The sequence below is a fragment of the Linepithema humile genome, chromosome 1 (assembly GCF_040581485.1).
Source record: "Linepithema humile isolate Giens D197 chromosome 1, Lhum_UNIL_v1.0, whole genome shotgun sequence".
NCBI classification, from domain to species: domain Eukaryota; kingdom Metazoa; phylum Arthropoda; class Insecta; order Hymenoptera; family Formicidae; genus Linepithema; species Linepithema humile.
In genome coordinates, this window is record NC_090128.1 from 3,472,681 (window position 1) to 3,587,891 (window position 115,211).

General features: G+C 38.8%; 1 protein-coding gene and 1 pseudogene across 10 annotated transcripts; both read right to left on the reverse strand.

Moving 5' to 3' along the window:
* Positions 1–3,118: 3,118 nt before the first annotated feature.
* Positions 3,119–110,269, reverse strand: Sh (Potassium voltage-gated channel protein Shaker). 10 transcript variants are annotated; one of them, XM_012370847.2, is made up of 9 exons: positions 69,394–71,770; positions 67,238–67,327; positions 28,618–28,741; positions 26,480–26,745; positions 25,321–25,964; positions 22,759–22,888; positions 16,939–17,129; positions 16,620–16,787; positions 3,119–16,540 (listed from the first exon to the last, which is right to left on the reverse strand). In XM_012370847.2, the coding sequence occupies exons 2-8, from the start codon at positions 67,261–67,263 to the stop codon at positions 16,627–16,629; spliced, it is 1,542 nt and encodes a 513-aa protein (XP_012226270.1). In that variant the 5' UTR covers positions 67,264–67,327; positions 69,394–71,770; the 3' UTR covers positions 3,119–16,540; positions 16,620–16,626. The 10 variants fall into 10 exon arrangements, with proteins under 10 accessions (XP_012226270.1, XP_067203079.1, XP_067203077.1 ...); XM_067346978.1 differs by having other exon boundaries at positions 69,339–71,770; XM_067346976.1 differs by lacking the exons at positions 67,238–67,327; positions 69,394–71,770 and adding exons at positions 54,859–55,202; positions 59,345–60,079.
* LOC105674498 (uncharacterized) lies at positions 77,642–82,167 on the reverse strand (annotated as a pseudogene).
* Positions 110,270–115,211: the final 4,942 nt, after the last annotated feature.

Consider the following 115,211-nt stretch of genomic DNA (forward strand, 5'->3'; position numbering starts at 1 on the left):
CGTGTGTGTGCTGCATGTATCGTGTAGGTGTTTATGCGAGTGAGTGGTGGGTGTGTACGTGCGTGTGTATACACAACACACAGCATATACCCACACATACGCACACACCCAGCATACACATTAGCCGGCATTATATCACGACTATGTCATCACAGCATAGCAAAAGTTAAAAGTTAAAGACTTTTAAAATATCTCTAGACGAAAAACTATTAATTTTAAGCTTCGTTCCCATTGAGACTTTCGATCAGCATCAATAAATGATACTGCAATTTCGGCGAATTTAACCAATGGCCACTTTTCATAATGTTTGTGCGGGGTCCTTTTATAGAAATCTTTTAATTATGATTAAAAATTATTTGAATCAATTTTGAAAAGATAGATTTCCTCACAATGTTTTTAGTTCGTGCTTTACGAAACAAATAATTATCGCTAGCCAATCAAAATCTTTGTCGTTGCAACAAATGTAGACATCTCTTGGCAATGCTGCTCTATGTTTTTTTCACAATGTTTTGTTCATCTCCACTCTTTTAAGGTTTACAGTAGTCATATATGTAGTCATCTATGGCTTAGTTTACACCGATTGTTTAGTACGCGTACCAAATACTAAATCTGCTTCTCCGATAGGTATAAATCGTTTAGTGTAAAATCTACACCAATCAAAGAAGCTGATTTAGTACTTGGTACACGTACTAAACAATCGGTAAATATTCGCACATGATCCCCTTTTAATAAAATTAAGAATAAATTACATTGTCTTGTTGGCATTTGATTCTATTGATGTAAAATATTGTAATTTATCCATAACCGCTGTGGATAATATTTGTATTATAGAATCGAATGGACAAGTATTTTTGGCAAAATAGGGTTGTTTATCAATTAAAGTCGGTTGATTGACGTTATTACCATTTTTTAAAAGCATTAATTTTTTAATATCTTTAATACGATTGTTACGATGACGAATATCTGGTTCACAGATTTGTAATAATAACTACATCTTTTCTTTACATTTTCTTTCTCCTCACTTAATTTTTGATCACTGATTTGATTATTAATATTATTATCGACAATTTCTTCAATGTTAGGAGATTTTAAGAAATTTCGACAGTTTTTCTGATTTTCTATACTTGATAATATTGATGCTGATCGAAAGTCTCAATGGGAACAAAGCTTAAAAATTAATAATTTTTCGTCTAGAGATATTTTAAGTCTTTAAGGCTCCTGGGTAGTCACCGCAGCCATATTAGATTCGTGACGTCAGAAGCGAGAAATGACACGCCGAGAATTCTTGCATGCCATTTCTAAATAAAATGATAATTTAACAAAGTAACACTCTAGATCGCTTTAAGACACCTGTAAAATTGTCCGAAAACTATGCTTTTTCCTTGACAGGTTATAAACAATCGTTAAATCAACCGTGAAGCGAAGCCTAATTATGCGAGAAAACACACGGTTGACAGCTGTCTGTATGAGTAGAAAATACTCCTTCTACGTTGGGCTTTCCCTGCTAATCTCAGTTTTCGGATAATTTTACAGGTTTCATGAACACGTCACATATCACAGCACTAACATTTAACGAATATTAACGAAATGGCACGCAAGAATAAATTGGGTAGTCAACATGTCATTTTTTCACGTCTAATAGTTCATCGATTCTCCACCTAAGACGCTGCATGAGAATTTCTGTCATATGGACATGTCGGTAACGGTACTAAGCTATATATATTCTGTATTTATCGCGTTTATTTTTTTGTAAACAAATTTTTGAATTATAAATTAGCATTTTGTATGTTATTCAGTAATTTACTTTTATCGTATCAATTGATTAGGTCAAACTGTTACACTATTTACTTATACAATAAATCGACTAGGTAAATTCGACTAGGTTTTTATTCCTACCACAATTATGTCGCCACTGTCAACGCGGAGTTCACGGCTACGGGACCAGGAGCCTTAACTTTTAACTTTTGCTATGCTGTGATGACATAGCCGTGATATAATGCCGTCTAATGTGTATGCTGTGTGTGTGAGTGGGTGTGTGCGTATGTGTGGGTATATGATGTGTTGTTGTGTATACATACGCACGTACACACCCACCACTCACTCGCATACACACCTACATGATACATGCGCACACACACGCACGCACACACAAGCGCGCATACGCACGCACACGCATGCGCACCCGCTCCGTACTCCGTACCCGCCATATTCAAATAAAAATTATTTATCTTGCGTTTTAAACAAAAACAAATGTTGGAATTATAAATTTAACCGATTATTAATAATGTACAAACGACATACAAACGATTAAGCACGATAAATTCATAAGTTATAGTTTACGTGACGTAATTGCGACATAGAGGGGGCTAACTATCATTGGCACAGTTACGAAAACTTTGTAATTTTTTTTTAAATTAACGAAAAATGTACAAACGATAAAAATCATAGTACATTCATGTACAAACAATGTACAATCCGAATATATAAATGTTTTCACGATTTGCGTTAGGGGGAGGGGAGGCCAACCATATAGACCTAAATAAATAAGTTATCATTGTCAGTGAATTATCGACAAAACGTTTTATCTTCATATAATTAAATAAGGCTATATAATTTTGAAATTATATTTATAGCACTTTGTCTCATTGATATATTATATTCAATAAACTTATTTAAGAATTCAACTGATAAATTCAGTGATACCATCAATTTATAATAAACTACTTAGCTGTAGATAAATTTTTCTAAAAAAATTAAATTGAAAATATCTCTAACTCTAAGGCGACTATAATAAGAATTTAGGAATGTTTAATTCAAAATAATTAAATCTCGGGCACTACTATAAATCACTCGTAAATAGATCACGCAACATATTAAATAATATTACTGCTGACCTACTAAAATAATTTCTTTATAATTGTAAAAATTCCAACAGTAAGAATTCTATGGCATAGCATAAAAATCTACAAAATATTACATGTTCTAATTTTTTCAAGATTAGGACGGGAATAAAAATTAGAATTATGAAGGAGCTAAAAATGCAAAGATACCAATACTTTTAGAGGATTGTTGTTAAAATTGTAGGATGTTACAAGTGACGCCGATGAAAACACATTGCTACGTGAAAGTGCTTTATTCCTTTCGAAGATCGTTCATCGCAGACAATGGCGTCGGGAATGCCGCTCTCATTTATCGCGCAATATGTGTGCACGCGTGCACGAACTCGCGCGCGCGCGCTCGCGCACGTGCACGCGTATGCGTACATATATTTATATACACATATATATCTGTCTTTATATTTATATATAAATATACATACCCTCTAATAAGCGATCCTAATTATCGAGTAAAGTACCGTCTGATATTAAAAAATACGCATGTATATGTACATATACAATTACAACACACGCCAGGACGGCAGGAATCCTGGTCCAGCGAGACCTTAATAATGCTTTTTTTAGAACGAAGATCAAAATGTACAGTATATATATTTTACATACTTATCGTTTCAGAGCAATAACAATTTTATTGTATATACGTAGACTTGCAAAAATTAAATAAATCATGACAGTAGTACATCGCGTATTGGACGGAAGGGCCCAAAACACTGCGCAGAGGTGTGAGAGGAAATTATAGATTTAAATTCGGTCGAGGTGCGATTGCTTCTTCGTATCATCTGTTTCTCGCTTTCTCTCTTTCTTTCATACTTTATTTCTCTCTCTCTCTCTCTCTCTCTCTCTCTCGCATTCTTTTTTCTTTGTTTTTTCTCTTTTTCTTTCTCACCTAATCTCGCTTGCTCTCGTATGCTCATGTACTTTCTCCTTCGTTCGTCATTTTTCTTTCTCGCGCATTCCTTTCTCAGATTCTCTCATATTCTCTCTCTCTCTCTCTCTCTCTCTCTCTCTCTCTCTCTCATTCATCCATTCATGCTTACTCTGCCTCTCTTTTATCTTCTGCAAAAAGCGGTTTAACTCGCGCAACGCAAACAAAGAGAATTTTACATCTCGATTATGAAAATATTGATCGAAGGAGAAGAGAGCTTGTGATGGTTGCGGGGATCGGAAAAAGAGTTTCAGCTTATAAAAAAAACTGTTCTTTTCGAAAGATGCCCAGTAATACCAGACAAATGATATCACGTCCCTTCCTTTCCATTTGATCATCCTGCGTTGATCCTCCCGTGGTAGTAAATGGCTTGGTATGTTATTTCTCTTTTGCGTCATTTATCTCCTGCTCCTTTATATTACAATAATTAACATCGTCACATACAGACTTATACACTAACGATATGACTACAGCTCCAAACCAGCAGAGCGTTCATCGATGAAGAAGTGAGAATAATAATTTTTACGATTTTTTCTCTTTCTCTCTGTCTCATTCACACACACATTCTCTGCCACACACATTTTTTCTTGGTCACTCACATACGTTTTACATTTTTGTTTTCTGTTTCGGAGGGAAGGTATCGCTCTTTTTCTCTCTCTTTCTTTCTCTCGCTCTCTCTTTCTCTCTCTCTCTTTCTCTCGCTCTTTCTCACAATTGATATGCCAATTTATTTATAAAACGTTATAAATTATTCGTGAGCGCTTTCTCATGGCGTGTATATACGGGCTTGGAGTGGCAAAAATTGAGGTCCTGCCAGTTATCGCGATATATTTCCTGATTATCGATATTACATTACCATTTATTATAACAAAACTGTGATTTAGTTGCAACTTTCGCTCGATTTTTAAAATGAACATCCTCTGTTTTAGGGAAATGCAGTGGATATCCAGTTCGGTTGAAAGTTGCAAATAAATTCCAGTTTTGGTTTATAGAGATGGCAAAAATCGATATTTTTAGTTAATTTTTCAAAACATCATTGTTAGCATTAAAAGTGGCAAAAATGTATATGTTTAGAATACCGATATTACTCTGCCACTTTAAAAGATGGAAATAAATCGATTTCCGAAAAATTATCGATATCGCGTTGCCATCTCTATAAAGGGCTCGGGATCATTCGCGATCCTTTCAATATTTTGCGAATATTAGCAGAAGTGAGATGCCGCGTGAATTTTTTTGCCCTTTTAGACTGATTTCACACGGATCACAATTGAATTAAAAACTGAATCACAATCAGATTACAACTGGATTACAATCAATCTCGTGTGATCCAATTACAATTGTATCACATTGTAATCTCAACAAGATCACATTCGAATTACATTGAAATGCTAGCGGTGAACTGATTTGTACATTCATAGCTTTAAAACACCTGTATTAAGAATTTAGAAATCTAAACTTAACACTTAACTTACGCTTTTCCAACAATATCGCTCGCATAAAAAATAAACTGTATCAATTTGTGACTCGTATGAAATCGATTCTTTTTACTTTCTTCCTTGCTCGCGATCAGGGAATTCTCAGCATGGCTAAGCGCCCGTTTGATTTCGTATCAGCGATCGCTTGACGTCGGACTATCTCTAATTAGCGACAATTAATTGGCAGCGAAGAACTCTTTAGTTATGCGAATCGGAGAGTTTCCGATTAACCGTTTGAGCGCGAGAGAATCTTTGTTAAAATATTTTACTGCGCACTTTTAACGTTAAAGGCGACTGTTCAATTCTTATGAATTAGGAATAACTTAGTGTGAAACAAAGATGGAATTTATATTTGATCCTAGTTATGAGAATATTTAAGAGTCAATAAGCAAATTTAATGAATTGTGTGTAAAAATATTGTGCACATAATTTGAATTTTTATGTTTAAGGAATGTAATTTAAATTTATACAATATCTTATAACAAAAAGACAAGATCACACATATGATATATCTTAGGCAAATATATTGAGAGGCACAGAATCAACGATACTTTAGCAATCAAACGGTTAAATCGCGCAAGTTGCACTATCCTCGAAATTAGTAAAATCTTCCATCTTGTGATGTTAATTGTAAAAAACAATTAGCAACTAACTTCAAATTAATGAATTGTCAAAAAGAAGTTGCGAATTAACTTTTTCACATTACATAAAAAACAGTTAAACAAATGGTAAAAAAACGAGAAATTTGCACGATATTAAAACTATATCTCGGTTTGATATCCATTCTTCCAGAATTCGCCTCACACATTTATCGTGTTTTCTTCCCTCCCTCCCTCTCATCTTCTCGCGCGAATCACCAATACGATTTATGAGAAAATTTTATTGAAGTATACTATAATTATTTGCATCGGGTCTTCCGAGAATACTCTTAAGAACCTCGCGCGCTTCTTGAGTTGCTCAAAGCAAGACATTAATTAATTAGTCAATTAGAATATAGAGTTATTTTCACCAATTAATTAATTAATGGTTTTCATGTTTAGTCTACCAAAATCTTTGAACCATTCAATAGGTTTCCAAAGTTCTCGCGAGTACATCCGAATTACCCTGTACATGTATGTACACTCTAATGATTGCTAATGAACGGTTGACCAACCAATCGACTGACACGGGTGAAGAGTGTTCGCTTTTTAACCCTTTATAGGGCAATACTTTCTTCAAAATTATAACCTATGAAATTAGTATTCATAATAATCTAAAGCCTATATTCATGGTCCAATCTTACAAATGAATCAATGCTTAAGTTTTCCTTTTGGTATATTTAAGCATTAACTTGAACATTGACTTATTTATATAAGATTGAACTATAAATACGGGTCTAAGTCTTCAATTTGCATAACATACGTATTTGGATTAAATCTTAGAAATTATAATTTACCTTTTCCAACATAATTAAGTTAAATAAAAATTTCCAAAATTAATCTGTATGTCTTGTATAACGAGCGCGTTGCACACTCGTCGCTAAACAATGCATCTTTAAATCACATTAAGTCTGAAGTGTTTAGAATCTATAAAGGGTTAAAGACTTGAAATTGGTTCCGGCGCAAACAAGGAATGTCTCGCAGTACACTTTATATTCAACATTTAATAAAGTATCTGAAACATTAACAAACGAACTATATGAGCACTACACAGCTGCCCTTAATGTACAGCTAGTGGATAAGGATCGTTTCGTCCCAACGGATCTCGATTCTTAAATCGCGATTCTCGTCATGCTTATCCTCGAAAACTGTATATAGCCCTCATCAACTTTCTTCGTGATTTCCGACGAAAGGAACATAATTCTGATGAGTCGTACATGTAACAATGCACCCGTGTGTTTCAACTTGTAACAAATTCCATCTCTTTTCATATACAATATAAAAGGATTTCTATTTATTTCTCGCTCACGATCTTGCTTTAACAAACAATCAGAAACTTCTAGTCTTCCTTTTTTTCACGAATATTCCTTGGTGTTGGTATTATTGGATATGCTTGTCATGATATTCCAGCACGCGTAACTTCCTCCGAATCTAATACTTTCTGTAAATCCTCCTTCTCGGTTCCTTCATTATATATTTCCCCCCCTCCGATCCTCTCACTTCCAATTTCAAATGATTCGCTATTATCAATAACTCACTAATGGCGATCCTAATTTGCGCGAGTCGACGTAACTTCGTATCATTAGCTCATGCGCTCATGCTTTATGTGAAACTTGAATTCAATTACGCGCTTAAAATTGGACGTAAAGGAATTTTAAAAAGGAGAAAAACGCAGATAATACTTTGTATAAATTATCTATTGCTACATTTCGAAAGTTCCGAATATGGCGTAATAACGAGACGTAAGCTTCATTCACCTATGAACTGCGCGATTATTTCCAAAGAGTTAATTATTAATAATCGGGGGAGCAGCCTTTTTTTATTTGTTTACTTCCTTTAAAGCATTCCTTTAAAGCTTTCTTTAAAGCTACAAATGCATTCGAGTGTATTGCACGTGAATTTTCGTAGTGTCTCTTTCAAGTGTAATGAACGAAACTGACTTATCGTACAAATAAGATCGATATTAATCGTTGCTCTGAGTGCCTTGATACCTGGCTAACGGAACTTGACTCCGTCAGTTCTCAATTTATCACAAAAAATGCACGAGTCACGATAATGAATCCCGCATATATAAGAAGAAATAACAATTCAGAATTGATGGTTAAATTGATGGCCGATTGACGGCCAAAAATTTAGATCACTTGAAGCATTGAGAAATCTGCGACTGGATTTATATAAAAATAAAAATTTGCGAATCTTTGAAAATCTGAGAAAAGATCGATTTATTTGTTGTTTGTTTAGCAAAGCTTCAAATAAATTCTAAAAATTCATTTATCTAACAATTTAAAGAAATATAAAATTGTTATATCACAGTCGTATCTCTTCTTAGTTAGACAAAATCATTGCCGAGTCTCGTGCATTGCAACTTGTTTTTTTTTCTTCTCTGATCGCGCGTTCTCGCTGAAATCGGCAAATGATTACGCTGAATTTTCTCTTTCCCGGTTCTCGACGGGACGCAATATAGAAATAGTGGCTTTACAAAAAATCGCCGTCGGAGGACGTAGGACATCGGTTGTCTCCTGGCGGCTTTCGCGGGATCGTTAGAAAAATTAGCGGTTCTCCATTTTCCTTTTTTTAATCATAATAATTATTTCGTAGGATCATATTTGGCGCAGGCAAAAAATAGATTATATGTGTTACATGCTGCCTTTTCTTGCTCCATTATCAACTTCCTATAGCTTATTTTTCTCCTATCTTTCTTTTCTTTATCCTTTTTTCTCTCTTTCTTCATTTCCTTCTTTTCTCTTTCCTACTTTTCTTCCTATTCTCTTTTCTTTATCCTTGTTTTTTATTTTTCTTTCCTTCTCTCTTTACTTATAATTCTTGTTTAATTCTGAATAAGGCGATGGGCTTAGCTCCTCTTAGCGCTTATAAACTTAATAAATCTTTTGTTTGTTTGTTAAAACGGGCCAGGTGGCTCTTAGCGTAACCCGGGGCAACTCGGCAGGATATTTGTGTGAGCTAGTACCGTTAAGAGTATAGTATCCGTTCCTCTGGTCTTTATACATCATTAAATGTATCCTGTCGTAATTCGCTTATTATTTTTCATTGTTCCTCCTCTAGTATTCTTTTTCTCGCTCAGTTTGTTAAAATGCGTACAAACGGAGATGCGGAATCATATAATATACATTTAACGTATCGAGGGAAACGTGGCGTTCGTGACTTATCGGTTATCATTAATATATTTCCATTAGTTTTTATTACTCATTACTCGTTATTACTATTTTTTTTATTATTATTTATCTTTACTTAGTAATAATTTTATTAATAAACCTTCACAATTGAAATGTTTCACTTTCTCTCCATGCCTTTCGCTTCCATTTCATCGCAATCTCGATGTGCAACAAAATTCTGTATTTCATCTTCTTTATCTCTTGTTCATTCCTTCTCACGCATTTTTTTTTTTTTTTTTTTTGGTTTATACCTTCCTCGTCTTTTGGAAAAGTTTCGAGAGCGATTGCGCAAAGTCGATACGATAATTAGATGACTTTTCCCCCATTAAATTACGTTAGTACAAGCTTCACACAGCCAAAAAATGAAAAGCACTTAAAACAGTGCTCAACACTATATAAACGAGTCCTCGATCAATCAATTAATTAATTTAATTAATTCACAAAACGGATTCTGACCGACTAGAATGGCAGGGGTGGCCGCCACCGTGTGCAGCCCTCGCATTACAAATTCTTTATATACTTTTTAGTTTCTTTAGATTTAGCCTACTAAATAGCTTATTCGAAAGTCATTCTTGTATTATGTATCATGTCGTTATGTATTATGTGTGTGAGTGTATCGCATGTGTGACATATTCTGCGAATGTATTTCTGTGTGTGTATGCATCTCTGCATATGTATGTAAACATAGTAACATTAGTACTTTCTACTCTTTGCAAACGAATTACTTTTCTCCCATTTGCAAGTTTGCGAGCGACGTGTTTCCTCATCTCTTTTTCCTGCGATTCACCTGCCCCGTGTTTTCTCCCGGCATTCGTTACAATTACATATACATATCTCTCTCAGGTGTATATATATTTATATATCATGTACATGATATATAGGGTACTTCGTCAAATATTGAAGTCGGTAGCAGGCACTTATTCCTCGATGAATTTGAAGGCGCGATTTTTCTTCCAAGAGGATCGATACAAAGTTTCGGCCGGGAAAACGAGTGGAAATATAATGCAGCATTTGATCAGCGAGTCGTTACGTGATTGGGAGTCCAGAAATTTGATATAAATAGCAGCTTCGAACAAAATAAAATAAACTCGAACTCACCGAGAAACATAATTTTGCCACCGACCTCCGCGTTTCACGATTCACCCTGTATATGATATATCTACATGCATTTACACGTAATACTCTCGTCGCGGCACAAATCAATCATCAAAAACATCGTCCGAGTGATAACAAATGTTCGCTTTAATTCTTACATTACGTTATTCTTCAGCAACTTTAAAACGTCTGACCATATAATACCTAAATATATCACTTGAAAGCGGTCGTCTCGATCTACGAGCGCTCGCACTTGCTTCATATTTTTCTTGTCTCTATCAACTTCTTTTACTATTTTTCTCCTTTCTTTATTTTTTGCGAGCGGCGTTCGAGCATTCCCCGCGCCGTAATACCCTTATCCTTTTTTTAAATGCGAGAGGATACTCTGCGATCGATTTTGCCTTTCGCGTATCGACTTTTCCTCCGCGAAATAATTCGCGGTCAAATTATTTTTGCTTGACGTCTGATGATTAATTTCCGCAGCTTATTGCTATTTTAAGTCGATAATTTCTGCGTCGACCGGGTAAGGAAAGATCGATCGTGGCGATCCAGAGAAGAGCTGCTGGCGAGACGGGGAATGCTCGAGAGTGATGCCGGCACTCTAAACTGTTTTTAATTACTCGCTTTTTAATTTTCTTTGAATAATGATATTCGTAATATCCTACCCAGCCTGATTACCATACGCGTTATTTTATTATTACTATTATTATTATTAGTTATTTCTTTTGGTTAATCAAGAAAGGGAACTCGATGGTGCGACGATTTGCTTTTCTTCGCGTTTCCTTCTTTCGCGTTAATTAATTAGTAGCGACGAATCATCTCGTTCTATGGCGACAGCGGAATATAACTCTAGCTTTGTAGCGAGACTAGTTCTCTCTCTCTCTTTTTTTTTTAATTGTTACCTAGTTATTTCGGAATGCATCTTCGACTCGCATAATTCACCACCGTATAATTCTTTTTCTCCCTCTCATTCATTCTCATGCATACACTTTCATTCTTTCTTTCTCTTTCTCTCTTTTACTTTTTCCTTCGTTTACACGCTCATACACGCTCTTCGTCCTCCCCTTCTTTTTCTATCTCTTTCCCGGATTCTCGGCGAAGGGAACGCTTCGACACTTCGAAGCTTCGTAATCGCTTCGTCATCAACTCTTATAGATCTGGAAAGGAGCGTAAGAGAGAAACGTTCCCTTCCCTTTATCACCGGGAATGCGGGTTGACTTAATTTTACATTAAGGAACATCGGCGACTACTCCCGCTCGCTCTCATCCTGCGCCCCCCGCAAGACGTCAAAAGCCTTTTCATGCCTCGGTGCACAAACAGAACATCGAAAGTTACGCTTCCGCGACACCTCGTTTGGTTTTCTCTCATCTTTCTTTGTTCGCGTAATTAAAAGTAGACACGGCATAACGTAATGGAAGTCCAACGGATTTACGGGGATTCACTTTAGCACGACGACTTCGGATTCGGAAACCGAGAAGAGAATTTTAGAGATAACTAATTAAATCCAATTCCTGAATTTCGATTTAAATCCACGACAAACAAAAGAACCGGAAAAGTAATTTTGTGTTGTGATATTAATTCTTGAGACAGTGAGACCTTGATCTTCGAATTTCGGCTTAATTGGTTTAATGACTCGAATGAGATAAAAATGTTGAAGATAATTTAATTAGTATACAACCCGCGCTCTTTGAGTAAGTATAATATAATCTTCGGAACAAAAGAAATGAGATATAAAAGATCTGTCCGTGTCTTTGGACAGATTTTTGAAAAGCTCGTCATGTAAGCTCCACCCGTCACGTTTGTTTTCGGGCGACGAAAGTCTGCCGATGGAAACCGAACGGAACAACAACGCGTCTGGTATTCTCATAGTTTTCTCTATCTGATGGCGGTCTAGTTTCCGAGTTTTTTTTTTATTTAACCGACTATGTACAACCGCCTCGGCTCGATCGATTCTACAGAGACTTGGAATTTTGATACGATTATTATCGATAATTCCGACGCGGCAACAACAAAGACGTCGTTCGCCACCTAATGGCTATCTTCGTGTATTCTAACGGCTACTGGCTGCCTAGCGGAGTAGTTTCTCGTTTACCTAAATACGTTCACCATAGCGTGTTTTTTTTTTGTTCGGTAGTAGTAGCAGCAGTAGTAGTAATAGTAGTAGCAATAGTAGTTAATAGTAATAGTAAGTAGTAGTGATAAGTAATAGTAATAGTAGTAATAGTAGTAGTGGTTGCAGTAGTGATAGTAGTAATAGCAGTAGTAGTAATAATAAATTTATCGTTTTATAGAACATCTCTTCGCGCTCTTGTCTCTCGCTCTCTCACGCTCTCTCATTCTCTCTCTCCCTTTCTCTCTTTTTTCCTCTTTCTCGGTTTTAGCTAGGCTGGTAGTTTGATGCGTAGTTTTTTATACTTTGCTCTTTTTTTTTATTACTTCTATACTTCTTTTCTCGGACTAAATCAGCGAGGCGAGAGGTTCGAGTATTGTATTAAAAGCGTGTAACGTAAACCTCCGTGTAATTATTGTATCAATAATATCTCGTTATACCTTTATCTCATTATCTCCCGCTGTCTTTCATACACATACGCACACACACACGCACACACATTCTTTTGTTCCACTCTTTCTCTCTCTTTCTCGCAATCAGTCTCTCTCATAGCATGGACTAAAGTTTCACCATCGTCGACATTTGTGTTTATTAAAAGACGAGATTAGCCGTCTGTTAAAATCGTTTCTAAGATTATCTACTGAAATCGAATTAATTATTTTCTCTTTCTTTTTTTTTTCTTTTGGGTCGGTTGCTTGCTTCATCGTATGCCGTGTAATCGATTACACGCTTAAAACGGCCGACACAAAATGAAATATAAGAACAAGAAGCGTAAACTGGCGTCGCCAGTCGCCGATTACGAGCAAACAATGAACGATACATCGAACAGCGAATACAGAGTAGATATATCGCGAATATAATGCGGTCAGCACACCTTTTCTCCAGCCAATTACGGTGCGAAACTATTTCCATCCTAAAAGGCGGAGGATACTCTATACATCTGACCTCTCGATCGTGGTCTATTTTCTAATAAAACGCCTTCTCTAAATATCCGTTATTTGCTCACGTTTACATTTGACAATAATGAGATTGGGACTATTCCGTTGGATTTTGTCGTTCAATAACATCTATTTTCTCACGTGTTATCGGCAACTACTTCTGTATTCTTTACATTAATATTGGCAGACTAATTATTTGCTTCTTGCTCTTACATCTCGTTTCGTCTCTTCATTATGCATCGGCTTTTTAAATCACACGTCCTTGCGTCCTTTTTTTTTTATTCTAAACGGCATCAGTTAACTCTTTCAGTACCAAACTAAGTATAGTGATCTAAGTAAAACCATCACTTTATAAATTTTTTAATTAGCTCTTACTAATAACAAAGCTTAAATCTTTAACATATGCCAACCGATGAAAACTAACGCACAATATACGGTGAATGGATACTGAAAAGGTTTACCCCTGCTTCGTTTTTTTTTCTCTCTCTCTCTCTCCATCGAACGACGATCGAAAATCGGCAACTTTTGGGAGGTAGAACGAGGACCTTGCGTTTTCTTTTACACATATATTCCTTTCCTCTTGTAATCATGAGTCCTAGCGAAAGTGAACGCAAGCGAAAGTACGCTCCGCGACTCGACTTTGGTTCTCGTCGGATTTAGATCGAATCAGCACATCGAGGATAGATCGGATTGGATCGATTTGGCTCCGCAGGATATACCTGGGGTGAACTCCTTGGCGCAATATAAATCGAGAGCGATGTAATGGCAGTCTTGGCGATTCTGCGACGTGCTTTCGTCGTACGGAAAAGAGGTGAAACTTTGAGACGAAGAGATTTAGTAAAGTCTCTCTGGGAAGATTAGGTGCGAGGATCGATTGGCGTGCCAATTCGTTCTTCGAACAATAAAGCTTGTCTCGATACCATGTGCCTTCCTCTTCCTCTTTGATACGGATTATCCTCGCTGTTTAACTTAAAGCCCAAGATCTTCCTTTTATCGTCAACATCTAAACGCGTCGTGCAACATAAAACATCGTTTTCTAAAGTTATAAACCACTTTTATATAGAACACTGAGAAACCGTAAAAATTTTATTCACAGAAGAGGAAGAGGAACGCCGTAACAGCTATCGTAACGCTTTTTTTTTCCCCCGACATTTTACTTTTGTTTCGAGTTTTTATTCTCCGTTATCAAAGGGATGCCTCTGGCAGCTTCGAGACGAGAATCAAAATTTAGTTCCGTAAGGAATCGCACAGTGATTTCCTTTGATCCTTGAGCTTCGATAAAGACGAAGAACGCGATATATGAGCTATTTCTAACACACGCGTACTTTCATACTTATGCATGCTAATCGTCACCATCCATTATTCTGCTCCTGGTGCAAGCAATCACCCACGATGCTCGAGAAGTCGTTATTGCATACATCGAAGACAGAAATGTCAAACCGTACGCATCGAAAGGCTGAGAATGTGATTTGGGCGTAAACGCGCGCCATCGGCAGACATCTTCGGATTTTGATTTTTCGGACGCATCTTATCGTTACAATCGCTCGCACCGGCGCCGATCTTTATATTCGATCTATCGAGAATCCTCTCTAAATTCGCTATCCGGACGGACATACACCCTCGTCACTTAATGCTGGACACTAATTTCTATTTCCCGTTTCCGTTTCGGATGTTTCGTATAAGTGTAAACAGACAATTCGTACATACGATACGAGATTTTAATCATAACAGTAACGTTGTGCTGTAATTTGGACGTCGATAAACAATTTCTCTTAAAAAATGGCGATTAGTTTAAGTAATGCTTTGATTTTTCGTTATAACTAGATTATTTTCCACGCTACATTAAATAATTTTAGCGATTTCAAGCAGCGAGGGCGCAGTCCGACATTAGTAGAATAATTTTCGCAGCCATATCGACATCATCGAAGTCGCTTGCGTCGTCATTTTCGCAGATATCTAACCATCATGAACGGACGTTATCAATAAATTAGTTTCCCTATCATCTTGAAGTAATCAAGACGCCATTCGCGACTTCGACCTTTAACACTTTATCGGCACTTGTGTAAATATATTTACATGTGCAGGTGCGCGAATGTAACAAGTCGGAAAAATGAATCGCGTTACCCAATCGTCTCGCATTAATAATGTACCGTATAATGGTAATTAGATACGAAAATTGGCTTACTTGGTATCCTTGATTTAAAAAAAAAAAAAAAAGACGAAAAGGAAACAGAACAGTCTTTCCGCCGCACGAGACGTTCTTTGTCTCTCTCTTTGTCTCGCTCGCTCTTTCTCTCTTTCTCTCTCTCTCTCTCTCTCTTCCTCTGCCTCTGTGAATGTCCTTCGGTCCTTCGTCCTTGATGCTTTCTTCGCGAGCTTGTCCGTCGTTCTCCGTTCGCCACAATCAGCGTCTTCCAAGTGTCCTCGTCCGCACTCGCGATTAATCGTAAAACGCACGTTTGTTAACTTACCCTCGCCCTACGTGTACGGTACTCGATTAATTGTATCGAATAATAATTAATATAGTATTATCTGGTACGATCCCCCGTTGCTTCCATCGCCTACCGGCTCCCCCCTTTCCCGTCTCACTCGTCCGCTAACAGAAGCCGGAGGAGCCCGCAGTGACAAGGGGAGGGGACACACGACGGCGCCTGTTCGAAGACGCCATGATGTTTCTTCGGTGTCATTTGTTTATTTTTATATTTTTTTTTTTTTGTTTTGAACACTGGAGTCGGTGGTGTGGGGGTTTCGGGCCGCACGCGCGCACACACGCCCGCGCGCGCGAGCGAGGAATTATCCCGTCCCCTTCGTTCGCACGTGGGTCCTTACATGGGGCGCAAGCTTTCTGCATTAGGAGATGGTGGGGAAGGTGACAACACGTTTCGAGAGCAGGGGTAGATTCGTTTTCCCCGTTCTCTCACTCTCTATCTCTCTCTCTCTCTCTTTCTCTCTCTCTTTCTTTCTCTCGCACACACACACACTCTCTCTCTCGCACACTCTGGGCCCACCCCACCTCTCTTCCGTATCTCGCAACCCGTCCCGGATGGAAGAAGCACCTGATCGGAGGATCGCGGTTCCCCTGTTAATCCCTGATCGCGATCCTGACCCCCGAGACGCCCCTCGTACTGATGGACCTGGCTGGACAGGCTGGCGGGCGACACGCTGGGCGCCAGCCGCTAACGACTACGACGACGTGTGAAGGAGGCCTACGTCAGGCACCGCAAGGAGCAGCAGTTGCTTTTCAACAACTGGCCCAGCAACGGCCACCACGCTGCCACCGTCTCCTTCACTGGAAACGGTTTCAAAGGCGAAATAAGGATACCGATATGTACCGCGATACCGATATCTCGGCCGAGTACAATGCATACCTAGTAGTCAGACGTCAGTCTCGATGCTCATGCAGGCTGGATTGATATTATTATTGTGGCGAGGGTTGCAATTTGACTTCTTAGTAATCTCCGGATGAGTGAACAGAGTACCCTCCTCCAGCTCCATTATATCCGACGAGGACTCGGACATCGAGATCTTCTTCAGACCTGCGAAATTGCACGAGCACGCGTTTTCCTCAACATCTCTTTTTGTTTAAATATTTAATATTTCCATCTACTTTCAATAATAATAATAAATAATGTACTTTCAATAATTTTTATTCGAAAACACTCTCCAAAGGGAACCGCTGCGACGTACCTAAAGTGCCAGGAAGATATGGACAGCTGGTCACGTGATTGAAGTTCTGCGACTGCATCTCCTCCTGGTCAGTCTCACGATGATAGAAGTAGTTGAAATTGGAGACGATTACGGGGACAGGCAGGGCGATCGTTAGGACACCGGCGATCGCGCACAACGAGCCCACGATCTTCCCCCAGACTCCCACGGGCCTGCAACAATCAAGCGGGCGATGCCGCATCAGACACTGGGGTCACGCTGGAGGCTTGGGAGGCGGTGATACGCAAACTTCAAACTCGGTGCGAGGTGTGGTGTTTCTATAATTGTGTGGCGTGTCGAGAGTGTGGCGCTACTTATGCGGTACTGGAGGCTCCTATAGATATACATAACGATCGTCCGCGTGCGTTGGCGGAATGCTAAACGATAGTGGACGCCACGGAACGCTGCACACCAACCCTGTCCGCTGCATGTTCAACCACAGACTTCTATATAACACACTAGATCGTTAACAGCAGTATCTGAAGTGACGCCCGCGATTCAGATACCGTTATATTTCGAGCGGGCAGATTGATCATAGTGCAGAGTGTCATACTTCTTTTCTTCTTAAGCTCAGGATTAATATGAAGCTACAGATTTCAAGATTAGAAACTTTATACAGCTTTAGATTAATTCTGAGCTTAAGAAAAGAATATTATTCTTACGCATTAACCGCTTAGTGTAATTAACAAAACCCTGTACTTTCGTTTGAATTCTTTCATTTTGTTATATCTTTTAACTGCATATATAAAATAATATAATAATATATAAAAATCTACAGTACCCAATAAATAATTCTTTTGCGTGTTCAAAATGTGATCACCGTTTTTTCTTTCGATCATATTTTGTCTCGCGAGTTTTATTTCTCTTAGAAATATAAATCTGAATATGTTATATAGAAGTCTTCAACTGATTCACCCGAATATACTTTATCTCGTCAATAAATTTGCAGTGAAAGAGAAACCAGTTTTTTTAATATATGTTAATAAATTTTTTATAACTGATTTTTTCAATTTCTTATTCCTGCCAACGCTACGCGATAATTTCATACGTTCTCGACCATACGTAGGTACAGCACGACGCGTGTCTAGTATAAGCGGGCACTCTAAACTAGACTAGAGAACTTAAGTGGAGACTCGCTAAAAAGTAGTTTATCCGTAATGTCTTGCATGTGTTAGACAAAACACGTTGCGCTGTCAGCTCACTGAAAAAACGCGTCACAAACCGTGTCATTATAGCGGATACTTGACCGAATGGGTGCTTTGAGTTTGCGTCAAGGACAAGGCAATCGAGTATCATTCTTCTCTTCCATAGATGAAATATGTTAAAATAGTTACTCTCGTTGTGTGCTAAAGAGGCGTGACAAATTATGAACATCGTTATTAGCGGGCTGCATAAAAGTAGCTCGATACATTTCACAAATATCCAGTTTAATATTACAAAAATTGTATTAAAAATTGTATTGTCGCTTATATTGTTATCAAAAAAATATATATATATAATTTTATGGAATCAGCAATTAAATACAATCAGAAAGTTTTAAATATTAAAATAAACAAATAAGTATTAAATCAAATTTTCCAAATTAGATTTAAGTCAACAAATTGAAATATTGTGAAGTTAATAACTTTTTAGAGTAAATTGTAAAAACAAGCATATCTTTATTTTTTAATTTTAACGTTCCACTTAATTATCATACAAATTAATTCGGCCAAGCTTTTTCCGCCTCTGAACCGGCATTTGCGACACGGCACCAATTAGATTATGTGCGAGTCGTAAGTTCAATTGCAGCTCTCGCCCACCGTACGAATCGATCGAGTCAAATATACTCCGACATCAGTAATACGCTGCTCAAATACTAACGAAAAGCTCATTGTTCACCCTTTTGTGCCCATATTTTTTCCGCGTACAGTTTTCTACATTTTTAAGACTGTTTAAAAGTCGGATAGCAAAAAAAAATTAATTTTCGTCAAACAGAATGGCGAAAAATTCTCCGTTGTTGATAAGAAAGCAGTCGCACGTATTTTGCACAAAAGTATCGAAAGAACGATGCACTTTAATTTCCGCCGAGATTGGAGATCGTCGATCAAATTAAAAGGGCAAATTCGTCGGTTAATCATAGAGCGATTGGACGTGAACTTTTCACTGGTATTTAAGTATCGATACAGCAGGTTCGTACTCTTCGTAGATGGACGGGCAACTCGGTCTACGTCTATTCGGTTAAAGTAAAAACAGCCATTAAAAGTGATCGAGGCATTACATTGTAGTTGCAAAAAAAAAAAAAAAGATCATTCCCGCAAAGGTATCACTGTACTAATGGGCCTCCGTGAACCATGACATGATGGTGATCATAATAAATGACGATAGCATAATCATGAGAAGAAATGGGAGCCAAAAAAAAAAAATAACGTTCCATAATAATAATCGTGACTGTTGTTAATGATAATAGTCTGGACAATCGCATGCTGAGCAATCGTCAGGCAAGGACGCATGCATTTTTTTTATCCTTCTCATAAAAAAGAAATCGCAAAATCAAAATTCAGGGGACCCTTTTTTGGAAAAGCACACACGCAGGGAACTGTAAAGCCAAGTCACGGAACCGAAGAAAACGGATTGGAGCTCTCGATAAGATGCGGATAGATTTGAATAGAATCAACGGACCGGGTAATTAAGGATCTCTAGTGTTAAAGGATGCGTGAATCGGTCAATTCGATAGGTCGGAGTTCACAGGGTCGAAGGTGGAATTTTTTTCAGGAAATCTTTTTCTAGGAGTTTTTTTTTCACTGATCCTTGATGCCAAAGAACAGCGGTGAAAAATGCTGCTTTCTCATTATTTTGATATGTCAGAGGAAATGTCATTTTCCCGACGATGTTAGAATGTACTTTAAGCGAAGGAGGGAAAAGCACGGATGGATTTTACGGCCGTTTATGAGGCTTAAGGAGGCTTACGGTCGGTCCGCCTCTGCTCGGAGCTTTCCTCTTAAATGTCGTACTCGTCGTTCCGAAAATTCTCACGCCGATAAATCGTATCATGCGTGAGCTTACACATTATGATGTTCGTTCAACGGTCATTCGGTGGAACGGACAAGCGTCCGCTTCTGCGCGAAGTCGATCTCATCGTTCGCGTCATCGAATTACTTCTGATAAAGTAAACAAAGACACAGCCGATCGGACACAGCGCGCCTTGACATTTTTCCGTGTTAATGGCAAAATTAAGTGAGTTGCAAGAGCAAATAAATAAATTTCCTGAAGATATTAAATTTTAACATTGTTCGTTAACTTTCCTTCCTTATCATAGGAAAATTTATTTTCTACAATTTCTATTAATTCACACACGACAAATTTGTTGATAGCAGAAAAAAAGTCCGTTACATCAATTAATCATTCATATTACGCAGTAATGCAATTAACCATTGATTTCTTTTTTGCTGGACGGCAATCAGCAAATGTGCAAAGGGCAAGTGTCACAGTCTTGTAAATAATATTAACTACCTATAGTACGAGTTCAACAAACCACGTCGTCGGAGGTCATCGGAAGTGGAATAGCCGGACACCTCGCGGCCGCGCGCATTTCGCGGATGTGCATCGATCGATACCGCGAGTGTAGCGTGGTGTGGCGACTTCGAATCTCTCTCTCTTTCTCTCTCACTCCGCCCCCCCCCCCCCCCCCCCCGTTCACCCTCTCTGTGATTTTTCCCTTCGCTGCGGGGCGGTTCCGTGTCTGAGGACATTTATTGATTTACGGAAGGCAATTGCTCGAGAAGCCTTCTAGGCCGCAACACATCGGAGATTTCTCTCCAGCGAGAAAAGTCGAGAGTATCGATACCCGAGGCCCTTACTTGATCGATGGATGAAGTAGCTACCGTTACAGCTCGACACTTTAACAAAAATTTATCCGATACTTTAACCAAATTATCGGTCCAATTATTCACATCTGAGAAATTTGATACTTATTATGAAAACTTTAGATTTCTTCAAAAAATGGAAATATTATTAAGCTGTATTTTTTGCAATTCTTCTACTTAACAAAGACAGATACTTTCAAATTTGAAATGCATGACTTGGAAGAATTTCCTTGTGAATAACGTAAGTGGATGCCACGAATGCTTTAGAAAAATCACGTCCCGATTTTTAAGAGCCACGCTCGAGCACGCGTAAGTGGCATTTCAAGATCATGCACAAGAGAAACAATAGCCGCCGTCAAAGTCTTTACGAGCGTCGAAATTGTCGCTGTCAATGATCGGAGCGACGCTAATTTTATACATTCGTATACGTTCGCGTGAAGTGCCGCGTAAGCTGCCATGTAATAGCTCCAGGAAATTCAAGAATCATGTATAGGGTGTCGCGCCAGAATCGCTTCAAGATACATATTATGAATTTGGAGTCAATAGTTTTCCAGCAAACAAATTTCTTCGCTTTTGCAATAAACTGTCGCCAAGGTAGGCACAGATTATTTAATTCGTTCAAATAACTTGTCATCAATTAAATAGATAGTAATAACGAGACACTCTGTACATAACACCGCATAAATAATGTTTGGAGGAATAATGTATCGTGAAGCAGAGCATGAAATACATCTGTGTTTATTGGAGTATTATAGAGATGTATAATTGTAGGTCGCGTTGTAATTGGAGAGTGACGTGGTAAATGGTTGTAGATTCCGCTCGCGATATTATTCAATTGTGATTAGGCGAAAATTAGAAGTAATATAATAATGCAAAAAAAGCTTTATATATAAACTGTCTCTCTACCAAACTCTATTAAATATTCGTGAAATTTAAATTTCACAAGAAGATTAATCAAGAATTAATGAAGTCTGGAAGATCTCAAAAAAGAGACATTCTGTCGTCATTGTGTCGTCATTGTGTCGACGATTAATGAAAGATTAAAAAAGTGCTAACTAGATTAAAAGTTGAATAGAAAGAGAATCGAAAAAAATGTTATTATCAAAAATATTAATTCAGTAGAGTTAATATATTCATGCGTGTGGAAACTTGAATCATGTTATTCTCGAATCTCACACACAAATAGTTTAAGCTGCACATTAAAATATCAAATAATAATTGAATGGAATCTTCATCTAAATTTAAACTCAAATTATATGTAAATTTAAAAAAATGAGATTCATTAAGATTTTTATGCATAATTATTTTTCCGTGTGTGAAATAAAAGAAAACATTATGTAATTTTTATTCATAAAAAAAAAAAACTTGTTAGTCGCACTCAAACGTGTTCATCAGCTATTTAAGACAAACGAGAAAATACGTGACTAATGTGAAATATTCAAAGCGTGCTCCGAGCAACGCATGCGGACCGAAGGGAAAAGCGAAGACAGGAGAGAAAAAAATATGATTGCGCCAACATTCTCAATTAATTTTAATTACTATATACCATTAAATAATTACTCAGTTTTAATGACAATAAGAATATATTATTATCATGATTAGATAACTAATTCATATATGATTTAATCATCATAATAATACATTATTATCGTATGCGTTGCTAAAGAAATTGTGCATTCTTTCAAACTCATAAATTTTTCTGAAATTTTTTTAGCCAAATTATCTTCGGAATATATTTCAATCTGTCATTTTATCTTATCAGGGAAGCGTTTAAACATTTAATGGATATGTTGGTGCGATCTTAAAGAGGTTTCGTAGCGAACAAAAAAGAGATTGAGGAGTTGCGTGTGTTTGTTAGATCTTTCTTTCTCTCTTTCGACCATCCGAAGCGGTCGTCGCCGGTTCTTTTTTTTTTTGCGGGCATTAACTAGAGTCTTAAGTGAAAGTGAGTACATCATACGTCATGTCACCATAGCCCACGGTCGTCATCGTGACAACGGCCCACCAGAACGCGTCCGGAATGGACTTGAAGAACGAATTCTCGGAGCCGGCCTCCGCGAAGTAAACCGCCGACGAGAATAGCACCACACCTGCAATGCAAGGAAGAAAACACCGGTTCAGTGGGTTTAACGCCCCCGGTGGCTCTGTACCTCATGTCGCCGTAGCCCACGGTCGTCATCGTGACCACCGCCCACCAGAACGCGTCCGGTATCGATTTGAAGAAGCTGTCCTGCGTGCCGGCCTCCGCGAAGTAAACCGCCGACGAGAACAGCACCACACCTGCAACGCACACAAGAGGAAGGCACGGATCAAGACGGTGCACGTCATCGTCCGCCGCGTCATGTACACATCGGCCCCGTTCGTCGGACGCAAGAGACTCGATTGCTGGGATCGTCCGATCCGGGCGACCTCCTGATCACACCTGGAACCGGGATCTCTGCACCAGGATCAATTAGAATCGCTATGATCCTGGTGACCGCTTGACCGCCTGATTTGGACCGTCCACGTCCTACAATTAGAATCGACTAGAATCTGCCTCGATGAGAATCTGCGATTCGTCTTCCAATAACGAGAGAAAGATTTCTGGAGCTCTTGTATAACCCTATTGTTGTCTTATCGTCAGGTATGCGGCATATTCGATAACAGGAATTCTTCCACGCAAAGCTTTTAAAAGAACTTATCCAGCCGCCGTAAGCGTCTTATCTTGGAGTGAAGTGAAAAAAGTTGAATGTGAGCAGACTTATACAGAGTGGAATCTCATTTGGAAGATAAATCTGAAGTATTGTAGTCTTTTCAGTAATAAAATTTATAAAATTAATAAATTTCGAAAAATGTGATTCCACTGCAACTTTGTGCATTGCAAATCAATTTACAGATCTTGAATGATGTTGTCTTCGTACGTGAATATACTAGCGTCAATTACAAAGAAATTGATAAAAAAAATTGTAAATCAATTATAATGTAATTACATTACTGCAATTATAGTATTACAAACAAATTTAAATGTATTACGATAATTTTAGATAAAAAGTTTTTTTATACACTTGTTTTAAAATTTTTAGTTTTATATAACAATTTAACAAATTAATTCCAATAAAAATTTTGAACCAACATCAGTCAAGAGTTAAAAGAGTAATAGAGCAACAATGCACGATTACAACAGATATTACTAAAATATCACATTTATGTTTATAAAAAAAAAACACAATATTGCTGCTGTCTTTTTCTTAAAACTAAACTTTAAACTTTTAAACTAGTTTTAAGCGGCCATCTTTCATAACAAAAATACAAATAAAAAGCAGATAAAAAACTACTACATTCTAAGCTCCTGTTTTCCATCTGCACTATTTCTGCTTGTCTCCTTTCGAAAGCCATTGTGCCGCGAACTATCGGCGAACATTTCGGCATTCGAAAGTTTTCCACCGCACTCGATAGACGAACGACCATAAATCTCGTTTGCTCGTTCCTTTTAATGACGACGAATGTTCGGCACAGAAACGATTACTGAGGATCAGGACCTAAACAACATCTCGCGTCTCCGAAATCAGCGAAGGAAAACATCCTGAAAATTATTGATCTAAAAGTGACTTTTCGCGAAAACAACTGCGTCGATGGTTTGTTTTTGATGTCAAGAAATCGCATAGCTAGCTAGTCGAGTAAACATCCAGTCATCGATTTTTGACCCGTTAAGCTTTGTTGCGCATAATTTACATTAAATTTGTTTGTTGTCTGGTAAAAACATACATACATATACAACCCGTCCAAAAATTATGCATGTATGATTCTTATGTATAAAAACATCTATATGTACTTAAAAATTCGAATATTTTACAGATCGTAAATATTGCATATCTGACGCATATCTGATATGAAAAATAAAACTAGATAAAGCAACCTCGTATATCCAAGAATCCAAAGACTTAAATCTTTAGACAGTAAAATAAATTGCCAACTGTTCGCGACTTCGTCGCACATGATAATTCCAAGGCCCTCGACGGAACGATTTGGAACTCCGAGACATTTGCATATGGTATGTGTTACATAATGCAAAACGGAATAGCGAAAACTCGATCTCCTCGACCTTCCGATTTTTGCAAGCGCGACTTTACTCTCTCCTCGACACGCGTCGTTCGTCTATCTATTTTCACATCTTTTTATTTAACTTAACCCTCTTAACTTAACCCTCTCATCGCTGAACTAACTATAAATATCAAGAAAGCATTTGAACGTTGTTTGAGTATTACATTTTATGTATACATTCGGTGAAGAGAAGAACTTTTCTTTAATTAACATAATTTTATTTTTTACTTTTAACTGCACCGATAAGAGGGTTTCTCGTGCATATCATTTAAATACAATTATAAACGTCAATGCAACTTAGACAAATAAATACAATACAATCTGAATACAATATAATTAACCTGCAGCTCCTAACAAATATAAATTTATATAACATTTATAAAATAAAAATCCCTGTTCTCGCCTAGTTACTAATTTGTCCGACAAGCGTCATCAAACTCACCGATGAAGAGGAAAAAGATGAGCAGCCCGAGTTCCCTCATGGAGGCCTTGAGAGTCCGCCCGAGGATCTGGAGGCCTTTACTGTGCCTGGACAACTTGAATATCCGGAACACCCTGACCAGCCTGATTACCCTGAGTATCGCCAGGGACATCGCCTGGTTCGTGCTCTTGTCCTGCGGGCTTACCGGCGCCTTCGGTAGGTTCAGCGTGTCCTCCTCCTCGGCCACCACCGTGGCGAGGGTGATGAAGTACGGAATGATCGCGATGATATCAATGATGTTCATTACGTCACGGAAGAAGTTGAATTTGTTTGGGCAGGCGAGGAAGCGCACTGATAACTCGAACGTGAACCAGATGATACAAATAGTCTCTATTAGGAAGAACGGGTCCGTGATGTCCGGCACTTCGTCCTCCTCGATCTTCGTGCCGTTCGTCGTTGTGTTGAAGACCTTGTAGTGCTTGAACTCGGGCAGCGTCTCCAGGCAGAAGATCACGATCGACAGGAGGATCACGAACACGGAGATTATGGCGACCACCCGGGCGCCTTGCGAGCTCTCCGGGTACTCGAACAACAGCCAGATTTTCCTCTGAAACTCGTGCGACGGCAGCGGCTTCTCCTCCTCCTTGATGAAGCCCTCGTCCTCCCTGTTTTGAATCAGTCGGTTGCTTCGTTAATTTCCGGCAACTTTCTTCTCAGATTTTTTTTTTTTTACAGACTATGCTTGTATTTTTCGTATTTGCGATACAACAGAGTGCTCATAGGTATCAAGGGTCTCTTTGACGGCTGTTGTTCTGCGGGAACAAGGATTAAAGCGCAAAGTCATGTTAGGATACGAAGAAGCAAGGACACGTGCAAATTGCACATTTGCATATATTGTGGTGAGGAATGTTTGAGAACAAGTCCATTTCTAAATTGGTCAAAGAATTCGCACATGAAAGCGACCAAAGGCCGTTGCATGTTAGTGTCAAGCACACATTAAGTCCAAGGACTGCGGATGCAGGGCTTCGTCGAGGAGAGTCGTGGATTTCAAGATCTTTGTGGACTCAAGAACTTGCAAGAGCCGAGAATTTGACGTTTACACTAACTTGGATCGCAAGTTGCTGATTGGGACAGTGCAGTGGATTGCCGGAGAGACAGAGACAACGGACGAGCAGCGTACCTGAACTTGTTGGTGGCCATCTCGCCCAGCTCGTAGAACTTGATCTCCTCGGAGAAGACATCGAGCGGGACGTTGACCGGGCGGCGTAGGCGGCCACCGCTCTGATAGTAATAGAGTATGGCATCGAAGGAGGGTCGGTTGCGATCGAAGAAGTATTCGTTGCGCAGCGGATCGAAGTATCGGAGCCGCCGTGTCGGATCGCCGAGCAGCGTGTCCGGAAATTGGTTCAGCGTACGCAGCTGTGTCTCAAACCGTAGCCCGCTCACCTGTCGATCGCAGCAATCGATTATTGGCTACGGTGGCAACGCGCGCGCGCTGGGCGGGGCGCGTCGCTCAAGCGGCTAATTGGGGCGCGGGGATGGTTGTAGGGATTGCTCGGCACAAAGGGACTAACGTATTATCAGAGGATTATCCCGTCGATCAAGTAGACCACCCACTTAACCTTGTTAATTTATGTTGAATAGCCCAGTGATTTTTTAGGATTTTCAGCATTTTTGTCCGAGAGAAATCAATAATTCAGTAAAATCTTCAAAGTACTTCGCAAAAATCAATACGTCCATTAAATCGGGGATTAATCGTATAGTGAGAGCATTTGTGAAAGATTCGTACAACGACAGATTCGTAATATTGGAAATTTATAAAATTAAATATCTGCGATATGGATGAAGGATTGTGGAATTACAGATTCGTAATAGGAAAATTATGTTTAATCAATGACCTGATTAATAAGAAACTTAATAAGAATCTACAATTTGCAAGAATAAAGTCTAATAAATTGCGAATCGAGAAATTTAAATAGAATAAACTATTATCAAGAGAAACAACAAAGCTAATTTTTCTTTACATTGACAAAATGTCTTAATTTTTAATTATTTTCCTAATAAAAAATATATAAAATTTGTAAGCTCAACAATAAATACTTGATTAATAACATCATTTATTCTCGCAGGAAACTAAATGCTTCAGAAAACCGCAATTTATATTCTCAGTCAAAACGGCCAAAAAAGAAATAAGTGAAAGATAACATAAAGAAGAAAGGAACGGATGTGGCAAATTTAATTCAGGCAATGAAATATTTCCGCCCTGTCTTCGAAGTCGTATTTCGTGGATGGAACTACGCTCAAGAGTCAGCGAATAAAGAAGATAAGTTTGCACGGCACATTTTGTTCTAAAGAAATGGCGTGCCACCTAAAAAGTCGGAAACATCTTTACTAGCGGCAATAAAAAGATTTCTAGATAAATGTAAATTATATCAACACTTTTCTTTTAATTAAAAACGGAATAAAAAATATGTATTTCCAATGCATGCGCGTTACATATCGGTTTCACGACAATCACACGCTCCATCCACGCGTCAGAACGGCGTGCTTTGACCTCTACCGAGTTTTCGAACCGACTGCCGCGGGGCGCGAAAAGAAAGAGGGAAAAAAAAAGAGAAGAATGAAATGCATCGATCGAACCGATTGCTGTAATTGGCGCAATGCAGTCGTGTCATCCGCGAGGACAGATAATTCCGTTCACACAATACGACCTTGACGCTATATCGCCCCCGATTCCAAGACGAACTTGGATGGCCGCCAAAACGCGGTCTGTAGGTCACTTCATGTCTTGAGATAATCTCGCCACGTCAAAAAGAAGAGCGCGTACGAATACTGAATCAGACTGGAGTTACTTTTACGCGTGAAAATACGCGGAAATTCCGATTGCAGCGTATAAAAGAAATCACTATGGCACGATGCGGGAATATAAATTAAAAAGAATGAGATTTAAATGGGATTATATTTACATTTCAGATTGATAGTATTTTATCGCCCCTTGCCTTAGGAAGCGTCGAATCTAGAATTTATGGCACCGGGAACTCGGGAGATTAAGGATCCGCGGCGCCGAGAATCCGCGCAGACGAAACTTTTTTGGCGTTTACAGTCGAGAATTTTTCGTTCCAAGAATCGATGGCGCCGAAGATTATACGAAGAGCCAAAAATTCTTATAATTTATCTCTCTTAAGAATTCTCTAATCTAAACGACGAGAAATAAAGATGTATTTTTAAAATATTCGCAAAATTGCAGCAAAATGATTTCTCGATTCAAGTGTTAAAAGACGGGAGCCGTGGTTAAAAGCAATAAAAATTTTCACTCACGTTGATGACGACCCTCTCGCAAAAGTCATGATCGTGCGGTATGGGCTCGAAGTGTGTGACGCCTGTGTATTGGGTGTGGGGGTTCGTCCCATCCTCGTCCTGGCTGCTGAGCTTCGGCAGCGATCTGCAATAATTAAAGTTGTAACGTCGTTAATAACTCGCTGACAGCGCGTTCGGAAAGTTATGGCGCCGCTATTTCAGTTAATCTGACTTATATGATACAGAGCTTTATAGATCAGAGAGAGAGGCTCACAGATTACTAAATTAAGGAAGAAATTCATACGTTAGTCTAGTAAAATAGTCTAGTGAAAATTTGTACAGCATACAAAATCACCCCAGGACCATCGCTCTAATGTGGTACAGTAGAATTCATTATTTTTTGCGCTATTGCATTTTGATAAAAAATATTTAACAATATATAATATACGTAATACTGCTTTTGTAAGAATATTTAATTGTAATATGTGTTTATCTTGTATAAATATTCAATATTCTGCACTACATTAGACAAATAGACTTTCAGTTTACCAGAAAGTGGTCCGCAGGCTGTCTTATTAATAGACTATCAGATGAACGCGTGGCGTACGAGTCTACTAGGCTACTAGAGACTTGACGTTCTACTGGCCAAATAGAAATAGACACACACGATGCACATATCTATAATCTACATATACTCTACGTATTGATACGCCTACTCATTATTAGCAGTCTCTAGAAAACTGGTGTGTCGAAAGTGTGTCGAGCAATCGATGGAAGCGCGTCGGCACCGAGGACCGTCAAACAAATCGGAAATACGCGATTCGGCTGAATGTCGGAGTGACAATGTCAGGAATTACGTCGGCGACTTGCCAAGCGCGTTAATTAACTCTTCAACAATCGAAACGGCGAGATCTTCAAAGACACCAAATGACTTTAGAAATAAAAATGTATCCCAAAGGCAAAAAATAACACGCGAATTAACTTTTCCGTTCCTTTCAGCCTTGCAAATAAAAATTTTCCCTTTTTGCTCACTTCAAATCACTTTTCTTAATCAAGCGAATAATCAGTGTCACGCGATTACATTTAAGTGGATTAATCAAACGCTTGAACGGCATTTTTTGTAAATTATTCAAGGATGGCTAACCTATCAAAGATCATCTCGCTTTCATCTCCTAAAAATTCACTAAATAAACGTCCAAATAAACCCTTTTTTGCGGTAATTTCGCCGCGGAAAATTCACTGATACGCTAATACTAATAAATCTATTTAATCTACCCTAAATAATCTTCATCAAAATATAAGAGACATGCTTGCAATATGTTGCACAATATGTTAAAAATACGTATTTTTCTTTTTAAACACAAAAAATAATATCAAATAAATAATTAGAGAAAAATATATAAGAATCAAAGAAAGATACAAAGAATCGAGTTACCTAATGGCTTAAACAAGATACTTCTTATCGCAGTACTTCCGTTCATTCGTTTGATTTTTTGAAGAAAAAAAACAGCCATATAACGAAATTTTGAAAAACTAAAAAAATTAAATTAATATTATCGAAATATTTTCACTTGACATGTTTTCAAGATTGATGTTTCTAAACAATCCAGCTGTAGAAGACATAAAGATCGCCCACGGCTGGTCTAGGCGTTACTTTATGAGTCGCCTGATTTAGAAGCGAGGATGCATCCGAGTCGATATATCCGGCGGGAGTTACGTCGATCAACGATTTATTTTGGGACGTCAATGGGAAGCGAGGACAAACATCAATTTCGAAGTCCGTGTACCTCCCGGTAAGCGCGACGATGGAAATAGCGCGACGTCTTGCGGAAATAGCCCACTACGCGCGGTCCTACGCGACGATTGTGCCGATAGCACGTGCCGCCGTGGAGAAGAATTTCACGTGCGACAAAAAGACTTGCGAGACGCGAGTTTACGATACTTTGATAAAATGTCTGGATAAAATGTTAAAAAAATTCATAAAAAAGAGTTAACTTTCAGTAATCATTTTCAACTCTATTAAACGTTTATTGGATTGCGCATAGCATAATCATTTGTAACATGATTATTTGCTAAATAAGAAAAAAATATATAAGCGACAAATAACAATAAAATAATAAATAATACTGATAAGTGAAATGCTTTTTGTTAATGGAATGTAATATTGCTGCAGCACTAGATGGGAGAATTAATAATGACAATCACTAATGACGTTGTTATGCGCTTTATGTGCGTGACGTGCACGTAATCGTCTACAATCCCGAGGAATTGAAACGGAATCCAGATTATGGCTCAAAGAAATTAAAATTCTCCGATAGGTCTCGACTAATAGGATACATAACATGCGCTGCACTATTCTGACATTTCGACCAGCAAACGTAAATTAATGCGCGTAGGCTATTACACGCATAAATTATTCCACCCACAATAATTACATAAAGTCACTGCAGAATGCCCGCACGTAGAAAGTGTTCGGCGAAAGAGACCTTTTTCTATTTTAGAATCATTTTCTATTTTCCAATATCTATTTTCAAAATAACTAGATAATAAATGTAAGTGTAAAATTATCAATGTCTAAAACTATTTTACGGATCTATACATCTATCCTGCATATTCTATTTTCTATCTGTGGAATTAATATTAATTGTTTCTCAAAACAGTTCCCGAATTTAATCGGTTGAACTTTTAGCCAATTTTAGAATTTTTTCAGACAAATTTTTGCCTGAAAGCGAGTAACAAGTTCAAACCATCGATACCTATTAATGCCGAGTGATGTACGGTCTGATACCTATTAAGGATGGTTGCTTCCCGTCAGAGGAGAAGCGTGAAAGGTGTCGGCCTCTAATTGGTAACGTGAATCTGGTCTAGTGATTACCTTCGACTGAGAACCAATTCCGTTTATATAGCGCTGTTTGAGTGCTCCCGGAGAAAGAGAAGGCTAGAGGGGGGGTTCAAAGTGACGGGGAAAAAGCGGGAAACGAATCGAACATGGCGAAAGAAAAGATATCGAGTATCGACTCCTATAATCTGCAATTATCGTGCATACTACACTGATTATACATACTCCAACATGACTGAGAAAAATCTATGATGTAAACTCTAGAAATTTTTCGTGAAACTTATCGGTATCTACATCATCTGACAGCATTGGTGAAAAAATATATTTTGAAGAAAAAGTATATTTTTTCTCAACCTGTAACTACTGAACTTTTAAGAAAAGGAAAATTCGAATGTATCATCTAACGAAATACTATTTCGTCAAAAACTGCCTTTCAAACTTTAACAAAACTACCTAATCCATATCAAGTGTGACTATTACCCTTAAATTGCCGCAATTTCTTTGCCGTCAAAAAGACAGCGAAATCGGGTGCCTTAAATATTTGCTGAGCTCTCACATTCCTCGCTCCTCCTTATCTGCAACACCTCGCCTATAGAAGCATCGCTCTTCCTATTTTTATGCGACCATTCGTGTCTCAGCATAATCAGGCTGACCCATATTAAGAGAAGAGATCGACGGCGAAGAAGACGAAGAGAGCTGACTGCACACGAATCTTCAAGGAGAAAGTTGCGCGCCCTTAGAAAAGTAGACTCCGATTCGAAGTCTTAACATCATTCTTATAACTTCCTCGGGTTCAGTCAAACAATTTTCCTTCTGGAAATATAATTTTTTGTTTCGTCAAAATGCAGAATCCATCAAGACCAAGATTAGAAAAATAAATTCAACAAAGATATAAATTTTTATATAAAATTATTACTCTCCGATGAAGTATATATATAGATAGAAAATATTGAGAGGATCAAATAAAATATTTACTATTCTCTTACCAAAATGGAAAATTTTACTAAAAATTTAACAAAAGTCTTATTAAAAAAATATTGAAAAATAATTTTACAAAAAAATAAAGAAACAAAATTTAAAAAGAACAAATTGTTTAATCTTATTAATATACTCGGACTATTTTATACAAAAAATTATATAAGAGTAAAAATACATATTTGGATTTGTCGGCTCTATAACACTTGCTCTAAGTTACGGCCCTGACTTCGTCATTAATTCAGAGCTTTTTCAAGAAGCTCGGACCACCTCATCGTGCTACTTTCCGCTCCTTAATGCGTCGTCTACATTTTTTCGCTGCATCGAGTGCTCCAGCGAATAATAGAGAGGCTACTGCGGAACGATGCAGTACGGCCCTCAACGATCTTTACGAAGTTACATAAAATACGAAGAGGTGCAAGAAAAGCGAATATCAATAGGGAAGGAAAAATTGAAAGACTTATTCTTTTGACGAAAGTTGCAATTTATAAATTGTGTTCGTTGCACATTTAGGTCGAATAACTCTGTATAATCACGATTGATTGCCTCTTGCGATAATTCAATATTCCAAACTTTTACAGCTTCGTCGAACTTGAATATTTAATTTTTAATTATACGTAATAGCGAGATCGATCTGATGAAAGGTTTTCATATTACAAAATCCCATCATATAAATATGTGCATAAATTGTAATAAAATAGATTTTTTTGAATAAAACTTTTCAGAGCAATTGCAGTCCACGTAAACGGCGGTCATCCAGACGAAAGTATGAGTTTCATCGCTAATACGCCGCGATACAAGCGCGAAAGTGCGAATGCCCTGGCGTGTGTGTACGCACGTGACGTCGACGCCCACGCGAGAGAGGTGCATATTTCTTGCGTGCGCATGCACGAGTCTAAGTATGTACATCGCGAGAGCTTTGCACGCGAGAGATAAACAAATCGAGAATATGAGAAATACTTTACTGATGACGATTCATGAAATTAAATCAATCTGTAAACGACGAGAATTTTAAATATCAATCAGATATCAAAACATCTTATAAAATATTTATAAACAATTCACAAAAAGAAAACATCGCTTTCGTAATAATTAAATCAGTGTATAAACTATTATACACAGATATCTAGGATATATTTTTCTATTTCTCTCTTTCGAATCTAATAGCTCGCTAATTTTATATTTCCGTCGTCTCACGCGCATTGGATTCTTCCAGGCAAATTTCTCGGATATACATTTTTACTCGTTTATTATATCAATCCGGAAAGACAATTTTCTGTGGCAGTTATAATTTTCTCAATTTTCTGTAGCAGTTACATAAAAAGACGTATATATCCCTAAGCGCGCGCTCCCCTCCTAACAATCCAAAAGAATTCATAATCGCTGCGATGGATCGTGGCAGGAATGGTAGCCGCACATTCCACGGGAATACTCGAGGAAAGAGGAATGCTTTCCTCCGCTGTCCTAAAGATAGCTGCTCAGAAATGGGAATATATTTTTAGCGGCTGGTGTTTGGTGCGTCGATATTTAACCACGCCACGTCTATTAACGTAATTACTCCGCCACCAGTATATTACAATTAAGCTTCGTATTTCCATTTACTCTTTCTTTTGATTTTGGCATTTGTATTTATTTATTTTTTGTTAGCCGACAATCTACCGCTATAATCTGCACAATTCTCTCGCAATAAATCGAAACCCGTCGCCACAATTTATTAATCAAACAACAATTATTATTTTCATCAATTTCGGAATGTAAATGCTGTAATATCTTCTATTAAAAAAGTTATTTTCCCTTCTAGTCTATAAAAAAAAATTTTAACATCCTATATAATCGTAGTTGAATTCGAAGTATTACAACAACGATTCGCTGATTAAAGCATGCAGAGAAAAAAGGAAAAAAAACGCACAAGCGATTATCGAACCAAATTACATTTGCAAGTATTGTCGCAATTATTATTAAATCGACTCATTGATCATTGTTTATCAGTCTTCCGCCTTTTTCCCGAGAAAAAAGCACTGCGAATAAACGAACCGTGAAACATGGGACAATCCGCGCGAATCGCGCTACGAACCGTAAACAGGAATAGACACAGCGGCCATCGGGCGAAAATGTTCTGTTTCTCTATCTCTTTCCTTCTCTTTCATGTGCGCGTAGTTTCTTCGCGAAATACAGGCACACGAAATCGTAAAATGCGTTTTAGAGTCCGTGGCTAGCAGAAAGCGGGTTAAACGCGCTGCGGCCATCGGTTAAATTTACGTCCACTCGTGGTTTCGATGGTTGATCCTTAAACACACGTCGTAAGAAAACCAGGACAACCTGCATAGCTTACGAATGATTTCCAAATTGTATAATATTTAAGAAGCTATGATGCAAAATTTATGAATTGCATAATTTTTAATTCTGGTATAAAGTAGAAAATTTGTGAAGCCATTTTGTGCTGCATGTTTTTCATAAAAAAATAATCACGTTTGACATTGACGTTTTTATAACTTAGATAATATTTTATAAATTATTTATGTTCTTTCTCTCTTACGATTTCAACATATTAAATCAATGATAACTTGCATTAAGCATTTTTGCACCGAATTCTTTTATTTATTTCAAAAAAATAGATAATTCTCAAGAAAGTATCATATGTTGTAATGCTGGTCATGTCAAAGAGATTAACACTAACGTAATAACAATAATGATATTGTCGCAACAAATAGATGCCTAAACAGTCGAAAAGATCTTTGTGTGATCTTTCTGCACGAAATCCTTAGAAGTTGTTAACACATGTTTACGACTACTGTTGTCTATAACGAGAAGTTGAGCTACTTAACAGCAATTTTGTTTTATATAATACTAATAAATTTGAATTATCTAGATCACAAGCTAAACATTTGAAGAAGCATTAAAATATGAACTTCGAGCTTAAAAGTTATGTGTTTACTTCAAAATCTTAGAGTAATCAATAATGATGTCTAAATTCTCGATAATAATAGATCCTAATATAGATATACACTCATTGCAAGATTTACGTCATCCCATCTGAAATTAGGGTTAACCTTTTAAATCGCAAAATAGCATTTAAAGTTTCCTCTTTGATTGATTAGATTGATTTTTTCGCCGAACGTATAATCACTGTATCGTTGAACCTGCAATCAATTCCAATGTAAAAAAATGCCATTTTTACGCTCCCCGAAATACTAAAATAATAAGATTCGACTAACAATACAGTAGTGAGATATATAATACTGAAATTATGAATAGTAGTGGTGCGCAGTATGTAAGAACTAAAAAAATGTTCAAGTGAAAAATATGCAAACGGCTTTCCTTTGTAGAGACGCGACTCAAAAGGAACTAAAGCTTATGTAGGAGCAAAGAGTTAGCAGCGCTATAGTGAATCAAGCATGCTGCGAGATTCCGATGCTCCTGCTGTATGCACAATACGTTTCACGGATCTACCTCACCGTCCGCATGCAAATTAACGATTGAACTACAATCACAATTGAGACTCAAAAATCTCAGAATTAAAAAAACTGAAATTATTTAGATCTACATTGCGCAATAAAATAAATTAACAAGTAAAATTAAATAAATGAAGGTGAAAATTAAAAAATTTTGTAAGCTAAAAATTTCTAAACATCAACGCACTATGTCGATTGCTATCAGCGACAGTTGGGAAAAAAATAGAATGTATTTATTTTTCACTATCTCTACACGCATTCGAATAACTTGCTGTAAATCATCTCCAGTAGTCGCATCACAGTTTAGCCTTACATCGACTTGTACCACTGTGCGGCAGCTTTCTCGAGACTTTAAATTCCAAGCATCATTATTCGAGTATTTATCGAATTGAAAAGATTGAAATTCCGTGAAATTCACAACTGAAGGATTTTGCGAATCATGAATTGTGCCAAGTTGTGAAGGATACGTCCACATCTATCACTATCGCTCTATGCACATTCAAATGACCTGTCGTCTATCATTTGCTCAACACTTCTATCGCATTTCAGCCGTATGCTGACTTTCGCTAGTGAATGCGCGACCGTCGCACGGCCTACCTCGTGTCGCCGTGTTCCTCCGCACCATTCCGGTGGGGGCGTAGGTCCTGCCTCGGTTTGAGGACAGGGGTCAGCCCCCATTTCTCGATGAACTCGATGCGGGAAATCTTGGCGCTTCGCGGCGGTTACGAGAGGGGGCGAATCCCCCTCCCGAGCCCCATGCCACCGGAGAGCGGTGCACCCCCGCACAACACGCACCCTTCGATGGTCCTTCTCCGCCACCAGCCCCGTCCCCGCCACCCTTTTGTCTAACTATTCTTTGTTCTCGTTTGCACTGTCTCTCTTGCCTTCACACGCACGCCGTCGCGAATCGTACTCCCCCTCTCATTCCGTGCCGATTCGTTTTGATTCGCTGTTCTTTTTTCCGTTCGCAATTCACTTCTTACCACAAACACCACTGCGCACCACGAGGATGTTACTCAGCATGGGATCACCGAGCACCGATCACCGCGATGATCACTTGCGATCAGCAGTTAGTGGCGGCAGCGCAGAACGCACGACCAAAATGGCTGCTGCTGCTGCTGACTTTGTCCACTCTCTTTCTGGCAGTCCGGTTCCTCTCCTGTTTCCTCTGGTCACTCCAGCTCTCTTCCCCGTTTCTATCCACTCTCTCTTTTTTTCTAAATTACTCCGTGCCCTGTTCTTCGTTTGTCTTGTTTCTCAATTCTGCTGCCGTAATCCTGCGTCTCGGCTTTTTCCACCCTCGTCGTGTTTTTTTCGTCCTGTCCCGAGAGAAAATTCCAACGCAGGAGAACGCACAGCGGGACAAGCACGGCGCCAGGAGCTCCTCCGGGATCAACTGACGGCGATGTCCTCGCGCATCTCGCCGATCACTCCGTCGATCACTGATGCGTGTCGACGTGGACGATCAGCCGCGCCAATTCGTGCGAGACGCGGCGACGAGTCGCCTGCCCAGGTCGCCTCGGATTAATCATCGCTGGGCGGAAAACGTCCTCTCTCTCACGATCACGACAACGCCTTGTCTGCAAACACCTCACTGCACCGTGTATCTTGTGCGACGACTGCACGTTTAGCTCCGGTGAGCAAGCACCGACCGGAGCAGCCGTGGCTGCTTCGTTCGCGCACAACGCACTCCACCGCGAAACTGGCACTCGTGCGCGCTGGCACCACCGTCGGTCCGTCTGCCCGCGGCCTCGGACGCGCTCTCGTTCGCTCTTCCACGGCTGTGCTCGGCGTCGTCACGGCGCTCGCGCCGCGTATCCCTCGCGTATCTACGACCACGGGCCGGCCACGAGGAAGCGGGCGGGAGAGGCCAGGGGAGCGTTCTCTCAGCTCCACCTGCGCGCTACGCCGACGAGAACTCGTCTGAGGACTCCGCACCGTGCCGAGCTCCCTTTTCGTTTCTCACCTATCTCTCGTCCTCTCTCTCTCTCTCTCTCTTTCTCCTCGTTCTTTCTTCTTCTTTCTCACTGTAGCTGGATGGAGGTCGTTGGTGGTGGGAGCGCGACGCATGGAGTAGTATCGTGCGAATCGAAGACAGAAGCGACTCGCTTCCGCCGTGCTGCCTTCTTCCTCGTCGCCACTGCCGACACCGACGCGCGCTTCGCTCACTGGAGCGGCCGGAAAGCTGCGCGCGTCCCCCTGCGCGCGGGGATGTCGTCTTCCTTTCGCCACCCCACCCTCAGAAAGCGGCTACCTCTGTCGTTTTCCACCCCGCACGGATCCAAACTGCTCACGCCGTCCTCGTCTAATGCTCCCTTTCCGTTCTGACAAAGTCCTACCCGTCCTACGCGGAACTTGCACAACCCCGTCCTGTCCGACCACGCCATGCCATGCCATGCCACGCTACGCCACGCTACGCCGCAACTACGCCGTGCAGAACCGCATCTTCACCGTGGCTGTCTCGTTTGTCCTGATATCACGTAGCGTGGCGTGCAGCCGCAAGCGTGTATCTTTACGTGACATGCGAGCTTACGTTCGATTTATCTTCAATTTTCTTCCATTTCTGTTGAACGTGCCTTCGACTTGAATTCAGTTCGTCGCACTACCGACCTTCTTCGATTTCGTCTATTTGATTTCTTTTAAATTTCTGTAAAACCTTTTTTCATTGAAATATTCCCCATTAACTTTCATTAAATATATGTATTACAAAATATATCATTTTTTACTTCATTATTTAACATTAAAAGACAATTTCGCAAGATAAGCTTTCGTGTAACAATTAAGCACTTTTCTTTATGTATGCATATGTAGCATGTTTGTTATGCAAGAATCTGGCTGACTAATAGTCTCTTACATCACTTATAAGTAGTAATATATTGTCTTTTATCGATAAATCTTTTTAATATTAGAAAACTGAGACTACATTAAAAACGATTGTTTTTCTATTCTTCCTATTCTTATTTTGTGATTATTTATCAAATTATTCCATTCCACAAATCAAAATTAAATCAAAATCATAAATCAAATCATAAATCAAAAGCAAATCAAATAATACTTATCTAGCTATAAAATAACTATACTGTAATATATTTATTTTATATATATATTATCTCTTCAATAAACTTTTTATAAATAGATAAAAATTAAGGTAAAAAATTAAGATATTAATAATATTAAATTGAATGTGGCATATGTTGCTTTAAATTTTGACCAAAAATCATTTCTGATTACTTCTGCAAATCATTCCGCTTCGAATCTACAAAAAAAAAACAATATTTTTGATCGCCTAATGATCTGTCGAGCATAGCCGCACGTCTAGAAAACACGAGGTTTCAGCTATCAGACTGAGGAGATCAATGGCTGTTGCGTAATCATGCTGGGCAACGAGGTACACCCCATTCCACCCACCAGCGTGTTCTTCACAACCTTCCCTGCGCAACCCCCGAGGTTTCTACACTTCTCCCCCCTCTGCGGATAAGGCAGACCGCTCGTCGCGCTCGGGGATGAGAGAGAGTTAACACGCTGCGAAAAAAAGTGGGTGGCTAGCGCGATGGGCGGCGATGACGAGAAGAACGAGGGGAAAGACGACGGCAAATCGGGCGAGCAGGGCTTTCGTGTCGACAAACACGACACCGTACGATACCCGTTTTCGTTGTCATCGCCATCATCGCCGTTGTCGTCTTCGTCGTCGTCGTCGTCGTCGTGAGTTTTCATGTCTAGCACCGACGACCATGCGCCCGAGAAGAAACGAGCGTGCGCCGCGCACAGCCTCCGTTGGGATGCACACCTTTCCCAGAAGAACGCATCAAAGGACGAAGAGACTAAGGTCAGACCCGAGAATACAATCGTTTGGATTGTAAAATTGGAGTGCGCTAAATGACGACGATGAATTTTAAGTGAACGTGACGCATTTTTCACTGTCGTTCGAGAATGAAATATGGTTGTCTCAAGACAGAAGATCATTACCGAAGTCTTGCAATTTGGCAGCACTCTCTGTCGTCAACCTCTTCGCGACCTGATAAATGCCGAGCGATTAATTCGCCAGTTCATCGGCGGTTCTAACAAACTTTGGCCAAACTTGGCGCACGATCATGCTGCAACCCATAACCGGGCGGACTGCGACAACCCAATGGTATGCAATATCGGTTATTGATGCGTGAGCGGTATGCCAATTCGATTAAATTCGACCCAGGAGACACAAACGCGATTAAAACTAATTATATTACTTAGATTTGAAAAAATAAAGTAAGAACTCAGCGCGATGAGAGAAACGAACTAATGATTTTCGTATATTCACAAATAAATTTATTATTAAATTTAAACTTTTAATTCTTACATAAATTCTATCATGCTAAGCTTTTATTTATCCTTATCTTTACAAACAATTGTATCAAAGAATATTGTATCAAAGAATCAATTTTGATTAGAATTTGTGTAAAAATTTACACTGTTTTAAATTAATTAGAGAAACGAATATTTCTCTTTTTCTGTATCCTAAACACCGAAAGTTAACCTCGCGCGAACTGAATTGGTGCATTCTATCTCGATGCAAACTTATTTCTCGACTAACTGCTCTCAGGACCCACTGTAACTATCACGGCGTTGAGAACTCGTCATCTCGCGCCCTTCGACGCCTCGCAAATCTGATAAACGCCAGTCTACCGGCGCTCGAATTGCAACTGCAACTTCACGACCTGGCGCGCATCTCCTTCCGTGACTCGCACACACCAGCTAGCGAGCAACGAAGCGACCTACATAACATCAACCGGCGTACCATTTCGCGTAGACGAAAGCTTCACGAAAGTTTTCCTCGGCACACATCCCGGAGTGGAAGGAAATAATAGGTGGTAGCATGTGGCAGCATTGCAGAGCATTGTAACAGCATTGATCTCTGTCTCTTTTCCTTCTCTCTTTCTCTCTCTTTGTCCCATTCATTCCGTTCGCTATTCTCTCTTTTTCCCGCATCTCTCTCAGTCGGTTGCCAAATCGCTTCTAATGCTGTGTACATTATTGGCAGTAATTCGACGGAAGAGAAACAAAGAATACGAACATCGTGGAAATTCAGATGTGCACTAGCATATTTATACAACTGTTAATGCTGTAAATCTCTTGCACACATTACGAAAAGAAGAGAAATAAGCAACTTCAAACGCAGAAGTGTCGCTGTTTACTTTCCGCGTAAATTCGCCTATAAATACATTCGTTAAATTAAAAATGTAATTTAGATCCAGACTAACAGTAATGAAAACAATTTCAAAATTAAGGATTTGATTTGCAATTCAAGAGATGAGAACTTGAACATAATTTTATTGTAACAAAAATGTTGTCCCTTCACTTTTTTATTTCAATTTCTCAATTAATATTAAATATATCCCGATAACTAACAATAAGATTTTCTTTCACTGTATTTTCTTGTATTTTTGTTCTTTTTTTATTCCCGTGTAAATACAACCTAGAGCAATTGGGAAAAGCGGAAAACGTGAAAGAGAGAGGATAGTACGAAGGTATATCGGGAATCGAACCGTTCCGGACGTGCAGAGAAGAATGGGATCACATAGTCGATGTTTAATTTCCCTCTTCCACTCCGTTCTCGAAGTCACTTGTACCGTAATCCTCGCCGCTTCCACACGAGTAATTTCATCCTCCTAGTTTTACGGCGATTTCATTTTATTTTGCGCACTCCACCTTTCAAATATTTTCCTCGCATTCGCACTCTTCCGCAATCTGGTTTTTTTTTTTTAATTTCCTTTATCTGCACTTTCACGTCATTCTTCCCCCTTTCTGCTTAACCTATCCATCCTCCTTCTCTCCCTTCCCTCCTTTATTCACCATCCCGTTTTCCATCGATAACAACCGTTTCTGTTCTCTCCCTTCCTTCTCTTGTTTGTGTCCGTTACACTGTTTCGGTTACACGAGTCCTTTCCACTCCCCGCCGTCTCTCGCGCTATCTCGCCCGCGGTAGTTATCTCTTTCTCCCTTTCTCCTCATCTACATCTCACCCCTGACCGGTCCTCTCTCTCCGTTTCGCCAGATCTCTTCTCGTCGCACTAACCGCACGCAATCAATACATCCCCCTCCACGGTTCGCACCCCTACCACGAACCTCCACCACCGATCTCCACTCTTGATCCTGGCCCACCAACCCCCACGACGTTGCTACCCTTACCACATCCACTCGCTCTCTCTCCCTCTCTCTCCCCCAGTTCCACCTTCTATCTCCTACGATACTGTAAATTGTTAGTACATTTTTAATGCGTACAATTACGCAATACTTAATTATTAATGCAATAGTTTTATTTACAATTCGAGAAAAGGTAAAAACTTGAAAGTTGAATAGATAATAGCGCGTTCTCTTCTTTAATATATTTTTTCTCGCTTACACCTTGCTTTTCTCTTTCGCCCCAATAAATCTCTCCTTCAAAATTCCCACGGGTTTCCCCTACTCGCAACGTTTCCTTTCTTTTCGTCCTTTTCCCGCGCGCCTTTTACCATAGCCGAGTCAGCTGATCCGCTGTGGCTCTCGGCCACCATAAAGCCAAGGTCAGTACGCCTTCCAAGAGCGCGTGCCGGACCATAAATACGGTCGTACCACTCGTGCGACCACGCGCTTTGAAGTAGTAATCTCAGTCGAGTAAGGCCAATATAAATCCATTTCTCGGAATAATTAATGCATGATACCGTATGTATCGCTTGCATAGAATGCTCAATCTCTGCATTACAATGAAAATCGGACTTGCAATTATTATACGTAGCGGAAATCACATCCAAGGCAAAAAGCGCCACGCGCCACTTATCGCGAATGAACTTTTCTGAAGAGTTTTCTTGCGTGCGTCCTGGCAATTTGCTGGCCCTGCACTAAGTAACCTAAGATCGTTTCAAAATAGAACGTTTTGTAGAAGCATAGTGGAACGAGCAAAGCCGTAACGTGACGCCCAGTTTCTTAAAACCAGCTAGGCTCTAATAATTTTCGATATTTCTGAAGAAGTATAATCAGTTGTGCGCTAGCTTTGTGCTTGGTAATCGATTAAAGCTTCGTTACGTTAAATCTATTAAGTTCATTAAAATTAATGAATTATTAATACATTATTTTACATTAACATATAAGAATAATTAATTTAATAAACATTCAACTAAATAATTACGGATCGCATTGCTTTATTCATTGAAATAAGGGCTAATAAAAATTACAGCATAATTGAATGATGCATTGAAAACGAACGATTCAAACTTTTTCCTCACTCGTTCGTACGTTGTCGGTTATGAAACGCCCGGGCAAAAGGAAGGAAAGGCTCGACGGGAAGTTCTTTGTGAGGAATAAACGTCAACGTCAACGTTGAACAAAAAGCAGCATGTCCGTTCAAGAGTAACGAAAGACCATAGAAATTAATTTCCCTTCCCGTTCGCTCGAGTTACCTAAACGCGAGTAGACGCATAAAGCCACTCCTTCGGCTTTCTTATTCAGCATTCGCTTTTACATACAATTCGCGATTAACCGAGTTATCAAGGATTTAACACGTTTATTTGTTAATCGGTGTTTACCTCTTTGTAATTGGATTCCATATTTTACTACATTTTCAAAGCAGAATGTACACTGCATAAATAAAGATTTTTATTGTTTTCCTGTTTCTTTTCATCTGATTTGTATGTCTTGTTTTTATGTTATCTATATGTCTGTTTGTTATATACGAGATATGTTTATATTTTATTAAATTTTGAATAGAATAAAATTAAATGCAAAAAATTGTAGAAAAGTAAGCAGAATATATATGTCCCGCTAGCCGCGAAAGGATTAAAATCTACATGGTAATCATAAGTTGAATCGCGCCGTTATTCACGCCCGAGTAAAACAAAATGATAATTTTATACGTTTCGCAATTTTTAAAAGTGCGCGGAAGAAATTTATTGGCTATACAAGCGCATCTTTCTTACTTCACGTTTTTTTTCGCATTTGCTCGGCGAGACACGGAGCGAAGCCAATCTCGCGATTGGCTCGCAATTCGTCGCAGCGCGCACCGACGGAATTCGCGGTCGAAAGTTAAGATACGTCGATAAATATTCGCGTATTTGGGCCACCGGAACCAGATCCGCAACGCGACGTGGAGTTAAGCCAAAGTCGTCGCGTAGGTTCCGCAACTAGATTGCTTCAAGAATAACTAAACTTCTGATATCGCTTATATTTCCGGCTATTAAGTTTCTCATAGAATTGAATTATTAATATAGATACATATGTATAAGCTCTTCGATATTAATTCAAGATAAAGGAAAGATTATTAAGAGACATGAGCATAGATCTGAATGCGCACATACAACATTTAAAATAATATATACTATATATATAAATAATATTACATATAAAATAATATATACTATATTTTACTAAAATCTTAATTGATTAATTACAATAAATTAAATTACGCAAAATCAATGCAGTCACGCAAAATCAAAAATGCATAAACATCTAAAATAATTTTCAGAAAGATTTATTTGTTTAAAAAAATCTCTTTTCAAAATGCTCAGTGCTAATAAAAATATGAATACTCTAACACTTATAGAATTCAATTCTGTTTAGTGCGAAAGGTGTATTCTAGACAAATAGCTTAAGAAAACACTTCAATCTTAAGAAGCAGGGTATTAAAGTCACTCCGACAGAGAATCACCATCAAGAACCGCTCGTAGCAAAGAAGACAATGAGGAAAGACGTGTATCACTAGGCGCACTTGACGATTGATCTCGGTAAGAGCTTCTCTAGCGACAAGGGTATCAGAGGATCCGTATTCCAAGCAACAGGAGGTTAAGCTAACGCGAGCAACTATTACTTTTTATATATGATATGTTTATGATAATACGCGAATCTAATAAAGATCGAACTCCATAAATAAATTTAGTTATCTAGATAATAGTAATAATAAACTACTGTAATTAACTAGATTTTCTCTCTCTTTCGGTGACTTTAGCACTCTTTTAGTACTCCTAATCCTTTGACTGCGGCGCGCTTCAACTGAAAGTCGTGTGCATTACGCGGCGCCGAGATTCGCATATTGGTTGCTGCGACATGATAGACCAAATAACTTTCGTTGGAAATATTTTTTTGTACAACCGTTAATTATCAAAATAATCAAATATATATGGATACGAGTATACATATACATGCATATGTATATATAAACGTATATGTGTGAATTCTGGAGCGCTGTATATATACTGGTATGCGTCCGCAACCAGCGAATAATTCTCCATATAAGCCGTATATATACGGCGTCCGCATATGAGAAGCCACATTTTCATGCCGTATGTATGCGGCGTCCGCAAGCAAAATCTTAAATAATAAGAGTATATTAGTACATAGAAATCGCCAATACAACTGACGATGTCATTTCACATGCGGAAGTCTAATCAAATTTTTTCAAAAATTCCAATCCAAATTTTTTTCTGACGCTTTTGGGAGCCGCGCGATGTAATTGCGTGCGTAGCGGCTTGTTGACGACAATTCGCGCCGGATCAGGGTCATTCTGGATGTTTCATTGATGCCTGGGAGCGTATTCACATGGTAACCAGAGTTAACCGCTCCCATCGAGGCCGTGAGAAGCAGGGAAGCTGACCTAGATAACTGTGCCCGCGACCTGGTTTGCCCCATCTTTGCCGAAGCCGGTGAATGGATCCCGACATGACGCACACACCACCTCTCCGTAGTCTCTCCCCCTTCTCTCTCTCTCTCTCTCTCTCTCTCTCTCTCTCTCTCTCTCTCTCTCTCTCTCTCTCTCCCTTCTCTCTCTCTCCCTTCTCTCTCTCTCTCTCTCTCTCTCTTTCTCGTTGTCTCACGCATACATGCATCCACGCGTGCATCTAGCTCTTCTCTCTCGATCCATAACGTTATTTCCTTTACGTAACGACGGGAATCCACGTAAGAGACCCCCGACGTAACTCCCGTGTCGCTATTTCCCAGTGCCATCATCGATTCACGTTCCCTAACAATCACGTGTACGCTCGACATACCAACACGCTGTAACAGTGTTGTTGCAATGGCACGATTATTGATGCTCCATTGGCGTTGATCGTGATTTGACCGCGAATAAATAGATAAAATTTAACTCGCAAAAAAATTTCTTTTAACAATAGAAAAATTATTTTACTTTCTTTAAATCTGTCGGCCTCTTCGAAAATTTTCTGCTTACTTAGCCAATCATCACGCCAATTATCATTACTCGAAAAATCTTTGACGCGCGGGCGCAACTTTTTTTTATCAATACTAAATAAATAAAATTTAATTGTCAAAAAAATCCGTTAAAAAATGGGAAGATAATTTTATTTAATTAGAAAACACACAATTTCAGAATCAAGGAACTAAAATTAATAATCTTAGGAACTAAAATTCACGCTCTATTTTTACCTGCTTGCTGCTTGCTTGCTTAATAATCATGATATCTATTTATTTTGCGCAAATATTCTAGCTAGCCCACAGCCCTTTTTCTCATCAAATTGATTGCCTTTTAATCATAAAATTTGGCATTTAACTTGCTCGACATTGTATACGTAAACACACATTAAAGAAAATTAAAGATTTAAAATCCGCAGATTGATTAGATCGATCTCATTAAAAAATCTTCTGCTTGCTCAGCCAATCGCACCGATCCGCATTATTAAAAAATCCTTGACGCAGTCTTCATTATTAATGTGACTTTCAGATTTTCACGTCGACGTCGAAAATCCCAATCTAGACAATGAATACTCAAAGAGGACTAAATTCGCTAGATCTAATCGACGTCATCGAAAAAAAACTCGAGGCAAGAAGTGTCTTGCTTGCATAAACAAGTGTGCCGGTTGACGGATTCCATAATTTATCGGTGAGCGCGGCCGCATTTCACTTCCGCTGGATGACGTCATTCGCGTATCTCGAGCTATATAATGACACGTGTCGAATTACTGACCGTTCTCACGATTTGCTAATTCTTTCGACCTCGCGAAAACTGAGAACCAGAAGTTAAGTAATAGTAAATGTTTTAAAAAATAAAACAATACTGTGTATGTTTCATTAAAAAAAAAAAAAATAATAAAAAAAATAAAAAAAACAAATAAACTTAAATGTCTTACAAAAACTCCAGGTAGTCGCAAGCTCGGAAATTCATGGTGACAGAACGGATCTCTCACTTAAATGCATCGCCTCAGAGATTCCGGAACTATTCAAGCAAGTATAGATAAATTCTCAGAATGCGATCTAATTATAGCAAGTGCACTCCGTTCGATGCGCACAACTACCATTCTCTTCATCTCATTCTTCTGGAATAACCAACCGGATCGCTCGTTAATAACGCCGTACGAATGTTACATATTACGAATACATCCGCCACTGAACACAAACATTTGCTTTGCTGCAAAACGCGCGGCGGGATCGCGCGTTACAATTGTTTCCAAACTGCGAAAAACCTGAAAGAATCTTCTGTCGAAAAATAAATGTTAAAATAGCATGAAATGGTTCTTCAGAATACAAAAACTATCTAACAAGATAATCAAAACTCAATGCAAGATAATTAGAACGTAAAAGTTTAGGTAATCTTTACGAGCCGTATCTTTATTTGCGATATTTTTATCGCGTGTGTGGCTTTTTGCACACTTGTTTTCGCAATTCAACTTTTCAGACTTCTTATTCACATGCGCAATTAAAAATAATTTGAATTTAAGACAAAATATTTTAAACTCCGTTCTTTTGTGCGCTTTAATTATCGCGCGTTGCTTCAATATAATAGTTGCCTTGTTAGGCAGTTTTTAAAGTAAACATTATTATGAAAGGATTTGTAGAAATTAGAACTGCATATACGGAACTCTAAAGGATTAAACTGTCCCCGTTCAGCTAAATAAGCAATGAAGTTTTATTCAACAAATATAAAGAGCATATATAAGATAAACAATGAGATTGAAAACAATAGGATGAGAAGCAGGGAGAGCCAGGTTTATCATTAAATTTCCATAATATGATCCTTTGTCTTATATATTATTCTATAGCTATATGCATATTGTTTTATTTAAAGTAATTAGAGAAATATATGATTATCAAAGAGACATTATTTCATATTTACACACGCGTTTTATGCGTTTTAAAATTTTCCATTCTTGCGCTTTCGAAATTGCAGTCTTTCGAAATTTTATACGTATCGATCTTCAAATGTTTTGGGTACAATAATATTTTGGAACAATGAACTCTGAACTTCTGCAATCTCCCACTCGTGCGATTTCGAAATCACAATCTCTCGAGACTTCACATGTGCATGTGCATTATTCCTCGACATCGAGACGCATTCGAAAATTTCGCATCGGTCCCGCAATTCGATCGATAGGCTGGCGCGAAGGTCTCGATGGCAGTAAATAAGAAGGGGCGACAACGACGTAAACAAAGGGGCGCGCACCCCGCGAACTTTTTCAGGTCGACATTTAAGCGTGACTCGATTCACCCTTTCGCCATGAGATGGCGATAGACATCGGTCGGCTCTCGCTACGTTTATCGACTTCACTGCACCAGTGAAGTCGTCCTGCGACTGGTTATACACCGTCATGTGCGCAGACTGTAAAGTTGTTTCGGCAGTAGGACACGCCAAGAGGTCGGACCATTCATCGAGGTCGATACTCGCATCACTAGACATCCGACAAAGGTCAAGTTTACGAGAAAATATATCGAAGAGCTTCTCTTTAAAAATATAAAATTCACACAAGTCACTTTTCTGTAAAAAATTTTTGAAAAAATTAGAATGCTAATTAAATATAAGATTTGTTACATGTACAAGACATCAGTTTCTCAAATTCTATACTTGAATCACTTACACTAATTCTCCAGTTCTCCAATTACATTTTGTGCATACATTATTTAATCTAAGCCAATGCTGAATAAAAGCAAATACTAGGAAATACGAAATCGGACGTCAATGAAATCGGGCGCTGATGTCCGCGATTTCCGGCGAATTTGCTGAGCAAACTTCAACCGGATATTACCGGAAAGCTGAAGCGTGCCATGCAGCGTAAACATGAGCCTGACGAGTGTGCAAACAAGCAGACGTTATTTTTTCGAAATACGTAGAGGGAGAAGAAGGCGAAAGAGGAAGTGCATTCCATCCTTCTAGCCGTAATTGAAGGACCGAGTATAAAAACTTGACACATAAATTTAATTTATAAAAGAAAGCAAATACATTTTTCCGCAAAAGCTTTATAAAAAACGAAATGAGAACCGGAATTTTTTAAGAATTATTAAAGTTTCATTAAAATTAGAATAAATTTATTTTGCTTAATTTAAATAGGCATTATTTCTCATTTGTAAGAATTTTCGAATTATAATATCAAGATAGGAATAATAATCATATATATTATTCAACAAAGTGAAAAAAAAAGATAATATATCTCTTCTTCCCTTTGTTCTGAGCAGGAAAATCTCGGAATATGCGCCAATTTTCAGAAACCCTTCGAAATACCACGATAAAAAAAGTGGAGCACGTGCGAAACGAATTTGCGAGCGATGCAATTGTTTGCTTCTTACAAATAGTCAGAACTCTGAATAGTGAAGAGATGATGGCTGTCAGTCCTAAATGAGGATACTCACGTCCTATTTTTATAACGCTGCGTGTGCAAGGATGCACTCGGGGGTTAACAATGTACGCAGTCATACGTGACGTACAGTCGTTGTTACAGGATGGGCGAGAGGTGGAAGGAGGCAGGGCGCGGGAGAGGGAAAGCGATGGAAAACGGGGGTGCACGCAGACGTGGAAAATATGTCGCAAATAATTGTGCCCCGCGACACGGATCGATGAATACTTCAGTCACACGGGAGAAACCCGGTGAATCGTATGTACGCTCTGTGTACGGTCTCTATAAAACGTCCAATAAATAACGTATGCAGGAGATTCCGGAAGTAATTAAAAAGGACTCTTCCTCGCGAAGAATGTCATTAAAAATATACCAATTATTTAAACACTTGACTGTTGTTTGAATTTAAAAATATTCTAATTAAAATATAAAAATGGCACTTTCTCGCGACGATAATAAAATGCTAAAAAAATTACAATTTAAAATTAAACTTTAAGTTTAAAAAATTAAAAATTCATTTACACGAAAAAAAAGAAAACATTGTTCGTCTGAAAATAAAGAAAAATGAAATAAAACACCCAATATAGCCAACAATGTTTTATAAGTTACATATGCGAATGCAGGCGAATGTACGACGGTATGTTCGCAATATTGAAAGGCGGGTGCACGTGCGGCTCTCTACGCATTCCTTTCAATCGCGATGCATCGACCTGCAGTGCACGTGTACATTTACATTACGCGGTGTACGCACAAAGGCAGACGGATCGATTTCACGTTGAAAGAACCTTACAGAAATGGCAAGGCTATTTATCAGTGTATGTAACAAACGATTGCTTATCTATGTAAAATACAATATTATAACAACCCGCCTTTAATAATATAAAGAAACCATCATTAGAAACATTGTTAAAACCATATTGTTACAATATAACGTAACTCTAACATAAAAGATATAATAAAAAATAATTAAACTGTTGCGTAATAGAGAAAGTCTTGGATATAATTAATATCCATTTAACTAAGCATTACATTGAAATATTGAATGCCTTCGGATAATTCTTTGATAAGCGAGGAAGAGGCCTTTCAAAAAATATCCACCTTGAATGCAAATTGAAGAAAACTCAGATATTATTAATTACAATAAACGGTCATTAATTGTCGTCTTCGCTTAAAAAGATTAACGCTGATTTCAAAGAAAACTTGCGATTATTCCATAATAAACTGCGATCCTTACACAAAGTAAAAAAAATATATAAAAAGGATCAGAAACTGAATATCGAGACGTCAAAAAGAAAAGCTTACGATCGATTCTGTCATTATAAAAATTCGATATACTATTCTATACTCTGAAAATAAGTTTTCTTTCGTAATTTTACAATAAATTGTTAAAAAAGAGAATGTGCTATTGCATAAGAGTCCTTGCTTTGGATACCTCTAACAGATATTAAGGCGGTCGGTAAAGGCGAAACCACTGGCATTGCTGCTATACCTTGCAGAGATACGCGTCCTACGCGTCCTTATCATACGGCGCTTTAGTCTGTGCATTATCATTATATATATATATATATATTTCGCCACGATAAAAATAATGTTAGAGAGAGGATATTACACACGCAACATATAGCAGTCTTTACATCTATTTGCACATTATATAGACAATTCTTTTCCACTGCGAGATCTATAGACTGAAATCGTCATATAATGTAAAACGCATGGTGCTTAATTTATCATTAGGGTATAGGCAACAATAATGAATCGACTATGCACTCTCCTAATTGAAACTACAACTGCTAAAATATTATGTCATTCTTCATTTATTTATTTCTAAATTGTATATATAAAAAAGGAAGCGTTAAAGCGGGTCAACAGAAATGTAATATATTTCCTAGGCGCGGCATCGTGAACGGAACAAATTAAACAGCGTACACCGTAGAGGCCGGTCGTTAATTAATGCGTCCCCAAAACCAGTGTACTCTACCTAACCTCCGTTAAAATAAATAACCGCCACGTTGAAATATCGTAACTATAACAGCGAGGCAATTTGCGCCTCGCCGAATGACAAATCTCGTCACAAGCTGCACGTGCATTTGGCAGCCTGGCCGCCTATTTTTTAATCGACCTCAATCGTTTCTCCATAGCCTTTCCCATCCCCTTTTTCCGTGCGCGCGAGAAGCGTAATCTTGGGAGACAGGAGGCGGGCAATTTCGGAAAGTTTCAGGACAGCGTGCCAAGCGCCATTGTTAACCACCGCCTCTTACTCGCTTTATCGCTTCCCTCGGGTCGGTCGGCTATGGCCATTGGTTTCACTCGCGGGGATGCGGCAAGAAAAAGAAGAGATAGAAAAGAGTAATCAAATACTTTCGGAGCCTTTATGATAAAGGTGAGTAATCGACGAACGTGTTGAGAATAAGATAGTAAGCTATCGACTTGCAAAGATGTGAAAAGAATCCAAGGGTGTTTATTGATAACTGCTTGAATCTGAAGGAGCGTGACACTTGGCCCTTTCGCTGCTAACCCGTATACGTATAGAAAAAGAAGAGATAGAAAAGAGTAATCAAATCCTTTCGGGACCTTTGTGATAAGGGTGAGTAATCGACGAACGTATTGAAAATAAGATAGTAAGCTGTCGACTTGCAAAGATGAGAAAAGGATCCGAATCCAAGGGTGTTTATTGATAACTGTTTGAATCTGAACGAGGGTGACACTTAGCCCTTTCGCTGTTAACGTATACGTATACGTAATCGATAAACATCGGTACCGTGGTTGCTCGCATACAGGGTGTTTCTGAACTGAGCAGTTCAGGAATATACACTTTAGGAATATTCTATTTATTGCAGTAATAAAAAAAATATCATAAATCCGCAAATAAATATCTTATTTCCAAGTCACAATCTTTTAAAATTTCATATATTCTGCCAAAAAGCATAAAATATCTCGTCGAATATTCACTTTTCGACGATCTCGTCATAATGCTATTATATATAAAATGAGGAAAACAATTCTTTATTAATAATCCTATTTATTTAAACACACGCACAGATGTATCAATTTATCTGCTTATCCAACTACTTTTTCTTGTAAACATAGCTTTTTTAATATAAATTAACTCTCTTTATTGTTCTACGTATAAAAATGTTACAATAAAAAAAGTTACTTTGCAAAATATGATATACTTTATTGCAGAATATTTAAGAGAACTCTCTGTAACTCAGAAATAAAACATCTGCCGATTACGTTTGTAATTCTTTTATTATTACAACGAGTAAAATACACTCTTAAAAAATTTGGCTTCTTATTTTAGACATACCTTGTAATTCGACAATAAACTTTTTTTCTATGCATAATTAAATGTGTGAATATTTTTTCCGGTCTAACAGAGATACTTTCCCAAAAATCTTGAGACAATAGCGGACGAGTTAAGGTCTTATTTAGATGTCGTCCGAAATAATCGTCCCGTAAGAAACAAAATGATTTTTTTAACGAACTAATACGCGGCGCCATTGTATCGATAGTGTATACTATCGCAAACGGGTGCATGCTTATGTCTCGCGTGTGTCCGAAGGCCGGTCAACTCGATATCGGAAATCGATCATCTAACCATCGGGACCGCCCGCCTGCAATCCCGATATGCGTGAAGATATTAACCCGTTATTTTCTCCTTTCGCCTTTCTCTCCCTGCCGGAAACGGTTGAGCTTTGCAAAGTCTTTGTTATGAACAGTACAATCGGGTGTATTAAATAGTGCTCGGTGCGCATCAACAGTCAAATATCTCTGCAATATTTAAGATGCATGCCTTCTCGTTTACATAATTAATCACGTGGTTCAATTGCTTTATGCTCGCAAAGGTACAAAAGGAATCGGTGAATCGCGTGTCGTGAAGTATCCTTGTGAATACGAACGTTATTAATGCACCCGATTGTGCATTACACTTGCCATGAATACGAAAGTTAACTCTTATTGAGTTAATGAGTAAATAATGAGTTAAATGATAATGCGCTGTGCTATGTTCGAAAGATATTTCATCCTTACATGACAATTATATGCTAAGTACATTGTCTTATGAACAGTTTTATCTAGCTTCATTAGTGAGTTAGCTTCAGATTAAATTAATCTTTTGTTCGTGAGAATGAGAAAAGCGCAGTTTAACATTTTCTCCGAGGTTAATGGCAAAATGCGATATAAAATTATATGCATCAATAAACTAAACAACATATATGTCAAACATTGCCCCACTTATTCTCAAAGAATTATGTCTGTGTAAATGGGACGTCCGCTACTTCCGCTACATTTGAGTTTACTATTCGCGTCTCTGCGTCGATTTAATTATCGCCAAGAGTAACATCGCTCTCTAAACTTGCTGCAGGGCAATAAATCCTCGTCCTTCGAAAACAAGAAGCGGGACCTTTACAGTTCAGTACCTTGGCACGATGCTGTGTGGCAAATTTCAATACAAGTTACTTTTTATCAGTCTATCCAGATAGTAATAGTTCCGATTTTCTTATTTTATAGCATTTCACAAACATAATTGAAACGCTTCTCAAATCAAGATAGAATCAATTTATACCGATATCTTAAATAATCGACGATTTCTTCGATATCTTAATTCTTTTTAAAAGTACGATTTGAATCATTCAAGATATAAAGATAAATTAATTTTTCCTCAACTTAAAAAATTTTCCATATTGCGTTTGCGAAGGAAAAAACATTGTATTTCCACATTACAGAACTTCCGATATTATCATGCGGTAAAATTTCAAATCTTAGGAATACAGACTATAGTTATGTCCACATCTGCCAGTTGTAACTTTTTCTTATGCAGTTTTTCCAGCAAAGTGCGGAGCAAGAACTGCGCGAGATATGAGTTTCATATATTTATAACGGCGGCTATATTTGTTGCGGTCTTTAAGGTAAGCGCGCAAATGACGTCCGCGCGCGGTGCAACAACGGCAGAAGTTTTCTTCCCGGCGCGAGATGAATTCTTAAACGCGGCACCCGTCGTTCCACGTTGACGTAGTCGTGGTGAGGGTGCGCCAAAGGGGTGTCTATATTTATAGCTCCCCGCGTTCGGGTACGCCCGTGCAAGTTAATCCTTCCAGTCCCCAGTCTTTTGCTTATTAAGAGAAAAATCTCGGTTTCTCGTCCGCATAATTTCAAGCGTACGAGCATTTTTTTCAGACGGCTTACGGTGGACCAATTCCAGGATGAATTCCACGAGTAAAGTACAAAAAAATCCATTGTGATGATACAAAAATAAACCGTAAAAACTGAATATTTTAAGTACGATCGATAGCTATTTTTTGCCAGCGTAAAAGAATCCCTCCCGGTTTTTTATCAAACATCTGTAAATACTTCCACCCCGAAAATTCTTCGCCCACGGAATCCGTTCTTTTTTTCCCTTCACGGGAATGCTTATCGTGCCTTTCCCAAAACTCACATCTGATCACGGTGCCTGTCACGATGATCGGAGTATCTGGTGTGTCGTTCCTCTGAGATGCCATAGATGCCAGCTACCGCGGCCATACCTCAATCTCCACGTGCGCCGGCAATCTAGAGAGCCTTATCAGGCTCATAATCTTCCTGCTGGACGCTGCTACGAGCGCCGCGGATTCCCGTTCAGCGTCATCGTGCGCGGAACGCCTCGATTGTGCGGACGCTTCTATTTTCAGGCAGGATTTCCGAACGAGCACTCGCCCGTCTCGCTCTTGACGCGACGACCGACGTGCTGCGCGCTTCCATAAGCGGACGAGTCCACCTTCCTTCTAATTCCGCCCTTGAACTCTAACCTCAGATTCGCGTTAATTGAGCTGAGTTCAAGCTAGGTGCATCGCGACGGGATCCTTATTTCTTTTTGGCATCCATGAGCAATTTTAATTTTAATATACACGCTGTTTGACAAAAAGGTCAACGCACCTCGTTAAAATAATTCTAGATCCGTAAAATATAGTATGTGAATAGCAAGACATGCGAGACACAGATTTTCTTATATAAATGGTTCTTGTTCTGTGAAATCATTATCACTTTTTATCTCCTCTCATCAGCGCATGCAAAGTTTCAGTAGATGGGAAAACTTGCTTTGAAATGCGTCGATTTTTTTACGTCAAACAACGAAACTTTTCTTTGATTAATACAGAAACTTAGGAAAGCTAAAGGAAAATCTAGAAAAAAATGGACAAAATTGAAATCACATCTTTCTTGCTTGGTTCGTACGTTCGGGCATAATAATACGGCGACACGTCGGCGACGCAATCGTGAAGTCGATTTACACGCGTCAAACACAGTCGAGGCCGTTTTGTCAAAGTTTATTGCAAAACTACATTTTAATTACAAGCGTCGGAAATTCTCACTCCAGTTTTCGAGTTTTACAAACAGCGAAACAGAGAACGGAAAGAAAAGCGGAGCAAAAACTGAGTGCGGAGATATACGTGGATGGATTAAAATGGCCCACCCTGTATAGATGATCTTTTGAGTTATTTATTTGGCTGATACATTTATTGCATCGCCACACTAATTAGTAGAAATAAGACGTGACAAAATGTTTCGTTTTCTATTTTTCCTTGTAAAATAACTCACGAAAACCATCGTAAATTATGAAACTTTACTTTAAAATCGGCAAAAAAACGCCGGCCGAGCGCTATCCAATTTTTTCATCGCCTGCTCTATTCCATTTCGTCGAAACCAATCGCGAGCACGCAATGTCAATATGAAAGCGACCGGAAACCGAACGCAAATGGATTCGCAACTCGGACACACTATTCGGCGCGATTTTACGATGCCACCGCTCGCTTTTCCGTGGCGACAACGCGAGCTTTGATCGACCGACTTTGGTCACGAAAGCGCGATACACTTGATACAATATTGTAAAAAAATTTACCGTACCATCTGAAAACTTCGTAATTTTTCCAACTGGTTTTGAAAATAATTTTAGTTATCACGGAGAACACTTTTTCACCATTATCGCAATTCGCGATGAAATGGTCTGTTATGAAGTGATAAGATAAATTCGTTCACACTGTCATTTATTTAGCAATGCTTAAATAGAACTTGATAAAAAAAAGTAAAAATAAAGACCAAAAATTGTACAATCAAGTAAACGAAGTAAACAATTGAGAGAATTCGCTCAGAAATTCGCTCGCGGCGAGAAATAGAATGTTGACGCTTTCCCTTTTAACAAGAGTCAATTGTTGGACACTTACGATTACATTATACTCTGATCGCAGGTACAACGGCATGTAAGTTATGCCATTGTGCGTTTATACACACGTGGTTCGATCGGCCGTGACACGTTTTCGCTCGTCGGCGCGCGCTCGCGTACTCGCGGAAATTCTAGAGTCGTGACGCCGAGTCGCGACTGATTGACGGCGAAATTACAATTGGCGACCTCGAAGAAGCGGTAAGAAGCGACTTCTTTATCTTTCTTCTAATCCGAGAAGAACGTGTGTGCGTTCATCCGCGCGGAGCGTTCTAGCTTCAGCGTACTTTATTTATTCCAACTTGTAATCGATACTTCCCTAATGAAGGTATTAAAAATTACCAATAGCTCTCGCAAGCAAATAAAAAATGGAAAAATTATTCATCGCGAGAATCATGCACTTCGTTGAAGAGAAAAATTGTCGCGAAGATTAAATGGACGAATGTGCGTGCATGCGCGTTTATTACTGCTACCGAATTGGCGCGCGTAGAATGCTCGATAGCAAGATGCAATTAGTTGATTTGCAAAGTGCACTATATATGATAGATGGGGCAGTATTCTGCTAACTGGGCATACTCCAACGCATCCGAAAGAGAGTAAACATTAACGAGAGACGACAGTCCGCGCTCAAAAGTTCTAAATACGTCAAAAAGAAAAATGTGCAATGCTAATTGCTGCAATTAAATATGAAAATTAAAATGGTTGTTATTTATAGGATGTTCTTCTCGATGTTTAACATTATTCAATTATATATAAGAGAAAAGAAAGAATGATTCATTGTAACTTGGAAACTATCGATGTCTTGAAGAAAAAAAAAAAAAAGAAATTGCGCAACTCTATATATCCTACATAGAGAGTATCGCAAAATTTACGAATTTCTTTTAACGACAAATCTTCCACAATTACAATTTGCTGATTTTCGAAAATATCGAGCCACTCGATAATTTATCAGCATTTAAAAAGGAATTTTTTTCCGCAAACAAATTGAGCTTTAAAGTGATAAATAAATAGTAGTAACAAATGTATTTTTCAATTAATTCTAATAAACTTCACTTAAAATTTCAGTTAAAAGCTTCGCTAAAAATACAATATTAAAAATTTTTAAATACAATGCTAAAAATTTTAAAATACAATGCTAAAAATTTAAAAGATGCGACAAATGACCTTTTTCGACATTCTTGCTAAAAAAAAATCGATTTCAACAAATCTGTCATTAAAAAGACATCCGTGAATTTTTGAACACTCTTCATAGGAAAATAAATCAAAGGGAATGCAGCAAAGTGAGTTAACCGCATCTCGCGATTGATTGCCGCCGAATTACGCGACGATGCGCTAATTCGCGTGCAACAATGAATCAAGCAGTGCGCGTTACAATTCTTCATGCACGTGTGAATCAATTTGTGAATTACGCGAATAACAGCCGCCCTCTCGTTTCTTTCGTTCCGGCAGACGGAAACTGCGATCACGTCCTCGCCATAATTTGCGTGACGATTAATGACAAATGTCCGTTATCGACAGCAAATTCCGGCCACTGAGAGTCAATAAATAATTAATGACGCCAAAGTTTTGCTCTTTCGCGGTATCCATATAAGCTCTACCGAAAGAGAATGTGCTGTTGAAGAAATTACAAACTTCCGTTAAAAAAATTACTAAGTCGTTGAAAGTCGTAAAAGTAAGCCAGAGATCGCGCAAAATTGCAGATACAGTGTGGCGCAAGATTTCTTATCAGTGTTAATAGGCGGCAAACGACACGTTTTATCCCTGCTACACATCAAACATGTCCGCTTACTGGATCGTATTCGATAACGAAAACGTGAGATTGCCCGAATTTAAGAAGCGCGGACTCGCGTGACCGCGCAACACAATTTATCGGTGCCGATAAATCTCGCATTAAATCGCATTCATTCCGCAGATCGTATCCGGCGTAACAGCGTTGCTGTTTTAATTGGCGCGCAAAATGGCTATTAACCATACGGACTGTCGACGACCATATCGAGCATCGCAATGAGAATCAAGCGCGCGATAACGCTATTGTTTCACGCACGACAAGTATCGCGTGTGATAATTACTTTTTAAAATATTTCATACATATTTAAAACGCGTTTCTTTATCTTCTCGACAGTTTTATCCGGTTTTAAAAAAAGAATCGTATAAAGCTTTATATGGCAAGTATATTTTTGACATTCTTAAATGACACGCATGAATTATTCGTGTCTGGACTGACTTTTAAGAGTATCACGAAATGCTCAAAAAACTTAGACACATGGTTTGAGAATTCTAGAAAATTATTACATATTTAAAAAATTAAATAGTTCGCTTTAAATCAAATCACATCCTCCACTGAAGATAATTTGATTAAGAATTGAAACGTTTGTAAAGTATTATTTGAAACATAACTTAATTAACACATTGACAACTGCGTCTTTGGCTTTTATATTAGCCTTTTTAATAGTACACACAATTTTTTTAATATTTTAAAAAATTTAATAAAATTTGCATATTAAATATTAAACAAATTTGATAAAAAACATGAATGATGCACGTGTGTCATTTACGTATTAAAATTGCTAGTGGATGCCTCAGCCATTGTTGTATTTTGTTACTAACGTTGTATTGTTAATTTACGCCGGACAATTGTAATCGAGGATTTTTATAACCATAAGTGTATTTTCTATACGTTTTTAATTCTCAAAATCTATATCTCTCAAAAACAACAAAATAAAATCTTTACCAAAAGCAATTTACGATCACAATTACTGAAGACAACACGATACACGTCGTTTTCAAACAATGCACTCGCGAATACTCTATTCAGTCTACTTAAATGATGCACCATCGAAAAACGATCACGCCGCGACTCTTCCATCAAACGCACCCTCGATCACGATCACTAAACGTGCCCGACATGATGCACGTTGACACTTAGAAAAACTCAACACGCGATTGTTTTATTTTATGCGCATTAACCCGCTTTCGCCCGAATTATTTATCTACCCCGACGTGTATGCATCGAAATAAGATAGTCGTTACTGGCTAATTCAAATAACGGGGTGTTTTTATAATTTTCTCTTCGCAGCTTGTGCGTGTGCCATTTTTATCATATCTCCGCGTTTACTAGCGCTTGCTCACTCGAGATCGCTGCAACGCAGCTGCTAATCACACAAAGGCTGTACTGATACTGTCAACCGCATTCAGAATTCCAGAACTCCGGAAGGGACGGAGCGAGGAACGCGGGGGTGAAAACGGGTTAATCGCGCAGTGGACTAGTAGCCACCCCTCCCTCGCGAACGCAACCCCCCGGATGACTATCGCGACTCGCAAGAGGGTGGCGAGAAGACGACCGGCCGGCAGCGTGGCTGCCTTAGTTTGTTGAAGGCGCGTGCCACGCCGTCCTTCCAAGTCCACCCAAGCGACTTCCACCACCGCGACACGATCGCCTCCCACTAACGACCCCCCCGCGCGTATCCCGAACGTCACGTTTCCACCCCTGCAGGGGCACAACCCACGAGGCGCCCCTTACATCGCTAGCTCGATATTCCTTCCGCACTCGTGCACCGAAGACGATCCAAGCGTATCCGGCCGGTCCCCCGTGGGAATCCAGGGAAAAGGGCAGACGAAGGCGAAGAACGTGACAGCGGGACGCCTACACCGTCGACCGGAAGTGTCATCGCGGCGCGAATCCGCAAATCCAAGTAAATCGCTCCGTAAGTCAATTTATACGCATGCCGAATCTCCCGAAATATAAAAATTCTTTTAATTCTGCTTGCTGTCCTCGAAAACATCACTCAGAGCGCGTAGTCGGATAAATTTTCCCTCGCTATTTATTAAACGTAATAACTGCGCCGCGTGTGAACGATCGAGCCATATTGCGCCGTTTATTGCGAGTGCAGACGAGAAAATTAATATATATCGAGCCTGCGAAGTAACGCCTCCATAAGAAGCCGCAGTATCAAATTGCCGCGACGTGCGCGTAGCAATGCAAAGAGTAGAGGCTTTCGGTTGGTGTTATTGATACAAGTAAATTTAGTCCCGGCTGTATTTCCATCATCTATTAATATCGGCCAATATCGATAGACCGGCTATAACTTCACCGAGGTCTGCTTCTTACAAACTTAATGCGTACTGTGCATTAAGCTCGACTCAAAGAAAACGATATTTCTAATATATTTTTCTAATATTGAGTAATTTTCTTTTTCCGCATCATACATTTATCAGATATTTTAATTTAAAAACAGAAACGGGGAAGGGACGCAAAACCATTATGTAAATATAATGTTAAAATATTGCATTGTGAAAAAAAAATTTTTGTGAATTCGCAATTTCATAAGGTAAATATTTGTGCCGTCGACAAAGGTCAGAAGCGCCTTTATCGTAAAAAGTCGACGTTCACTATGATAGGCTTTATAATCTCGAAATTCTCGTCGTTCACCCCATTGAACACTTGCTAGCAGCTAATAATAGTTTAATATAAAATCCAAGGGCAGATAAGTGCCATCTATACGTGGGCGAGTTACGGTCAAGGGTTAGCCTTCGCTTCCGAGTGACATAGCGAGAATCCAGAGCTTATGAGATCGCACTCTTAATATCTGAAAAATTCTCTCGGTAATTCACTATTTTTCTTTCTGCTTTTCATTGTTTGCAATGTAAATTATTATCGTGTTTACGCGCGCGAGATTGCTCAAGAATGTCGATGCTGGCCCGCCACAAGCGGGCAATTGATCGTAACCGGTTGAGTCATAACAAGTATTATCGTCTGCTCGAGTGCAAAATGGGACTGCCAAGAGAGATGCGACACGCATCGAATGACGTTTTTATTGATCAGAGCGACACCGCATACAAGCGACAAAAAGACATAAGCGGTGACGCAAATTTGGCCGCAGAATTGAGTGTGTCCGTCGCGTGGGTGTGCGCTAGTTGCCATTCACTCGAAGGATAAACGCATAAAGCGAATGCCGGACGAGTCTGCCAGTACGCGCGCAAAATCTATGAGCAATAAGCTTCGGCGTTAATTGGACTTCCACGATAATTCGGTGCTGCGCAAACGTCGCCCATCTCCCTACATTCGGCCAGTATGCAAATCTCGCTCCGCATACGGATTTCTGCGGGACATTGTCCGTGAAATTACATCGCTGAAGTATATTATTAACTTAAGTTCTCCTCTCACTCACTCTCTCTTTCTGTGGTTTAAAGAAGTACGCGCCATTCTATAGCACAACAAGAGTGATCTGCTATTAAAAATTTTTTTAAAGAGTTTGCAAATTTTTTTAATTTTGCATGCATATTTTTATAGTTGAAAAGTTTTTATAAATTTCTGTATAATAAAATATAAAATGTTTTTATAATCAATTTTTCAAAATAGAATACCTGAATTTTCTGAATTATTAAAGCATAACGCAAAAGAACAACCGGTGTAATTTCTTATTGTTAATAAGTAAATGGTATGTTGCATAATAAGTTTTAACAAGTACAATTTTTCATAGAAAAGTTAGAAACTTTTGCAAGAAAATTTAAATCGTAGCTATTTTATTTTCAGTCGTAGAACTAACTTGTATATAAAACTTGTACAGTTTATGACGCCATTAGTTGTTCGTACATTAAACCATAAATAACAATATTTCTTCAGATACCTCGAGAAAGCGCGTTACTAGATTATCTTTGATTCCGAATGAAAGTTCCTTTAAACAAATGCGACGTATACGAACGAAAATTCGATTTCATGCTTAAGTAGTTATATTTGTGCATAGTCAGACGGTGCTTGACGCATCTCTCTCTCTCTCTCTCTTTCTCTGTCCTTCTCTGTACGCTCAAAGGATATAAACGAGCGAATCTCAAACGCCAGGACGTGGAATAAATGTGCGCTTAAACTCGCTTTCACGGCTAAGTAGATGCCGCCGCATTCGGACGGCTATTACGAATCCGCTCGATCAGCAAAACTTGCGGTGGCAATCAGAATATCTTATTCTTAATATTTATAATCTTATTCTTAATATTTCGCTCTTTCTCTACTTGCAATTTAAAAATGTCGTTTCATTAAAAAATAATCTGTTTTTTTTTTATAAATACTCCGATGTTGACAACGCATGTTCGTATTAAATGAACCGGAAGAGTCGTATTTCGTGCAAACAAATCCGGCGACCAACAAGTAGCAACATAAATTCGATTTCACGAATAGTTACCCTAGTAAGTAGATACATAGATGCGGACAAACGGGAGTAAATACGTTCGTGTGTAGAGATAGCCAATATAGATACCTCCGCGGCAAGACAAAGTAGCTAACGTCCGTAAAACGGGCCGGCAAAGTAGATGTGTACACACGCCGGCAAACAAAATATAGATACCTTCCGTACGACAAGTGCGGACAAGTTTTAAAAATGGCTTTCGCTGCACGGCAGAAGAGAATTATATTAACGTGCTTGACAGGAATTTATCACATTACTAGAAAGAAGAAGTATGCACTCGACATAATTAATTGGCAAAGTTTTATTTATGGAAAACTGAAAACAAAAAGTACCATATGGGAAAATATCGTGATATTTATTCGCATTATTAATAAACAGCGAAGAAATAATGTCTCGCGACCAGCATACACTTTTCGTAATTATTTTTAGTATAGCAGAGATATTGTTAAACGTTGTTGTATTATTAAATGATGTTGTTTAATCGCTATCCAACCATTTCACAAATCTTTCAGATTTATACGCATTCGTTTGGCATTTGTTTTGACTTACACAATCTGTGCCGCTGCGAAATCCATTTATGTGAATTATTATATTATTATTTTTATCTGAGCATCTCTCGGACACGCAACGCATATCCTTCCTGATCAGAGGATACGCCGCGCCATCCGTCCGGGCGAAGGTCAGGATTTCCTTTGGAGAATTGTCGATAATGCAGTTTATACCATGCAGCGCGTACGGCGGATCGCTTATCGATTTCGGCACCCAGTGACCTATTTTCCAATCGAGCTCGAGGAAGCGCGCTCTCGTAAGGACACAGAGCGGCGCCGTTTTCGATGAGGACACGCGCCTTAGGTTGCTCCAAAGGAATGAATCAACGGCGCCTTTTCGGCGTCGCGCTTCTCGTCGCGTATAACATAAACATTCACTCGCAATTTGTTTATTTCTTACGCGATTTTCGTTCTAGCCGACAACGTGTGAAATGGCGCGTGTAATAACAAAGATTCACGTCGAGTGCAAAACACTCGAAAAACTTGGAAAAATATTTGGCTAATAACTTTTTTTTTAATCTATCGGTGAATCCTGTGTAATTGAACAAATTAAAATGAACGCCGATATAGATGAATATTCGCAATAAACCAGAAATATATATTTGCGAATATTTGGGCATGTAATAAATATGCAGAATATTCAATAACACTGTTATACGACTAATAATTACAAAAATAGCCCGATTTTTTTTCTAACAAATATGTATGCCGATAGTAAGACTTTATCACTCTGCCGTTTAAATTATTTTAGAAAAGTTGCAAAGCGCATGTGCGGCACTGCGTCGGAGTCGACCGCATGCACGCTTAATAAGCTTCGTGTTTCGCCGTCCTCGGCGGTAATGGTCGGATCTTCGAGGTCCTTCGTCGAGGACCTCGGGAGACCAGGATCGATCGCGTTGCGAACGATCGACCAAACCGCATTGACCGAGGTTGTTGTCCCCCCTGTGAATATACGTTTCGAGAACTGTATCCCGCTCTCAACCGAGTACTCGCCTGATGAAGTTGACCAGTGTCTCGATACCGATACACTTAGACGTGCATCAATATCGTCGGTACTGTACAATCGATTGATTAGAAATCGGACAGAATCAGTTGGATAATGCAATCATTGGTCGAATGGTAAATGAAACATCAGAATTAAACGTCAGTGAAAATCCCGAAGCGTTGATTAAAGGTGTATATGTATATCGAGAGATGAAGATTAATTAATACTTTGAAAGTAACATATGCGCGCATAGCAAACTCGCGGTTTAATTGATTTAATTGTAAACCAAAGCTTCCACGCCACAAATGATTTCCAACAAAAAACGATATCTCGGGCAAACGGGTATAATTTAAACGTAAACTGCGTTTATTTTAGAGAAAGTTTAATTAACACGCTGTGCGCGAGCAAAGTTATAATAATCCTTAAAACTTCGGCAGGCGATCCGTCATTACGATAATTAGGATTGGCCCACTTCGGAAAGCGACACGTGGGTGTTCGAGTGCGAGTTCTCGCATGAGAATGTTAACGCATTCCCCGAAAATGACGTGTAAATTGAATTTCATTAAAAACGCCACGTAAAACGGCCGCAATTTCCTTTATACGATAAAATATAATTTTGATCTCGCGTCAATTTCTTTTGCGTATATTCCGAATTACGCGTCGAGTGCTGAAAACGCAATTACGTCTTTATTTTTTATTTTAACAGAAAGATTTTACGATTTAAAATATGGTATCTGCAGTTATGTAAAAAAAGAAACTACTTTCCCAATAAATTAAAAACTTGATATTGAAGGAGTTAAAAGTCGAGAACAATTGGCACAGGGCTTTTATTTGTTGGAGGGCAATGTGAAATTCCAGGCGGGAATTCCGTTAATACACCTGCAGTCTGTTAATACACTTCCGTCGACGTATAGCGAAGAGTAATAGCGCTTTCCGCGAGACTTGCATTTATTCAACATGATAAATAGAGTAAAACTGAAATAAGTGGCAGTCAAAACAAATGCCTGACGCTTGATGCGTGTACGCACACGTGGTGAACAGCTGGTTTGGCACCTCCGCCGTAAACATGTCATGTAAACACGTGTAAGTGAAGGGAAACATGTGAAACTCGCATTACACCTGCCATTATCATCACAGATATGGCCACGATGATCAAAGACCAAATTGGCAAACAAATTTACGATATCTCTCTCTCTCTCTCTTTCTACGTTTCCGAAACCAAAAATATTAATTCGAATTGGCTAGAAGCCCAAAAACCGTTCTAATAATTTATTAATTCATAAAAATCATTCAAGATTTTACTAAAAAGCAAAAATTTTACTTCATGTAAAACATAAATTCATAATGTCAGACCGTGTGTAGTTTAATCTTGATGGCGTTATGAACAAAAGCAAATTTAACAACTTTATATTTTTGTTAAAGCTTAAAGATCTTAAGCTTAAAGATATTCTATATTTATTATTTTGCAAAATATCGAGTTAAAAATTTATTATTGTCTTTTAAAAGAATAGAAATAATTAATATGTTTTTTGCACCATTGAGAAAAAGATTCTATTAATTTTTCAATATATATTAAACGCATTCGTCTTTTATCCCATTTCAATTTATCGCAATCCATTCACACCGCAATACCAATCCTTAATTGCGCTCTTGTTTAGAACATATTAAGCGTGTACATTGAATATGCATGACAGACGATCGTCTTATACGAGCAGTTCGGCGAGTTTAACTCAGGCTGATTTAACCCGACACGACGAGATCTCGTGTTGCCTTTTGCAAAACAACGTGTGAAAAAACAATAGCAATTATCAAAAAAGAATAGGAGTTCTTAAAGAAATCAGCTTCAAATATCTAACAATAAAGATTTTAAATCGATCTGAAATCCAAAAGTTTTTGGAATAAAAGTGTAGTAAAACTCAAAGATGTAGAAAAGAAAGTTCAAGAATATAATTCAAGGATATCATAATTCAAGAGTCTAAAATTCAAATATATAATACAAGGTTCTAAAATTCAAGAGGTATCAGTTTGCAGAAATCAGAACCTAGAATTTTCTTGATTTTCAAGAGACTAAATGTTTAAAAATTAAAATTTTTCTTATTATAAAAAAAAAATTTTTTTTTTCCCAGAATATATTATTCGAGATTCCGGAGATTTTTTCAGGATAAAATGTAACTTCTCTCTTTAGATAATCTTCTTTAATTTTCGCTGCACTATTTAAAAAGTTAATTCTACAGTTTGCGCTTTTAGTGGAAAACAAAGTTAATTCCATGTAAAAATTGCGTGACGCCAAGTGATAACCGGAAAATTGTTTATCATGTGAGCTTTTTATCAGACTTTTTATGCCTCACACCATACACCATACCGTAGGCAGGGCGGATCCCAGGAGTATTGCCTCACCCGCCGGCACACTAACACTGTAAAAAACGTGCTTCAAAGCCGCTTCATCAAAAACAGGAAGTCAGAAACGTCTCGTGGAATTATTTAAAGAGTCATTCGTCACGTAAACATCGGTCAATGAGCTTCCGAGTTTTTCGAAAAAGGAATGTAGCCGGGATAAGACTTGCATTAAAGCCTAATTAAAATTTCACGGAGAATCAGGCGCTCTCTAATCCAATGAGGGCGTACATCTCTGTATAAGCTTCTCATTTCTTTCCAAGCATTCTATACGTGAACCAAACTCCGAAATTGAATCAAGCCTAATAGTTTCCTGCTTTAGCTCGAACAACCATTTAACGCTAAATGCGCGCCGAGAATACGGACCGAAAGAGAAACAATGGACGAAGAAGGGCGAAGGTTACGGGGAGGGATAGTAACAGAAGGAAATTAGGCTACTCTCGTATACATGTATATTATTACCGATATATGTATGTATGTGTACATGTAGCTGTGTCGGGAAACTATGATGGACTCACCCGCCAGCAACCAGGATCATCTGCATGTTGCATGGAGGCGGCCTCTTTGTCGCTTTTTCGCAGGGGGAGCAGTCCGGAGCGGTGAGTCCTCTAGTTTGGCATGCGGTGACAGAATAGAGCTATAGAGTAGGTAACTAGAGAGACAACGGAAGGAAAAAGGTCGCGGCCCTGCCCGAAGATCCAAGCCGCGGACAAACTCGACGAGTTTCGCTTGTATTTTGGCTCTAAAGATTTTTCTTCTTTTTTTTCCATTTTTTTTTCTTCTTGTGACATCCTGTTACATATCTATGATAATCAAGTTTATTATCGAATCTGTTTTGTAATTTAAATATTCAACACTTAAACGATCCCTTATACTTTATTTAAATATTCAAATAAGATTGCACGATGATTTGAATAAAAGAAATCCTATTTCACTCCAGTACTAACCACTATTGATTTGTAAGAATATTAATTCGTACTTCGAACGGGGCCGAAAGAAGAGATAGCTGATAGAGAGATAAGTGGAATAGTGAAAAGAAGTTTTCCAAAAGTACTCTCTAGAACGAACTAGCGCAATAAAAAACGAAGGAAGAGAAGAAAGGTTAAATAGTAAGTCAAATAGTAAGAAAAGTAATAAAAGAGAGAAGTAGAAAAAAGTATATATATATATATATGTATAAACAGAGTAATTCGGAATTACCATCTAAAATTTCGGCGATGCACATTAGCCTGGTTGCAAAAAAAAAAAATTAATCAATTAAATGAAGTTTATCTGAATTCTGCTTTGAATGCGTTACTTTGAATTTTGCTGAAATAAATAATAAAATTTTACATTTCTATATGAAATTCTAGCCAATATTTAATTAATGAATATTTTTTATATGTATAAAACATGTCTCAGAAGTTAGCAAAAGATGATATTCGATATTAAAAAGGCTTGACCAAATTTAAAACTTTGGCAAATAAAGTTTCAAGAATGTAAATAAGTAAAAGTTTGTTCTGCTGTTACTTTACAATGGCCTCTACTTTGACACAACTTTAATTCGAACTCAATAGAGAAAACATTTTTTTTTAATTTTATTTAATTACTGAAATATTTAATATGTTCAAAATATAATAGCTGCAACAGATTTTTAACAAGCAAAAATCGATTTAATAAATTAATTTTTCACTATTATTATTGAATATTCTAATGCGCTTCCAAAATTTTCGCTAGTATCTCCAAATTTTCTTGTATATCGAATGACCCATAACAGGATTCCAGCGTGACAATTATAAATTTTTAAATTTATTTTGCTGCCTCAAAGTTTTATATTCTATAATAAAATGCTTTACACATATACAGAATAGCTAATTGATAAAAAGGATTACATAATTAATTATTATATTTTCGCGCAGATTATATAATTTTACAAAAAAGAATAACATTTATATTATAGGTAAAGAGATGAATGCAAAATTATTTTATTTATAATTGATTCAATTCATATTAATGACTCAATTTATTTTTATGATATAAATACTTTAATTATACTGGAAGATATTGAAAGAGAAAGTGAGATGAACATTTTTAGTATTGCGCCGAATGACAATAAACACTTTTCAAAGAACTACCCGATTACTCTCTCAAACCATTTACCTCGGCACATACGTTATTAAGACTCGGGCTAAAATAGCTCCCAGAGCACCGTTACGACTTATATACTTCCTTCCTGTTACAGGACATCCTTATATACAGTATGTCCCAGAGCTATCGCATTTCCTTTCAACTACAGGTTCTCTGATTAATTCAAAGTTGACTTTTCCTTAGCGAGAACTTGTGAAGATGTATAATTACAGTGCGATGAATTCTGGTGTAAATCAATAACTAGAATGCTATTAAGCATATAATTTCTGAACATAATTAATAAAGTGAATGAAAATTAATTGCGAAAAGAGATTGAAACAAACATTTGAAAGGTACAATTATTTGTTCAGAAGTTCCGAATCAAATCTCGGCTAAGAATAATGTCAGCTTCAGACGCATCCGAGGATCTACAGTTAATGAGAGAAATGCAACAGTTTCGGAATATTCTGTATATATGTAGAACTAGATAGATAGAGAAGGAGAGAAAAGTACAGCGGCTAACTGGCGATGGCCCAGCAGATCGCCGTGGCGGCTCGCGCTATTGTACCTTCCCGCATGTTGCGTCTAACCACCACCGAGAGGCCCAGTGCGTGTGCCACCCACACACGCGTCGCAGGACCTTAACCGCGCGTCCACTTATTAGCGGTACCGTTCACTGTCACCACGCACTGTCACATGTCTCTCAGCGACGACGGCCGGGTCGGCGGCGGCGACGGCGGCGGCGGCGGCGACGACGACGCTGCCGTCCGAGTATTCCATTGCGCCCGGAAACGTGCGCGACAAAACCTCCACTTTCGAAATCCGCCCACAGATCGACGAGACGGGGTAATCGAGCGCGAAACAGAGCACAGATCAACCACCGTAATTCCAAATGGTCTCGTAACGATCACTTTGTGCGAGTGTGTGTTATTTAACAGTTTGATCCGATGACAAAATTCTTGCCTTTCTTCCGGCGTTCGTAGATGGAAAGTCCGGGTGGGACAAATGGATCGGAAGAGAGAGAGGAAGGGAGAGAAAACGCTCCGCTTCGATGATGTCACGCGACCGTGACGTAACGCGTAATGTCGCTTGGAAAATCTGTTCCGGGACGAATTCAGACGAGTCCACCGCGAAGCGTGAGTCTCTTCAAGGCTGCTTTGATCCCGTCTTAATCTTTCTAAACGTATTTTAATTAACGTATGCGAAAATAAGTCTCTCCAATTTTATGTACACATAAAGAAAATATTTTTGTTACGAGCTGATTCGTATGCTTCTTCATCCGTCGCGACAAAGTATTTTTTAGGAAGACGAAGAGAGATCCGGAAGATTCACTCACACGATTGCTCAATCAATGATCGCCACAAGGCCATTCGATCTTGCCGCCAGACGGGTCCACCTTCGACCACGTTTTTCCATTACTTTCACCGAGCGTATCCGGTGGAGTTCTGTGTCGAGACGCATTCAAGGACGGGAAAAACGACCAAGAAAGAGGAAACGTCAAATACAAATATGAGAAATAGAGCATCGGACAAATAAAGATGCAAGTTTTTTTTGTAATTTCCTGGGTAGCAGACGGGTCTACGGCATTCCATCGGTTACCAACCTAGTTTCCACTTCTTTAAAAAATCTTTAAGTCTTCAACTACAAAGTCTCTTGGTCAAAGATCAAAATTGGAGGAGGACGGAAAACGATTAAAAAACTTCAGAGTACGATATGAATGAAATCGTAAGATCTTTCACCGCATTTCTTTTTAATTACAAGTCTGATTACTGTTTCATCCGAAGGCGATCTTTGAACGTGAAGGAAAGTCTTTGACTGGCAAGATCAAAAAGCGTTCACGAAACGTGACATCTAGATCATTCAATGTAGAGCGCATATTTAATCGCGAGTATCAAAGGCCAGTAAGTGCATGCTTGAATAGACTCATGCTAAGAAGATCTCTTCAACATCAAGAATTAATTTACCCACAATTATCTTCAACCGCGCCGTCTCACATGATGAACTTGGCACTATGCATCATCGTACTTGGCGAAACGCGGCAAACGACATAACAACGGAAGTTCGCTCATCGTGCCCGCCACCAGGCGGGTCCATCAGTCCATTCGGATCATGTTCTATGAGCCTATCTAGATCACGTTCATCACTCTATCTGGATCGCAGTGACGAATTCATGGATCTCCGATTCGCGTAGACCGCGATCTCGAAACGGGACGGAAAGCGAGGAGAGGACGGCGTGTGTTAAGGGGAGCGGAGTCCGGAGCGAGATTGAACCACTCGACACAATTAATAGCGGCAACTACACGGTATTTTGTTCAGTCACGGCCGGGTCCACCTCGACGACCACGTTGCTAGCGACTGCCTTGCGTAACCTTGTCGATCGCCGGAGTGCGGAGGGTGCGTGCCGCCTGAAAGGGCACGCGGGAGGAGAGAGTTAAAGTGGGTGGGAGAGCAGGAGTCCGAACCGACCAGCGCGAGAAGAGAGGGAGGGAAAGGGGGGTGTATGGACGATCACTGTCACAGGTCACACTACCGGAGTCAGCGCGGAGTAGACTGGTCCACCAAGTGCGAGCACGTTTCGACAGCGAGCCCGGTGGGTTTCTGAATCGCCGGAGTGGTGCGTGTCGGGACGCCAGAAGCGGCGCAGCCGGGTGGGTGGTGGCGGGAGGAACGGGTAAGACGAGAGAAGCGAGGGGGAAAGAGAGAGTCAGGTGGAGAAAGAGAAAGAGAAACGCGGCGACGCGCGTTTAGGCGGCAACTTCGAGAGCTTCGACGGAGATCATGCTCGCCATCGTACACCACGTACGGACGGCTTCATGTACGCGTGGGTGTTCGCGGATGATACACGCGGAGTGAGGCAAAGAGATCGAAAACGCGATGCCCGCGTTTCGGACGTCAGGATGGCGAAGGTACAGTGGAAGGCGCCGGCCGAGGGTCGCCGCCAGGAATCGCCGCGGCGTTCTGCGGAGGCGCCACCGTGGCTGCGATACCCCCCGTTCTCTCGCGCGCACCCTTCCTCTCGGTAGGGTTGGAGTTGGCGGTGCATTCTTATATGTGTGTTTGTACATATGCATGTGTGTGTGTGTTTGTACGTGTATGTGTGTTCCGTGTATTGTATGTTCTCGCGTACACGCAACGTGGTTCGACCGTGGTTGCAGCACGCTCGTGTAGGTGCGGACGGATACGTGTTTGTATGGGAGAGAGGGGTAAAAGGGTGGAAACCACCTTCCATTTCACCTCCCCCCGGCCCGTTCGTGCTGCTGCTGCTCGTGCGTGGGCTTTCGCGGCCATCGAAGTCGATATCCACCCCCGCCCCGACCAGTGGCTCTCGTATTATCCTCAAACGTTTCTCGGTCGCAGTCATTTCGGGGATTCCCGGGGGAGTCCCGATCCCCACCTCTATTCCCCTCTCTGCCGATTCAATCCTCTTTCGCCGTAGTTCACAGTCGTCATTATCGTCGTTGCCCTTCTCGTTCACCTGCATGTTAACTATCGCGGAGAAAGTCGTTTGCTCACTTTCGGAAATTTCTAAAGTTTCACGTGGCGGTAAAAGAGCGGGAAGATTTCGATATATGACAGTTCCAAAATGGTTTCTTCGACAAAGGATAACGCGCGGATTCATATGATTCATATATATTCGTCCCACCAGCAAAAATGTCAGGAAATTTATTTAGAGAATTGAATTCGTATTCTTGACAAAAACTTTGAAAAAAAAAAACAATTTTTCTCTTGAAATCTTTCAACGCTTTCCATTTCAGAAACTTTAACCATTTCTATTCTAGCGCGCTCCATTTTCGAAATAAGAATATACTTTTATATATTTTATATAATTTTGTATTACTGACATGTGTGTACAAAAATATGTACGTACAATGTAATACGCAAAATTCAATTATTTATTTTTTGCACAATAGCTTGATTTTACTTCTTAAAAATAAAATTTTAATTTTTGAGTTAAATTCGAGAACCAAATAAGCCAAGAATTCGGCTAGAGAGTAACTTGATAAAATTGGTACACATTGTGCATAAATAAGATTTGAGCTCGTTAAATTGCGAGAGCTTTCCAAGTTCATTTGATTCATCCGGTCGCAATGTCGAAGCTCTCCTCAGTTTTCGTAGTAAGTAATTAAGTTAACCGAACGAGAATATTATTGTAAATTCATCAGCAGTATAATTCAATCAACAAGATTCGTGCGCGGCAGGCTTATTGACGATTGTAAATGCAGAAAATAAATACGGACTAACAAAGAGCCTTCGGCAACGTTCCTACTTCTGTACATCACGGTTTTTGAGACATGTGACTTTCGACCAAATTTCCGTAATTTCCTCCATCAATTCCTAGGCAAAGAATTTTCCGAAAAGAGCTTCTGATCCCAAGTGCTCCGAGTAAAAGCAAATATTACGTAAAAGCGAAAAGCTGTTTGACCATCTAGTCTCTCTGCTTAGTAAACGTTGAATTTCAACATCCATAATTGAATGAAATTATCCTTCATTCATGAAAAACGTTTAGAGGTTTCTTATAATTAAAAACTCTTACAATTAAAAATTAAATATTACCAACATTGTAAACCACAAATTATTCGACGAAATGTGGAATTTGATAGCCATAACCGCGCCTAAACTTCCCTAATTTTCAGCATCAATGCTTGCTGAAGATATCTTCGCCGCAGGACATCCCGACCTCAGATAACCAATTCTCGACGCAACTCAGGGAATACCGTTCAGCCGACCCTAATCGAGCGATATAAACATGCAACAATATTTCCTCGCAAGCTTGCATCCTGCCATTAAATATGCTCGGTATTAATATTTCGTTTTTGAATATTTTTACACTGAGTACTTCCTGCATTTCTTTTTAATATTACGGTTTCAATGTTAACGAGATTAAATGTAAGCAAAAATGTACGTCCACCTCAATTAAACACAATAATGTAAATAATTAAATTAAATACAATTTTACACTGGCAAAAATTTTCATTTTCTCTTGGAGATGCTTGCAAGCTTACCCCCTAACATGATATCGAAGAACAAGAGAGAAAGGCTACGCCATCCTACGGAAGGCTTTTGAAGCTAAATATTCACGTTGCAAGCTGCAACGATTATAAAGCTTGCAACGGTCTTCTATATCGTCGGAGGTAAAAACTATGTTATCAACTTGACGGTGCGAAAATATAAAACAACTAGTAAAGACGCTCATCTTAACTGAGTAAGATACCGATTGGTGTTATTTAAGGTGTTATTTAATTTCTCAATTTGTTGCATAATTCACAAGTATTGTCAGAGATATTTCTAAAATTAATTCTTAACAAGCAAAATTTATAATATTTTACTCTATTTGTAACACAAAATCTAACAAAATATAGTAAAACAATGATAAGTAGCTTTGATAGAAATTATTGCTAATAATTCATTTGTCAACCATTTATAAAATAATGTTAAACTATCACCAACCTTGGATTGTGTTCGACGCGTAGTTCGGTGCGTAATTGCAGCAAATGCAATGCGTGGTACACCATAATACAGGTTTTCCACGATTTCTTATCAACAGGTTGTTACATGTTAAATTCTCTTGTCAATTCATAAAATTTAATTACTTCATAATGAATTATACGCAATTTAAAAAATACAAATTAAAATTTTCCAAATGTATATATATATATATATATATATATATAATCACCGTCATGAAAAAGTACTACACATATTTTAATCTGCACAAAACATCTCTGCTTGTTTACAAGTTATTACATTTTAAAAATTGCACAACACTTTTTTAAGTTAATAATATTTAGTACAAATTTTTAAGTAATTAATCCATAATAAAATTAATTAAATATTATATATTATAAATTTTAAATGTCAGAACAAAATTATTTTATAATGAAAATTATTAGTTTATATCACAAAACATCGCGTTTTAATAATCTCGCAAATTTACCGAGAATCACAGCGATCTCCGGTAGGTCAAGAACGACTGATTGATTATGACACGAAACGATACGTACTAATCGCTCTGTAGTTAACCTAAAGAAGACCGTCGTGGTTGCGACTACTGCAGTAACGTATCGACGCGACAAATAAAAATAGAAATAATTTCCACGAAATCACATTCTACTTATTTATATCTTTTACAGAATATGAAAACTTCGTCAATAATAAACCGATATCAGATTCCGCGAACACAGCCTTAAGATAAGGACACCCCATACATTCCCTGCATCATCGAGTCTTTCAATTATCGAAGGGTTATAACTAGTTGGCGAAGAGTTAATCGCAGTCTTAGCGCATTATTCTCAATGACAGATACGATAGTCAATAATTCAAAGCTCGTTATAAACATATCATGAAGTGCGATCAATTCATACCATAATGGCTCAATGGGCGGCATGAATAGTAAGCTGCATTTGTATTCGCTACGAGCATTAACAAGCGTATTCTACCCTCGTACCTGCTCCTTTTGTGGAAAGCGAGGAACAAAGGAGAAATCGCAGATACATAATAGCCACTTTAGACTCTACCTAAGAAAGAAGAGAATATTAAACGACAAATCGGGCGTACTTCTATTCACGCTGTCCATAAATAGTCGAACAAATTGATTTTGTCGGACTCCGTCTACGGCGCTTGCAAATTCACATGTTTTTCCTGAAGTCTGAAGATGGGAGTCTGTGCAAACTTTTTTTCATTCATAAAACGATTTCAAACCAAATTCTAATATCTCGTCAATTTCAATCGATAAATTTATTTCGGATAAAATAATGTGAAGATCGAGAATTCTTAAATCTCGGATTATATTATTTATGACTTTATATGTGCCGCTTACAATCCTTTCGACATTTTACGTGTTTCACGAACAGCTTTTGAGAGAAAATTGTTTGAAAGCTCCAGGGTATAAAAGCTACTGCTGTCAGCCCTGTGCACCTTCCAGCATGTATCCAGTATAGTTTATAAAGGCGCTTAAAGGGCTTCCAAATGCTCAGAAACGCGAGATGTAAATTGACGTGTATAGAGCATACGCTTATACAAAGATGCCTTAGTCGCGCGAATTCGGGTAACCTTTATACAAACGCCAATGATATTGTCAAACATTCATATAGCAACATAATATAACAACAGCTCTTAATTCTCATTGTCAAACAACTCCAAAATTAAATCTCCTTCAATACTATGAAAGCTACCTTGAAAAATTTATTTCGAATTTGTCGAAGAATCTACTTTTAGCACTGCTTCCTACGTTTTACGAAGTTCATATAATTGCTCGGGATCGTTACGTGTGTCATCTATTTGCTGTATTTCTCGCCAGACCCATACACCTGAACACGAGCTGTATTAATAGCTTTCGTAATTAATTATTTATAGCAGCGATGGTTGCACCAGCGTTTTCGTACCCTGTACCGTAACAAGCTTATTCACCGATTATGGTGGGATGTTGCTAACGTCATTCGGAATATATCGGGATTTTCTCGCAAATCTCGCATTTAGTGTGTGAGCTTCGTATGATTGATGATTTTGTCCCAATTGTAAATTGTGACAATCGTGAATTATTATATCGCTGTTATATTCAAAAGCATACAGGTATAATATTGTATTATAACGCTTGTTGCTCAAGTGTGAAACGTTTGATTCTACAATACTATTTGTTACATAAATGTTACTATGCAGATTAATAAAAAATAACAAAATGACCAAAATTTTAGTAAATGTATGATGAAAAATACAAGAAAAATATAACGAAGAAATAGAGAAGAAAAAATTCAAAAATAATGAACTTAAAAATAGAAAAATAAAGCTGAAAGTGAGAATATAATCGTGAAATAAATGGCCGCGTTTCTTTCGCTGGAGATTCAAGTCGAGACTCGCGCACAAGATTTAATTTACGTCCCAACGTCACCGGTAAAGCGAGGATCACCGCGCAAAAAAGCAGGACAACGCAAAAAGAGAAAAAGTAGAGTAGAATCGATTGCGAGATGCAATTAAAAGAGACAAGAGGTAAAATTCGCAAAGTGGAGTGATCGCGACACGACACGATGGACAAAACATGACAAGGCTAGATCCAAAGAACGATGTATAAAGCGGATTGACAAATGAAACGCGTAATGCGTAACAGAAGAAAAGTACAAAAGTTGTGAAAAGAGTTAGCCCTTCAACCGCTAAACGTATAAAATAAAAATGCAATAAAATACAAGTATTTATGAATGTCAGTACAGCGTTGCTACATTCGAATGTCAAGTGGACAATATTAAATCAAACTTCGCCCGTTGATCTCATCCGCCTTCTCTTGTATGCAAACTTCAATAGCTTGTAGACTTTAGCAATCTCGGAAAAAGCAGCATTGGAAAAACTTACGCGGCTTTAACACGATCGAACACGTGTATATTAGTAAACTTATTCTCTTTCGTTGCGATTCCATTTAAGTATAAATTGCAGAACTTATCTCTTATTACAATATCCTATTTCTTCTCAGTTTCTTACTGATCCAATTATTGCACATACTAAGAAGAAAACATGTAAATTTATATGAGAAAAACATGTAATGTAACATTGCGCTTGAAAAAGTTAAATTTTAATTCGATCAAGTATCGTGGAAAGAAGATTTCTCGATTTCGGATTCTAAATAAAATGGCAGCGCAATTAAAACTTAAAAATCTCACGTCTAGTAACAATCCTTCATTCATATTTATCGATCAGTCTAGAATTCCAATTATCCGAGTCTAGTCGGTTAAGAATGCTTGGCTCGGATCGTGCAATTCATGATAATACTCCTTGCATGAGAACCCTATTATTTAATGAGTAAACTAATTAAATTTCCGCTTAAATAATTTGTTTTTTTACAAATGGCCTATATTCAAACATTTTATGTTTTGATACAAAACAGTATTTGCTTATTCGTAGAATTTCCTACGGACTAATAAAGTTAACGTAATGGAACCGCGTAACGCATATTCCTCATATATTCAGTCTTATCACAGCACCTTTTAATATTAACACCTTCTGTGATATCATTATTAATAAATTTATAAAACATATAATTTTATAAAACATTGTCTGCACACTGGCGCAAATAATAAATTACAGTATTCGTATCAACATCATTATTTTGTCACATTTCACGTGCAAACCCTCGGTGGAAATCATGCATGCGCGTTTCTCGCAGTGCAAACGTATGCTTGGAACGAATAACGCACCATTGACGCTTTCATGATAAAATCAGAATAATCAAAGAGACAAGCCCATAAAAGAAGTACAGTATTTATAAAAACAAGATATTTAGACACTGTGAGAAACGCATTTCTTCTTCTTTATTACGCTTGGCTCTTTAATTACTAAATTAATGGACCATCGACGTTTCGGGCACGTTGGCGAACGAACTGGAACATAGAATTTACTAAAGGAATGCAGGATGTTTCCGCCGGACGAGCAATGAATAAAGGGAGCGGCGGGAGAGAGGAGAGAAAGAAGGTTGGTGAGGGCGCTTATTTTACTGTCCGGTGCTTCCTCATGTATCTTCACAAGCAGAAGCCAATCTCTTTCGGAGTCGAACACACCGAGCAAAGCATTCCACGGGTCGTTTCGCTGCGAAATGCAGCGTCGCACCACGATAACCACACATCGATAACCTGGCAGTGCGTGAAAGCTTTTTTTTTTTCGCCCAAGGTGCAAGCCTTCCCATTCCATTCCACGGCAGCGCATTCCAAGCTCCAATCAAAAAACATGAACGGTTTGGGAATTTATCACTCAGAAATTTCATGTTATCGCTAATATATTATATATAGAGTGTGCGCCTGACTTATCTTTCCTAAACTATCAAGTAATATGTAGATTGAAGAAGATGATATAAATCAGGCGCCCAGCGCTTTACCTAACAATTGTACAAATCGATTTCATTATTTTGTATATAAAATAATAAAATATGTATAAAATATACATATATTATATATGATTTCTATTATATTTTCTTGTATGTCGCTTCTATATATTATATATATATATACACATTGATCACTTATTTTATATGAATTTATATTCATATTCTATTTTATATATTGGATCCATCGTACTGCTCCTTAATTTGATATTATCATGCTAATATTATGAAAAAGACAGGTGCTTTCGGGAAGGATGCTGGATTTATTTTTCGGGTGATAATATATCTCTTTTTTTTTTTTTTTTTTTTATTATCACGTGACTCATATTTCGTCGCATTGCAGCGGCGGGGGTACAACCAGTAAGCGGTCCAACATCGAACATCGCAAGCTTGTGTGTGTTTTTAATGCCTTGTGCTGGTGGATGTGTCGAGGGATCTCGGGGAGGTCTGTGTCCAGCGCGCCGAAGGTCACACGATGTGGGACATACAAAGCCTCTGTGAACATTGTGCATTCGGCATCAGTGGAAGCTGCGTGACAAGGGTAATAAGAATGCCGAGAAACGAAGAAGGAGCGGAATTTTGGATCTTCATATTAAGTCATGCTTCACTGCGATCTATCGCGTTCTCGCAATTTTTCGTTAGATTATCGCCTGAATTTGCCATACGATTAATTTTATCAAGTGGCTGAAACTGGAAAACGACTGGAAGAAACGAAACATACGTGTGACAAATATATGCGGACATCGATCGATTGATAAGAGCTATTGAATCAGAGAAAGCACGTGAGTCACGGCAAACGCGCTTCACTGTATTTCCCTGTGACAAACCGCCGTAAGAATAACACATTTTCATACGTTATCCAGCAGCGAGTACTCGATGGATCGCGTGAAAAAGAAGGAAGGACATCGACTCGACTGTTCCACGTCGATATGAACAGTTTTCCGATCGAGTTGGTGCCCCTGAGAGGACTAGTCGCAAGTGGAACACAGTCTCATTATAGGAGATTATAACTTACAATTAGTTCTAAGTAATTGAAGTAAAGTTATACATTCAAGCAAAACTCAATTTCAACGATTTATATTTGCAACAAAAATATGTATAATTTGATGTAAACTAAAGAATCAAGTTAGTGTCAAATTTGTAACATATTTTATAAATATAAATTTGATAACATATAAATATATCATAAATTTATATAAACTTTAAAAAATCATGTTTTTCGTTTTCAAAAAACATATTTTGAAAAGTATTAAATGGAGAAAGAATCAAAATTGGTAAGCTCCACCCACGAGCGGAAAGTGATTGGAACGAGAGGAAACAATACACAAAAAACGTGAGAAAGGGAACGGATTAGGCACAATATATCAGCCGATTATCAATGTCAGCCGTCCATGTGGATCGAGAGAAACAATCGATATCACAGGTGGATGCCACTCACCGCTGCTTCGTCTTAACGCGACGATAGCGGTGATACTCGGCCGGGTCGTTGGGGTCGAAGCCCCGGCGGTGTTTCGGCGGCGAAGACATGGCGGCCGCCTTCTTAGCTCTCTTGCCGTCACTCGGATTCGCGGTGATGGTGTTGTTGTTATTGCTGATAACAGCGCAGACGGTGGTGCCGTTGTTGTTGCCAATGTGCAGCGAGGTGAGAGGCGGCGGCGAGGGCGGCAGCTGCTGCTGGGCGGCGGAGGGGCGGACGGCGGCGGTATTGCCGGATGACGATCGCTCCGGCGGATGACAGCGGCAGCCTGATGCTGGCGGCTCGCCAAGGGCACGTTCCCCGTGACCGGCTTGGTTCTGACGGGGCACCGCGTTCAGCTCGTGCCTGGTAACCCTACCGGCGCCCGGCCCACCCATTCAAACCCGCGATGATGATCGCCGCCCGCGATGACTCCACCTCTCCGACCTCCGCCGTGGCTGCCCCTGCCGACGATCCTCACGCGCACCTTCCGCACGCCTATCGCAATTGTCGCCGACGACGGTTCTCGACAACTCGTCTTCTTCCTTCCGGCTTTACGAATGGATTTGATCCGCGGATACGCGCTCTGTGGACGCGGCGAAGTTGACCACGACGAAGGACTCGAGGACGTGCCGCCGCGTAGCCGGGACGGAACCCGGCACGCCGCCGGCTTGTCCGGCCTCATGCACGCGCCACTACTGACTGACTGATTGACTAATCGCGTTCGTTCTTTTCACCCTGGCTCGCACACGTCACTCATCCGATTTTCGGGAGAGATTCGTGTTTTGAAGGTTGTGAATTCCGAGAGAGAGAGAGAGAGAGAGAGAGAGAAAGGAAAGGAGCAAGACAACGCGCCGGGGAAGACCGAGGGAGACGACGAGAGTGGTCCTATCGACGATAGGTGGGGGTGGACGCGCGGCGACAACGTGTACACGACGACAGCGGCACTGCTGCCGAGATGCTGGAATCGCGCGATCCTACTTCCGCCCCGCGATCACGCCGACTCACTCTTACGACGCAACGCAACCCTCTCCGTATCCGCGCCCCGCGCGTTTTGTGATATACGCCCTAACTTCCGCCGCGCGATGGCAGCACCGGGATGCGCGCGTATAAGGCACAACGAGGGTGCAACGGGAAAATTGGGGGAAAGGGTGGTGACGAGAGACAGCTTTTAGCGCACTGACAATGAGTGAAACACGGAGACGGGAGAGCTGATCGGCCCGAAAAGCAAAGGAGTGAAACTTGACGCGCAAAGAGGTGGCAGGGAGTCGATCGAACTGACAGAAACACCGAGTAACGACAATCACGACTTCACCCGCTGTGCTAGAGACACACTCGGTCATCGGTAAACAAGTTCGACGTTGCGCAAAGCCAAAAGGCGTGATCGTGGATGACGTAGTCGGGAAACTTAAGAAGGAGGTTGACAAGAAGGCGGAAAGTCCGGCTGACACGGCGATTGCATCCCCGTCGCGCTGAACATGCCGTCTTCGATTCTAACGTGCCACTACAAACCACCCCCTTTGCGCCGCGCGCGCGCCATGCTCCTGATTTTCGAAGGGTGCGACTGGTGGCAGCACCGCAGACCACGAGACGCCAGTAACGAAGGGAGCGACGAGTGCACATGACGAGGTGGTCAAGGGAGAGTGGCGAGGGTGAAACACTACGTGCGGAACAGGGGCAGTGGGATAACCCCGATTAGTCGATCGGAAGGTGTGCGAGCGGGCCGACACGCCGATCTGATAAATAACTAATTCTTTCGCAGCCACGCACGCATTACCCGATACGTAAACAGTTCTCTAGCTTTTCTCACTCTCTCATTTCCTCTCTCACTCCAGACCATGCTAACTCGTCGCGGCTAACAATAAGCCTGACATAAATAACCATCTTTATACCTCTAGACAAAGTGCACTCTGAGATTGAAGATTGCTTTTGCATTTCATTTCCAGTGCGGATTTAAATTAGCATTCTGTTGCAAGCTTGAAACTAATTTAAATTTGAAATTAAGGAAATAGATTCTTTTGAAGAAAATTATTTGAAAATAATTAGCAAGCATTCTTCTATTATTTTATTTATTTCCTTCTTTCCAGAAAAAATATGTGGAATTATATTATGCAAAAATCAAAATCGAAAGAAATCATTTTCGACATTGATATTTTCAAACTTTAATAAAACAATAACCAAACTAAAAATAATAAATAATAATTTATACAACAGCTAAAATAATGATAAAAGATTAAAAAATTTCTCTTATAAATACATATTTCCAATTAAAATAAAAAAATGTGCGAGACAAATATTGGTTTTAATCGCACTAACGCCAATTCATAACGATTTGTTACTACTTATACCCGCTATCATTCCCAAAATGTTTAGTCAGGACGCAAGTCGCTGGGTGGCAGCACAACGCCAGCTGATTATACACGTGAAGACGGCAAGAGGGATGAAACGCTTTCTCAATTGAAGAATAAACCGGAATAAAGAAAAAAATTTTTCGGTAGAATGGAACAGCCGGTAGTTGGCGAGCGCGAATGAAACACGTGGTTCGCTGATGGAGTTGGCAATCGGCCAATCTATTCCGCCCAGGTTCGCCTCCAACCACTACATTTGGTGCGGAAGATAAATGTCGCGGTCAAGCTGTACGATCGCACTAGACCTTCGCGTTTACCATTTATTAACTTTCTCTTCCCGCAGAGTATTTTTGGCGAATATTTTTCGGGTTTTTCCTACAAATGTCGACTCCCACAGAAACATATATCCATCTGCTTAGCAGCGGACAAATGAAAAATTACGAATTAGTAAAATAAGAGATCACTTCTCATCAAGAGGTACTTTCTCATCCAAATTTCTCTGATCTATCACGAGAAAAGACGCGACAGAACGCGACACAACATTTCCGCTGACGGCTGCGAGATGGCGGTGCCACAAAGCGCCACAACCCCTAGTCAATACCTGAAAACGAGGCTCACCTGGCACGCTAACCCCGATTCAAAGGCGGACACGACAATTCCGTGCAGTCATGCGTCGCCCCGCGCACGAAAGGTGTTTAAGAATAAAGCGACATTGCGTTTGGCGGGAATATTATAATACACAATATTTTAGTTGACAAGAGATTGTCACTAAGCGACGCATCAATAATTCAATAACGGAATAATTACAATTTTAGAATTTAATATAAAGTAAATAAGTTAATTAAATATTAAAAACGTATAAGATTATGACGACTTTGAAAAACAGTTTGTGTGATTCGCTGAAAAGTTAACTTTATAATACAAAATGATATAAATATGGTTTGTAAAAGAATAGAAGAGCAAACTCAAACAATAAGCTTAACCAATTATAACTAAAAAATGTTTAACAGCTTTATACAAGTTTCCTTAAATTCATTTTAATATATTATAATTAATTTTTTAAGATAAAATTACTAAATTAATATAATTAATTAATAGCCCCCTCCAATTTTTTATATATTTGCAAAATATGAGAACTGCATCTGCAACGCAAAATAAATTCTAAATTTAAACAAGATGATTTTGATTGTTCGTAAGAAAATAAAGTATAAGTAGATCTACAAATAACTCTCACTAGTGCAAAGTCATCTACGTCGACTATACTCTGTAAGTGGAACTTGCAAGTCAACCTTCGATCGTTACAGTCACGCTTTAAAGGGATAACACTGTTCTCGCTAACTTTTGCACAACTAGGACGATTCGGTTTCGTTAACTTGGTGCGCTAAATCTCTCGCGGGTTGTTTACGGTCTGCTTTACGGTCAAAGTTAAGAATTGTCCCCTTCTCAAGAGAAGGATGAAAAAAATACTCTTGCCTCGAGTGCCACTCGAAGTGACGAGAGCCAAGCGTCACAAAGACTCTTTGATGTATTCCCACAAGCACCCGACTACGCCGACCAAAAACTCGAGTAGAAGCAAATAATCGATAAGGAGAGTCTCTTAAATGTTAAAAGCTTTGGAGTGCCATTAGCTGCTCAATGAAGTGAGAAATTACTTCCCTCACAATAAAAGTAAAGATGGTCCATTTCTTAAGGATTAGTGATGTAAGATTTTTTATAATAATTTAATAAGGCAAAAATTGAAGAACAAATTTTTTTAGAAAAATGTTCCAAGATTTTTTGATATATTAAAGAACCCGGAAAACAGTGAAAAATATTTATATATTCCGGTTACCGTTCACACTTTTCATCTTACAACAGCATCAATAAATCCTCTTCATTTTTTATTTGATTGTTTCATTTCTTTTGATTTGTTCTATTACTAAAATAACATTTTACCAACAAATTTTATGTCATTAATGAATCCTAAGAAACGGCTTCTTCGCTACCTTGTTCTTGCTCACGTGTTTCCTTGCGCCATTTGAAAAAAAAAAACATAAAAAATTTTAACCAAGTATTTATACAATAACCTTTTTATGGAACTTCCTGAAGATAAATCTTTCCCCTTTCTACTCTTCTCCTACATACTTTCACCTTTCCCACATTCTCCCAAGTTCACGTGTACTCGTTCGTGCCATTCAAAGACATCATACAGCCACAGAACAATCAAATTGACCGCTCATACCGGAGATTTATCTCACGCAAGACTGTTCACACATATCGTTCCTCTACCCACCCCTCGTCACGGAAATGGAGGAACCTGTCCGAAGATGATACGTATGCACCATCCACGAGCTTGCCTCCGTGAACTTCCGGTCCTTCGTCTAAAGGTCAGCTTCGCGCGCACGTACGTATATATTCGCGATCGTGTTTTCGGTAACTTCGTAACGTAACTTCCGCAGGCACGGACCAATCACTGACGCGAATGGTAGCACGGCGTCGGTATGACTGACTTCTCTTCTCCTGACCCGTTGTGCATGACCTGCACGACTTATGGCAGGCAACCTCCCGAAGAGGCGTATCCGTGGTTGGTCAGCCGGTTGGTCGGCCGTTCGCTTCCTTTCTTTCTAACTCGCGGGTTTCGCGCGCGTATTCGTGTCGTGCTGCTGTCGCGTCGTACGTATCGCTCTCGTCCGCGACGAGGACACGGCTTCAGGAATTGGAACGCGCCGGTACCACCGATGAGATAATGCATTCGTCTTCGATTTATGGCAGTTCGATGCGCCATGTAGCAACGTGATCGAATCAGTCGCGCATAAAGAGCCGCTGGGCGCGCGTCTTGTCTTCCAAAATTCCCGAAAGTCAACGTGTTTCTCTTCATTACACTCGATTGCGTTAAATTAAATAAATATGATAAATGTACATTCTTCTACACTGCTTTCAAAATAATTTAATGTAAGAATAAGCAATGATTGAAATATTAACTTCATTTAATATACAAATTTCTTTTTCATATTCAATTATTTTGTCATCCTATTATATTAAACGATTTTATTACTAATTCTTCTCAATGCAGGGAGTCTTTAGATTTCCCGCCTTCGAGTGCTTCACCTACAATCGAAAAGGGGGCCACGGTCTCTCTCATGATTATTGTCGAGGGTGAATTTCAACCTACTCGCGGGAGGCGCGACTGAGCGCTTATAAACCAATCGCCGGCATGCAAAAGGAAGCATCGGAACCCTCGCGCGGGGGGTTAACCGTTTATGGAACGGCGCCCCCGCGGTATGCCGCGCAACGCACGCTTCGCGACCGAGAGTCGGTGACCCTAGATCCATCCTGCCCCAGTATTCCAGTGCGGCCGACGGATATGCGCGACATGTTATGCGTCTATGATGACGCGGATGACGCAGGCGTGATACATTGATAACAACGTCAAGTTTATACAGGGCATCGAAAAAAAAAAAAAAAACTATAATAGAAAGCAAATAAATGTCGCATACACGATAGAAGCTGGAAGCTTTCAAAAATAGAAAACAGTACTTTTTCCGATTTTATTCTTACTTCCTTTTGTTTGAATAATTCTCATTCAATATATTTAGACTTTTTGAAAGATAAAAATACTATATGTAACATAGGCAAATAAGTTCATATAATTACTTAAAAAAAGGTATAAATAATATAAACAATGATTAGATTTATGGATAAAAAAAATTTTCTTATTAAGCAATTTAAAAATGAGTTAATTAATTAAATTTTCAATCTAATGTGTTAATCTGCTAAAACAATTTCACTTTTTTTTTTTAATGTAAAGAATGAAATGTAACGTTTAGAAGAGGTAAAGGACAAGCGGGAAAGAGCATCTCGATTACCTGCAGGCAATCCGCGAGCTGGGTCAATACTGTTAAGTTCAGTTGCCCCCCTTTCTCAGGGTAGCTTTTGTTAAAGTCTCGTTCAATATGTACGCAATGTTATTGCTTGCAAGCACGACTGCAAACAAGTTAAGAATTAACTCGAGAATGTACCGATGTATTCTCCTGACGAGAAAGTAAAGCCAAAGTCTATTATGTGAAATTTTACTTGCGCGCCACTTATCTCTCTCACAGCCGAACAATAATAAAGTCCGCAATTTAAAAAAATAAGTTCACACAAAATTTCTTTCCAATTACTTGTGCGACTAATAATTTGTTTAACCAGGAAGCATTTAGTCGGATTAATTGAGCTTTTAGGATGCAAATTTCTACATTTAATTGGCGGTCGAAAGCACCTTGCCAAATTATTGAATCAGCTCGTCGAAAGCGGTACGGCGACGTTGAATGAATCCACGCGATGTCCTATCTAAATATACTTCACTCATCTATTTCGACGCGACGCCTTAACGAGCACAAATACATCTTCATCTATGAATAAAGCCCCATTAATTTGACGCGATTTATTCGCACGGTGCTCGAAAACGTCGATCCTTTCTCCTTCAACGCGCCGATAGAAAACGCCGGCAAAGTATGCAAATAAATTCTCAGTAAGTGGGTCACGTCCGATATTTCCAAATTGCCGCGCACGACGTATCGACGTAAATTTTAAAGAAGCATCTTTTCACGACTGCGGTACAGAAGGGAATGCGGACAAAATTAGAACTGTATCAAATTGAAAGGAAATCGACATTCTTACTCAATCGAGATGTAGTCTATAAATATGAAATACTAGTAACGATTACTTATGTCCACCATTCTACCGCCAAAAGTATAAATATTTTCGTAATATCAATATTGACGCGAGAAGCGCGATATTTCGATGCTATCGAAGCGGTCTTCCAAACAGTCAAAGCTTTCGACTGTTTGTGCTTATCGACTTCCATGAGCTTGCGTCAGATGGCACGAGCTTGCCAGAAATGAGTTTATCGGACGTTCGATTTTAGCGTAGCCTAACTTCGGCGAACGGGCTATTTGTGTCCGATGTTTAGCGCACATTAAAGGTCTCAATCGGTGGTTGTTGTACAATAGATTAAACTTCTCTCCGGTAAAGGAAAAAAATCAGTATATAATAATTATAAAATAAAATGTCGCACATATTTTTTGCGATCTATCGATTCAGTAATACGCTCTATTTTCAGCTTTATTACGCCACGCTCGTCAGCTGATCTCGTAATAACATCGTCGCCCACAATCAACTTTTCCAGAAAATTTTACATTTTTAGCTATCATTTATTAAAATGATGCAATATAAATTGCAATGGATAATTATAAAGAATAATTAGCGCAAAGAATGCGCGCAGTACGAAGCTTGCGGTATACCTTTATTACCGGTTAGTACAAAGACAATTGTTACACCATGTAATACTCAGATGTAATACTTGTTCCTGAGAAATCAACGCGCAATATCGATTGCCGTTTGTCAGCCAATTCCCTTCTGCGGAATGCAATTTAACTTGCGAACCGTGCGGTGCGCGGAGACAAGTGTTCCACGACCCGAGCGGATAATTAGTATTCTCGTCAGACAATCATTACCTTCTCCCACGCTCGGGCGATTTCCGTCTCCGACGCGGAAACATCCTCATCCCGAGAAACGTGCTCCTGATACCAGCGTGCATCGTCGACAACGTCTACTCATCTACACTTCGATCACGAGAGTCTCATGATAAGTCTGATAGCACACGAAATCTTCATCGTCGACCACCTCAAACCACGTGTACAAAATTGAAAACAAAAACTGTTACAATCCGAATTTCCTACAGCTTAAAATTGCAATCAACCGCTTTGATCGAAACTTCACATATTGCATGCGCACAGCTATCGAATTTTCACGAACCATGACGTAAACTTCATCAAACTTATTCGCACTTGAGCACGTTAAACTTTCATTATCAATCGACCCGCAGCGATTAAATCAATCCCCTTTATACAGACCGAATTCCAATCGATCGCCTTTCGTCACGTGCGTAGATCGAGCCTCCGCCATCGAGCGACGATACTAAGCGCGATTACGCACTCCAAAAAGCAGTCTACTAGCGGAGACACTTTCACAGACAAGCATCCCGATGTTAAAAATACACCGCCAGCCTTAATACGCGTTTCAGAATCGGCAAATCGCCGGAGATTCGACTGACCGTTTCTCTTTCTCTCTCTCTCTCTCTCTCTCTCCTTCTCTCTTTCTTTCTATCAACAATCGATAATTAATAATAAAACAAGAATTAATTATTTAAAGAAAAAAAAATTTTGCATTTTACATAAAAATTATTCTTTATATAAAAATATTACGTCTTGCAGGGATAACGTCGCGCATAAAGCGCATCTAAGTAAGACATATTATTTGTATCTTTTCCGAAGACAGCCTCTAATTATCCGCGACTCACGTACGAAGATTCGCGATTTGTCATTCGTCTCTTGCTCTCGTTTTCCCCCCCACTTGGTTCGTCTATTTCCGTCTATATCTTCTGTCCTTAATTTAGTTCGGGTGACACTGGACCAGGCCGCCGAACGGGATCTCCCAAATTGCAGGAATCGACTGTGGTGCCGTCGTGCGCGCGCCAGATCACGATGAGGTTTAATTAATTTGATTTACAGCCGCGCGGGAGGTGATCTATCAGAGTGGAATGAGAAGCGCAGGAAACACGAATGATATTGCAATGGCTCGAGACAGGTTAAAATGCATTAGCTGCTAACCACTTAAGGAATATTGACATTTCCTTTTCAAAATTGTTAACGGATGATTTAACATTAATGTTGCTGCAACATTGCAATAAAAGTCGCAACTTTCACTGGCTTTTGAAAATAACGAGAGAAAAATAGTTCTTTAATATAGAAAATAATATCAACCTTAGATATTACTTTCACTAATTTATCGATTTTATAAATAAAATCGTACAAATACAAGGCCTTGTTTTTACGTGGAATTTGTATAATGCTGAACTTCTCTGATTTTCTCTTCCTTGACCTATAATATCTAATGTCAGATTATACAGCGCCGATGGCGCACAAATTTCGGAAACCATAACGTCCTGACATCACGGAACCCTTCAAACAAGTGAAGCCTGATCGCGAAGTTCCTAACGATCGCGCGTGTCTAACGATAAATCCAATCAATCAAGAGAAATTTTAATTTATCTCACACTTCAAGAAAAAATATCTAATCTACTGGCGCTTTATTTTTTTTTTCTACTTTTCCTCGTAGTAATTTATCTTCGACTGACAACAAATTTTAAGTATGATTAATTGTACTTGCCAAACAAATTTGGAATCGCCTGACGCTCGCAGGCAAATTTTCGTGGATCAATGTAGTTTAATCCCCAGAGTGCATACTTGACGTTCACGTTATGGCGGACGGAATGACAGTTAGTATATTTTGGAAACGGAGGTAATGTCTGGTCTGGGAACGGCTAAACAACGTCAGAGCGTTTGCCAGAAACTGCGGGTTCAGAAAGTATCGGTGCGACATCATCTGTTCGCTATAAATATCCCGACTTCTTACGACCGCACGTCGGAAATTTTTATTTGCGGTTTTCACGAACGTCTATAATATATGGCCACTAGACATGTGTCTAAATGTTTCTGTGGAATTTTTAAGGATATCACTTACGGGTGACGAAGTATATTAACTGCAATTAGCGCGCAAATCATTCTGTTTCTGCCCTCTGACACGAACAATCGAGGGTTAATCGTGCAGATATGCGCGGCTTTCGATGTTACAACACGTTCTACGCATTCCTGACATACCGAGTTCCAGGTGAATTGAAGCGCGACACAAACACAAGCCCTTTGAGTCAAACTTTCAAAGGTCTTAATTGCACGACTTTCTACAACTTTTCTGAATAAGACAAAGACAAAGATGGAATTAAATTCCTAATATCTGAGATGTTCGGTAGAATTGTGTTACGATATCTGTTATAATTTAGTCGAGCTAAATTTTCGAAACTGTCTTCTAAATGCAACTGATAACCTCGAAATCAATGAGCTCAGAGCTTTGCACCAATTAAAGAATTAAACAAAATTGAATGACTAAAAAATTTCTTATGCAAATTTCTCAGCACGACCAGATTAGATAATCGTTTATCCAAAAGGATCATAATAAACAAATCAAGATAAAGAATTTCACACAATAAAGAATTTCGTGTCGTAACACATCGATAATAGAGATCAATCGTCTACTTTACGCACTGGCGCAATGCAGGCTGTAAGGAAAGCCACCAGCAAGCCGATACGCACGCGTAAGCATGAAATTACCGCTGCAATTTCCACTAGGAGCAGGAAACTCAGAATTTGGTCACGTGTGCGCGATGATGACGTTAGCCGGATGCAGTCGGCGCGCGATCGATCGCAGTTAAAGGTGTGAAAGCTTTCTCGTTCTGTATGCCGATACTTTCTATTATATCCGAAAAATCCGTTTTAAATCTCAAATCAAATACTTGATTTTTAACTTTTATAAACGATCTTTGTCGTATTTACCATATCGTAGCCGTCATACTTATTGTAATCAGCGAAAATAATGTTAGATTTGTCAAATATTTCAAATATTTCAAACTTACGGATGTCATTTTAATTCTCTGATTTGGATTTTTTTCAGTGAAAATATCAATATATAGTATTCAAACAATTAAAAAAGAAAGACTTTTCCAAGCGGGCTTAATAAAATTTCGTATTGAAATTTAATTAAAAAGATATACAAGTATAATATTAAAAATTAAAAAAGTAATCTTCAAACTTTTTCACTAAAAAAAATCGACTCTAAACTTCTTATTAAAAAAATATCCATAAGTTTTGGAACATCTTGTCTATTTCAACCTTTCTTGTTTTTTTTCTTATATTCAGTTTTGTGTTTTTATTCTATCTTGTGTCTTGCTCAAAGTTTGCATTCAGTATTAAAACCCTATGCACAAGCATCTGGTTCGAATTTGCCTTAACTTTATATCTGTCATAATTTTTTAATCCACGAGTTATCTTTTCCTAATATTTTATTACTTGAACAAAGAATTCTTTGTAAATTGTTCGCATGTGCAATGACATTATCGCATAAGAATATGTTTTGTTCGCAAAATTTGCGCTATTAAAAGGATGCGACTCACCCTTCTTTCGATGTACAAATAAGATTTAGTAGCTGCACTTACCTGTAACAAAAAGAAACAAAAGTACATTAGATTAGTCAAATTACATGTTTATTGATCTTCTTATATTAGTGCTTATTAATCTTCTATGTTTTATTCTAATAAAAAATAATCAAAGCAACATATATTGCAATGGCATTAATTCTTGTAGTTCCATTATTTCTTTATAAGAAATAAATCCAATAAGTAAATCCAATAAATAAATCCGGCTTTTCTCTAACGATGAAAAATAATTGATTTCCAATTTAACCAAACAAAGTTCCCCTCTACAAGACGACCATGCCCATTCACGAAACGATCGTTGAAGGCGAACACGAGAGCGGGTTCAAGTGCGGGCTAAAAAGCGCGCCATCGGCGAGGAGGGAGAGGGCGGGAAGCAGGGCAGCGCGATATGTCGCAATGCGTCTTGACGTCACCGACGCCGCTGGTGGGATTCGGGGGTTGGCGGGCAGCAGGTGGGGAGGCCACGAGGGGTGTGCAGATGCACGTGCATACGTCGCCAACGAGCCATCTGTCGGCCATCGCGACAAAGTGCACTGAAAGCGCATGCAGCACTGGTAATTCAACCCTCTCGCCGCCGGGACACAGGGTCAATCGAGATAATTGAATCGGTCATTCGAAAGGGACAACGTAACAGAGAACATCGATACATGTGTGCAATGTAACACACTTCAAGTAACACGGTTGCCTTAAAAATAGCATCTTTGTACCAATAAATAGAATTATTTCATTTATCTCTCTAAATGAATTATGAAAACGTGACTGGAAACAGAAAGCTTCGACGGCAAAACGGCAAATAAAAAACGTTTAGTTAAAGAATTCAAACGTAAGACATCTCTAACGTGCCAGCATCATTCGAACAAGATCTCTCGACTAGAATCCTAATAAGTTCTCCACCTTCCTTTTAATCTGCAAGAATAATCCTGCATGAAATTCAATTTCTTCCTCCTACGAGCGAGACCCTATCACTCTCAAGGAATTACAACAGACCGGCGATGAGCATCCTGCGACCGAATTTTTGCGGGAGCTAACTTGACACATACTTTGGTAATCTCATCGCCGTCTTAATATTCGCGAAATTGGCGTGCCTTCGAAAGGAGATCCGAAAGAAGAAGCGGACAGAATGAGTTATTATCGCCTTATCGCGGTGGGGGCATTCAAAACGTTATCCCGTGGAATTACGACCGCGAAGTTCGCGAGGATAATGGCGTACACAGCCAGGGAAAGATCGATGATCGAGCTCGTTTGGAAACTTCCGCGAATGCCGGCGCTTAACGAGAATTCAAAAGGGTTGAGGGTCGCCGTCGCGACCGTAAAGGACGGCGCTATTTCGGTCCCGTCCTCACTGTCGCTCGCCACGACGCGATCGGGGGTTTTCAGTGTCGTTCTGTGTGTATGAGTACGTACAATAGTGCGCGAAAACGGTGCATGATTAATTACCAACTCGTTGCCATGGCGCGCGTTTCGCGAATACTTAGAATGCGAGTCTGGCAATTGACTTTCTAACGAGATGTCCTGAACATATCCAGTTGCCTTGCAGTTATGAGATATTCAGAACAAAACACCCTTTCGCGATATAAACGCCATGTATAATTAAAATTAGAATTCTCTCCGTTTGTATGTAATGTGTTTCAGCCACTTTTGCTAATGTTGAAAAATGTCAAAATAATGCATGCAAATGCGTGGATAATACAGATTAGCAAAAAACAAATAATTTACCAAACATATCAGCATTTGTATAAAAGCATGTTTGTTTCGCACAGAAACGAGTAGATGGCTCCACCCACTTCTTGCAACGAGGGTGCAACACGTGCATCGCGCAATCAGCGGTGATTCTATCGGTAGGCAATGTTTACCATATTGCTAAAAATTTTCCAACGTTATATGTAATTCAACATAATTAACAACTTTAATTTTAATAAAGTTTCTTTCATCAATTTCATTTTTCATTTATACCTATTGCACATAACAATTTGTAAATAATTATAAAAATTAAGCTATAATCCGGCCGTGAAATAATTCTTATCGGATTTCTTATTGGTTTACGATCAATCACGTGTCTAACATAAAGACTATTTTAAAAAATTCATATCTACTTAAAGAAATTTGTGGAAAGTAAAAAATCTTTTGTAATTAGAATTTTCATCGATAGATTTTTATAAGCTAGCTATTATAAATCACAATAGCCATAATTTAAAACAAAATTTCATATAAAATTAAAAGTGGACAACAATTGTCTGGAAATAATCCTTCTCATTTATCTAGGCGCACAAAAATTTTTTTTTACAACAAACTTTAAAATGGTGAGATTCAATCCTGTCGATTTTACGTTGAAATGCCTGCGGCGATGAAGAGCAATAGCGATCGGCCCAGTAAACCACGCAGCAACATACGAGCAACAACCCTCTCCTCGCTGTATGCCACCGTACGCGTATGCGTGTCTACTTTGCAGCATATACGTCGCGCGCGCGCGCGCGCGCGGAACTTCACCAGCTGGCGCACACATCCCTATCGATTCATCACGAAAATCATGAATGAACGTAATCCCTTCGATGCCTGAGCGCTCAATGCCGGGCTTTCTCACGCGCTAAATCGCCCACGGCGTCGCACAAATAATAATAATAACGATGAAATTAACCGTGAACAATTAAACAATTTGTTTCATTTAATTTGTGAAAATTTGCAAAATGTGAAATATTTATTTTTCAAAAATGTATTACCTCAATTTTCACGATAAATGTTGTTTCTGTTTTGTTCCTTGGCAACAGAGAGATAAAATGCTTTATTTGTTGACTGTTATTTATTCGTTTAGCTGATCGATATCTATCTGGTGCTTCTACCCCCGCGAGATTTGCCGATATTATTACGTCTGAGGCGCGCTATCGATATCTTCCGAAACAGCGCACTTTATTTGATTTGTTAGAAAATTGTGAGCAAATCTCAATTTAAGAGCCGTCGGCTGTCTATTAGTAGGCTCGACGTGGTTAACGTTATATGCGGCGTGTACGGTGAAATCAAGCTAACAGGAGTAAACCTTCCCCGGGGACTTCTTGCGACGACGATGCCGACGGCGATGTCGACAATGACAGAGACAATGAGATGATAATACCCAAGCGGCAATGCAATGTTTAGTAACAATTAAACTGCGTTTCAATCTTTTCAGTGATGAATCTTTCTGCGTGATTTATCGCTACTGAATAACTGTGAGAATTGATTTTTATTACTTGACAAAAAAAAATAGTCTAGCATTACTTTCATAACTTGCAAAAATGTAATGTGATAGAGAGATATGTTTTCAACGATCGAAAGTATCGTCACGTTACATCGTCTATCATGCAAATCATCACGACACGTTGATTGCGAGCGTGCCGATCGTTCGAGCTTGATCCCCGCCGGAAGTTTCGCACACGCGATCACGTATCGACCGACCAGCGGAAACCTCGCGGGCTTTGCAATGAAAAGACTTCAAATTTCGAGAGACTCACGTTCGCTCCAAATGATTTTATACAGATATCACGTATAATGCTATTATGTGCGTAAATATATTCAATTATCATACTTCCAATAATTAATTAATATTTTAAGAGATTTACGAACACTCACGTTGTTCCAAATAATATTATATGCAAATATGTCGAATTATTGTATTGTACTCAATTAACCATACATATTAAAAATTATGTATTTAGAATTGCAATATTTCATTCTATAAAACAATATTACTCTATAAGTGTTTCTTATGTAATATGTATTCTTTTAGTACAATGACATTAAATCTTATGTAAATTTCTTTAATCCTTTTTTCTGGAAACACAATTTCAATTTTCAGTTCTCGCTTTGTTCCGTATTAAATTAATGCCTCTTCCATCGTCGGAACTGTCGCAATTTCAGTAATTGCAGTCAATTCGTTGAAAGTGAATTTCAAATGACGACGTTTAATAGAAGAGCCGCGTCTCGTGTCGTCAAATCTGTTGCTCTGATTCGACGATTCATTAAACACTAATAAGTAATTACCGTGATATTCGCCATGAGACAAATAAAGAAATAGGTTAATTAAAATTATCCTATACATTATAATCCTCGATATACCTGCATTTATTCGAGAAAATTTGCAAATAATAAATAATTCTATCATATAAAATATTTAAAAAAGGCACAATAGTTTTTTTCAAAACACATTGAGAGCATTAAGAAAATCCATTTAAAACTCGAGATATTGCAACTGACGCGAATAAATGTTTTCCGTCCTAAAGACATCTCAATTCGTGTAAACCGAGACGAGAAAACCACGTGGCATCAAAAATAACGGACACCGACATTCACCAGACGAGACACGCGTTCAAAACAATGAACGCAGTGCAGAAACGACGGAACAATCATACGTGTTGAAACGGTGCCAATATCACAAGTTCCTGGCAAAGAAAACTTGCCAAATTTGGCCACTCTGTAAATAGAGGACTCCAACCGCAAACGATCCTTTCATCGCGCTATCCTCACTTTTTCATGTCCCCGTCCGCTTATTCCCAACTCCTCACAATCTTTCATCCGCCCATCGAGCGGTGAAACTTTTTCGCTGCGGCAAATCCATGTCTTTACGCGTGAAAATCCCGCAGGAAGACATTCACAGATATCTCTCCACATTTTCTCTTTCTCTTCACATATATCTCTGGATACGACAGCTTCGGATACAGATAAAATGGTTCGAAGGAAGTACTTTTTATTTATGTATTTCATTGTAAATTTAGAGCATCGTTATATTTATTTTAAAGCACACATGTGTCATTTATATTTACGTCATTTCAAATTTTTACAATTCTCATATCTTTTCATTTGCTACAATAAAATATATATGTATTTTTTAATTTCTTAAATATGTAGATATTTCCTTCAGAAATCTTAAACTAAACGTATACAGTTTTTTAAGCCCTTTAACTCTGTAAACTCTCTGTAAATTCTCGATTCAGACATAATTGATTCGTGTGTACCATTTAATTATTCAAAATACTGTATGTATGTAGAAATTATTTTAAACGTTATCGCATGCTCTACATACTTGATAATATATGTTATAAATTAGGCTCTCTACATATCCCAATAATATTTATTATAAATTTGGACATATTTCACTGCTGAAACTCTAATTCCTATTAAAATAATTCATTATCATTTCTAAGCGTTCTATCGCACGCACGTCCTGCGTATTTCCAAACATTTTACACGCGTTGTTCCGTCGCAGTTGAAGTTATTGTGACACTTGAATTTTCGTTGGATATTTTCCAGAATATGGAGTTGAAATAGTTGGATGAAAACATCTAACGTATATTAACCGACATTTTCAGTTGTTCCTGCGGTTATCCGGCGGAAGGAGTTAACGAGCGCCCGTATAATAAAACGCACAAATCCAGTTGCAGTGACAATCGTCGTTTTTAGAAAAACAATGTGACTCATGAAACAAACTCGTGCTGCCACACGTCTCTGATTAGTTTTGTTTAATCCCTCGTTAAACATGCGATTGTTTTGTTTAACAATAAAAGCTCGCAGTCATAAAAACGTACATAACCGCGTAAATCGCAAAAAATAAACAGCACAAAAGAGTCAAAAAAAAGTTTAGTCGTTTGAAAGTCGTTATTTAAAAATAAATGTGTGCGTTTAAAAATTTATTATAAAAATTCAAACAATGGTTCCGAAAAGTTTTGACTTTTGCTCGTAAAAATATGCCTAATAATATGCCTCTGTAATATAAAAATATTACAGAGCTCACTTATATTAATATTGCATCACACAATAAAGCCTCATAAATATAAAATATAATGTCCACTTTTCTCTAACAAGTTTTTTATTGAAAATTAATTTTCAAAATATTCAAGCTTGAAACTAACAAAATAACACCTCTCATAAAATAATTAATAAGAAAAAATCGACCACAAGTTGATCAAAAAAGCCTGTAATATTATTTTCGAGGCGCTCTGCGCACAAAAAACAGTAATTAATTCTTTGGGAACGATCAATACCTTTACCTCACAACCTTCTTTTCTTTTTTATCATACTGTTTTCTCGCGGTGGCGTCCTTAATTACGCGGAAAATTTCGCAATAACACCGTGCGCCGGATTAAACTACTAAAAATTTATCACGATCGCGATAATGAAATATATATCACTGGCATTTCAACTTTTAATTTTATTAAAACCCATTTTAAACGATCTCTAATTTGTGATAAAATTTTTGTTCAAATTGCATTTATAATTTATGAAGTAAGAGGAACTATTTAAAACTTGAAAATAGAAATATATACATATGTATGTATTCCAATTTTTTCTGTTACATAAAATAATAAATAGATTTCCATCTGAAATTCTGACGTGAATTATAAATCGCTTAAAACGGACTCATCAGACGTGAAATAAATGAAGATTGGCAACGATATTATTGCATTAAGTCAGTCCTTTTTAATTTACAAATTATGATTATTCTTGCTCTTTCTTCTCTCTCTAACCATACACCTGTTATGTAAATGCAGATCGTTATATACCTAATTTTTAATAGATCCACGACTGCTGCATTTTCGGTCATCGCGCGGAACATAAGTGCGCGATTCACGCGACGATCATTAGCGCGCGGCTATGATTTTTTCTAAGGCGCGTAATCGCTCTGTAACAACGTTACACGCGAACACAGCAACACGTGGCACATTATAATGTGGCTCGCGCGACTCTTCGGAATCAACCGGCGAGCGCGATTTGGCAAACGGACTTCCTGACGCCCGCGGGAGATTGGTGACCAAAGAATGGGCCGGAGCAGTGGAGGAAGAGTAATTGGATTAACCCCAACCGAAACCCCTTTACTCGCCTAAGTCTCGAAACGGTGGGGAACTTTAGTGACCGCATTCGGAAATGTCAGTGGAGATTTCCGTCTCGAAGCTAGTAGCAGGCTAATCGAAAACCTTGGTTCCTCCTGGCGCAAGAAACTCTTGGGTGACCTTTCCAAGTGCTATCAAGACTTAAGAGGACAATATGCCCCGAAGAATATTTACTTCAGCCAGAATTATATCTACAATAGATTAGCTTCTCGACTTATCGGATAAGAGATACATCACGCGGCTTTTCCTGATCGAGTTATTTATATTACGATTATTTATTCATAACAAAATTATCGATTATTCGTTAAACAATTTCCTCCGGAGAATATTGCTCGTCTCAGTCTACTCTTTTTTTTCGCTACTATTACCAAGGGGGAACCGTAGCTTCGATTACGCCGAGATTCTCAAGCTGCTGAAACCGAGGTGGATTATGCTATACGATACGTGACGATGCGTCAATATTAGTTCGCCACGACGCCGCTTTGTGCACAGCCTACTTCCCGCGGGAAAGAATATAAAGGCTATTGAGTATCTACTGTGCTATACCGCTGTAATACACAAGCGTTATACACGCATTTATCGTGTGTATGTATGTGTGCACGTGTATATATGTATGTATTTACGTCCGTATATGCCGCTTGTTGTTTCACGAGTAGATGCATTAAAACGTCACGCAACGCACCGCTCGGCACGGATTAGGCTGCTTTAATGCGTTCTCGACGAGGCAGACATCCCGACGATGCATACACAGTGTTTGCGAACGGCAGCGATATTACAAATGCAAAAGGAAATTAAATCCAACGAGTATAGATCGGTGTTGAACCGAAAGTTTCTGAAGGCTTACTCGCAAACTTCGGAGTTATCGGAAAAATTCCGTAACTTCGAAATCCGCACTGAAAATTGTTTCGTAACTTTCAAATCTTTAAGAAGAAAAAAAGAATTCACATATATCAATTTTGAAAATAATTAATATAACTTTTTGTGATTAATTTTTAATATTCAAAAAAAGTTTTGTTACTTTGTTAGGTTAAATTAAATTCGGCGATGCCTTCTAAACCTGCGCCTTCGAAAAAGACAGAGTTATCGATTCTCGCGACGCATCTATCTCCAACCCTCCTCACTTTATGAAAAAAAATAGATATCCGTTTCGTCTACGTACTCTTGCAAACTATACAGGCTGGGTCAAAATTTTATGCGGAGACGTTGATATGCGACAATAGAAAATGTCTTACGAAATACCCTCCAGCTATTCGAAGGTTCTCTCTTCTTAGAAAACATTTGACGGATGATACATTCAATTTTCAACGTTCAAAATAGCATCTTACTTTATACTTCTTACATTTCCGCATATTCTTGCAAAATTGAAATACAAAGACAAAATTAAGAATAGTTTCTCTTGAAATACTAAACTGTTAGAAGCATTCAGTTTTAAAAATATTGTACAATTCGCCATTTTAACAGATTAAGTAATAAAGTTTTAAAACGCCATTAATTGTCAGCAGATAATGTTCGTACAAAAAATTAAAAAAAAATTAATTTCGCTATTTTTCAAACATACTGCGAAAATAAAGGATCTCTTTATCTTACCTCTTAAATAAAAATACTTTCAAATAAAAAGAACATGTGTATGCATACAATAAAAACGAGCGAATTCTTGAGCTGGTCAAATTCCTAAAAAATCCTACATATATCCCTCGGAACTTTTACTTGGATATTGTATTATTTAGCGACGATATGCTATCCTGGCGTAAAACAGCTGCACGGAGTGACCCAGAAAACTTTCCTTCCGAAAACAATTTGCCCCGCTTATACAAAATAATTTCAGAAGAAATTAATATGTATTTATAGCTGCAACTTTAATGATTTTTTTTTCAAACTAAAAAAACATTATGCACGCGCGAAATAATATAGACCACCCTATATAAGCGCGCGATATGAACATGCAGAACATGGAAGTCCATAAAGCTTTAAGTCAGAAACGAATGCAAGGAGGACACGAAAGGAACAGTCTGAGGAATTCGTCCGGATATTCCCAACTTGCCGTGCAGGTTTGCAAGACTTAATACTTAAACCATGCGCACGTACACGATGTATTTTCTGCGAAAACGAGGAACGGAGACATAAAGAGAGATAATTAGGAATAGCAGAGAAATGTCCCTTAATTGCTTGAATATTCTACGATCTTACAAAAAAATGTGTGTAGTCGTGAAAATTATTCATGTAACAAATTTAACTCTTTAACTTTAGCTTTAATAAATTAAATCAGCACATAATTTAGCATAAAGCGCAAATTAAAATGTAATAAAAAATCAAGTAAATCAACTAAAATTTTGGACGACACGTTTGCACCATTTAAACTGTTTATTTGAACGTGTATACTTACATCTATTACGTGGCTTTAACTCACGTTTATTCCGTAACAATGGAATACGCAATATGACGATTCGTTCTGCTCGATAGGGATATATGTACTGCTTTATATCTCGCGTAGACGTGGTCGATGGTTATAGCCACCGCGAAATATCCTACGTGGATAAATCTACGTTCCGGACAGAGCCGACCAGGCGGAAAAACACTCATGCACGAATATCGATGACGTTGTCACAACTCGAGTAGATGAAAGAACGAGGGAGAGAGAAAATGCGCGACGGAGGAAAAAAAATACAATTTATTATACCGCGACAGGTTTCGCCAGGGAGATATACATTGTGTAAACAGATCGTCACTGCGTAAACGTCTTATCACTAGCACATGTAGCTTCACATTGTTCGTAATATCGAAATCAGCATCAGCGTGAAACTCGTTAAAGATCTACAAATGGAAAGATCTACACTGTTCGTGCAAAATCGCGAATTTCTGAAAGAAAGAAAGGCATGACGCAAAAAACACTTAAATTATTAAATTTCTAAATTATTCTAAATCTCTTGGAATTTATTTAGTTTTTCAAATTAAGTTTTAAATTAAGTTTAAATTGTTAAATTTTTAAATTAAATTTATAACTAGACTGAATACTTCTAGAATCTGAGAGCTCGTATTCTCAAGAATTTTTTATGTATTTTCAATTATCCCGACTTTCAAAATAATAGTATGATGTAAAAACTCTACGGATTTAATTATACGCTCCAAATGATTGTATAACGAATACACCTAAATGTTTTATCGCTAAAAAATAAAACGCGTTCATCTAGATTGATCCGACAACAAAATGTGCAAATGTATTTTTATAACTGGATACAAGCGAACTAGCAAACTTTTTTTTTTCATTTTGTTAGGATTTGCGGAAGACACGCAGTCACGTTGGGCGACGTTGCAACCGCCGCCTATGCAGTCTATTAAACATAGATAAGAGTACCGCATTGCCGTGAATCGGCGCGAGGTAGTGTGTTAGAGGTTTCCTGCGCGCCATGCCCGGTCTTTCCCTGCACCAGAGGTTCTCCAAAAATCAACTCCGAAACGTGTCTCTAATTCCGTTGCTGTGTGTGTACATTACATGCTTTCACAGAGCCAAACTTTAATTGAGGACACCACTATTTGGCATCGGATAAATGCCTTTATATTTTATCATTTAACTACCAAATTGCATTTAAAATAAATTAATAAAGAATTTAATAAAAAGATTATATTGTTAACGAATTGTGATACAACACATTTTTTTAATAATATGTAGATTTTAGTTTGAAGGATATTTTTAAAATTAATTTGTATTTTTGATTGTCTGCTGCAAGGAAATGTCTCATTTTTTCAGAATTAATGATCTAAAAAAGTAATATAAAATTTTTTAAACAAAATCTAATTTAAACAATAAAGCAAATCAAATAAAAATATTTAAAAAATTGAACAAAAAGCATTTAAAATTTTTGTAAATACTACGTAAAAAAAAACAATCGAAAAAATAGCAAAAAATTTTATTTTTATATGCTGCGGTAATTGTTAACGTTGTTTAACTTTATAGTATTTTAACTATGCGATATTTTTGAATCTCAATATCTCACGAACAATTTATCGGTACATGGAAAATTTTTTTGCATTTAATGTTCTTTAATTTGTTCTACAATTAAAACTAGATTTTGTAAAAAAAATTTTTCAAGTTACTTATCCGAAAGTTAGTTATCTGAAAGAAAAATGCGCCATGTCCTTTTATGCAAATTCAGCGAATGATTTGAGATCAGACGATCAATTAACAATTAGTCAGATAAGAGGCCACAATCAGCCATTTCTTGAGAACCACTGAAGCACGAACGACCGTGCAGACACTGCACAGACTCTACGTACAGATACTATACCGGACATTCTGTATAGTCGCGCTGCATATAATGATAGTGACGAAGCTCTGTTTTGCGAGCTCGGTGTCGGGTCGCAGCCTCGCTCTTGCCCTCGGCCTCGTTCGTTATTCTTAACGTCATCACGACCGCAGTCGAATCTATGCGTGTCTACCACCCACTTCCATGCCCACCTTCGCTTTCGCGCTCACCTAATGCACGTCGCTTACGTACACCCGCAGCGGCGGCTCCGTGTCTCCTCCTCCGTATTTCACTCTACCCGTCGACCATTTGTCGCAATTTAACACCCCGCGCAATCTGTTTCACAACCTTTCTTTCTAGAAAAAAAATTGCGCGACTTTTTGCGGATTCATCGCAATTGTATGTGTTATACCGCCGCGAAAAAGCGCAACTAACGCAACGCCGAGTTTTTATCTTTCTTTTTTAATGTTTTCTTTTTGCCTTTACATTATTCTCGATCACGGACATATTTTCTCTTCGTGTAAAAACCATTTCACCGATTGTAAACGACGATCTTCGTCAGCGTGCTTCCCCCACATTGATTATCGAAGTATTACGTGTCGCGATTTACATTTCCCGTCGCACATACACATTTTGTATATGCATATCGTATGCCATTTATAGAAATTCTTACACACGCGCGCTATTATACTGCGAAATGTGATGACATCTCATTTAAATGCATCAAGCATATCGCATGCATTGAAATTTATCATATTAAATCCATGCGGAAGGAGAGAGACTGCAATATCGATGCTCTTTGCGCCGAAATTTAGGACCTAGGTTATGAATGCTCTATTTACCTAACGTGAAAATTACATTTAATCTCCATTCTCGTGAAACGAGAATTACGTCTACATTTAGCACTAAATATGCTGAGACGGGATACGCGCCAAAGTGTATGCATTCTAGATGGCTAAATCCGGCGTCAGAAAGCGCGAATAACGGAGCGCAATCTCGTTCCCTCCCTCTCTCTTGCTCTCGCATAGTTTGCCGAGTGAGTCGCAACAGGTGCTTAGACAAAAGATACGGTCTAACCGGTGCGGTTGGATTCAGAAAAGCTTCGTCGCGGCCCTCGGTCAACTCTTTCGCTTCGATGACGGACGTAATGAGGATCCGCGGTCGCTTCTTAGCGCCAGAAGCAGCGAGCCGGTGCGTCGCTTTCAAGCTGCGCACGCCTCGCCGGCACTTCCCATCTAGCCGTCTGTCTAGGAATGAATTATTTCAGCGTGCTGGAAATTGTACTGAACACCTCTCACGTCGTCTTTGAATAAGAACGGATAGAAGCCACCGCGCGCCGCAGAACGCCGCGTGACAAGCTTTCGCAAACACGTAGATAAACGAAGAAACACAGTTGTTGACACTGTTTACAATTACGGACAGTCACTCAAGAGAGATGCACCTTTGTAAATTATGTACACGTGGAAGAGAGAAATTCGCAACGAGCCGGCAACGAGAATTCCGAGAGAGGAAACCTGAACCATTGAAACAAACATTTATTATTTACGGTATTTTCGTAGAGCATGTTCCATTTCTCAAAGATTAGTGTCATAAAATTTTTTTAAGTAAAATGTAATGCTTAATTTTTGTTATTTTTCCAATTAATGCTCATAGCAATGTAATAACTATAATTTTTAATAACTATAATTTTTAACGTTGACGTTGAATAATAAATAAAAACCAGAAAAGGTTTAAAATATCAATAACTATGTATCTCTTATTCTGTGAGCCAATCCGAGTGCGCGTAGAAAAGTAATCGCGTTTACAGAAGTGATTACGTTTACATAAGCGATAAGACGCGCGAATAAATGGCCGGTGCCGCAAAATGCCGTAATAGCGAAGCGAAAGCTTTCGGATATCAAGATCGTGCGGAAGAATGGTCCGTAAAAATGAATTAGTACCATATACACAGCGTCATAAGTGCCTTAACACATGAAGTTTTGCCAAGTTTGGAGTATTTTCGAGTCATTGTTTTTCTCGTTTCTAAGTTACAACATTCGTGTATCATGACTGTTGATAAAAAAAAATCCGAAACTATATTTTCATTAGTTTATAATTTATTTGTTGTGTAAATTATTATTTATTTTTTCATCTTACATTTAATTGCCACCCTCGTATATGTCAAACGCTATTAAGGCGCTTTTAACATCGTATGTACTTTTTGCTTCTCGTTTGTTTACTCACGTACCTGAAACTTAAGCTCACTTTAGATGATTTATAATTCGCGACAGAATTCGAGATAAAATTCTATTTACAATTTTATGTGCCGTATAATATAGGAAACATTTGAAGAATCAGGATACACATATCAAAATATACGAAGAGGATTGCAGGTACCTTATCCGCTTTTAACTTTACATAAAGCTTTATCCTAATATATAGCCGTCATAATTTATGAGAATAAAAATCCACCGATGAAAATCTTTAACGCACATAAAATATTAAAAAAAATGTTTGTATTAAATTGCTTCAAAAAATATTTGTATTAACCATTTAATTGTTTATATTAAATTATACGTTAAACGTTATATTAAATTACAAAAAGTTTTTTTTATTTTCCAAAAATTTTTTCCACTAAACCGTTTTAGTTATAAAACGAAATATATCGTATATGCGTATGTATATTCTGACTCGTCAAATATTTTCTGCGTTATACGATGCATAAAATTACAAATAGCATTCTATTTCAAATTCTGTCGTGAATTATAGATCATCTGAAATGGATTTTACGTTTCCAAACGTAGAATAATATTTTTGTCAGACGAAATCAGAATAAGAAGAAGTGTATCAGTTAACTTACGCTTGAGTAGAAGGTTTGAAGATATCGCTTTCATTTCTCTCACTTATTTCTCGCGTGTCCCGATTATTTTAGATTTCATTCCGTGTATGTATATGTTGTAACGAGAGTATAGCGTATTTATTACTCTATTCTCGTGTCGCAGTGACATATTGATCGCGATAATAGAGCGATTACAGTAACGAAACGCTGACTGCGCGAACGATTCTCGCTCATTCTCTGCTATTATTAATCACTTTTATCAATTGTCCCACTTATGATCTTATTCTAGCCACATGTATCCATATCAAGACTCTTCAAGTGGATTTCGTCAAAATTTCGACAGCCTATTCCGCCAACATTGCGAGCATTATACAAAAATGCAAAATGCGATTCTACCTTCGAAATTTGTGGCGATCTCTTTGAACCATCCGATATATCGAGCGCTTTTACCTAAAAGGTAACGCTTCGGGGAATTGCCGCGAAAAATGCCGAGCTGGAAGGAAGACAAATTCTTCCCATAAGGGATTTTTGTACGACCGACGAATCTTGGGACGTTGCAAAGGGAGATATTTCTCTCAATAAAATCGTGTAAAATTTCTTTATTGCGAGAAAATTTTGCCGGCAATTTCTTAATGTTATATGACTTAACTTTTATAAATTTTAAAATTATTTAATACATAATATTCCACTTTATCGAATCTAGGCATCATCTTCGATGACACACGTGCTAGACACGAAGATCTGGGATTTGCTTCTTAAAATTTATGGATTTAAAGCTACCGTTCTCGAGTCTGCGAATTTCGACTTCAGTAAATCTTTTGAGAGGATTCATATTTAATGAGTTACAACACAAGATTTATTTCGATATATTTGATAAAACGAGATTGTGGACAGAGTTTACGATGAAGATACGCCACTGGCGCGGCGTGGCGCGGCCTATTATGCCAACAAGGTAATATTTTAGCATCCCCTCCCCTCATCAATCGTTTCCCACCATTCCATTCATTCGCTTTCCATTAATTTTGCGAGTATCATTATCGCCGATCGCTCATGAATGAATGGGCACTGAAGCGAGGCAAACTTTGGAACAACGAGCCGCGCGGAACCGCGTTTGCGGGAAGATAATAGAAGGCATCGTGGCGACGGCATGGACAGGCTCATAGATTTCATCGTCAAGTTCTAATGAGAGACAAATACGGCATGGCAGATGCGCGGTTCAATTTTAGTTGTTCGATGGATAAAATGTGATTTTCCCGCTCCTCTCAATTTCCGGCCGCGAAACGGAACAAATTCATCGACTGCCGGCCGCGTTTTAGATTCACATCTATCGCTCGAATCTGTCATGCTGGTTTGCAGCGTTTAGTAACGTAATCCACCGTCTCTCTTTCAGCGAAGCTGAAATATTTTCGCTAACACAATTTTCTTAATCGGATCCGAAGATTCGGAGATCCATAACTCCTGCATATAAAAGTTCGTATAAAAGCGAGGCATTAGCGAAAGGCTTTCACGATATTTCATTCAACGGCGCGGCGCACCGATCTAACCGTTTCTCACGTGAAAAGCAGAGCGTGATAAAAGGAAAAGCATGCATTCTCCTCTTTCGCGATCTTTTTTGCTTTCTCTACAATACACGTATTAAAGCCCACCCACGTACACGCTTCAATCGTCAAAGGCGCGAAAAAACGAAGCTCTCATCTTGTCATCGCGTATCACAGCTATCGTGTAATTAAAGTGAATTCACACATTTGCGGTCCGAGTATTTAGGTTAAATTGCTTTAAGTAAGTCGCTCTCGGCAAAATTTTTTGCTCTAATTTAAAATTTAAATATATAACGTTTCGAGGTAAATCTCCATCGCGTCTGGTTTTCGTGGCCCATTCCCGCTGAATCCGACTTTTTAATACGTCTTGCAACTTTTTTGCTTCTCTCAATGTAAAATTGGTAAACATACTTACACAGTCGCGTGAACAAATAAGCAACATGGTTCAAAGGTAAACGAAAATGTTTGCACAGTATCCCAGAACTAGTCCCTATACTCATCTTGCTGTTCGCTTTTGCAGTTTCGAGCTGTCTAAAACTATGTATGTACTCGAGGATCTCCGGGTATAAGGGCATTCCTCAACGTCCGTCTACGTCGTCGCTGGAATTCCTCTCGGCAAAATAAAATCGTTCTCACAGGAATCGCTCACCTGCCCGGAGAACCTAACATTCGTCAGCATCGAAAGAGCAACTTTCTAGGGAAACGACCCTCGTTTCTCTACCGCCTGCTCAACCGGAAATTAAACGACGGTGGACGATAAACGCGTCCTCACATTCTTTACGATGCAAACCGCAAAGGGAGAAAGATTTAGGATACACATAAATATGTGAAGAGCTAAGCGTTCGTAGGACGTTTGAAGCAAAGATTGCCAAGTTAAAAATAAATTATTAGTAAATTGTTAATAATGTTAATAATATTGATACAAAAATATACTACTTGAAATAACTTAATAATAGCAATAACAATCGAGAAATTGATATTATTAAGTTATTGTAAGTAGTATATTCTTGTATTAATGTTGTTAATTATTGACAATTTATTAATATTACCTAAATATTAACTATGTTGCAACGTAATTAGAAATTTTATCGAATGTGCTAAAAAAGATAGGAAAAAGGACGCTTTTAAATGACGGCCTACGCGACCGCGTCTTTTTCAGCCATACAATTTGGAGTTCGTGTGATTTTAAGGGGTAAAATTGGTCGACGCGCATCCTAACTAACGAGTCTTGAGAAGAGAGAGGGAAACGGAGAACACGATGATGAAGGATGGACGAGAACTAGCAAAACTTTCGAATAGGGAAGATAAACGAGACTGTATAAATGCAAGGCGTCGAGCAACAGACGAAGTTGTTCAGAACAACTGAAACAACAACAGGAAGAGCAACCGGAAGCAACGATGAAATGAAACGGAGACCGTTTCGATATCACAGTTGCTTGTTCCGACTTACTTAATGCAAAATGTCATCGTGCGAACTCAATATGACTACATTTCGATATAAAGAGTGAACAACAATAATGTGCTAATTTTATGATTATCAAAAAACAATATACAAGATTATATAATATAAAAATTCTATAAAAGTGTTGAGAAAATTTGTGTACATAGCAATAAATGTAAGAAATCAATATGTGATTTTTTTTAAGTTGAAAATTAGCGTTTGATAAGGCGAATACTTTGTACATACATGTGCAGTACGCAATACGAGTAACAATATAATAGTGTGTAGAGAAATTTAAGGATTGAGTTCTGCTTTTCATGACAAAAAATAAAAAAATTTATAGACTTGTGAAACATATAAAACAAAAAAATTAAACGATTGAAGGGTTTATGCGTACAACGAAGCAGAAATAGACAGACACATCATATCGATGCGCTGCGATGCATAGCGAATACCAATATCTATTCGAGCAGCTGGCTCGTAAAATTGAAGTCACCGGTTCCGCGCCAACTGCGGAACACTTGCGAAGAATTTGCGCACCGATCAAGTACCTCGATTGAGAGTGACAGGAAACGAGCGAGTAGAAGATCGTGTCTACGACTGCGCGCGGCTCAACTGCCCCTTTCTTTCTCGACGACGCGACGTGTTTGCTCTCATCGACCCTTCAAACGGGTAAATCGAATTCGTCGAGTTTCAATCATCTTACGTTCGCTTTGTCAGTTCAACGAGTATCATCGATAAATTTTCAGCACGGTGTGAGTACCTTTCGCACGTAATTCGAGCTTTTTATGAGAAAATCCTTGAGAAGAATTCACCCGGTAAAACTCTATTTATAATAATTTATACTAATAAAATTAAAACAGTATGAGAATCGCCCGATAAATAAGATACGTAAAAATTGCACAGAAATATTCCAATATAAAAAAATTAATAATTGTATAAATCCAAAACGCACACAGTTAAATAGAATTAAACAACTAAATGATGTATAAAATGTATGTTTTTTTAACATCAAATGACATTTATATGTATATTTAAAAATTAATAAATCTAGTAGTGAAAGTTTTCAACGTTGAGAGACTCATTTATCGAATAATTCTCATACGTAACGAGAGTTAGCGAAGAGATTTCAGGATCAAATATATACGCACTGATTGAGCGTCCGATCGTTGCTGCCGGTGGTCGCCGAACCCTGCACCCCAGAAGCGGCGGCGGCGGCGGTGGACCCCGAGTCGTGATGCCTCCGCTCTTTGTGGACGATGCCCATGAGCTTCATCCACGGGTTGTTGGCCGCATGGGTGCCCATGCCGCCGCTCTGCCACATTGCGCTCGCCAGCCTCGCTCTTTATATAGGAGCCCGACGATCCGGGCTCCGACTTGTCTACGAATCTGGCCGCTTCGAGCGGCCCGCCTCCTCCCGGACTAACGCGCCCTTTCGTCGCCTCGTCCTGTCTCGTCGGAACAACCTTGTCCGACGAGAGCGTTTCGCTCTTCGCGCTTCGTACGTTCCGCGCGATGATCTCGGGCCGTCCTTCCTGGCCCGCTTCCTTGAGGTCCGTCGCCTCAAGGATACAGACGAACCGAATGCGTGACTCGGCGCCGCGATCCTTCGAGTCTCCCCCTTCGAGCTGAGCCAAAGAGGAGGAGGCGACTCCTACGTCCACGCGAGGGCCCACACGGCGCACCTGCAGCTGCACTGGCCCTGCTGGGTAGGTGCGAGGTGCCCTGCGCGGCCCCGTAGGCTCCCGAGCCCGGCCCTTGAGCACCTCCACCATCTAATCCTTCGTTTCGGTCACAAGGCTTTGCAGGCCCCGCACCCCCCCGTCCCGCCCCAGACACCACCACTTCCGTCCGTTCGTTTGTGCACTCGCACCCGCGTGCGTACTCCAGTCCCGACGGCCGATCTCGCAGCGACGTCGTCCGAGACGTCGCCGTCGGCGTCTTTCTTCCCTTCTTCCCAGTCAACGTAGTTAAACCGCCGGCTGAACGAGAAAGATTTGGCGAAGTTAACGACGGATCAAAATCCGTTCAACTTTGTGTGAAGATAAAGAGATCTGAATCTTTTTTAAATTCTTTACATTCGCGCTGAAATGTGGGGATTGGTTCTCCTTGGAATTGAGGTCGACTGATCATAATAAAATCGACCGCCATAATAAAATATTCAACAAGTTTATCCGAAAAGTTTCATCTTAAGTTTCGCTTGTTTGGTTTCTAGACAATGTTTATTTAATATCGATTGTGTTTGAAATTCGTTGTAACGCTAATAAAATTAAGACAAATTCTCTTTTAATTGATAGCTAAACGTTAAATAACACTTTACTAAAAAATACTTCAAAAGATTGCTAACCGAGTTGCGGCGACTTATTTTTAAACGATTCATTCCTTAAAAATTAAATGAGAGCATCGCGAAAATAGCGAACCAATCTCAATAAGGACTATTCAAATCGAAAGAAAAATCTAATTATCTTTTTTTTTCCACGGGAGATATCCTGCCGTTCTAATGCAAAAGGGGATCGCAAAAACAATCCTCCCAGGATTACCTTTTAAATAAGGACTCGCAAAAGCACATATTTCTTAAAACATATATTTTGCTGTATCGTCTTTAAAGCAGATCGATCCGAATTCTCAATTCTCAACACTAATTTGTGTAAAATTATTCTTCAATTTTTTATAATTATTTAGATTATATATAATAAATATCATGTGCAGAATATTCTGAAGCGATAAAGTAACTTTAAATTCCTAATAAAAAATATTATCACATTTTTAACAAAAAGATCTTATTGCAAAAAATTATCCAATGCCTGTGCATAAGCTCGCTCGAAATTATCGAGCTTCTTAATCACTTGCTGAAACAATGCAGGAAGTGCGAAAAAAATGAATATTTATTCAACAACGTGGGATACTTAGTTCCTGTTACGACGCGCTATTAATAAAGGCGCTATCGCGGAAGAACGAGGCTAAGCCGGAAAAAAACGGTTGCAGCGGAGGAAAAAATGGAATTACTTCCACCCTCTCGAGAGATGTCACGCGCCAGCTGTCCGACGTAAAGAAGATTCATAGGACGATTTCCGAGATTATCCCGTAGATTGCTTGTAATCATAATTGCGTTATCCGTAACATAATTATATGCTATCGTGATACCGGCGAAATGTCGTCGCCAATTTGTCATCGATAAAGGTAGCCGATGAGGTTAATATTATACCACTGAATTATACTGCATTGGAAGATGTAAATATGGAGAAAATTTATGTATAAAAAAATGCACATTAACTATCTAATCTGAAAAATCTGATCAATTGTAAAAAAAATTTTTTTTAACCATTCCAACATTATAAAGAAATTTATAAAGGAATTTATTATCATTATTATTTATTATCAACTGTTAAGAAAGTTCAAAAACACTTCGCGCGACTTCTAACGCACACGCGATAGCACCATATTTTTCATAGGCTCTAAGGAGTTAAAGAGGCGTGCTTCAAAGGGTCGAACGCTTCAAAGGGGCAAAAAGATTAAAAAAAATGCCCATGGCGCTTGCATGCTGACCGGCGCGCGCGTGTGCCAGATGCATAAGAACCGCAAACAGTCTCGACTATCGATCCTCTTAAAAATATCTGCAAATTGGCGTGGTAATGGCCGAGGCTCTCGTTAGAGATAAGTCGCGCTGCTATACATGCCTTTTGTTACTTTCACATACTTTTTTCGCGCTAGCTCGCCAACCAACGACGCGGCTGTGGCAAACTTTCGCGTCTAGGATTGGTGAGACTCTCCGCACAAAGAAAGAACGTGCACACATCACATACAGCGGAAAATAAGAAAGAATTCTAGCGTGACGACTACGATAAATTGATTATTGAGATACAATGCGGAAGTAATATGTTCGATGATTTAAAAAGTGAAAAACATCACTATTACGACTCTGCTGAGGAAAGACCCTCGGGTAAATAATGGCTAAAGTAAATTTTCAAAGTAAATTTTAAAAAGTTATTTTCACTTTGCATTCATAATCAATTTAACTAATTATTGTTGCATTTTTTTATCGTGCTTGAATATTTTCGAACTTTGCTATAATTTTCAAAAAGTGCCATTTCTCGAAACTAGCGTTACTGTTATCTAATAAACTTCTAAAAGTTATTTATATTTTTAATTCACAATCCATTTGACCGATCACTTTTATTTTTATCACATTTATAGCATTGCAATGTGATTTGAAAAAGTGCCGTTTCTCAAAACTAACATTATACCATTAATTTTACTGAAATAATCTAAGAATTTCCAAATCCTTCTATATGAAACATCACATTATTCGCCTTACTGTGAAAATTGTGATAATATTTTTTATTAATCGTAAGATATTTTATTGTATTATTATATGCTAATGCTGCACATTATTGTAAAAACAATGCGATGCAAAGATTCCTGGAAAGAGAACCAATCCCAAAAGATCAGAATAAATCCAATGCGGTGCGCATTTCACGACCGTCCTGCGCAAATTCCAGGATACGCGCGCCGCGACACGATCGCCCTCCTCCTCCTCCACCGTCCTTCGCCGCCCCCTTTCTCACCTCACCGCCGGATCAATGCACCCCTGCAGGTGCAGTCGACGACGGTATTCGCGGCGGTCGTCGACGAGTACCCGCACACTGCACTGACTCTCGTTCGTTTTCCACAGACGAACACGATCGAAAGGAGCTTCCGGTTGCTCTTTATCTTACAAGCCGAAGGATTCGCCCGTTCCTCAGCCGGCGTGATAACGCCCGGTGCCGTCGGATCGCATCTTGCTGCACACAAAGCCGCAAAGATCACGTCACACAATATTCACCGCGAATCGCGCTCTCCTTCCCTCTCGTTTTCCCTTTTCCTCATCGACAACACCAATTTCACCCTCTAATCCACCCCCTCCTTCTCTCCAATCCCCTGCCCGTCTCCCGATTTCGCACGTTTTTCCGTTTACTGGCCCGAAGCCAGTTGAAACGTAAACGTAGCACGAGACCGGCACGTACGCACGACTTGAACTGTAGTATCAATTTCGAGGGAAATGTGGCCTCACAACAATAGATTGGTTCATGGATAAAATTTACAAACTAATTATGATCTCATGAATTTTGCAACAATCGAATCACGGATTATACGAGAGAACAAGATTTCTACATGAATTTTTATACTACATCATTTATACCGATACATATAAAAACATTAATTATTAATAATTCATAATTTACCCAATTAGCCCGCAATTTATCCAAATAATCTACTACAATCGCACTTTTTTGTAATTCCAGTAATTATCTGTATTGATTTCGCTTAAACATTATTTAAATAAATATGTGAAATTTCTCGATGTTATTAAAATTTGTGAGATCAAAAAACCACGATATAATACAAATATTCTATCGATAAATATTTATTGTATTCTGAAATCAAATTTTTGTTAATTCGAGAATTTGAAAACGAATCTTAAATTTTCCAGATCTCTGAATTCTCAAGTTTTCTCCGATGCTTGAATTTCTAATGACGACCTCGATAAAATTTTTTCCCCAACTTTTCAATTAAAAACTTATTTTTTTCTGAAAATTCCTCCCCGATTCTTATAATCTCTACAAACTCTTAAATTCCCGCACGCATTCTTCCTTTGTTAAACCCACCACACTCGTTTTAAAGCCAGTAACTTCCGCACACGGATTAAAAATAGAAACCACACGCGAATCAATTCAACAAGCTGTCGATATCGCGATAATCTGAGAATCTCACGGATCGCGAATCACTCAGATCCGATCTTCGATAAACGCGTCCCAGCAAAATTCTCTTCTTGCCGCGATCACCTGCCTGCCCAGACTGGTTGAACGTTTTCGCAGGAGAAAAACGCGAGAATCTACACGCGCGCACTCCTCCGCCGAGCACGAGCGTCGAACCTGGACGGTACCCATCGCCGACACCACGGCACGGGAGCAGCCAATAGGATCGCGCGATCTCAGCCGCATTGGCGGTGCGTGAGAGAGCTCGCGGACAGGGGAAGTACACGCGGCATCCCCGCCGCGGCATCGAACCATCACGTTATCCCATACGAGGTCCCCACGGCAAATTTGACCTGTCGCGAGATCGATTGATCGTCCCCGTCGATACGATTAACTGGATGTGATCGCTGGTAAATTGAAGCACGTTGCCAAAATCGAATTGCGCTACGCGATTTGCAATTGAGAGAATCTCGTAAAATCAGATGAATCTCATGAATTCTCAATGAACTAGAGGTTTATTTACGACAGATCCGTAACACCTCCCCTAGCCGAGACCTAAGTGATTAATTAGCGCGGAATGTTATAGAGATGCAACAATAAAAATTTGTAGCAGCATCCCAGCATCACACAATAGCCTGAGTCATTTTAATCGTGCGACTAACTAAACCACCAGTGATATAATCACGCAATTGAAATTTCGATAAACCAAACGAAATCTTATGTCAGATATTGAAATGTAACACCACGTGATCAAATTTAAGCTTCCGATTACGATCAGAGAAAAGAAATCATTTTTGCATAACGTAAAAATAGACGAAAAATATATTTTTTTCTTTATATAAATAAACTTTTTTAAAATTCATGTAATTAAGCAATTAAGATTAAATAAATTGTCAGTATCAGAGGTCATCAGAACCAGTCACGCGTACGGGCAGCCGCAGTCGAAGTCCTCGTGAACTTTCGACCTCAGAGACTTTACGTTCCTCTTGCGGACTTTCAATTCCTTCCTTAAGCTCTGCTCAAAAG

Coding starts and splice junctions, on each gene's coding strand:
- Sh (XM_012370843.2), bottom strand. CDS start 109,774: ATGTGGCAGAGCGGCGGCATGGGCACCCATGCGGCCAACAACCCGTGG. Junction 26,746..28,617: donor GCGAGAGGGTCGTCATCAAC/GTGAGTGAAAAT, acceptor TGCGATCGACAG/GTGAGCGGGCTACGGTTTGA. Junction 25,965..26,479: donor ATGGCCACCAACAAGTTCAG/GTACGCTGCTCG, acceptor GATTCAAAACAG/GGAGGACGAGGGCTTCATCA.